Genomic DNA, 142,416 nt, shown 5'->3' with positions numbered 1-142,416 from the left:
TAACAAACCAAAACTTAATACAAAAGAAAATGATCTGCTACATTCTGTGATTGAATTTCAAAGTTCTTTCTCTGGGTATGGAAGGCATTTTGCCTTAAAAGACCATTGGGAGTTTTTTTAAGTCCTTGCATTGCAATGAAGTTCCAAGTCTACTAGGAAAAAACTCTTGCACACTGTGGTCGTTGCTGTGCACAAATTTCTCCTGGTTCTGCTCCTTTCACTCAGCATCAGATCGTATAAGTCTTTTCAGGCCTCTCTGAAGTCTTCCTGTTCATCATTTCTTATAGCGCAGTAGTATTTCATTACATTCATATACCATAATTTATTTAGCCATTCCCCAATTGATGGGCATCCCCTTGATTTCCAGTTTTTGACCACCAGAAAGAGGTTGGCCACCAACACCCTTTAGCAGTTCTGGAGTTTCCTTCATGTATCAACTCGTGTGCCATTCCCCATATTAGCAGTTCTCAAAGTGTGGTCTAGGGACCCTTGGGGGTCCCTAAGACCTGTCAGGGGGGTCACAAGGTCAAAACCATTTTCCTAATGACACAAAGATGTTTAATTTCTAATATAATTATTGATAGATACAATCTACATAAACAAAAGTATTTTAGGGATCCTCAGTACTTTTTAATAGTGTAAAGGAGTCCTGAGACCAAAAAGAATAAGAACTGCTATCCTACAGTAAGGCTTTCCTTAGTGCTTTCTCCTTTCTTCTGAAATGACCACCTGTGTACTTATTTGTTTACATATCATATCCCTCCAATAGAATGTAAGTTCCTTGAGAACAGGGAGTGCTTTACATTTTGTCTTTGTATTCCTTGGATCTAGCACAAGGCTTTGCAGCTTGTGGGTGCTTAATAAATGCTTATTGGATTGATGCCACTATCTTCCTACTCCCCCAGATTTGTAACCTCTGTAACAGTTGATTCTTCCCTCTTTCTTTATCACCTCCCACTTTGTCAGTTTCCATGTCTTGTCAGTGCTATTTTCACAACATGTTACCTGACATATATGGTGTTTTAAGGTTTTCAGTGTTTTATTTCTATTTATTTGATCCTGACAACTTTATTTATTATTATCCCCATTTTACAGATGAAAAAATAGTCTGAGAGGTTAAGTGATTTGCCCATAGGCAGACATTCACTAAGTATTAGAGGTGGGTTTTGAATCTAGGTCTTCCTAACTCTAAACAGTGCCCTTCCCATGATACCACCCTGATTCTGTTTATCTTGATTCACTTCTCTAGTACAGGTCTTTGTCCCCTCTAGCTTATATTTTTAATAGCCTGGTTTTCCTCCACTCTCACACTTTTCTAATCTAAACCTTTCACATAACTGCTCAAATAATTTCCACTCTTCATAAAACCTTCAGTGGCTCCCCATTGCCTCTGGGATAAAATATAAACTCCTTAGCTTGGTCTTTAATGCCCTCTGCTGTCTGGTTCTCACCTTCGTTCCCAGTCTTAGTTTGTGTCACTTCCCTTTCTATGCTGCATTCCAACCACACTGGAATGTGAGCTGTTTCCCAAACTTCTGTCAATCCCATCATTGTGAATTTTCACAGGCCATCTACTCTGCCTACAATGCTGTCTCTCCTCATTTCCACCTGCTCAGATCTTCCTCTTTCTTCAAACTCAGGTTAGGTGCCTCTTTGCTCTGTGAAATTTTACCTATTATGTCCGCCTGCAAGTATTCTCTTCTTTCTCAAAGTTTCCTAGGGTATTTTGTTTAGTCTTTCTCCCTTTGGTCCTATTACTCCTTACCTATCTATGTCTTTTTTTCCAGCAGACTGTGAGGTCCTTGAGAGGTAGAGGACTTTATTGGTTTTCATCTTTGTATTCCAAGATGCCTTATACTTAGTAGGATCATAGATTTAGAATTGGAAGGGTCCTACTCAACCCTCTCATTTTACAGATGAGGGAACTGAAGCTCAAAGAAGTTAAGCAATTTATCTAAAGTTGTACAAGAATTGCTTAATAAATATTTGTTGAATTTGCTCATTGTTAAATTTGATATGCCATCTTAGGTGCATTTAATTCTCCTCCACAATCTCTGTGAAAAGCTAAACAAGTAGTCATGCCATATGTGCTTGGCACATTTATTTAAGAATACGTGGCCTGGCATGGTGGGAACTAGGAAAGTTCTGAATTGCAGTGGGCTATGCAAACTGTATGTCCTGACTAGATTTGGCATTGGCATAGTGAGTCCCTGGGAACTGGTAGGGGCTGGAGCAGGGGAATGGGGAAGGTGTTGGGTGAGGACTGCTAAAGGACAGATGGACCAGCTCAGGTCAGAAATAGAGTGAGTCAGAGCTCCTTTGCCCATCAGTAGTGGGATCAGGCCTGTGAGGAGCCCTTTCACTGCCAACCACTGCCAGGAGAAATAGCGAGATCCAACCTTTAAAAGAAGGGCAGAGGGAGGACACAATACAATAGTTAACTATCATTTTATCAAGAGGTTCATATAACTGAAATGGTTAAGTAGCTATGCCATTACTGTAAACACTTAGCAGAACTCCTAAGGTGTTCAATCAGAATTACAGTGATGTATGCAATCTCCTAGTTTACCTTCTTTGAGTTAATCAGTTAAGTCAAATATATAGTAAATGCTTAACAAATGTTTGTTGAAGTGAAATAAATATCTCTTTAAGTGTCACATTATCTTGCTATTAATAAACATTTTATTATGTAATGAAAAAGTGCTGTGTATGAAAACTAATTCTTCCTTTAAAGTATTTTGTAGTATTGATCCTGTGAAGATATTTTTCAGGGTGGTTTTATTGACTGAATATTCAAATAGAGTCAGATCCATATTTTCCCATCACACTTATACAAAGCAGAAAAGTATTTATATAAAAGACTTTTTTTTTTTAGCTGCTTTGATTTACCTTCTGTTTAATCTCTCAAGTCCCCATGCAGATTTTGGCCTTTGAAAGTTAACAAATGGCTGGACATAGTCTCAAACGCCTGTAATTCTGGCTACAGGGGAGGATGGAACTGATGAATCTTAAGCTCAGGAATTCTGAACTGCAGGGAACTGTATCCTAACTAAGTCTGGTAAATCGGGCTCCCGTATGGTGAGCCACCAGGGGCAAGAGCCTTAGGGTGAGGGAGGATCACACTGACCCACCTGGAAGAGGGAATAGGTAGTGAGATTTAGGATTGGGCCTTTCAATGGCCTCTGAACTTTTAAACCTGGGTGAGGTAAAGAGATCTGGTCTCGAAAACAAAAAAAGTTAATAAATACATCACTGATTCCTAAAATAAGCTGAAAGCATGTAAGGCTTTGTTTTTGTAGAAGAGTAAAAGAAAAAGCTTTTTGGCAGGCTATAATCCATTGCTTACATTTGAAACACTTATTTTTTTCTTTTAAAAAGTATTTTATTTTTTCCAATTTCATGTAAAGACAATTTTCAACATTTTTTATAAAATTTTGAGGTCTAAATTTTCTCCTTCCCTCTTCACCTCCCTCCTCTCAAAGACAGTAAGCATTTTGATATAGTTTATATATACGTAATTGTGTAAAAAAAATTCCATATTAGTCATGTTGTATAAGAAGAAATAGAACAAAAGGAAAAAAACTGAAAAAAATTAAGTGAAAATAGTATCTTCAATCTACATTTAGGCTTCATCAGTTCTTCCTCTGGATGTGGACAACATTTTTGGAACACTTAAAATCACAAATTTTTCTTACCCTCAAATTTCCACTTTGGCTTAACCTTAAATCCATGTAAAGTTGCTGTATAGAAATTGACCTTATTCTCCTAGTTGCTGTTTATATACTTAAATTCAGTGGAAGTAAGGATGGCTAACTAACCTCTGACATTTCTTACCACCTCCTTTCTCTATAGCAATAGGGAATGCCTTTGCTGTTCTCAGCAATCCTGATAAAAGATTACGCTATGATGAATATGGAGATGAACAAGCAACTTTTGCTGCCCCCCAGGCCAGACCCTATACTTATTACCCAGATTTTGAAGCTGACATTACTCCAGAGGAGGTCTTCAATGTGTTCTTTGGAGGACATTTTCCTACAGGTCAGTAGTCTTGATGTACTATAGGCAAGGACACTTGGTCATCTTCAGTGGGTTTGAGAACCTGACTGGAAGATCAGTTATGCTTGTAGGATTGTACTCATGAGAAGTTAGAGATAGGGACTAGACCTGTTATTTTGTTGAGTAAAGTGAACTTCCAGATGAGAAAACCCCTCTCCCAATATAAATCAGCACTTTCTCTGTAACTTATTTGCCTAGAACAATGCAAGATTAAGTGATTTGACCAGTGTTACACACTGTCAGTGTCAGAAGTAGGACTTCTGACCAGATCTTTCTTGGTCAGAGACCATCTCCCTATCCTCTATGCCACAATGCCTCTCTCTGGAGGGTTAGAAGTTATAATCATTGTCCTGGAGCATTGGAGTTTGGACTGTAATACCTAGCTACTAAATGCTGAGGAGGTTAGGTGATTGTTATAAGTAGCTGCCAAAGTTATAAAATGGGGTTGTACACAACCAGTCATTAGTGAGAGAGCCACGACCAATGGTTCTTCATTCATAACCTGAAGGAGTATCCATTAAACTGTACTGTTTTCCTCAGTATAGTTTTTATAGGTTTTAAAAAAATACTCAAACTTGGGCCCAGTTCAGAGGCAAGGGAGCTAAGAAGGTTCACTTTATAGCTACATCACTTGGATTACTCTTCATTTCCAATGTGTAAAATATGGAAGAGTTCTTATTGAGCCTTTCTTAGAAGACTATTGAGAAGAATCATTAGATAATTGCAGTTACATTAAAGCTCACCATGAAGGGAGTCATGGACAAGGCAGGAAGGATGTTTGTTTGTTCTCTATGCTAATTTTTTTTTTAACCAGGAAATATTCACATGTTTTCAAATGTGACAACCGATGACACACACTTCTACCGTCGGCGACACCGAAATGAGAGGGTACAGACCCGGAAAGAAGAAGAAGAGGAAAAGCCTCAGGTGACTGATGAAAGAAGGGTTACTGTCTATAAATAATTATAATGAGTCAGCATTTATGGTCTATAAGAATGTTTTAAAATGTTCCACTAGACATATTTAGGAAGACAGGAAATACGTAGTAAGAGGACCCTGGAGGGTGGAGGCCCCAGTCAAATCTGAACTTTTCCTGTCCTGTGGCTAAGAAAAACCTATCTGCTATTCCACTGATTTCTGATATTCAAAGTTAATATTTGCCAAGGTAAAAGGCCTCTTCCTGTTCTCTTTTATTCCCATCCAGCTTACTCCTACACCTTCCGATTCCCTCTCCTCTTTTGCCTTCCTCTTCCATTGTGCCCTCCAGAATTCTTGTTCTATATTTAACAAAATCCTCTTCATTCCAGACCTCTTTCTTTCACACTCTTGCTCTTCTTGTACTCTTAGAAACCTAGCTCTTTTTGGAAGATGCTTCATCTCTGGCCTCCCACTCTGGTACTAGTTGCTTCTTCTTTCAAGTCATCCAACACAGTGGGCCAGGAGAGTCTTTCCTCTGCACTGCTACTTCCAGATCTCCCCTCTGCCCCATTATTCATCATTATCTCCTCCTTTGAGGCTCACCCTCTCCATCTCCATCACCCATTCCAGTGTCTTTTTGCTGTGATCCACTGCTACAGGACACTCTGCTGATTTTCTCAAAAAATTCAGAGGTTTATAGTTTTTCTTTATAGCCAAGCCCCTTCCCTCTTACTCCAGGACTTCCTATACTTGTTGAAGTCTCCCCAACATCCGTTCCTCCCAGCCTGTTAGTCTCAGCTCCCAGGACCTGTGTCTTTATTCTATCTCAGCAACTGGGATGGTCATGCCTTCATCTCACCCTCAAAACACCCAGGCCACCGTGTCCTCATCACTTGTGGTCTTCTAGACTCTCCCTGGCACCCCCACTTGGGGCACACTGCCCCTTACCACTGTCAGCTTCGTTTTTATTTTCTTTCTGTTGTATTTGTATTTCCACTACTTAGTACAGTACCTGTAACTTAATAAATACTTAATAACTTGACTATCTCCATAATCCCAAACTCTGAAATTTCCATCTGATTACAAATTCCTTTTTTTATTTGTACCTCTGTATCACTAAACTTATTTTTTCTCTTCACCACGAGCTTCAGTCTCTCTATTCCTCCCTCTTCTTCCAATCTATTATCCATGCTCTGTCTTTATAGTCCTCCTATCGTTAGCTTTTTTCTTCCAAATTTATTAATTTGTTTTCCGTTTTCAACTTCCATAAGTTCCAAATTTTCTACCTCTCTCTCCCCAAGATGGCATGCAATCTTATATGGGTTGTACACATACATTCCTATTAAACACATTTTCACATTAGTCATGTTACATAGAAGAATTAAAACTAATGGGAAAAACCATGAGAAAAACAAAACATAATAAAGGAGAAAATAGTCTCCTTCATTCCACATTGCGACTCCCTCGTTCCTTTGCTGAATGTGGATGGCATTTTGTATCATGGGTCCCCTGGAAATGTTTTAGGTCCTTGAATTGCTATGAAGGGCTAAGTCTATCAGAAACCCTCGCCCACTGTGACTATTACTGTGTATGATGTTCTCCTGGCTCTGCTCACTTCACTCAGCATCAGTTCACATAAGTCTTTCCAGGCTCCTATCGTTATCTTGATTCTGTACTTGACCAGTTCATCTGTACATTGTTTTCTACCCTTGAATTCCTTGGCCTTTGGCCACCTGTGCCCTTTCAGAACCCAGCCCTGGGATACCCTCCTCTGTGTCTTCCCTACCCTGATTGTTCCAGGAGGTGTGAGGTCATCTCCTGAGACAGAGAAATAAGAGGCTTTTTGTTGTTGGCAAATGGGGTGTCATCATAAGCTCTTTTCCCACACCTCAGACCTTTTTTCATCATTCCCCTTTCTTTCCTACTATTTTTCAATCTCTGATGAAGAGATAACACTTCTCGGTCCCTTCGCTTGAATCCTTTATCCTGTCCCTATCTATCACCTCCAGGGACTCACCCCTCTGATCATCCCATCTCTCTCTTCTCGAGTTTCTTCCAATTTTCCTTATCTGCTGGCATTTTCCCTGTATCTCCAAACAGGCCAAAGTCTTGCTTATCTTTAAAAAAGCTTCACTTGACCTTGCAGCTCCTCAGGTTCCTGTCCTAGTTATTTCTTCTTTCACAGCCAAGTCCTAAAAAAACTTGTTTGACTTCACTGTTTCTTCCTATTCATTTCCCAGTTACTTCTCAGTTCCTTGTACTCTCATTTCTGACTACATTGCTCAGGCAAAGTTGACCCCTCCAGCGTTATAAACCATTTCATAACTTTTTTTTTCAGTCCTTGGTTGTTGTTGTTTTTTTTTTTCAGTTTTAAGTGTTTACTTATCCCAGCTCTTGTATATTCTCTTTTTCCTGAGCTTCTGTGACACTGCTCTCTTTTGGTTGTCCTTCTGTCTCTTCGACTTTTCCTCAGTCTTCCTTTTTGGATCATCATCTATCTCTTTTCCCCCAACTGTGTGAGTGTCCCCCAAAGTTCTGTCCATGGCCCTCTTTCTTCTCTCTTTACTTTCTCTCCCTTGGTTGACTTTTTTACTCCCAGGAGTTCAGTTATCTTTTTGCAAATAACTTTCAGATCTTTATATCTACCCCTAAGTCATTTTTTGCAGAACTCTAGTCCTTACAATGCCAGCTTCCTGCTGAATATCTCCACCTGATGTCTCAACAGTATTTCAAATTAAGCATGCAGAAAACAAGACTGATTATTTTTTTTCCTTCTAAATCTGCACGTCTTCCAAACTCCCCTGCTTTTTGGAAAATCTGTCCTCTTCTAGTCAGCTAGTTTTATAACTTCCAAGACATCCTTATCTTCCCTTTCTCTCACCTGCCCTGCCTCCCCCTCCAATCAGTTTCTTAATTCTCTTTATTCTACTTCCACATAATTCCTTGAATCTGTTGCTGTCTTTCCATTCACATGCCCCAGTCCCTAGAAAAGACCTTCAATAACTTTAGCCCAGACTATTGTAGTAGCTTTCTAATTGGTTCCCTGCTTCCAATCCCTTCCTTTAGTCCATCTTCTATATAGTTGCCAAAATAATCTCACCTTGTCATTAGCCTCCTCAAAACCCGTGAGTGGATAAAGTACAAACTCCTTAGCCTGACATTTAAAATAAAGATTTATTTTAATTTCCAAAGCTATCCCTCACCTTTCCCCTCCCCAGCAAGCCATACCTTGCAACAATAATTAAAGAAGAAAGGGGGAAAAAAGCAACTCAGTAAAACTCACCATCTCTGTCTTCATCTCTGTCTATAGAATATTCTCTGTATGTGGATATGTAATATGCTCTACCTGGAGTCTCATAACTTTGCAGTGAAGGGAAGGAGGGAAACCTTGGCCTTTTCTCTGGACCCAGACTTGTTCACTTGTACACAGCATTCAGTGTCACTGTCCTGTTCTTTACATTTCCATTCTTGTAGTCATTCTCTGCGTTAGTCTTCATAAGTCTTTCCCTGCTTCTCAGAATTCTTCATATTCATTATTTCTTAAAATACAGCAACATCCCATTATATCTCCACATCACAATTTGTTTAGCCATTTCTCATTTCTATCCTGATATTTAAAACCCTTCACAGCCTGACTCCCACTTACCTTTACAGACATTTCTTGTTATTTCCCTTCATGCTTGCTCATGTTCCCGCCATTTTCAGCCAGCTGTTATCTTCCAGCTGTTACTAGAATTCAGTATTCCTTTTCCTGACTCTGTCTTTGCAAGGCTGTCCCTTGTCCCTTAAGGGCAATTCATCTTCCTTCCCACCTCTTAGAATCCTTGTCTTCAACTCAGGTATTTGTTTCTCTATAAACCTTTCCCAATCCCTCCAGTTTTTCATAGTCTCTCTCTTCTTAAATTACTCTGTATTTGCTTAGCAATGTGCAATTTGTATTCCCTCAGTTAAATATAAGCTTCTTTAGGAAGAAACCATTTTGTTTTTTCTTTATATCCTCAGCCCCTATCATAGTGTCTTGGTTTTGATAAGTGTTTAATAAATGTTTATTGAAATTTAATTGAAATAGCAGTATCACTGACCAATACATATCAAAAATTACCTCAGATTCACTGACTTGTGAGGAATCTCCCATGACCTTCAGATCCACTTGTGGGTTTTCTGGAGAAGGATCTGCAAAGCATTCCCTTAGCTGATTTTAAAGGAAGAAGATCTAGGGTCTTTGTTGAGTGTGTCGTAGTCCTCCTACAAATCCTTCAGTGAGCAGAATGCTACAAGGTCCCTGCCCAGGTTCCAGGTATCTTTTCACCATTTCATTTATATCAAGTGTAACCCACTTTGATATGTGAACTTCATGGTAGAGTTCATTTGTATTAGATTTTTTTGGCTTAGGAATTTAGAAGATTTGGAATTCTAGGCCTCTCAACCTTTTTCCCTGACTCTAAATTCACAAAGAAAATAACTCATTCTTTGTGTAGAATAATAATAAATGTATATTGAATTGAATGATAGGCTCAAGAATCATCATTTAGCTGACTAGACTAACAGGTGACCTCCCCATCCCCTGCCTTCCTTCTATCTCCTCTGACCTCTTTGCTGTAAATACCAGATGCTGGTAAAAAGCAAGCTGTACCTCTTCTTAAAACTAAATTCCAGTTGTTTATAGGGCAAGTATAGGATTCCTTTTTTTAAAATTGTTTATTGCTGCTTTTTATTTCTTATGTCAATTTTATTTCCAAATATATTTCTTCTCCCCTGCCTGACTAATAATCCCTTCTAACAGTATAGGGATAGAGACTAAACCTGTGAGTTCATTAATACAGGGAATTTTAAAGAGGAAACACATTTTCTTATGCAGGGCATCACCTTTTCCAAGAATTGCTTTGAGCACTTGAGAGGTTAAATTATCTGTCCATGAATCACATGACCAGGAAGTAGGTTTTAGAAGCAGGATTTGAATCCATGGCATCCTGTGCTATAATACTTCTCTGTAAAAAAGAATAAAAAGGCGTGGGAAAAAAGCATTTCAGCAAAACCAAGCAACACATGAGATCATAGGTCTCCATTTGGGAGGGACATCCAATCCCCTTATTTTACAGAGGAGAAGAATAAGGCCCAGAGAGGTCATTACTTGCTCAAGGTCAAATATTTCTAGAAACAAGATTTATACTCATTCATCTTACTTCAGAGCTGGTGGCCTTGGACATATTTTTTATTATGAACTTAGCAAATATGATTATTTCCAAATATGAAAAATAAAAAAGAGGTTTGTAAGCCATTAATTTCTGTTACATTCAGCATTTTTTAAAAGCACATTAAATTTAATGGAGTAGTACCAACACTGCCCACCTTATTGTCTTTAACTCCTTCTTTTTCTGTGTATTTTAAAAATATTTCATTAATTTTTTTGTCTTTCTTTTCTTCCTGTCACTATTGGTGACATCTCTGTCACTTTTGATTCACTGTACCAATCTCTTCCTCCCTTGGGATAAAAGCCCTCCTGTGTAACAAGCTGGCGTAGTTAGTCAAACCAATTCAAACACTGACCATATCTGAAAATGTGTGTCACTTCCTGTGCCTTCAGTCCATTACTTGGCTCTTTGGAGTCATTATCAGTTAATTCATTGATCAGAGTTCTTAGGTTTTTCAGAGTCATTTGCCCTTACGTTACTGTAGTCATTAAGGCAGCTTGGTGACTCGGTGTGCACTGGGCCTGAGTCAGATTCCCCATGTGACCCTGGGCAAGTCACTTAGCCTTAGTTTCCTCATCTGGAAAATGGGGATAATATTTACCTCTACCTCTCAGAATTGTTATGAGGATCAAATGGGATAATATTTGTATATTGCTTTGCATATTCTAAAGCATCAAACAAATGCTAGTTATTTGTTGTTGCTGCTGTTGTGGTTATCATATAAATTGTTCTGGTTCTATTCACTTGGCTCAACTGGTTTTTCCACTAACTGTGGACAGCAAATGTAATATTCAATACCAATAGTCCCCTGCAAAGAATGGAAGGAGATAACATTTTCTCAACTCTTCCCTTTGGACCAAAGCAAGTTTCAGATTTCCCAGCTTCTTTCTCCATGGTTTCCAGGTGTCTGAGGGTCTTCCATTTGGTGTCCAAAATCTTCCATGCTTATGACAGTTCCCTTTCCTTTTTGGATTCCTGGGATCATACTATTTAGAGCTGGGCAGGACCTTAGAGATCACCAAGTCCATCTCCATCATTTTACATGTTAGTGCACTAAAGCCAAGAGTGACCTACAATCACATAACAAGTGTAGGACCAAATGTAGAATTCAGATCCCCTAAAATTTGTGTTCATTTTATTTACCATTAATGTTCATGAAATGAGTAAGCATTTATTAAAGAGAAATTAAGTGTCTTTTGTAGAAAGTTAAGAGTGTAAAATAGTGAACGGAGTTTGAGTAGTCTTACTGGGCAAGTCAGTTTCCCCCTCTTTGGGCTTCAATTTCCTAGCCATAAAATAAAGAGTTTGTATCAGATAATCTCCAAAACCTCTTCTAGCTCTAACACTGCAACATAGTAGCAAGCTTAACAAGTTATCTTCTATCAGTATTTATTCAGTACATATTCAGTTTATATAATTATATCTGCTTATGATTGGAGTATGAAATTAAGGTTTAAATAGATATGAAAATAGATTTAACCAAAATACTTCTGCAGATAAATATATTGCAAGTTCTTTTTTAAACATGAGCCTACCAACTTTTCCTAATGAGAGGTAGCCTGGCATAGTAGATAAGAAGTTAACTTTAGACACACATACTTAATATATTGCCCTGGGCTAGTCACTTAATCTCTCTGTGCTCTAGGCAACTGAATACAGGATGCCAACCATAATTGGTAAAGGGAGTTTCCTCATCTAGAAGTTCGCTATACCAAGATACTACAGATCCAAGCTAATCTCTAACCTTATTTTTCCAATTAAGTATTTTTTGTTTTTGTAAAGGTAATGGTTACTCCAAATATCCTTCTCTTTTAGAATATGTATTCTGCATTTCTTCAGTTGCTTCCAGTTCTCGTGATTGTGATTATATCTGTTATTACTCAGCTGATGGCCACAAATCCTCCATACAGTTTATTCTATAAATCGTAAGTCAAATATTTTCAGTTTTTGTTAATGATAAGCGTTGGGGATGTGGGTAAGTAAAAGACGGAAAGACTCTGTCAATAAGTTAATCATTTAATTTCAGTAATTGTTTCAGAAAACAAAACTTGATTTTCAAAGAGGAAGCTTTGCAGTGAAATCCCCTACTGGAGGCATAATGTATAGAAGTAATCTAATTTTTAAGGGGATTATTTTGTTCTACAGTGACCCCCGCTGGGCAAAACAAAGCATGGCAGTGAATGGTCTCTGAAGGAACTCTCAAATTGCTCAGCAACTGAGAAACATAGACTGTGTGAGACATTATCTTGTTCAGTCTTCCCTTTTTAAAGCTGAGGAAAACGAGGCCTTGGGATCTGAAGGCAGGGAGGCAGCAGCATGATACAGGGATTGAATGCTGGAATTGGGGTCTGAGAATGACAGAATGTGAAGGTTGGAAAGGTCCTTCAGCTGGCTAAGTCTAATCCAAACACACAATAGCATAGTTTACCAAATGGTCATCTAGCATCTGCCTGAAGACCTCCAGGGAGGTAAGACCTGCTGCCTCTGGAGGTACTCCATTTCTACTTTGAGACAGCTCTAATGGTTAGGAAGTTTTTCCTGATTACAATAGCTTAAATGTGTATCTTTGTGAGTTCCACTCATTGATTGCTCTTGATTCTGCCTTCTGATGCCAGATAGAAAACAAAATCTTTCCTCCAAATACTTGAAGACACCTATTTTATGCCCCCTGAGCCTTCTCCTGTAGACTAAACATGATCCGTTCCTTCAGGCAGTCCTCATTTGACATGGATTCAGTACTCTTGCCCTCCAAGCTTTCTCAAATGTCCTTCTTAGATTGTGTTGCTCAGAGCTGAACAGATGAGGTCTAAAGAGGGCAGAGCACAATGGGGCTACCTTATTTCTAGATCTATGCAGTCCAAGATGGCATTGGCTCTTTTGACTGTAATACTGTAAAATTCCCAGATTTATTTTCAGCACGGTTATCTAACCGTGTCTTCCCTCATCTTAGTCTTGTAAAGTTGACTTTTTTTATACCCAAATGGAAGACCTTAAATTTATCAGTACTGAATTTTGTCATATTAGATTCAACCCAATGTTTTAGTTTGTCATGATTCTTTTAGAGCAAGTGTTCTTAACTGGTATCCAGAAACTTTTTTTTTGATAACTATTTCAATATAATAGGTTTCATTTGTAACTATGTATTTTGTGCATTTAAAAACATTCTGATAAGAAGTCAGTAGGTTTTATCAGAATGCCAAAAGAGTCCATGACAAAAAAGGCAAACTTCCATTTTAGAGCCTGAATCTGTCTTTCAATGTACTACCTTCTCAGCTATATGTTACCTGTAAATGTAATGAGTATGCCTTTATCTAAGTCAATCATAAAAAGTTTTAAACAGAACACTGCCAGTCACAAATCCTTGAGATATTAGACTACAGGCCTTCTGCCACCTTGACACTGACATTTAATAGCTACTTTTTTTTAGCTTGAGCTTGCAGTCAATTCTGAATGTATCTAATTGTATTATTATTTTCTAGTCCATATTATTTCATCTTCTCTGTAAAAATAGCATGAGATACTTTATCAGAAGCTTTGCTGAAACCCTAGGTAAACTATCCATGTTCTTCCCCTCATTGAATAGTTGAATAGTGTTATCAAAAATGGAATTGAGGTTAGACTGTCATGATCTGTTCTTGATGAAGCTGTTGTGGCTCTTTGTAATCATCACTTCCCTTTCTAGACAGTCTCTTTAACAATCCATTCTAGAACTTCTTAGGAAGTGAAGTCAAGTGCACTGGCCTATAGTTTGCAGACTCTGTACTCTTCCCTTTTTTTTGAAAATTGAGTCAATATTCTCTCGTCTTGGTTCTTGTAGTATCTCTTTCCCTGCCCTCTCAGCTATTACTGGCGGTGTCACAGCAGTCACATTGCCAGGTCTTTCAATGTTCAAGGATATACTTCATCTGGGGCAGGAGACTTGAATTCCTCAAGGACAGCCAGGTGCTTCATTACTGTCTCCTTACTTATCTTGGGCATTGACTCCCTGTTAGTCATTGTGGTTTTGTTGTTTCTGTTGCAGAGGTTACTCCCCTTGGCCAAGGAAAAGAAAACAAATAAGAAAGGAGCAGCTAATTGTCCTCTCTGCCCCAAACAAAGACCTTTCCTTTCTTTGATCCTCTTTTTTTCTTGTGCTTAGCTTCCCTTGCCAACCTCAGCTCATTAATTCTCCTGACAGTTTTTAAGGGATAATTTATGCTTTTTTCTCTGGTCTTATTTCCATCTTCTGTACATTTATCTTTTAACTTGCATTTAGTTGGTGAATTCCCTGTTTGTCCATATTAGTCTCTTTAGGTGAATCCCATGTTTTCTTCCTCACTGGAATTGTTTTCTTTGTGTCTTGAGAATTTCATTCTTGAGTCTCTCCCATCCTCCCAGTGATAGAGTAATTCAAATCCTGCTTTTATCACATATCACATGTGTGACCTGGAGCGAGTCACTTAACCTCTCTAGGCACTCAGTTTTCTCATCTTTAAAATGAGGGAGTTGTACCAGATGGGCTCTGAGGACCCTTCCAGCCCTATATAGTTCATTGCTCAAGCTTTCTCAGTGAAAGAGCACAGCCTAGAACCTGAGTCCCCTGCTTTCTTATCATCCAATGCTTTTTCTTTTATCATACTGCCTTCCTTCTCTTCAGAAGAGTGGTACATCTCCATAGAAATACATGGTTTGTGCCAATTTATTTGGGTGAAGACAAAGAGCAACTGTCACTCCATCCACTGGGAGAGATAGCCCAAGAAAGGAATCTTGGACAGCCGCTAGGGAGATGAGTCTAGAGTCCTGCTGCCATTTTGTGAAACATTTCCTTTTGTTTAGAACTGAGAAGTTAAACTTCAAGCAAAGTCCCGGTGAACAAGTTTAGGACTTGCAAACTTGCCATGTTACTATAACTTTAAATTCAGCTTACTGCCCTAAAAATGTGCTTTGGCAGCCTCCAAGCTCTTCATATTGACTTAGGCTGGTACTTCTGAATTGGGGGCCTTAGATTTCCATATTAGCGTTTCTCTACTTCCTCATGGTTGTTTGGTTCTGGTTTGGGTTCTGAGGAACCCTACTTTCCAAGCATCAAATGTGTAATTTAGATCCTTAGGAAGAGGTATGGCCTTGATAAAACTATTAAGTTTTCTTGCAGTTCTCTCCCAGTATCTCTTCCAGCTTTCAGGTGCTATTTTTTTCAGTCTCTTTGCTACTGATGCTGGATCAGTGCTACCTATCTGATTATTTTAATTAAAATGTTTTATCTAAATGACATTCTACTCTTATCACAATAAACCTTAAGGAGGTTCTAGTTTTAGAACCTCTTAAAGAGGATCTAGTTTTAAAGAAGATACTGACAAATAACTACACACATTTTCTGTCAATTTTGCTTTTAATGTGATCCCAATGTAGTGTAATGTACTATGGTCCCAGTTCCTTTATGAAATTGGAAGAATACAAATACTGTAATGGCACCCGTGTTGTGTTCTAATGTTGGTAATGATGTAGGCAGTAACTGTTGTGTGAAAAATGTTAAATGTCACCGACATAAATTGTTGTGAGAATCTTTTGGTAAGGAGACAGACTTGTGTGTATGTCCCTTAAATGTTCCCAGAGGCATATACACAATAAATATTATTAATGGCTTTGCTAACCTTTCGTCACGTCTCTGTGCTTTTCTCGCAGGTCCATGGGGCACACCATTTCCAGAGAAACAGAGAATCTGCAGGTGCCTTATTTCGTTGATAAACATTTTGAAAAAAACTATAAAGGGCCATCTCTGCGGGATTTGGAGAAGACTGTAGAAAAGGATTATATAGATTATATTCAGTCAAGTTGTTGGAAGGAAAAGCAACAAAGTAAGATGGGGCAGGGTTGGGGAGGGGGAGGGGTCTTTGTTTTGTTATCTTTACAAACATCTCCTCAGCATGGCATGGTGTACTCCAGCTTGAAACACTAGTCTTTCCTCTTAGTCTTTTTGCATCCCTCCTTGCTTCTTTTCCCCTATTTGAATGAGGGAAATGATAAGTCACTTGACATATAGGTTAGATAGATTTGGCCAGAGTAGTAACAGCAAGCATGGAAGTGCATACCTCACAGAGGCCACCTCCTGTACCCTTCTTGTCTCCCTGCCTTAGCCCTTTAAGATTTGCCTTTGTATAAAACTGAGAAGTTGAGCTAGAGAAACTCTGCCTTACCTAGCCCTAAGTTTATCTGATTCTTTGATTCATCCTTAGCACTCATTTCTTAAGAAATTTAGGTTTTATAAATTTGAAAAATGTTTTATTTATGTTTTTTTGTTTTTTATGTTGTAGCCAGTTCCCAATAGCATCCTCCCTTATCACAACCAAAGATAGCCTAGCAAAACAAACTAACATAGTGGTGGATCAGATGTTGAGGGGTTAGGGTAGTGGTGTTCAACCACAGGCAGAAGCCATATCTTCAATTCTAAGAACTGAATTTGTAAGTTTAGAAGGAAGAAAAGGAATTTAGAAGAGGATATAGGTCCCTTAGGCCCAAGAGGCAAAGGATATTGATTCACTTAAACAAAATGGAAATTAACATGTCATAAGTATACTTCATACTGTGTTTGTATCTTACGACATTAGCTTTAACATTTACAAACTACTTTTCTTACAACATTGCTGTGAAGTAGAAAGTGCAAGTATTATTATTATTCCCATTTTTCAGGTGAGGAAACTAAGGCTCAGAAAGGGAAAATGAATCTGCCTATGTTCACAGCAAATTCATTGTCACAAAGCCAGAACCTGGACCTTGAACCCATCTGACCCCAATGCACTTGACACTCTTCCACCCTGCCTTTCAAAGTCATTGTATTCCTTTTGCAAAATTAGAACAAACCCCCTTTCTTCCCTTAACCCTTCCTTTTATTCCTGTTGCCAAAAAAGAAGTCGCTGTGATGCCACCTCGGCTAGGTCTTGGTTCTGAGCCTGGTGAGGTCACATGTGACGATGGTTCTGCCCCTCACCAACTGCAGACAAAATTCAGGAGATAAGTGTATTTGGTTATTAGTTACAGTGAGTTCTAGTTCGTCCACACACCTTTAAAGATCTATTTCTAGTATTGGGGAATAGTCACTGCCTAGGACCCCCGCAGGAAATGCAAAGCTATTTACAAATGATGAGCAACTGTTCTGCTGCTCCAGCAGCAAGTACAGCTGAGGTGGTTAAAATTAGCACCAAAGAGGTTACAAAAATAAAGCAACTTCAGAACAAAGTTTGCTATTGACACAATGTTCTGTGGAAACTTTTTGGCAAAGTTAACTATTGTGTTTTGTAACCTTTGGGTCATTTTCTCTACTATTCCTTAAAATGTTTAACTTAAGAGTGGCTCATCTTTGGACTCCTGAGTAATCACTTACTGTAGCTGTTTAGCCCATTGGTGAATTTTTTTATCTTTATTTTTTTAAATCTGTACCTTAATGAATACTTAAAAAAAAAAAGTAAAACCAACAGAACTGGATGATTGTACAGGAAACATGGCCTTGTTCACTTTTCTTCCTAAACAGAGCTGAAAACCTGGAGACCTGGACTGTATAGCCCTAGACCTCCCCATTTATTTCCTAACTGAGGGTATGAATTTGGTTTTCACTGTGGTCTGGATCTGGGTTCTCTGACAGTCTAACCTCATCAGATGTATCATTCTGACAGCTGAGCCTGCCCAAAGTCCTCCAAATTTGTAAGCCCCTACATCTGAAAACTGAAAACAGCAGAGTATTCTTGGGAGTTGAGGCAATGACTTACTTCTCTTGTCTGTTAACCAGAGCCCAAGTTAGTTTGCCTGTGAAGTCTATCAAATATCCCATGTATTCTTTACCTAGTTGTTTGTGTCAGGGCATGATGAACATAAAGGGAGAATTTGGAAGAAGCTTTTGATCCCTGCTTTATTATCTTAGACCTGCCTCTTTTCTGTTATTTTAAAAGGAGTTGTTGCTTAAAAGATTAAATTTACCATGTTCATCATGTCAACCTTTTGCTCAGTGATGGGCCAAGAATAGTTTGGGGAGCAGCTTCTCTGTAAGTCTTATAATTGAACAGGAGCATTGTGAATTTGGTCTCCATATGAAACTTTGGATCCTAGATTGTTAGGAGCAGTCCATTGATTTGCTCCAGAACTATAAACCAAGGCAAGCCAAGGATAGAAGCTCAAGCCAAATAAAAGCTCAAGGAAATTGAATGGAGATGAAAAAGAAACAAAAGAGCCTGCTTCAGTTCAGATAATTTTGTGTTCCTTCCAATTGTCCAAGACTAGCATCAAACATACCTCCAAACCAAAGGAACTAAAGGTCTCAGTGGGTTCAGCAATGGTGTTCTGAATTTACTTTGCACACATTGCTGAAGATATCAAAAGAATGGAGTTAACATTTGACTGTTGAGAGAACCTTAGCAAAGGTATTTCATTTCATAGAGCCAAAAAATTGCCCTTGAAGGTCTGTCACCTGCAAGAGTTATTGTGCCAAGACAAGCTTAGTCTGATGGCCAATAATGCCAGACAAACAGAATTGGCCTCTGGAGCACATTGTTTTTGAACCTGGGAGACATAATTGCATGTCAAACAACTAGCTGAATTTGACTCATGTGAGATCTTCCGGACCATATGATCTGAGCCAGCTGTCATGGAAGGAAGCTTTCCACACATTGTCTACCTGTCACCTTCAAATCCTACACGTAATCAGTAATCAGTGCTCTTTGTTGTCCTGGGCCTCCCTGGGTGTCAGTAGAGCCATTGTGTGAGCAGAAGTGCTGTACAGCATTCTCTGTTTATGAAAACTTGTTTAAAAGTCAATGCCCAATGCTCCCTATGGCTGTTTAACCTCTATTAATGTATTAATTCTTGTTTCCAACAGTTTGTTAATTAATTAGACTGGTGCCTGTTTTTCATAGAGAAAAACCAGTCTTTCAGTATGAAGACTGAAAGGGAATAGATTTATTTCAAAATGAATAAGATAGGATTTTCACAGGATGATCCTTTAAAAATAGCATAGCTGTTTTATTTCAGAAGCTATCCATTCAGCATGAGCAAACACTGCTCTAGTATTGCATTTGACCCCTTTCTCAGAGATTCTCTTCAGGAATTTTATCCTAAAAACATGTCTTAGAAATAGTAAGAAATTATGAAAATTGAATATAACTCAAACACCAAACCATGGAAAACAGCAAAAATGTAATCTAGTTTTCAACAGAGCAGCCTTCACCAACATCTAAAGAAAGCGCACCAAGCAATCAAAAATCATGGTATGCGAATTAGTTTACTTTTTTATTTATGAGTTGTGTGCTCTATAAGTAGAGAGAACTGAAAAATATCTCTGCCAACCCCTGAGCCTTCTTATATCTTGGATAGTGGCTCTGCATCAGTTAGTATGTGTAAGTTAAGATCCAAAAAAAAAAATAGAGGAAGGAATGAAGCAGCTGTCTTGGTATCAGACAGCAGGACAGGGAGAGTGAGCCGTTGTTCTCTTCCAGATTGTTATCTGAGTAACATTGGAGGACATAGTTTTAAATATATTCTCTTGCTGTGCACATGTGAGTTCCATAAGTCTGTTGCCAAATGTTAGATTGATGATAACTAAACCCATTGCTTTTCTGACTCAGGACCCAAAACCACAAGCAGAACTTAAGGAAAGAAATAGTTCATTAAAATACAAATTGGTCTTAATTCAGTGCAAACTAAAGTGAGTTCCAGGGCCTTGACTCTCTGCTTTTTAACTGGTTCTCTCTTTCACTTTTCAGAGTCAGACTTGACAAACTTGGCCAGACTATACCGAGATGAACGCTTGAAACAAAAAGCTGAGTCACTGAAACTTGAAAACTGCGAAAAACTGTCCAATCTTATTGGCCTCCATAAAGGTGGTTGAAGGAATTATAGGCGGGTCACACAAGGGCATGAGTTTTTCTTAGTTGTTCCTATTTATGTTACTAATTCCATTTTATAAAAGAAAATTAGAAATTCAACTCCATTTTCATGGCTTGCTAAAACTCAAGTGGACAGAGCTGAAAACAGTTGAGCCGTACAGACAGTTTCCAATCTTCCCATCATCCTTGGTGTGGTCTGACTCCAAAGGCCAGTGACAGTTCAACTAAATTGATTTCTTGGGTATAAGTATTTGATTTGACACTAGTCCCACACCATTCCTGACTACCCTCTGAGGACTTTGTTCCAGAAGTAGAACCAAAACACATTCTCTTATCGGTGGATAAGTGTATCATCCAGAAATAAACAGCCACCATTTAGTCCCGTGCCAGACACAAGCTTTATAGCTTTAGTTATTTATAGCTCATACAGCAAATAGTACTTTTCTGTCTGTTGGAGATATTATTTCACCCCCAGATCACCAGATAGAACATGTTTAAAGTGAATTCTTCATTATTCCATGGCTATGAGAAGGACATGCTTAAAGGAAATAAAATGAGATGATAGATGTAAAGCACTTTGTAAACTGTAAACATGTCCTCATGTCCTATTATTATTACTGTTAATAGTAACACAGAAATAATTCTAATCTCTCTTTGTAGCTAGCAGTTTTCACACCCCATTCTTTTGATAGAGTTGCTGACATTAGCAACACAACCTGATTTGAATTTTATTCTACTCTCCTTTGGTTTAGGTTTCAGTGTACTATGACATTGCCAAAAACTTAGCAATAGATCGGAGACCAAAGGTGGTTCCAGGCAGTTATAATTCACAGATTGGCTCCTAATTAAGAGTTGACTTACATTGCTCCTAAAGAACAGGATATCTCTGGACCTCAGGTACTACATCTCTAAAATGAAGGGGTTGGATTAAAGACCTCAAAGGTCTTTTCTGACTCTAAGTCTATAATCCTATGTGCTCCTGCATATTTCAGTACAGACAAGTACATGGTGAAAGTTCCCTCTTAGGAACTTAGGTAACATTCAAGTAGAATTTCTCAACCTTGTTTAGACGTATGAAAGTTAAGATTGAAATGGAAAGATTGCCGGTTAGCAGAGCTGTATTTGAGAGTAGAGCGTTAGAAAGAAAATGGAGTATAAGCTGAGCTGATGCAGACTGGATTGAAAGAGTGGAAGAATCTTTCCTTAAAATCTTTGCTCCTTGTGCCCTGTATGCCATTTGTAATGGTTCTCCCTTCAGTATCATTTCACAGCTTGCCTTTAATCTAATCAACAGGGCGTCTCTCCACAAGACTCTTACAAACTAAAGAAGAGATTGCACACAATCCTCTCTCTTCCAGAAAGCACTTCTCTTGATGATGGAAAAGCACTTCATTGAACATAGTCATATGGTTCCTCATCTTCCTATCAAGATACTCATTAAGGCAACTAGGTTCTTACTTTCTTAGGACTAGGACTGAGATTTCCATTTGATGATCACCTGTTTTTAGAAATGGAAAGAAAGAGATGCCCATGGCTGTCCCTTCCAAAGTGAAAGTTCCTTTTTTCTATGTTCCAGGAATCTAGGAGTGGGGTCTTGAATTCAACAAAGGATAGGCCTGGATCACAGGGCTTTGGTCTCTGAGGAGCTGGAAAGTGCCCACAAGAAGGAAATTTATAATCCTTCCTTTGGCTTTCCTTAGATATGTTTTCAAGACTCCGTGGAAAGGTTTTGAAACCCTGACACTCTGGTTTAGTGCAATATATTTGCCACCAAAAAATTCTTTGTTGGAGAGGATGAATACTTTTCCAGTCACTTTCAGAAATAGTGTGGCTTATAGCTGCCAAGAGTAAGGAAAAGACAGAAAAAAAAAGAGAAAAAAGGAATAAACTGTTTCAGATACTGCTGATACAGATACAGATACTTTTAGATACAGATACTCTAAAGAGTCAAGTAGTTTACTTTGGAGGGTATAACCTCAGGATCCCACTTGGTGTTTTGGGGTGCTCTTTGAAAGTCCTTGACAATTCTTTCAGAAAAATCTATACTATAAAATTTGTATACATTCAAGGAGGACTGAGGAAAATTGAGCTTCCTCTATATCTTGAAATTAGAGTTCTCTTTTCTTCTGATTTTTCCTAGAAATCAAATTAACATGAGAGACCTTGCTCTGAATGTTTATGAATAACATAGACATTTATTTGATGGAGTCAGAGATAAGTTATTTGTGAAGCTGTTGAATAAAAGCAGTGTTAATACCCAATACATACCAGAGGCATATATGTTTTTATAGCACTGATAAGAGTGTTATATTTCTTAGTAAAGCAACACAATTACATTTGATTTTTCCCAAGGGAATAGTTAGTTTTTGTTTTGATCCATAACTGGTTATCTCCATTATAGTGTTACATGAAAATTTTCCTGTTTGTATTTTAGTTAAACCATCTGCATGACAATGTCTGCAATGACTTTTGGAGTAGTCCCTAACGGTATTAATATTGCAGGTGAGGACCATGATGCTTCCTGCTGTAAAGACAGGACAGATAGTTCTGTGTACTGTTTCTATGTAAATTATTGTGGGTTTGAGACATGTGTGGGTGGGTTGAAATGGTACTTGGCTAAGGTGGAGACCACTGTGCTAAGTTGTTTTATGAATGGAACATATATGCTTCTTTCTCTTTATGTACCATGCTGAGTTATGGGGGGAGGAAAGGAAAATCTTTCTTGCCTCCAGAGGAATTCATATCTTGGGAAAAGAAAAGTCACCTCAGGATCAGTCACCTGCTTGCTGAAAAGCTCCAGTCTGCCCATTAGGCCAAACCTGAAAGCTACTGACTTTCCTCATGATCACCTACCTGAGCATTACTACCTGATAGAAGGGACCAGACAAGGAATGTCACTGAATAAGGCTTTTGTTTCCTGAACTGCTAGGAACTGCATTGAATCTTGAGCCACACAGGTATATAGGAAGCACTTAGTAGCTGAGATAAACTCTGTATTTTAATGGTCATGAAACAAAAGAAATACTTCCTTAGTGATTATGGGAATGTACACTAAACACAGAAACACACTCTTCCATTAAACTGTGGCTGAACATCAAAGTTCTTTGTCTATGCATGCTGTAATACCTTACAGGAACTATAGTTTATTTTGAATTTATTTTAGACTCACTGTTCATTTAAGATGCCAGCTTAGCATCCAAGCATTTATTTTCTGAGAGTAACATTACCATTGGTTTAAGATTTTTAGGCCTGCATTGTATTTATTCTAGCAAAGAAATGTTGACTACTCATAACTGTTTGCCCGTTCTTTAAAAATTGATTGTGCCATTTGGATGTGCCTCTGTAAAATGTTCAGAATTAAAGTTATGAATGCTCTCAACATCATTACCTGGTTGAAGTTGAAGTTCACAAGGATCAAGTCAGCTCAAAGTTGACTTTAAAAAAGTATTAACTTTCAAAATTTTCCTTTACAAATTTTTTTTTAAACTGCTGCCTTTTGTTTTCACATCATAATCATTTTCTCTTTTACTGAACCCTCTCTCATAATTCAAGAAAATATATAAGGAAAAGTAACTGACAGAGAGATCCCATGTGCCTATGAATACCACATTCTACATCCTTAGATTCCTATATCGAGAAGATGGTCACTGTGATCTTTTGGATGTCTAAGACTGATCATTATAATTCATCACTTTGACTACCTGTTTTAGTGCTTTTGCCTTTACATTGTTTCCACTGCTTCCTTTCCATATATAAGTCATCCCTCGACATTCTCAAGGGTTAAGAGTGCAGGACCACTGTAAATGTGGGAAACCATGAAGAACTCTAGGCCCCGCCCCAAATCTTTATTTTAAATAATTCTGCTCATATTTTAATTAACACACAAAACAAGTAAAACAGTACACTGAACCAATAAAAAAAAGTTGCAATTTCTCCTGGACAGAGATTAGTATCTTACACGCCATGAAGAGTCTTCACAGCCACGGTGTTGCTGCGGCAACTGCTTCACGATTTCCTTCTATGAAAAGTGCAAGATTCAAAAATCACTGTGGGAGAAAATCACATGACTTGAGTCTGGATGGTAAAGAGACAAAGCAGAGGCGTAGCCCATAGTTTTTTAGTGCACTGAGTCTTTTAAATTCATATGTTTATGAAAATTTGTGTATGTATGCATGCTTATGGTAGTAGATGATAAAATAGATTAATAATATATAGTGTTTATGCATTTATAACTTGCTAATTTTTTTTTAGCTTTCTTTACATATATGCATTGCCTTTGATTTTTTGCAGTACACATAAATCTCCAAAAATTCTCATTTGATTATCGATGACCAAATGAATAATCAAAACCTGGAATGTGAGACCCATGAATGTCAAGGGATGACATACATACATATATATGTATATATACACATGTGGTATATATTGCCGTAGGATAAAAGTTCTGAAAAACCTAGGTACTTCCATCTTGATTGGTTGCATTTGGCTTAAGCTCAGTTCTTAGGAGTGGAGTACATTTTGATAAAGAAAAATAAAAAAGCTTTCATATAAATAATCAATGGCTCTACACTTCATCTTTTTTTTTCTCTCTGTGCTCCCTTTTGTCTATGGCATTTATAGGTACCCCTTGGTGGCACTCAGAAGCAGAGTTTGCTGGCTTTCATTCCAGTTATCCCTTACTGGCTGATGTCATTTTTTTCTGCTTATAACAATATCAGTATTGGCAGAATTGCCTATTCCTTATTGAGTTTTTCTATCAACCAGCAGCTGCTGTAGTTCATCAATCATTTGCAACCTATCTGCAGATCAAAACTATATTTAACACCAGTAAATCAATGTCATCTCCGCTCCCTTATTCAGAGAATTTGGACTCATTCCCAATGGGCCAATATTGAGGAAAGTCTTGTTCTAAAAATATAGCACATAGTGTGATTGGGCTCTGTACAGAGCTACAGCGGTGTAAAGGATATTCATAGTACCCATTATTTAAAGAAGATAGGAGAAGGAGACTATATAACATATTAATATTTTTGGTAGAAGGCAGGTGGAATGGAAATATCAGTAAATCAGGTCCCTTGGACATTTACGAATTGATTTCCTTTCATCTCAAGAACATGCATAGAAATCCAATCAGTAACTAGAAAGGATACAGCTATTACTATGACTGGCATATGTGCAAAGTGCTTTACATTAATTGGCTTGGGAATATAATGCTTGACACGTAGTAGACACTTAATAAAACTTTGTTGACTTGTTGACATATGATCATAACAGCTCTTGAAGCAGACATTACAGATATTTTTATCCCCATTTTATAAATGAGGAGATAGGGCACCTCACCAGGTTAAGTGATTTGTCTGAGGTCATACCATTAGTAAGCAGCAGAGCCAAGATTTAAACTCAGATCTGACTACAAATCTAGTACTCTCTTTTTAGACCTCAGATGCCTGTAGAGGTTTAACAGTACTATACAGATACACAGCCAACCTTGGGGGTTATTATTATGACATCATATTCTTGCTTTGTGATGTTATGTTCCCTAGATCTGTGATTGGCTGGTAAAGATATGTGTTGTGATGCATGAAGTTGGGTATCTATGAGACACCCTCTTCCCTCTCATCAGACTAGGAATATATTGTATGACCACACTGGCGTGCAGGGGATACAGGAATAGGTTTCTTCCTTGCTCATCACTCCCCCCCCCGTCACACAGGCTGCCGGGGTACAGTGCTGTCCAAGTTTTTGGCCCAGGTAAGTAAATAGAAAGCAGAAAGTGAGTTGAGTTGAAATGATTGCCCAGAGGATACAATATGGTGCTATGATGGATTTGGGATTTTCACTGGTATGAGATGTTTCCTTCATTAAGTGCATATTACAACCTTCTATTTTTTTTATCCTATGTAATTCCTTTAGATACTCTGTAAAGGATCTACCTAACTCACTGAGGATTTTTTCAAGGTTGTTTTAATATTTCAGATAATGGAGCCTTTAAAAATAAATGACAACTAATTTTTAAAAATATATATTTCAGATAATGGGTTTGTACCTGGAATCCTTTTCTATATATGACAGATCCAACCTCTTATTTTGGTCATACACATCCTTCGTAATGCCTTTTATAGTAACTGTGTGCAAGTTATCATTGGTAAAATGCTGCAACCATTAAACCAAGCATTCCTGTAATTTAGGTCTTCTGAGATCATGGTGTTACATGATCCTCATCCACATGATAGCACTCACTGACAGAGTACTATTGTTTAAAAAGATGGGTTTTCTTTTTTAGATTTTTTTAAAGATGGTTTATTTCATGGCAGCAAAATAGCTTGAGGTCATTGTAAAATGCTGGTGGACCACTTAAATGTGGTCCAAGTTCATCTTCATTTCTGTGTACACCCTAAGATCCATTTACACAGCACCTGTCATGCATGCACATGTGCACACATGGACTAACTTATTGGGCTGTCCATACACAGCTTGTCAGATCTGACCAATGTGCATATTTTAGCCATGTTGTTTTTTTCAGCATCAATGGCTTTGCTAACTTATTAATATATTAAGAGCTTTCAAATAAAAGCTTTGACTTTCAGATAACTGTTTCTTAGTAAGAAGGCCCTGTAGTGTTCCTTATGTATAGCTAGCTGTCTTCTGTGACACTGGCAAACACCGTAAGTGAGCATAGACTGTTTTTACCTTAGGTGATGATGCATATGTTCTCAATGTATCACTGGGTTTGCATTTACATCTGAGGTTGCATTTGCCATAGAATCCTGTGTAATTTTAATGTGTGGAAGACATATTTCGAGGAGAGCTTTTAAGGTAGCTTTTTTAAAAACTGAATCAACAAAAGGCAGAGTGAGATCTTAAGAGTCTCTATACCTTTAAGCTGTGAAAGTTGGGTTTTGTGGTAGAAAATCATCTTTTAAAAAGCCTACCAGTTCCATTTTTGTGTTTTCATGAAAGATGTTTGATTTTGATTGTTTGGCTAAGACCATTCTTGTAAATAATTTATGCCAATAGGTGAGGAGTTAGGTAGTTGTCTTGGCAGTTTCTTCTCTGCCACTTTTTTATTATAACTAACGTTTACATTGTACTTCTAAAGTTTGAATTATACTTTAATCCATTATTTCATTTGAGCCTCATAATCATCCTATAAAAGGTAAATGCTGCAGACATTATTCACATTTTAGGGATGGGGAGAAGTTAAATGACTAACCCAAGGTGACACAGTATCTAAGGCAGGATTTAAGCACAGGCGAATTTCTTGATTCCAAGCTTAAATTACTTTGATTGGCCTGTGCTACTCTCCCATATTGTCTAAGAGCTTTTCTATTTTTTTTTAATCTTGTGACACATTTTGAATTTTTGATCCTTGAGTACCTTTAAAAGTATGTAGCCTTCAGCTCAGATTTCTTCAGTAAATCTCTGGTCAGGTCCAACAGCAGCTATTCTCAACTTCATCTTAAATACCATTGCCAGTATTTAATAGGAATGTACATGTACAGCCTATATAAGATAGCATGCTGTCTCAGGGAGGGAGGGGAAAAAAATCTAAGCTATATGGAAGTGACTGTCAAACACTGAAAACAAATAAAATAATTTTATTAAAAAATATCATTGCCATTTCAGAGGTGTGCTAGGACATAAAGAAGCCCAGATCTTCCCCTACCCCCCCCCCCCCAAAATCAATAGAATTTAGAAATGCACCAGTCAAAAAAAAATAAGAATGCTCTGTAGACTCCACCTGTTCGAGGTATCCACAGAAGACTACTGGAATCTTTTGGTAGCTGATACATATGCCAGGGTAGTAGAGCCAAGAAAGCAAAGCATTAGGATAGCCCTGAGGGGCTCCAGGAAGATCCAGTTTCAGGAGAAAGTGCCTGGTCAAGGATCATCCCAGGCAAACCTGTGGCTGCACAAGGGCACTCAGCCCAAGCTCAGAGGAAGGAGGAAAGACCTAGGTAACGGAGAAGTTCTGGAATGAGCCCAATCTGGAGCTAAGCTGGGAGGAAATATTTCAGGCAAAGCCTAAGGCAGGGAGGTGATGCTTGAGTCCTGTGGCAAGAGACTTCCACCCCTGGAAGAACCCAATAAACCTTGCAGCCCTGGAGTTCTTGAAGAAGGACTTTTTTTTTTTTGGCCACCAGACTCATGGGCAGGTTCTGCCCATGTTTCAGAGCTTGATCCACTTTCCAACTAGATCACTGAGGCTGATGAAACAAGCAAAGAAAAATCTGTATACCAAAAGGAAAAAATATCCTGGGTATGAAAAATGTCCAGGGAGCAAAATCCTAGGAATATATATGTGTGTGTGTGTGTGTGTATGTATATATGTGTGTGTGTGTATATGTATATATATACATATATATGTATATATATACATATACATATATATGTATATGTGTGTGTGTGTGTGTGTGTGTGTGTGTGTGTGTGTGTATATATAGGGACGCCACAACAAACTCAACAGGGTCAGGTGACAAAGATGATAAGAGTACTTGGAAAAACTGAAACAAGAGGTCCAAAATAAAATTTCTATGAAGGAAAAAAATAGCAAAGAGGACTGTGGAAAATCTCAACCAAGAATTGAATGCCCTGAAAATTAGAGCGGCCCCTTCTTCATACATGCATTTGGTGTTAGAGGCTGAAGGGGATGCTTTGTTTGCCTTCCGGCTTCACCTACATGTGCTCCTGGAATCATGTGGGTTCAAGAGTGGGGAACCTGCAGCCTCGAGGCCACATGTGGCCCTCTAGGTCCTTGAGTGTGGCCATTTGACTGATTCCAAACTTCACAGAACAAACCCCTTAATAAAAGGGTTTGTTCTGTAAAACTTAGACTCAATCAAAAGGCCATACCCAAGGACCTAGAACAGCTTCCCCACCCTTGGCTTAGTTCTTTGCAGACTCCTCTTTTCCTTCTGCTGCTGTTTGCTGTTTGGATATTGCTTACAAATACAATTTGCACTCTAGTCCCTGTCTCTGCCTACCACATCTCTCTAATTCTTCTGACTTCGGTGCACTTAGATATACTGTTCCTTACATAGCTGGTACTTTCTATTATTGGACCAATCTTCAGGACCTTTCCAACTTGGTAGAATCTGCCAGAACTTTGATTCTACTGACATTCTACTGAGGTACCCAGAGTCACCACCAGATCACAATGAGCCACCAGAAAGAATAAGACCTGATTGGAGTCACTATGGCACAAAATTGGGGGGGGGGGGGGCAGGCTATACAAAAAACACACACTAGGTCATGGTCATGGCCCTGGAAGGTATACTGTATATTTGTATACTTCTTGATCAGGATTGAGAAGTGAACTACACAAGAAGGGCAGGAATTTGTATAAATCCATCAGCAGACATTTTTTTAACCCCTTCAGTTTGCTCAGTCTTGTACCTAGCCACTGCAGGAAGGAGACACAAGTTAAAATAGAAAACACTACCCCTGCCTTCAAGGAGATCAGGATCTTGTTTGGGAGGCAAAGATATTCACAAAGTACAGAGACCAATTCAAGACAGGAGATACTAAGTGTCAATAGGGAAATAGGGATACCGATGTGCCGAGTCAGGCAACAAAATATCTATCTGACCCAGGATCCTTTTGTCAATAGAGACCCCAACTTGTATTTCTCGTCAAGATCTGGTATACTCTCTTGTGTACACCTTTTGAACAGTGTAGTTTTGGCTACCTTTAGATGGCTGGTTCATTTCTAACTCTATTTTGAATTAAGTGCTAACAGGCAAATTGTCTGTTTGACCCAGGATCCTTTTGCTAACAGAAGACCCACTTTTCTTGCCCATACCATTTCATGGAATAATGAGGTTCTCAAAACAAACATGTAGTGCCTTGTGTACAAAGCACTGTAGTAAAACTGAAGTTACAAAGACAGAAGGTAAGCGCTGCTCCAAATGTTCTTACAGTGTAATCTGGGCGTAAGGAAACGTGTATAAATAATCCTGTTATACATGAGAAAATAACATCAGGACAGGTAAAGGGCAAGGAGCCATTTGAGAAGGGACAGATAATCACTTTCACGCTAGGAAAGCAAGTCTGTACATGAAACAATCAGACCAATTCAAGGCTGGAAATATTTAAGCGCTAATAGGCTTATAGGTAACCACAATGGATCAGATCTCAGTCTATTTATTTCCCATGGAGACAACCTGTTGGTCCCCTTTGTCAGGAAGACTTCACGGTGGAGCCAGCAGCACCTGAGATGAACTTGAAGACAAGGAACTAGTCCCAGTGAGTCTCAGGCACAGGCCAAGTTACGGCACTGGGGAAAAGACAAGCCAGCAGGACACACCAAGTGGGCCAGCTGCCTGCAATGCTGGGCTTAGAGAGGAGGAGGAGAAGGAGGTAAGGCCGGACAGGCAGTGTGGAGCAGGACCGTGCAAAGGGGCTTGAATGCTGAGAGTCAGCTCAGGCTACATTGGCAGACAAATTGATTATCTGCAGTTTGAAGAAAGCCTCAGCATGCTAAACTTAGTTTTTCACATCCTCCTGTTTCAGAGCACGATGAACAGGGCCATGTCGGCTAAAAGGAGACAGGATGAGGTGTCACCTTTTCAGATTTTAATAATCTTCCTTCTCATTTTTAACTTTGCAGGCTGAAAAATTCTGGTGTTTTCAGTCTGTTCTTTTATGTCGGTCCCCTATAACCCACTCCTCTTCTGATGGAAATGGGGGGATTTTTCCGTACCTCCTCTGGCTCTGTTAGGGTTTTATCTTCACCAATCAAAAACAACCCCCCATTAGAGCAGGTTGGGGTGCACTCAGTCGGGAGAAGGGGGGCAGCCATAAGTGCTGCTGAGCTGGAGCAGGGCTACAGCCTGTGCCCCCCACATTCAGCCCTCCGTGCCACGGGAGGGAAGGGCAGGGGGGAGCCGGACGGGGTGAGGGCGAGGAAGAGGACCGTCGGCGCCCCGGGCTCTGCGGTCCTGCGTGACAGGAGTTTGTTTCTGTCTCTGAAAATGCTAAGCGCTTTTAGGAGCTTCTGTGGCGGCCACAACATACACACATTGGGCCGGAGTGCCAAAGATTGGTTCAGAAACCTCTGCCCCCTTCCCGAAACCCCCCGCTTCGCCCACCCCGTTCGGGGAGGATGCCTCAGCCTCTCCGACCACGCGAAGGGGGCGTCGCAGCCTGCGGCCCTCACGACGCACGGGAACCTCCTAGGACTGACCATACAGGGTTTGGGGGCGCAACCAAAGAAAAGGAGGTTTGGAAACTGCTGAGAGGACGTGCTTTAAGAAAGCCGGGTCCGAGGAGGCCACTCAGGATGGCGGGGCGCGGCCCACAGGCTCCCGTCCTGCACAGCGCGCGCCGCTACCCGCGCGGGTCACTTTCCCGGCTCTGAATAAAGTCCTCTCGCGAGACTTCTTTCAGAGCAGATGGCCGTCCGAGACCTGGGGCGGGACAAAGGACCCGCCCCGGATGCGATAGAAGGGACAGCTCTTTCATTGGCCCAGGGACGACGAGGAAGCCGGAGGCAGCCATTTCTAACGAACTGCAGCTAGGGGCGGAAGATGGCGGAGGTTTTCGAGAATTATCTGGAGGACCAGAATACAGGGTCTTTCGCCTTCCTACAACTTCGGGACGTAATTGGGTCTCAGGAGCAAGTGATCCACTGGCTGAAAAGCACGGTGCGGCCCCCTGCTAGTTAGGGGGCGGGGCCGACCCCAGCGGCACAATGGAAGGGGCGAGGTCTAATGGGAAGGCGGGGGCGGGGCCCAAGGGGGCGGGGCAGGAGGCGGGGCCGAGCTCCCGCTTCTCCTGTGACGGCCTGGGTGCTGCCAATAGCCGAACCTCTCGTTGTCAAGGCGACCGCCTGAGAATCTTTGGCTGGAATGGACCCGCCTCTCTGGCACTGCGGCAAGGGGCCCACCCAGCGCCCCAAGGTGCCCCTCACAGCTGCCCCCCCCAAGCTCTCTAGGCACCTGTCTCCAGTCCAGGCTCGTCGTGCTCCGGCCCCGTGACCCCTACTTTTACTACAGTCTGGATCTCATCACCTCGGGCACCCTGCACCCCTCCCCACGCCCCCATCTTACCCCGCGATGCCCACCGGGGCCTCGTTCCCCAACGTGCTGTGCACCTCCGGGTACCTGGAGCTGTCCGTCACCCGCTCAGTCAGTCCTGTCCATGACGATACATTTTATCGTAGTTATCTGGATAGGAATAGGGCCTTGGCGAGGAGCTTCATTTCAGCTCCCCTGTCAGAGGAAACCCTCAATTTAAGTGGGTCAGCACCTTCTTGGTGCTTTGGGTCGTCAGTTAACAGCATTTGTCAAGCACCTGCTCTGTGTGTCCGGCACTAGTGGTGCCTTTAAGGGCCGGGGATACAAAGAAAGGCAAACCAACACACAGAAACTCAAGGAGCTCGAATTTTAATGGGGGGAGACAATAGTAACTACGTATGTGCAAGATACACACACACACACACACACACACACACACACACACACACACACACACACACACACACACACACACTAGCTCCAAGGTAATCTCAGCTAAGTACCTTAATAGCAGGGAAGCCCAGAAAGCCAAGGAAACAGGAGAAACAGGACTTCATATTTAATTCTAAGGCAACAGGGAGCCATTGGAATTTATTGAGGAGGGGGAGGGGGAATGACATAGACCTATGTTGTTTTTTAATCACTTTGTGAACTAAGTGAAGGAAGGATTGGAGTAGGGAGAGGAGGCAGGGGAAACAATTAAAAGGCTAATAGTCTAAGAGACATTGACAATGAACAATGAAAGATGGAAGCTATATGAGTGGAGAGAAGGGGACTTCTGTGAGAGGTATTGTGAATAGTTTAAGCTACAAGATTTGGCAGTGAACGAGACACCTATGACAAATGCAAGTGAGGATCTTATGATGACACTGTGGGCCTATGTAACTGGGAGAATGGTGGAGCCCTCAGTAGTAATAAGGAAGCTGCAGAGAGGGGAGGTGTGGGAAATACCGATAATGAGTTCAATTTTGGACATGCTGAGTTTGATATATCTGAAACATCCATTTTGAAATGTCCAAAAAGAAGTTTGTTGATGTGACTCAAGACAGACACTAGGGATGATGGAAAGATATATAGAGACTCGAGAATCATGCCTACAGATGCCCCTCAGTCTCTAGAGCACTTAAAAATTGCTTTGCTCAGGGTTGCACAGTCACTATGTGTCAGAAGTGTGACTTGAACCCAGGAGTCTTTCTGGCTTCAAAGTCAGTTTATCTACTCTGCCATCCTGACATCCGTCCCACTTATTGCCCTGAAAGTCATCTTTAGAGTGAGCCTGGGTATTTGAAAAGCTGTCATGTAGGAGGGGGATTAGTTTGGTTCACCTGGGGCACAGCTGTCAGAACTAGGAGCAAAGGGAAGGGGAGTGAGGATGGGGTGAGATTACAGTGACAGGAAGGAATCTTTATTCTTAATAGAAGAAAAACTTCTTAGTAAGAGTTGTTCAAAGTAGAATGCGCTGTTTTGGGATGTGTAGGGAGTTCACTACCAGAAGCTTCTTCAAGTCAAAGCTTGAAGATACCTACGGAGATAGAACATGTGCTATTTTTAGTCTGGGGTTAGTTAGACTATATGAGTTTTATGGTCCCTTCCAAGTCTGCATGCTATGATGCTGTGATACATTTGGATTCTTTGGGTCAACTGTGATTTGGATTTTGAAGTTTGGAGCCCCATAGCATCACCAGAAAGATGATCTGGATGGAACAGGATCTATTATGTGTATTTCCATGAGGAAATTTCCTCCACCAATGCAAATTAGCATCTGCTCAGCATTGGCAAGTTGCCTTTGGGAGTTGCATGTATGAATGTGAGAATACTGGTATTGAAAAGCTAGACTTGTTTCAGGGAACTGCTGGAGATCACTGAAAGTGCTGCATAATTTTCCTAATGCATTCTACTTTGTACCGCTCCTGTTCAACTCTATTTCACTGTCTTAGCAGTGCTTATTCAAGATGAACCAACTTGGTAGGCAGCTCCCATTATAATTTGGCCAAGACCCATTTTCTTTTTTAAAAGGAAGTGACATTTTATTTTTCAGTTAACAAGCATTACTTTTACCTCCCTCTAATACACACCCTCAAGGGAAAAAAGAAAAGAAAAACAAAACTCTTGTAACAAGTATTCATAGTCAAGAAGAATAAATTCCCACATTGGCCATGTCCAAACCCATCTCTCTCATTCTGCACTCTGAGTCTATCACTTTTTAAGAAATGGGGACACTTTATCATCAGTCCTCTGGAACTTTGCTTGGTCATTGCATTGAACAGAGTTCTTAAGTCTTTCCAAGTTGTTTGCTCATGTTGTAATTGTATAAATTTTTCTTCTGGTTCTGTTCATTTCACTCCACATCTGTTCATACAAATCTTCCCAGGTTTCTCTGAAACTGTCCCTTTTGTCATTTCCGCCAATACATTCCAACTGCAGAATCTCCTTGAATTTTCCTGTACAAATTACTAAAGCCAATCTTATTTTATTGAATGGCATTGGATTTCATTTAGGGTGGCACTTCAGAGCATAGGGCCACTTGCAGACAGGACTATCTGGAGAATCTCCCCATCTAAAGGCAATCCCCTTTGGTTGTGCTCTCCTCAATGACATAAGCATGGTGTTCCCTGTTTTGTGCCTCACTTGATATAATCAAAGTCATCAAATGAAAAGTAATTTCTGTGGTTCCATCTAACTACTAAGCAATCTTCCATAATCTTAATATGTCATGAGAGACACCTTGTTGGAAAAGAGCCCTTAATGCTGCGTTTTGCTCTGTCGAGTCAAATGCTTGTTGTAGTTAGCATACGGTGGATATAGTGGTATCTCTTTTTCTTTAAATCTGCAGCTCTTAGGACTGTGGAGAAGCGGTCTGCTATGGGAAAATATCTGAGAAAAACCTGCCTATTGCTTTATCACATTTTCTTCCAGACTATCCTGGATGCATATGGAAACATTCTCATAAAGCTTTTATAAAGATTAGAATATATACTTTGTTGTTGGTGGTGTTCAGTTGTTTTCTGTCAAGTCCTACTCTTTGTGACCCTATTTGATGTTTTCTCAGCAAAGATACTATAGTGATTTTCCATTTCCTTCCCAGCTCATTTGACAGATGAGGAAACTGGGATAAACTGTCCAGAGTCCCACAGCTAACAATTCCTCCTGACTGTAGACCCTATACTCTTATCTATTGTGCCATATAACTGCCTAGAATATAGACATATGAATTAGTAATTGCTGATGTCTTCTCCATTTTTAATTTTTTTGGTACTAAGTCTGTGATTTTCTCCTTCTTTTAAAGATACTTTGAAAATTGCTCCCTGAGTGCCTTTAAAACTGTCTCATCTCCATCAAGGATTTCTTCTTGGATTTGGTGGGGTCCAGCCGATTTTAAAGATTTCACTTCATTTTCTTAAATTCCTTATACATCACATCGGGTACTATGATGTTAAGAGGCCAGCTATGGTGATTCCATACTAATAACCAGTCATTTCCTGTGTGTCAATAAAAATTGAATTTCATTTTTCTGTGATATTGTTTGGCACTCACTTGTCTAGGACTTTGACACTGTTTTCCCCTGGCTCTCTTCTGGAAGAAAGTATTCATGATATAGATAGACATGGGCTTCGGAGTAGTCGATAATCCCTTGGTCTCTTTTCATTTCTTAAGTCTCAAATCTCATTGAAGTTGCTGAGTATTTGCTGACTTCTTTTGAAGGATCTCCTCAAGTTTTTCATGTAATTCATTTCTTCATCCTTTGCAGCAGATGTGTTGGAATATAAACTATAAATGATCTTCCTGGTGATCTTCTTGCTTATTTCCACCAGGAGCATCACAAGTGGAGATGCAAAATGATGCTTCCTTACTGCCTCTAACTCATTCCCAAATCTCTCATCCCCAGATTGCCCCTTCCAAAGATCTTCCATTTATTCCCATGCTCTCCTATTCTTTTTAATCACCTATTGAGAAAGGGAGTCTAGTAGCATAATGGAAAGAACCCAAAAATTAGTTGTCAGAGGACCTGAGTTCAAGATCTAGCCTCCTTGGGCAAGTCACTTTTCCCCTCTTGGTCTCAGTTATTGAATCTGTAAAGTGGAATAATAGTTGTATCATGCCTACTGCATGGGAGAGAATTTAGAGATGAAAGTGACCCTGGAAATCATCCAGTCTAACTTTAGAGGTGAGGAAATTGAGTGCTCAGCAAAAGTGAAATGACTGGCCCAAAGTTCTCACAGGTAATAAATAGCAGAGCTGACATTCATTCTCAGGTCCTTAGATCTTTGTATCCAGCGTTCTTTCCCCTCCATCATGTTTGTTATGCAAACAGATGGAAAAATATGTTTCATTCAGTCAACAAGCAATTTCAAGTGCTTAGTGGGCTCTAGGCTACAAAGGGGAGAAAATGAAACATCCTCTACCTTCATCTATCAGAGCAGAAAATATTACACTATCTATGCGTATATATATATATATATATATATATATATATATATATACAACCATTTAAGACATATTTACTTACATACATAAATACATACCAAATAAATATACTTATACAAACTAAGAACCAGATTTTCAACCTTTCTAATGTTTTGCCATTGCAATACCAAGTCTTTCAACCAGTCCAAGCTATGACCTAAAAAGGATGGGGGATAAATTGTAAAGTACTCTCTTCTCTGTGTGTGTGTGAGTATGTATGTATGTATATGTGTGTGTGTGTAAATTTATATATATATATATATATGTATGTATGTGTATGTGAGATTACTGTTAATATTCCCCAACCATTCATTTCTGCTCCCACCGCACATCCCCTTATTCCCTTTCTCCTTCGGTCCTTGGGCTTTAATCATCCCCCACCCTGTGGGTGCATTGCAGATGGCCATCCAGGAAGAGAAATTTGTGAGTAAAGAAGAGTACGAGGCCGTGGTGAAGAAGTTGGAGGTAAGAGCAGCCCTTCTTTCTGCTTCTTCCCAGCCCTGGGGGACTGGGGGGGGGGGGCGGGGAGGGAACAGTAGGATGGGAAGAAAAGAGGACTGGGCTCTTTGAGATCTTTTGCCCATAGCCCCATGGAGGTGGGGCAATGAGAGCCCTCCCCCAGACAGGAAAGGCTCTGATCTCTGCAGGGTTCCAGGCCCCATCTGGGGGGGGGGGGCAGGGGAGGGGGAGGATTGTGGAATGCTAACGGACAGATCTGTGATTACAGGAGGAAAAGGCAGCCCATGCCCAGACCAAGGGCCTGTTGGCTAAAGAGACAGAGAAACTGCAATTTGCTCTTGGAGAGGTGGAGGTGCTATCCAAGCAATTGGAGAGAGAGAAGCAGGCTTTTGAAAAGGCGTATGTGGGTTTGGTGGGAAAGACGGGGATAGAGTGGAAGGGAGTGGAGTGCCAAGAGACCAGCTGCCCCCCTCCCAACTCAGACATTTTGTCTTTCTCAATTTAGGCTATCCAGTGTCAAGAACAAAGTTCTGACAGAGTCCACCAAGAAGGACAAGCTTATCACCAAGTGCAATGGTAAGGGGGAAGGCCCAACCATTTTCCCTAAAGAGGAGGACAAACCCAATCCTGGTTGGGCCATGGGGACTGAAGAAGGGGACTGAAAAAAAACGAGAGACCAGAACAGATAAGACAAGCAGCTGGAGAAATGTATACAGGAACTGGTATTGAGACTGAAAATTAAGATGTTAGAAAAAGCTAATGGGATCATACGCAGTAACAGTAGTACTATACAGTGAACAACTGTGAATGACTTAGCCATTCTCAGCAATACAGTGATCCAAGATAATCCCAAAGGACTCATGATGAAAAATGCTCTCCACCTCCGGAGAGAGACTGATGGAGTCTGAATGCAGAGGAAGCAGACTGTTTTTCATTTGCTTTCTCTTTTTTAGTTAGTTTTCTTCCACAAAATGATTAATGATTGAACATGCTTAACCTCTATCAGATTGTTTACTGTCTCCAGGAGGGGAGGGAGAGGGATAGAATTTGAACTCAAAATTTAAAAAACAAAATAATGAATGTTTAAAATTGTTTTTACATGTAATTGGGGGAAAATAAAATAGTATTTAAAATGCTAATCTGATCTGAGGCAACATTAAGAGAAAGAATAGTAGCCAGAATATTGATAACTATCAGGAAGTACTAACTCATGGAGCCTACTTTGCTAACTCTACCAAGTCTTGATAAGAATAATCTACACATGCATAGAGAGAGCATCCTTAATGAAGGTGTGAGAAAGAATTGACATCCTACAGCAGCTCATATCTTTAGCTTTACACAGTGAACTAAAAGGTCCAGGGCATGAATACAAGACCCCACTGTACTTATTCTTTGGGGGTATAAACAAGTATTTGATTCATTAGAGCAACATGCCAAAACTTTCCACTAATAAAGGAGGTCTCCTATGCCCAAGTCAAAATCATGCAAGATTCCTTAAAAGATGTTGTAGCAAGAGTGATAACTTTGTTCGTTGACCCCCTAAAGTATTAATATCAGGTGAAGCAAAAAACTGAGACTTGTTGGCCACCACCACGAAAAATATCTTGCATAAGAGTCCAAATCAAATTGGGGCTCTCTGTACAGGGTGAGACCCAGACAGAACAGTGAGAGGGAGTCCTTCGAGATAGCCCCTCTTTGTATATGAGATTCTGCCATGAAGAAGGCCACTGACCTGGACCCATCCAGAAGAGAGAGAGAAAAAAGCATCATTCAGGGATTTGAGAACCATGAAACAATGGCTGACATTTATCTGGTGCTTTAGTGAAGCACTTTTTCATTATCTCATGTCTAGGAACAACTTTGTGAAGTAGGAAGAAGTATTAGTTCCATTTTACAAATGAGAAAATTGGAGCTCAGAGACTATAAGGGTCACACAGCTATTAAAATTGTTCAGTCATTCAGTTGTGTCTGACTTGTTGTGAGCCCATGGACTATAGCACGCCAATACTGTATGTGGGATTTTCTTGACAAGGATACTGGAGTGGTTTGCCACTTCCTTCTCCAGATGGATTAAGGCAAACAGAAGTTAAGTGACATATCCAGAGTCAGCAGGTATCTGAGGTAAGATATGAACTTTGATCTTTGTGACTCCAGGCCCTATCCAGGATGCTATCCATTGAGCCACCTAGCTGCCTCCAGGCTCGGAGCCTATGACTTCCTAACAGTATCTCCTCTAGCATGCTATCTTCCTATGACTAGAACACAGGAAGATTAATTGAAAGAATTTCATCTGCATGTAAGAAAAAACTTTCCAACAATTAGAGCTATCCAAATCAGAATGGGATGACATAAGCATTTGTGGGTTTCTCTTCACTACCAGAGATCTTCAAGTGAATACTGGACATCTATTTGTTGGGGATGTGCTTTGCTCAGTGCTTCCTAACCTTCCTTGGGTCCTTTGCTTTCCTGTGCCCTCTATTCAGTATGAAAGGAAATAAATTCTAGAGTTGACCATGCATATGCACATAAGAAATCAAATAGAGATTAATTTTTCTTCTCAGTGGGTAAACCAAAAATTTCCTAACTTCATTGATTGGCATGAACTTCATTTTGGAGTTTCTGGAATATTTCACTTGAATAATATAGTTATTTAATGCAGATTCCCCATTCTCCCATCTTTGACAGGTTTTCTGTAGGCTGGGAACCCCTGCTATAGATATGGTCCAGAGATCAAATATGGATTGGAATGAGTGACCTCTGAAATCTCTTCCAAATGTATAATATTCAAACTGAGATAGAAAGACCTGCATTCTAATCCTGTCTCCATAACTTTCCAGCTGTGTGACCTGCCTTAGTTTCCTTACTATAATGTAAGGACAATAATAGCCCCACCTCACAGGGTTGCTGTGAGACCCAAATGAGGTCATGTTTATAAGAACTTTTCACACTTTAAAGTGTAATATCAATGTTATTTAATAATACTTATTATTTCCCTGAAGAAAAAAAAACCCATCCCTCCTCCAAACTTGTCTATTTCTGTCAAAGACAAGATCATCCTCCTAATCATCCAGGTTTATCACCTCAGAGTCAGTCCTTTTCTCTTCCTTTACCCTCACAGCCCCCTAGGTTCAATCAGTTGTTGAATCCTATCAATTCCCCAGAACATCTACATCTTCTATTCATTCCCTTCCCTTTATTGACTTAGTCACCTAGATCCTAGTATAGACCTTTACCAATTTTCACCAAGACTACTGAAATAATCTCCAGATTGGTCCCCTTTGCTTTCCAATCTTTCTCTTTGCTACTCTGTCTTTCACACAATAGCTATCAAAATAATTTTCCTAAAGCCTTTGCTCATAAACTTTTTAATGTAAATAACATTTTGTCTCTTCCTATTACATGTAAAGATAGTTTTCAACATTCATTTTTTGTAAGATTTTGAGTTCCAAATTTTTCTCCCTTCCCTTCTCCCCAAGACGTCAAGCAATCTGATATAGGTTATACATGTGCAATCAAGTTAAACATATTTCCACATGAGTCATATTGGGAAAGAAGAAAGAGAACAAAAAACCCCCCAAAAAACAAAGAAACTGAAAATAGTCTGTTCTGATCTGCATTCAGACTCCATTGTTCTTTCTCTGGATGTGGATTGCATTTTCCATCGTGAATCTTTTGAAATTGTCTTGAATCATTCATTGCTGCTTTGCTTATAAACTTTCAGTGACTTGCCTCTAGGATAAAATATAAACTACTTAAATGACATTTTAAGGTCCTTTGTAATCTAGCTGTACCCTATTTCATATGATTATTCCCTTCCTAACTGTTCTCCAAACTCAATCCTCCACGCCTCAATCCTCAGCTTAAACAGAGACATGACAGAGATGCTGCCTCCACCATGAAGCTTACTTTCCCTCATTCCCCTAATTGTCAGTCCTCCCTCTCCCTCATCAAATGGCCTTCTTACAGACTCATCCCCAGAAGAATGTAAACACTTTGAGGACAGGGACTTTCATATTGGTTTTTATATCCTCTGCACCTCCATCGAGCCCTCCAGAAAGCAGGTGCCTAACTAGTGTTTGTTGGATTGGATTGAATTAAACTGAAGACTGAAGAAGGAGCAGCTTTCAGGAGGAAGCAGAGTTCACTTTGGTACCTATTGAGTGTGAAGTGCTGGTGGAGCACCTAGGTCAGTGTGGCCAGTGTGGCCAGTGTGGCCCGCAGGCAGCTGGAGATGTGCATTCAGGAAGGAGCCTAGGGATGGAAGAGAGAGTGACCAGGGTGGTCATTTGACATGTCACTGGAGTGCTTAGCACAGTGCCTGCTGGCACACAGGAGCTTCAGAAATGCTTATTGATTGACTGGAACAGATGTGGTCAGCGTGGAGACTTCCCAAAGCAGTGCCTCACAGCTCCCATCAGTGGAAAGAGGTGTGCCAAAGCAGGTCTTTACCTGGATCTGGGAAATGCATTTCTGTTCATCATCATCTTATGCAATTCTTGTTAACAAAGTGAAGTCAGAGTTGGCTGAATCACCAGACTCCATAGAGACATCATTAGTGGGTTGTTGTCAGAAATCTCTTAAAGTGGATAAAGAATCTTATCTGTCTTGGAGACTGTGGTATTTAACTTTTTTTTTTAATCAGTGACTGGGATGAAGGTGTAGATGGCACATTGATTAGATTTGCAGATAACACAAAACTAGGGCAAGGGACAGTCATATTGGAGGACAGAGTCATGATTTAGAAAAGAGCTCGTCAGATCATGGATAACAACGGTCTTCATATAAGATTTTGAAATCTAATAGAGATAAATTGAGTTTAAATACTTGAGTTCACGATAATTGGCTTTACAAGAATAGGATGGAAGAGGCATAGCTAGGTAAGAGTTCCAGTGAAAATGTTGCCGTGGGGAGGGCTAGAAGACTTCAGGCTCATGAGGTATGTTATGAATCAACAGTTTGCTACTGTAACCAAAAGACGTAATGTGATATTAGGCCTCATTCATACATGTATAGGGTTCCGAATGAGGAGGGTGATAGTCTCACTGTACTCTGCCCGGATTAGTTCAAGCTAGAGTACCATCCAACAAGTTGGAGTGATTCCAGAGGCTGAGATAGTCAGGATAATGTTGGCAGTGGAGATAGTGCAATATGAAGACTGGAGATGTTAAACCTGGAGGAAAGAAGACTTATATGGGAGGGAAAGAATCATCATCCTCAAATATTTTGGTTGCTGTCGTATAAAGACAGCATGAGATAAAAACCTATGGTTGGCCTGAAAGCAAATCTGGACAAAGTGGATATAGAGAGACAGTGAAACTCCATATAGAGGAAATCTTTCTTTTTGGGGGGAGGGAAAACTTTCTAACAATTAGAACTTTCCAGAAGTGGAATAAGCTACCTAGGGAAGAAGTGGGTTCCCCTTCCCTGGAAATCCAGACATGTTATAGAAGATGTTATGTTTTTCAGGTATGGACAAAAGGACCTCTGATATTCCCTCCAGCTCTGGGATTTTGTGATTTTGTTTAACCTATATTCCTGGGCAGGCCTCCCAACTTACAAACATTTTGGCTTCAAGATACCAAAAAAATTTTTTTAAGAAACTTCAAAAAGGCAGAATTTTATGATTCTAGTCAGGGTGATAGTACAATGTGAAGTCAGGAGGCCTGAGTTCAAATCTTAGCCCCACTACTTAGTATTTTTGTGATCTTGGGCAAATCTTTTCCCTTCAAGGAACTTCTGTTTCCTCCTCTACAAAATTCAGTTTCTGAACATCTAAGTGAACTGGTTTATTTAAGGCTCCTCCCAGTTTTAAATTCTATAATCTGCTGCTCCTCTTTCCAGGTGCCCAATGTTCCATAAAGGTCCAGGTTGCCGCCTGCCATGGTGCCAGGCCTACTACATCCTCCCCTGGTAAGGCCCCAGGTCTCCTGACCTTAGGCCTTCACTGTACCTATAGGTCTGGAGTTTTCCCTAGAATCTCCTGGACAGGAGCCTGAGATTATCATGCCTTGTTAAACCAATGCCTTCTTTTTTAAGCAGTGAAATAGAGCTTTTTTATTGTAAAAGGGTCTTCTCTCACTCAGGTGGGCTTGCTCTTTTTGCATCTGACTTACCTCTCTAGGAAAACTCATTAACCAGGGGATGTAGGAGTGTCTGCAGTTTGAAAGAAGACTCTGGTGAGGGAAGTACTTAATTCCAAAAGAATTACTCTTAATTCTGAAATTTCAAGCATTCACTCCTCTGTTCTTGGGACAAGGGACCTCCCCTTCTCCCCAGTCTAGATGTTTGACAACCTCTCTCCTTCACTTCAGAAATTGAGTCTCACATTATAAAGCAAGAAGATATTCTTAATGGGAAAGAAAATGAAATTAAGGAACTACAGAATGTCATCAGTCACCAGAAACAGATCTTCAGGTAAGGAGTCTGGATTCCTCCTTCAGATAAGGGATTTGGATATCCAGGGAGGAATCTGGGTGCTGAAGGGAGAGGGAGGCACTGAGTCTCCAACCTCCTTGGTGGTTTCCTGCCCCAGCAGCTGTCTCAGGCCTATCCCATGTGTCTTTCTTGTAGGCATCAGATATCGGACATCCGGATCCAAAAGCAGCAAGAGAATTACATGGCCCAAGTGCTGGACAGGAAGCAAAAGAAGGCAGGCGGGCTGCTCTCTACCAGGGGCTTTAAGGGACTTGGAGACAAATAAATCTGCTTCCACTTATGTCTTTTCTCTGTCCTTATCCTTACCTGGGCCTATTGTGACACTCAACTTTCCCCTTTCACTGGATCTGTCCTCTTAAGTTGGGCTCAATCAGACCCTGCCAGGATGGTCAAGGAACCTCACTTTAGCCTCTTTTCCTGGCCCTGGTTTCCCTTGGGAATATCTTAAGTGGATGGCCAGCCTTTTGCCTGACCAGTCCGGGCGAGCATGCGTGGGATAGGGGGTGGAGCTGATAGGACATGACCTGATTCTGGCATCAGCCCCTGCACCTGCCACACTGGACTCAACATTCAGCTCAGACAGAAAACTGGTCAGGGAGGGGATACTCAGATTAAACACTCTCCCACCCCACTTTCTACATGGATCCCCAGGGTCGGTGGGATGTAGAAGGCTGAACTACAGTTCATACAGCCTATGTAGAAGTGTTAAGCTCCCTGACTGGGGGGTGGCAGGGGGAATTCCCTTGTCCAATGGTTGCCCCCACCATTGTTTGGCCCCTCCCTACATAAGCACTCCTAGTTACTCTGGTAACTCCCCCCCCCAACAGGGTTAAGTTAACTTGCTTAATTTAGCTTCCAGAGCTGGGGAAGCTTCTAGGCTGGAAAATTGATGGGGGATGGGGGAGCATGAATTGGGAACTTCCAATGCAAGGTCTCACAACCCACAGCAATAGAAAACTCTGTCCTGAAATATATCTTTATCTGGATTTCAAAATTAATTTTTTCCATTATTCATCATCATCATCATCTCTTACATATGTTTAATATTTTTTCAAAGTATCTGCACAAACATCACATGATCCTTATTCCTTTAAAAGGTTAAGCATTATGCTTATTTTAAGAATGGGAGGGCAGAATTGACTTGCCTAAAGTAATGCCATTAATTGTAGAATTATTCCTGACCTAAGTGGTCAAGGCCTGGGGGTGCATCAAAAAAAAAAAATACAAAAAAAGCGAGCATGTAATTTCCACCAGCTGTCTTTGATAGACATCTATTCGTGCATCTGTCCTCTTTCAGGTGCTTAAGGTGCAATGGAAATGGTAAGTGTGTGTTAGGAGAAAAGTTTGAAATCCCCAAGGCCCCTACTGTACAATCAGGCCAACCCAGGGAGTAACGATGTATTTTATTTTACTCTGATAAATGCAGATTCTGACTTGTAATGGATTCCAGACTGATTCTGAATACCACAGCCTTGACCCTCACGCTTGCCCAGTGTTTGTCAATGTCTAAAGTCTCCCCAACTGCTAGTGGAGCTAGTCAGAGGAATCAGGGCCAGCAAAGAGACTGCTGATGGGACTTTTAAAACTTTTAGGACAGAAAAGAAAGTAGCATTAGGAGGAATAAAGGGTAAGGCTCCTTGATTTATTGTGCAGGTTGAGTAGAGGGGGAAGACAACGAGAAGTTCATGACAATTTTACTCCCAAGAATGTTCTGGGTTTAAACTTGGGTTATTTCTTAAAGAGTCCTCCTACATAAAAGGAGGAGGTCGAATTAAGTGATCCCCAAGGTCCCTTCCAAATAACACGTTCTAAAGTTTGCGATCTTCAGATAACAAAAGACCACATCTCTTTCAGAGGTTGTGTGAAAGAAATATAGGACTAGAAAAAGGCAATTCATGTTCCCAAATACCAAACCAACCTGAAATACCCTCTAGCTCCCCTCTACCCAACACCTCCAGCTCGGAGATCGGAGATCGATGCAAAGAAGATATACTTTTTCTTGGCTTTTCTCTTGACCCCATCCCCACCCCCATTCCAAACTAGCCCAGGAATCCAGCCCAGCTTTGGAGACTCGGGCCCTGGATGGTTGTGGATGCCCTGAGCCACCTATACTTCCTTAAAAGTCTTTCACAGTTACATGAAAAGGAGAGGTCTCACTCGCCCTACTCACTCGGTTTTGATTAAGGAAGCCTTCCACTGCTCAGTCTAATAGGATGGAGTGTGCTGTTGGTAACTAGCAAGGGAAGGTTGGGGTAGGGGGCGGAGGTGCCAGAGACTCAAGAGTCCAAGTCTGAAACTCGCAATTTAGAATTGCAAGTGCCCCGGTGCACACCTTCAGGGACCCTTTGGCTTTCTGACCTCGGTTCCTTGGCGGGGGGCCGGGGGGGAGAATCCCCTGTTTTAGCCTCCTGCTGAGGACCCTGCTCGCTCCCCAGGCTGCATTATTATCCCGGGTTTGGTCTCGGCCCCTCCAGGCCGACCAAAGCAGGCAGCAATGGGCCAGGAGGGGAGGGGAGGGTGGAGGAAGGCACTACTGGCCGTAGCCAGCCGGGGCAGCGGCTGGCTCGGGTTCAAATGCGGCCTCTTTAAGGCGCTGTGACCCGGCCGGGACCCCAGGGCGGGGAGTGCGGGCAGGGGACAGAGCGGTCGGAGGCGGCGGCGGCGGAGGAGGCGGCGAACTTCTGCGAGTCCCGATCCCGGGCCCCCGCCGCAACCCGCCCGCACCATGCTCTCCATCCTCGTCCCGGCCGCGGGCTGCTTTCCCTCTGCCCTTCCGCTGCGCCAGGACTCCTCTGGCTCGTCGGGCTCTTACCACACCGCGCCAGACTCGCCGGAGCCCCAGGGGCCGCGCCCCGTCCTGGACGGGGCGGACGATGACGGGGGCAGTGGAGTTCCTGGGCGGGGGCAACCGGCAAAGTTGGCGGGCCAGAACGCCAGGGTCCCTGGCCGGGGGGCGGGCCCAACCAGGAGCGGGGGCTCGCAGATTCGCCTGTCCATCAGAGCCCAGAATAGCCGCCAGGAGCCTGGATCCGGTTTCTCCAAGAGGCCGGGACAGCGCCCAAGCCCTTTCCAGCTCCGCACCCTGCCGTCGGGGGAGATGGAAGTGATCTTCACAACCGGGCCCCTGGGTGGGACTCCCGTTCAGTCCCCCAGCGACTCGGACGAGGCGGACAGCGAGGTGCAGCAGCTCACTGCGCTCAGCCCGCATAATTTAGCCCGCCCTCAAGGCCCTTACCTCGACGTGCACAGCCCCAGCGCGCAGGCTTCCTCCAGCCCATCACCAGCTGTCTCTGACAGCAGCAACCAAGCAGACCGCTGGGCCACTTACCTGGACCTGCGTCCTGAGGCTGAATCTTCGGCCTCGAGGCTGCCAGAAGTCCCCGCCACGTCCGGAAGAACCCAGTTCGAGTGCGTGGAGGTGGCACTTGAAGACCAGGCATCCCCGACCAAGCAGAGAACTGTCCCCAAGAGGCAGATCGAGCTGAGGCTGAAGCCGAACCCTCCGGAGTTGGATTCAGCTGGGGCGAATGAGATCCCCAGGCGCAAGCTATTCCTGCGAACCGGTTCGCTGGACGAGTCTCTGACACGCCTGCAGGCCGCCTCCAACCTCGTGCAGACAGCACTGGCCAGGAAGCTGCAGACCGAGCAGACACTGTGCCCAGAGCAGTCAAGCCCAGGGGGCGGAGCTCAGCCCATCCAGACCTCGCCAGGGCCGCAGCTCGGTTCCGACCGCGATATCCAGAAGCCGGCGGATGGGCCCCTGGCTTGGCCTGAGGCCCCAACTAGACGAATTGTCCGAAGCCCTCGAAGAGACTCACAGGAATTCAAGCCCAGAGGGACCTCTCAGGCCGAGCTTCCGCCAAGAGAGCCGGCAAAGGAGGCACCCCTGCCAGCTGTCAAGCCTGCGGGATTTCGGGGTCCAGACGGGGTAGTTTCTATCAGAGTCCCGAGGCCCTGGCCCAGTCTTCGAGAGAGAGCTATTCGTCGGGACAAACCAGCTCCTGGGACGGAACCGCTAGGACCCGTGAGCTCCAGCATCTTCTTGCTGTCGGAGGAGAAGTCCCAGGAAGCTTCTGAGTCTCGGTCCCACAAAGAATGGAGCCAGCCACCGAAATCTCTATCTCCGAGAAGGATGCCAGAGGATCGGGTGACCCAAGAGACTCCCACTCTGGCTCCCCAGGAGACTTGGGATCCCCCTGTTAAAGCGTCGCTGATTCCATCTATGCAGGAGACTCCCCACGAAGCGCTCCAGGAGGCTACATCTACGCAGTCCACGCAGGATCTAACTGTACAGGAACCTCAGATTTCACCTACGCGGGAGACTACAGTCCCAGATACTTGGGAGCCCAGAGACGCCCCCGCTCCCTCTGGCAGATCCCGAGTGACAATTCCGCGACCTCGGGACGTACGCAAGCTGGTGAAGAACACATACTCGCTGAGCTTCCCAGCTGCGGCCAGTTCGAGCCAGGGACCGCCTGAGCCCCCTTGCGAGGAGAGCGAGGCTCCGCCCGGAGCTCCAGAGCCCCCTGCTCCTGTTCATTACACTTCTACTTTCCAGAAGAACTTCCTGCCCGTAGTGACCCATCCCTACGAAGTCCCGGAGCCGCCGACTACAGGGGGACTGGGAGTAAGTGCTTCTGCTCCCCTTAGCTCCAGCGGGGTTCCGCAGAGCCACCAACCTTCTCAGCCTCAGCCCCAGACAAAGAGCTATGAAGAAGGAGATCCGACCCCACGAAGGAAAGCAGAGAACAATACAGCCAAGCCTTTTGCTCGTAGCGAGATCCGCCTCCCGGGAGCCTTGTCTTTGTCCAGGAAGCCGGGGGTCAGGGCCCAGTCTGAGTCCAGCACACAGATCAGCCGTGTTTCCCCAGGGTACAGTCCTCAGGTCCAGCGCCTCCTTCCTGAAGGAGAGTTCCAGGCCAATTCCCCAGGGGTTACCCTGGGGGGTCCTCCCCCCATTCCCAAGGAACCAAGAGAGAGGCCAGAGGTGGAGTCGAACTGTCCACCTCAATGGCCAGGGGTTGGGCAGACAACTAGCTCCTTGACAGTGCCCCCGCATCCAAACCTCAAGGGTTCCCTCAACCTGGGGTCCCCACACTCTGACCAGGCCAGTTCCCTGGCCCTACAGACCCAGAGCCCAGAGCCCAGAGCCAAACCCCAACCAGGCCTCACTGGGACCCATCCCTCAGGGAACCAGATTACAGCCAAACCTGCTTCCCTGTCCCAACCCAGAGCAGCTTCAGCACCTCCTATGACCCAGGTCCTTGACAGGCCTTGCCGAGGTAGGGGACTTCGGAATTCTGGAACCACTCCATCAGGAAAGGTTTTGGTAGATCCAGAGAGTGGTCGCTACTATTATGTGGAAGTGCCCAGATCTCCTAGGTTAAAGTTGCTCTTTGATCCAGAGAGTGGGCAGTACCTAGAAGTTCTCGTTCCCCCCTCCCCAGCAGGGGCACCCCTCCGGTTCTGCCCTTCTTTGACACTAGGGCACAGCCTCTACCCTACTCCCTGTGGATCCTACCCTGGGCTCTCACTACCTCCCTCCCCTGGACCCTTGCCTCTTGGTCCCCCTGACCTGCTGGCCCCAGGAACCAAACTTCCCTGGGCTCCCGAGGGTGGCACTGTGGATGGGCTGTATTACCTACCCACAAGTGGTTCCCCTAGCCCATTACCTGGTCTTCCTCTACTTCTCTATTCTGGGTCTCCCAATTCTGGGCCTTCCATCACTACCAAAGGCTCACCATTTTGAGTGTGAAGAACCCCTCCCCAGGCCCTGCCCACATCCCATTTCCTCCATAGACCCCACCAAAAGGGGCTATTTTTCCAGCAGAGCCTCTGAACCCAACCTAGCCCTAAATCACCCCTCAGTTCCTTTAGCCTGGCACCCTTCTGGCACACACCCACTCTAGATCCCAATCCTGCCCCGCTTGCTCCTTTGCCTTTTTTTATTCCAATTTCCCACAACCACATCCATATCCACCATCACTACTTCTCCCCACCACAACCCCATGCCCCAGCTTACTCAGACTGTAAATCCCATTGGGATATTAATGTGGCTCCAACCCTATTCCCCAGGGTACTGCTGAGGCTGGAAGGGGGAGCTCAGAGAGGAATTGTCATCCTTTCTTCCCAATCTATTCAGTTCTTCCCTGTGCCCTGGGGTTTTGGAGGCACTGATGTCAGTTACGTGATTGTATGTCTGACATATGCCCTGTCACCAGTGACAGCCCAAGAAAGTGAATGGGAGAAAGTATGAGACAGCAAGAGGTGTGAATGACATTTGTGAGAATGGGTTTGGGACTGACCCCTGAACTCGAGATACAGGTCCCTCCTTGGAGTCAGAGAGAAATGGAGGCAGAGTGGGGAGGCATTTAGGGCAAGATTTGTGCCTATTTTGAAGAGGTCTAGGAAAGAGATATGAGACATTAAGTTCATAAGAAAATGGATGTCCGTCTTCCAGAAGACTATATGCAGTGCTGGTTAGTGCTAGAGAGGTCTGAATCTTGTTTCAGGTCAAGGGTAAATGTTAAAGAGGAGAGGCTGTGCATGGGTCTAATATATCCCCTCCATGTTAGGGGGCTGTTAGTAGAGATTCAGCGAATCAATCAAGCAACAAGTATTTATTAAGCATCTACGTCACTGGTACCAAGAATGAAATAATCTCTACAAATGAAGAGAGAGGGACTGTGGATGGGGGAGGGATGAGGGGAGTCCATAGTGACCAGCTTGAATCTGGGAGGTTCCAGCCAAGACAACAGCAGCCCACTCATTCAAATTACCCTCTTCTACTCATGAAAAAACAACACGATACCCTAGCTTAGATTCTTTTCTCCTTTAGAAATGACCAAACTCTCGTGAGTCAAACATTTTTCAGTTAGGAGAGAATCTCAGCCCAGCACTCCCCTTTTCATATGAGGAAACTGAGTTCCTCATATGGGCAAGTCACTTACCCAAAGTCATTAAACAAGTTAGGTCTTGCAGACCCAGGGTTGGAATTCCAGGATCTTAACCTTTCCAGCAGTGAGAGTTATTGAACAGGAGTGAATGAGCATCACTTCTGAAAGGTCTCCCAAGGCTGGATCAGTTAATTGTTGCAAGGGGATGGGATAAATGAGATGATCTATTCTCCAGGTCCTTTCCAGAGGGTCTCCAGTGTTGTGCTAAGGACCTGTAGAGACCAGTTATTTCTCCAGAGCACCAGGAGTGGTGATTGGGGAATGGGCTAAGGGGCCAGGTTGTTGGGCTTTTTAAAAAGTATCTCCCTTTCTCCACTCCAGATCTGTATCCTCCCATGAGAAATGCAACCCATTTGGAGCCCAAGGAATGTTGAAGAGGGAGGTAGAAGTGGGGTCTGGAGCATAGATATGAACAAAGCTTCAGGAGTAGCCATGAGATGGGGCAGGCTGTGGACAGGGAGTAAGGGAGTGTAATGTAGTGTGTGTGTGTGTGTGTGTGTGTGTGTGTGTGTGTGTGTGTGTGTGTGTGTGTGTTTTGGGGGTGTTGATGCAGCACCTGTGGGTTGTTGATGAAACTGCTTGTATGCCTACTGCTTTTCCTGGTAAGAGGGGTGTTAAAGGGAGGGGAATCCCCCTAAAACATCTGGCTACTGCCTTCTTTTGTTGCAAAATTAAGCGTGGAAGGAAGCCTGATATTCCTCTTCCTCCCCCCCGCCCCAAGACTCCCAGGCCCTTGCCCAGGGAGAGAAGCCCCTTGGAGAGAATTGTTAGGAGAGGACAACTCAAATTAGCCATTGGGGTTCCTAGATCAGATCAATCTTTACATTTGTTTTATGTGTGTAAAATAAAGTGTCCACCAAAGGAACTGTGGTCAGTAAACCAAAATATTATGTCTGGTCATCTGGTTTTTTGACTCTAATCCCTTCAGCTCCTATGCCTCTGAGGTCATCATTCTGGCTACTAAAGAAAATCTACCATCTCACACAGAAGGCAGATTCTGAAGGAGGAGGGAAAGAGGAGGAGACATCTCTCCTTACTCCTACCCAGTAAGTGATGCTGGTACCTCTAAGTTCAAATAGCAGTTCAAACATTAAATTGCCTTGTGAACTTGGCTGAGGGTACAGACTACCTTTTCAGATCTCAGTTTTCTTCATCCACCAAATGGGGGTAAATTAACCTGGCTTCATATTGCGGGGATGGGCTTACAGGACCCTCCAGGAAAAAGAGTGAAGAATTTTGGGGAGAAGGAAAAATTGACTTTCAAGACCATCACAATCAGGGGGAGGAGTGGGAGGGATTGAGTCAATTGATAGGGTGTTGGGGCTATGGATACAAAGAGGTGGCAGGCCCCCATTGGTTTAAACTGAGTCTTATTGCCACCTGGCTTCCTTGCTGAATGTACCCACAACCCAGTCCATTCAGAGAGCCTGTCCCACTACTGAGAGGCAATGAGGTTTCTGCTGTTGCTGCTGCTGCTGACTGACTGGGGACCCCCAGGGAGCCTGGGAGAGGGAATCCCCCAAAAAACCATCACAGCCACATCCCCTCATTTTGATGAAGAAGAAAAATACTCAACCCACATGCCCCAACATCTGCGCTGTGATGCCTGCCAGATCATTTCTTACCAGGTAAGAATGCCTCCCACTCCTACCTCCAGACCCTCACCCATTTAGCTGTTCCCCTGAGCCCCACATCAAGGACCAAAGTTTGGGGGAGCAGGGCCATGTGGGGTACACTGCTCAGACTGTGTCCTGGAGAATAGAGCTCCAGAAAGACACAAGATCTTCTTCCACAGGCCAAGATGGTGTCAGACTCACATGTCCTGGTACCCTATTGGCTTGAGTTGATTCATTATCCCTCCATAGCCTCACGGCTGTGTGCCTCAGTTTATTTTTCTGCCAGGTGAGTAGTAAAAGGGCTTTGGAGCTCAAGTAAACCATTAAGGATGAGGGTGCCAGAGATAGCTCAGGTGGGTTTCCTCATTTGAGACTTTTGGCTTTTTTTGTTGCTTATTTTGTTTTTGGATGGTGGCAATTCTTAGATTTTTTTTTTAAGTTGTACACAACTAAGGAGAGGGGAGAAGGGTCACGTGCTTATCTATGTCCTACATGTCACTTAGAGCTTGTTCCTTCCTTTGGGGGCCCTTCAAGCACCTGGCATTTTCCTTCTCAGTATCTGGGTCTTTTCCTGTTCTGGTCCCTCCAGGGTTGAAAGTGCCCCATGCAAATTGGCCAGCATTTCAGAGTGCAAGGCAGATGGCCTTGGGGAAGTGAGGAAAGATCCCCTGGAGCCTGGGTCACCCCCAGGATTTGGTGACTGGGTTAAGGCCTAGCTTCTCACCCTCCCTTCCATCCTCCAGGTCAGAATCTTGGCCCTTGGGGAAAACCCCTGCAGCCAAAGCTGGGGTTTCTGAATCTTCATTGAGGAACTCACTCTCTCTCTCTCTCTCTCTCTCTCTCTCTCTCTCTCTCTCTCTCTCTGTCTCTCTGTCTCTCTGTCTCTATCTCTCTCTGCCTCTCTCTGTGTCTCTCTGTGTCTCTCTCAGCTCCTTGGAAGAGGGGAGTTAAGTCACCCCTTCTCTAATTTCCTCTTCCCTACTACCCCTCTGGGGAGGGGCCCAGACTCCCTCTCTTTCCTTCCCTATTTACTCCTAAGACCACTCCAGTGCCTAAAATCAGAGGGATGTGTGAGTAGGAGAGGCAAGGAAGCCGTCCTTCACAGATGCTTTCTGCAGACCCCACCCAGATTGGCCCCACCCCACCCCAGAGCTATACTTAGCCCAAAACTGTTCCAATGGGCCAACCATGAAGGGGACCAGCGGCTTCCTCTCATAAACATGGCTTACCCCCACTGCTTACTGAGCTCAGATTCCTTCCTCCTCCATTTCCCAGCTTTCCAACGTTGGTTCCAAAGTTAGTGTCTCCCCTGTTTTTAGATGTGGAAGCATCTAATTGAAACGGAGACCAAGCAGCCAAGCCACAGGGCCAAGGGGGCTCTGAGTGAGTCTGAGTACACCGATGTCCTGGAGAAAAGCTGTTCTCAGAGTTGGAAGGAGTGAGTTGCCCCTGACCCATCCAAAACCACACCTTCCCTATCCCTCTCAGAGTCCTCGGACCTCTCTAGGAAGAAGGGGAAGAAGAAAGAAATGACAAGGGGACTGAGTTTCTTGGGTTGAGATGCTGGGATGGTGGGGTAAGGAGGAAGGGCAGGGGGAGAGTTTCTAAAATGGACTGTCCCATCTCCCCCTTAATGATGCCCACCAACACACACACACACACACACACACACACACACACACAAACACACACACAGATTTCTGCTGGCCCGGTAGCCTATAAACTGACTTCCTTTATCCAGGGATATTACTTGTGTTGCTCATCCAACCCCCTAAACAGGTGTGGCCGTTCTTAAGCACTGACACACCGAAAACAGGAAAAGAGCCACTCTGGGGGAGTCACCAAACTATATGGAGGATATGGACCAAGGATGGACCCCCTTCCCCTAGCACTCCTCAGCCTGCCCCCTCCTAACACTCATTGTCTGTCTCCTCATGATAATCTCTGCCACCAGTTACGGGGTCCGAGAAGTGAACAAGGTGAAACGCTTTTTTGGCCCGGGGATAGAGAAATCAGAGGGCATCAGTGTGATGATAAGCGGAGGCCCGTGGCCAGGCAGGTAAGGACCCCAAGAAATGTTTTTCAAGCATTTGGTATGCTAGGTTCTAAGGAGATGGAAGGCTTAGCTAAGTCAGGATGCCTGACCTCGATAAGGTTACCGTTTCATTCGAACAAAAAGTCAGCAATTCAGGTAGCGAGATTCCACAATATTCCAGAGTTAGTTTGCTGAGCAGGTACAAAACAAAGTTCTGTCGGACATCTGAGAAGCACAGTAACGACCAACTAGGAAAAGCTTAGGGAAAACTTCCTGGAATTTGGATTGTGCTTGAAAGGATAAGATGGAGTGCATTCAGCAGAATGAGAGCATAGGTTATGTAGGGTGGTAGAGAATACTCCAGGCTGACTGTGTAGAGGGGAGGGAGATAAGAAGAAAGTAGGGTGGTACTTGATTGTGGAGGGCCTTGAATGCCAGGCAAAAGAATTTGAAGTCTGGTGGTAATGGGGAGCCATGAGTGACATGACCAATTTTAGATGAAAAGGGACTTGGATCTCTGATTTCATCAACGTAGGGAACTCTCAGATGAGGAAACTGTACCAATATAGGTTAGCATCTTCTCTGTAACTCGTAATCTTGGAAGATTGCCTAGAATAGAGTGCTAAGTAACTTACCCAGGGTCTCACAGCCTTCTCTGAGGGAGGATCCAGCAGGTGGGGAGGAGCAACTAGGAGGGAATGACTCAAGCACATGAAGGGGGGGGGGGCATTTTCTATGGAAGCATATTTCTCCCTCATAGAAGCAAAGATTCCTCAAATTGTCAGAACTAGAAGGAACCTTACAGAAACTTACAGATGGGCAAGTTAAAGTGTGGGAGGTACAGTGCAGGGGTCATGTCCTGTCATTGGAAAAACCAGAGTTAGAACCCAGATATCCTTCTTCTCAGTCCAGTGCCCCCCTCCCCATGCTACATGGTCGCTCCTGTCTGCTCCTTCTCAGAATGAGGGCAAAAGGCCAAGATAGTTATTTGGGACATGGCGGATGGGTAGTGCAAGGAGCCATTTCACCCCTCCTTTCCTTTTCCTACCTCACAGACTCTTCAAGATGTGCCACAACTACCTGGGAGAGTTTGGCGAAGACCAGCTGTATAGGGAATACAGACAAGGAGGCCGAGAGGCCCTGGAGAGGCTGTTATGCAGAGATACCTGTCCAGAAGCAGAGATACCTGGCCAGGGGGCGTTTCTCCAGAAGGAACTTTAGCCTTCCCTCATTCAGGAGGAACATCTTTGTGGACCGTGGATGTGCCAGATAGCCCACTGGCCCAGACAGCCCCTTCCATTTGCAAAATCCACAAAAACCTCTTTTCTGGGAGCCATGTCCATTCTGAGCTCAGCCATCTGGGGGAGAGGTCAGTCAGCAATCTCTCCTAGGACCCCCCGTTGGAGGATCAGGGAAGCTGGAGTTGTATCTTAGACTTCTTTCCCCATTCATATATCTTCCCCTTGTCCTCCCTCCCACCCCTTGCCCCTTCTTCATCTCCTAACTCTTTCTCTTCCTCCTTCTCTTCTCCCCCTTTAGATTCTCCTGACCCTAGTCCCTGTTGGGGGGGGACCAAGCAGGGGAGGATGGTTTGGGGTCTTGGTGCTTCCTGTCCTATTATCATCTGGCCTACGAGACTTTAATAAAATAAAATATCCTCTCTCTATTTTCTTCCACTATCCTCCAAGAATAGTAAAAGCACTCAGAAGGACTTAAGCTTTTGTCTATATTTCCCTATTGATGGTGACATCTAGCATATCCCCTGACCCCCTCCTTGCTTCTCAGAAGTGGGCAGGAGATGAGGATAAATTTTCCAGAATCTCTAACTAGCCAGCTTTCAAAACCTATGCAAACCTGACCTTTCCCTAGAGAATACACTGGGATAGGTTGGAAGGAGTCTGCCTCAGATGCCCAGGCACTGGTCTTGGGATGTGCCAGGGGAGAGTGTGTGCCAAATGCCATGCTCTCAGCATCTCAGTGTTTCCTTTTAACTGTAAATGCTCGTTGGGGCATCTCAGGTAGATTACTGAGGTTCCCTTCCCCAGGGAAAATAAATTAAGGCTTTCAAGTCTCCATGGCTCTGATTCTCAGGCACTTTTCCTAAGCCAGAGAGGAGTCGATTTTGTAAAACAGATTGTAGTCAAGTACTGGATTTTGCCAAAGAGCCATTGTCAGTGGGACCAGAAGTGAAAGTGTGATCAGTTAAAGGAAAGCTTCCCTGGAGAAAGTGGGCCTTGAGAAGCAGGAGGGATCTGACAGGCAATGTGGTGAGGGGAGGGCACTCCAGCAGGGGAGGACAACATTGGTGCTGTCCTGGGAAAGCCAAGAACGCTGTGTCTGGGGCTGAAGGAGGAGCAGGGATCTGGGATAGATTGATTCTGAATCAACCCCATCCATCATTGGGACCTGTCAGACCACATAACCTGCCTCCGAACTTCTCCCTAACCTCTCCCTACCCTAAGCCTCTATTGCCTAGGGGGACATGATACCCCCTTGATGATCGGGCAGTCTCAGGCTGGTTGTCACCTACACCATCCTACCTCTGAACAGCCCAAGGGGAATTCCTAGACTGAGACAGGCAGGTAGGAGTAAGACCAAAACTATGTTCCCACTATTAGCCAGCCAACCTGTGCCCAGGGGTTACCGCCACTGCTATTCCCCTTGAGGACTGTGCTTAGGATAAGCATGTCATGTAACAACTGACAGTTCTATCCACATCTTTTTTCAGGGGAATTGCTCCTAACCCAGGAGGCTAGGAAAGTGGAGGGCAGGATTGTAAAGATCATCTAAAAGTCAGGGGGATGCTGTGCATGAGGTAAGCACATCACTAGGGCTGTGCAGACACTCACCAGATCACATGATTTAGTGCAGGAAGAAACATTAGAGATCATTTTACAGTTGAGGAAACTGAGTCCCTTCCCCAAGGTCACAGGGGTAGGAAGTAGAGTTGGTATTTGAGTGCACATCCCCCCTAACTTTGTGAATGGCTAGGAGCAGTGTAGATGGAATCTTTCAAGGTGCCCCCTCTGAGGTGAGCCTCCTCCTAGGGGCAGATGCCAGAACTACTACTTAAGCTGACTACCACCCTGGCTCCTATCCTTCCAGTCACAGAGATGAGTCACTTGGGGGCTTTCCTAGTGCCTGCTTAAATTCCTCCTGGCTGGCACTCATGCTCACAATTGTGGAGTGTGCACACACACAACACACACGTACACCACATACACACACACATCCCTGTTTCTGGGTCTTCCCTGGGTCCTTCCTTTCCTGGCTGACATCCCAAAAAAGAATACTACTCCCCCTCCTTCTCCCACTTCCTACCATCCCAATGGAGTCAGCAATCAAAACAGAAAAACCTGAGAAGCAATCTGGGGGGTCAAGAAGCTGTTAAAAATTATAATGCAGGAATTTGTGTGCCTTTGCCTGTGATCATATGGGGTGTGTGTGTGTGTGTGTGTGTGTGTGTGTGTGTGTGTGTGTGTGAGATCTGGTCTATGAGGAGGCAGGGTTTTCCTATTTCTATAACCACCTGCAGAGAAGTAGAGGAGAGTGGAGACTGGGGCAGGGTTGGGGACGTGGGTGGAGGAGGAAGTACAGTGTGGCATATACAAACATACATCCATCTATCCATCCATACACCCTTGGAGAACTGGTCAGACCACTTTGGGGCAGCTGAAGCAATCTGGTGAAGGGAGCCTGCTTGGACAGGGGAATCAGCCAACAGATGGATAACTCAATGAAGCTGCTGCTTGACTGGGGAGCTGCCTTCCCGCTGACCCCTGTAGGGAGGCCCTGGCCCTGTTGTCGGCAAAACAGACGTAGGTCATCCCTTTGGGCTTTGGGGTCTCAGAAGAGTAGGGGAGGGGAGAGGAGATTGCAGGGTCATGTCGTCCTAAACTGGTGAATCAGCATAGAGGAAACATTTCCATCTCTATTCTCTTCCTGTCCTCCTGCCTCAATGGACCAGATTGTCAAGAAGAGAATTCTTGAATTGAAAGAGATATAGAGCCAGGTGACTCCACTGTTTAATCTCTTGTGGCAGGGATTCCCTAAACCTTTCCCCGAAAGGACCTCATTAATCTCCATCCACCTCTTCGCCCAGCCTACATTCTAGGCTGGTTCCAGTCCCTGCAAACTGATCTCGATGTCTTCAGCCTTTCTGTCTCCCTCTGCTTTGGCCCCTAGGCTGAATGGGAGACACGAAAACATCTGAGACCCTCTCCTTCCCTTCCCCACCCCACCCCCAGGACAAGGCATAGTTAGAGCTGAAGAAGGACTAGTCCTTCTTCACTCAGTGGGTTCTGGGTTCCCCTTGTTGAGGAAAAGCAGGAAAGTGAAGAAGGGGAAACTGAGTCCCCCAAACCTCTATGGACAAGAAGAATCGTCTTCACTATTGGTTGTTTATCTCATCTGACCTTCCGAAGAGCCCCATGAAGTAGGCAGGGTCGGGTTTAGAATCTCCCCTTGCTAAAGCATGAAACCAAATCTCAAATCCAATGGGTGGCTTAAGGCCATATTGCTAGTCAGGGCTAGAGATCTTGGAATCTTCCTCCAGATCTAAATCCTCTGGTGTGATAAAGAGCTGCTTATGCTCATTATAAAAGCTAGAGAAAACCGGGTTCAAATTCAGTCTCCAACACTTACTAGCTGTGTGACTCTGGGCAAGTCACTTAACCATACTTTAGCACAGTTTCTTCATTTGCAAAATAGGGATAATAAAGCACTCACCTCCCAGGTTTATTGTAAGGATCAAATGAGATCATACCTGTGAGAAACCTTTTTCAAAATCTTGAAGTGATGTATAAATTCTAGCTATTACTAACCTAGAGGCCATAGAATGTTAGCCCTGGAAAAGACCTTAAATACTATATATTCAACTCCCTCATTTTACAAGGGAGGAAACTGAGGCTTAGAGGAAGGAAAGTTACTGACCCAAGGTCACACGGAGCCAAAGTATGAGTCCAAAGTTCTCCTGAGAGGTGCTCTTAACACTAATTCTACTAGAACCCAGGCTTATTGAGCTGTGATTAAGTTGTCTGTCCATCATATCACTGTCTCTCCGAAGGGTGGACAACAAAGGAGAAACAATTTTTGGGGGGGCCTAGGAATTCCACCCCTTCCAAGTAGCCTCTCCCTAGGTTCCCCTTTTTGTGTGGTACAGTATGTCAGGACTGCATGTGGTTCACAGACTATTCTAAGTTCCTTCAGCAACAGGGAACAGGTTTATTTACCTTTGTGTCTCCCTCAGTGTCTTTTCCTCAGAAAAGATTCCATAAGTGTTTGGTGGATGAAAGAATGAGCCCAGAAGTTCCCACCCTGCCCCCTCTCCCTGCCTAACGGGATATGGAACTTTGACCCTGGGCAGGTGGGACCAAGGGACATGACCTTTGCCAGGGTACACCCAGCAGGGGAGTTAATACATTACCTCCCCTAAGGCTCCACTTTCACAATCTCTGGACTTGGGGCTCTAGTTACAGATTTACTTCTGAACGATGTCTGTGATGTTTGGACTAAAGTCCTCATAGCTTATACAGGTGTTCTTGTCCTCTCCTTTTTCTGTCCCCAGGCACCTCCCAGGCCTGCATCCAAAGGATGGGGACCCAGGAGGACCAAACGACTCTAGCCCAGGTACCAGGGGACCAGAGAGAGATAGGATGGTGGGACAGCGTGAGGTGGCTGGTGTAGGAAAAGGGAAGGGATTATCATCTCCTCACCCACTTTGTCCTCTCTAGGTAGTAAGGGCAGAATCTTGACTGGATTTGGGAGGCTGGGAAAGACATCAGCTTTGAGGGGAATAGGGGTGTGTATGTGGGGGAGGTGTGTACCAGGCTCTGGGCCCTGCCCTGAGAAGCGTTGGAATTGGTGGAGTGAGTAGAATCCTCACATTTCTCACTTGTAAAGAAGCCCCAGTGTTGCTGGGGAGTGGCAGGGCCACTTGGAAAGGTAGACACTGAGAGGGAAATGGGGAAAGGAGGGGCTAAGGGGAGGACTACAAGTAAATGCTAACTATCTCCTTCCCTGTCACCTTAAATCTGGTCATACATGTAGATTTCTTAAAACTAATGGAAGAGTCTCTGAGTGTGTGGTGGGGGGGGAGGGGGGGACAGACAACTCTGGGAGAGGCTAGTCCTGAATCCAAAGGTAGGGCTCCACCCTCACGGAAGGCCCTCGCCCCCCTCTCAGTGAGCTCAGCTGAGCTCTCCTCTCCTGCCCTGACTGGGCTGACACAGGGTGATGACAGGGACCTGGACACAGGCCTTCTCCCTGTGGGCATCCTGGGCAACCTTAGGCATTTGAAGATTTAGATGGCTTGTCCTTGTCATTGCTTCCCTGAGTCTGGAGTAAGAAATGGGATGCCTGGAGTCTGTGTCCATGGCCTGCTCTTTCTGCTAAAGAGAATAAACCCTTAGGGTCCCCAGTGAAACAATCAATAAGCATTTATGTTCTACTGTGCCTACTAAGTTCTATTCCAGGGTGAAATAAGACATGTTCCTGAGGAGCTTAAAGTCTAACCAGGGGAGGCAATGTGTACGCACACACACACACACACACACACACACACACAGAGACAGAGACAGAGAGAGGCAGAGACAGGGAGACAGAAAGAAAAAGAGGCAGACACAGAAAGACTCAGAAAGACAGAGACAGAGAGAAAAAGAGACAGAGAGATAGAGACAGAAAGAAAAGCAGAGAGACAGAAAAACAGAGACACATACAGAGAAAGACAGGGAGACAGAAATAGAGAGAGAGAAAGAGGAAGACAAAGACAAAGAAAGAGAAAGAAATAGAGACAGATTGAGAGAAAGAGAAAGAGAAAAAGAGAGATGGAAACAGAGACAGAGAAGAAAGACTCACAGAGAGCCAGAGACAAAGAAAGAGATATAGACAGAGAGAGAGAGAAAGAGGAGGACAGAGAGAAAAAGAGACAGAGAGAGAAACAGAAAGGGAGAGAGAAAGAGACAGGGAGACAAAGAAAGACAGAAAGACACAGAGAGAGAAAAAGAGAGAGACAGAGGAAGAGAGATAGAAAGACCCAGAGAGAGACAGAGATGGAGAGAGAAAAAGAGAGACAGAAAAATAGAGACAGAGAGAGAAATACAAAGGGAGAGAGAAAGAGACAGGGAGACAGAGAGAGACAGACAATGAGACAGAGAAACAAAGAGAGACAAAGAGAGGCAGAAAGAGAGAGAGAGAGAGAGAGAGAGAGAGAGAGAGAGAGATGACACAAGATGATTTGGGGAGAGCACTGGCAGCTGGGAACATTAGAAAAGACTTGATGTAAAAGGTGACATGAGCTGAGCCTTAAAGGAAACCAGGGTGGGAGCTGGAGGGGAGGAGAAAGGGCATTCTGGACATGGGGGACAGCCAGGGCAAAGACATTGGAGGTGGGAGATGGATAAGTTACAGTAAAAAGACCAGTTTGCCAGGATGACGGTGTCAGTGCAGGGATTTCTGATACAGGTGGAAAGGCAGGATGGAGGCAGGCTGTGAATGTCACTGAACTCTAGACTGAAGACTCTGGTGTTGTTGTTGTTGTAGAGGTGTTAGGAGACAGTGAAGGTTATTGTGTAATGTGGTCAGACCTGTGCTTTAGAAAAATCACCTTGGCAAGTGCGTGGAGGATGGGACTGGGTCCGGTAAGACCAGTTAGGAGACTATGTGAATTGTATAGGAAAGATGTGATGAAAGACTGGCCTGGGCTGATGGGCCGCCGTGCAGAAGGGAGCAGATGGGAGAGATGTCACAGAGGCAGAAATGAGAAATGAGAAAACTCGGAGGCTGATTGACTGTGGGGCAAATGAGGCTGAGCCTGAGACTGAGGGGGAAGCTGGGTGACTGGAAGGACGGTGGCATCTTCAATGGAAAAAGGGACATTTAAAGAGGGGAGGGGAAAGATGAATTCAGCGTTGGACCTACTGAATTTGAAGTGTCTATGGGCCATCCAGCAGTTGGTGAAGAGGTACTAGAACTGAGGGGAAAGACACCCAGTCATCCTTATTTCTACTCCCCATTTCTTGGACTTCTAGGGCAAATGTGGACATGAGGAGAGAATCCAAAGACCTTACTCCTTTCTTGTGATCATTATTATAGTATTTCATAACTTTCTGAAGTGTTTCTGTGTCCCTTTTAATGAGTACAAGGCCCTTTTGAGATATAGGGCACCGATTGTTCTTTCATTTTACAGAGAGAGAAGCTGAGTCCCAGTTAGGTGAAGTCTCTTGTCCAAGATCACATGAGTTAGCTGGAGAAGGGACAAGAACTCAAGAATGAGAGGCAGTGTGGCACTGTGTGGAGAGTCAGGAAGACCTGCATCTGAATCCTGCCTTAGGTGGCTGTGGGAAAATCATTTGGACCTCAGTTTCCTCACTGGCAAAATGAAGGGGTTGGATTTGATGACCTTAGAGGACCCTTTCAGCTCTAAATCTCTGACCCTATGACCCTTGTTTCCTGTTCTTCAGCTCCTTTCACAACTCCTTTATGCTTCTCTAACTAGCTCCTTAGGCCTTGGTGACCTTGCCTTTCTTCTCCCCTCCTCTGCCTCTCTCCAACAACAAATGGGTGTCCACTTTAGCAGCAGAAATGTTCTCTTTAGTGAAATGGAAATATGCTCGCCTTCACCCCATGTCCACCCCCTAAGAGCCTATCAGGGCTATCCCCACACCCACAGAGAGGATCTGGAGAAGGGAGCAAGATAAGAGACCTGGGAACTTGCTTCCAAATTTGGATTCCTATTAGGGGCCTGGGAGAGGGACTATGGCCCTATTCCACATAGTCCCTTGGGATGTGGGGGGTTCTGGGTATAGTGAGGAGCCAGACAATCTGATGGATCAGTAAGGAACTGATAAGAGTCTGATCACAGGTCACTAAGCGCCAAGATTACTGACAACATTACAGGAATGAGGAGCTGGGAATGTCCCAAAGCAAGAGGGATCAGGGTGTGGTGGCAAAGGGCAAGGTGGGAAACCAGCAGAGCACAGGTTCGTGGTTGGCAGAGATCACTGGGCCTTGGCAGGGAGGAGGGATAGACTTTGCCTGGCTCATCCTTCCTCCCCAATCCAACTCAACCCCACCTAGGCCTCGTGGAAATCTCATTGCTCACTGCCCCCCTTCCCAACAGGAGACTGAGGGCTCCACCCACTCCAGGGCCCCCCCAGAGGACCCCAACTTAGACATGCTCTACAAGATCGAGGATGTACCCCCCTGGTACCTCTGCATTCTCCTGGGATTCCAGGTAATCCCTTCAGCCTTTCATTCCCACTTCTACAGCTCCACATTGGGGAGAAAAGAGATCCCTTCATGGCCTCCAGCTCACATCTCTCTGGCACATCTCTGGGAGTCGTCCCAATTCCAATTCTCTCCCCAAGGATATGAAATAATTTGAAGGACAATTATTAAGCACCTACTGTGTATAAGGTACTACCTTCCATCTAAAGATTAAGGGATCATAACTTTCAAGCTAGAGGGGGCCTCAGGAAGTAGAAATTAAAGATGGGGTTATTTGTTCCCAAGGTTAGGTTATGGAGGCAGAGGGAGTATTCATACCCTGCAGGAATGATAACTACTCCACAAAATTAATACTTTGTAAGCAAGTATATGGATACCCCATGGGGAGTACAAATGTACAGCGAGCAGGTCCTCACAGACTTGGTCAATATCTAGTAACAGCATGGTAGATAAAGAGGTTGAATAGTTTCTAGTGGTATGGGCATTTTGTCTCAGTAGCAATTATGCTCTCTGCCACCCCATGTAAAGACTACCTCTAACAAATCCTCCACTGTACTCAGTTTCCTCATCTGTACTATGGGCAGAATGGTATGTGGACCCTCCCCAATTGGCAGAAACAATGGAATAAGGAGATGAGTCATAGGAGTTAGACTTAGAAGGACACTTAGAGATCGTCTAGTTCAATCCTCTCATTTTACAGATGAGGAAACTGAGACCCATTGAGGTTAAGTGACTTGCCCAAGGTCACACAGAGAGTAAGTAGCAGAGTTGGGATTCAAACCTGAGATGCTCTGATTCCACATACAGTGCTTTTGCCCCTACACCTGGGCTTCCCTGAGGCTTGATCTGAGGAGATTGGGTCGTGCCATGGAGGGGCTGGCCTCATGGTCTTTCTCCTCTCTCCCCAGCACTACCTGACCTGTTTCAGTGGCACCATTGCTGTACCCTTTCTCCTTGCTGATGCTCTCTGTGTGGGCAAAGATCAGTACATGATCAGCCAGCTCATTGGCACCATCTTCACCTGTGTGGGCATCACCACCCTCATCCAGACCACTCTGGGCATCCGGTGAGAGTCTTCCCCAGCCTACAGCCTGCAGCCGCCAGTCCTCACACAGTCCAGAGTCAGAATGCTCTTAGTCCAAGTAGGACAACGGAGTCTAATCATGGGGAGGAGAGGGTATAGGGGTGAGGATCAATTGATTAATCAGCAAGTATTTATTAAGTGTCTACTGTATGCCAGACAGTGTGGTAAGCACTTGGAATACAAGTACAAAAAAAAAAAAAAAAGAAATCATCTCAATTCACAAGCAGTCTGCTTTCCAACTGAGAATTCTAACAAGGGTCACCTTGTTCTGAGAGATTCCAGAAAGAAGATGCTACGGCCTTCCTTCGAACACCCATCAAGCTACCCACCTAGGTGGCAGATTCTTCCCATAATATGTATCTGTCTGTCTGTCCCTAGTCCCTCCTCATGCTGAGGGTCTAAAGACCAAGAAGATCCCACATTGACATTTACTCAATCTCTGTCTTCTACTCTATTTGTCTCTCTACTTTCTAACTCTTTATATCCTTGTCTTTTACCTGAGTGTTTCCCTTCCTCTCTGTCTCTCTCTGTATCTCTGTCTCTGTGTCTGTCTCTCCTTGTCTCCTTCTGCGTATCTGTGTCTCTGTCTCTCCTTGTCTCTCTCTCTCACTGTTTCTCTCTGCCTGTGTCTGTTTCTCTCTCTACCTTCGTCTCTGGCCTCTTTCTGTCTGTTCTCCCACACAGGCTACCCCTGTTTCAAGCGAGTGCCTTTGCCTTCTTGGTTCCAGCCGAAGCTATCCTGTCCCTGGAAAAATGGCGATGCCCCTCAGAAGGTGGGGACCGTCAGGAGGGAGAAGGGCTAAGGAGGGAGAGGGAAAGGAGAGGGACAAGGGCAGCTGCCTTGAAGCAGCTGTTATATCAGAGAGGACTCAGTCAAGCCTTGGCCAGAATTTCCTCTCCCTCTGTTTCCCTTCCTCTGTTTCTGTTTCTCAGAGGAGATCTATGGTAACTCGAGTTTATCCCTGAACACATCACATATTTGGCACCCACGGATGAGAGAGGTGAGAGTTGTCGGGTGAGGGGTGAAGGGGTGTGTGTCCCATTGAAGGCTCCAAGGGGGATCAAATGGAACAATGAAAATGAAGCCCAGATTCAGGGAAATTCTTATGAATTAGGGAAAGTTGGAAAAGCAGAGACCTCGGGGAACAGCTTATATCTCAACAAAGTCTGGCCAAGGGAGGAAGGAGGGGCATGGGAAACCTTCCAACTCCAGCCCTCGAGCTGGTCCAACAGCTCTCTGCCGCACCTAACCCTACCCACAGATCCAGGGGGCGATCATGGTGTCCAGCACAGTAGAGGTGATCATTGGGCTTTTGGGGCTGCCAGGAGCCCTGCTCAGCTACATCGGGCCCCTCACAGTCACCCCCACTGTCTCCCTCATCGGCCTCTCCGTCTTCCAAGCTGCTGGAGATCGGGCTGGAGCTCACTGGGGCATCTCAGCCTTGTGAGTGTCCTGGCCCCCAGTACCTTCTTTTCTCTCTAATGACCCCCTCCCAATATATATTTCTCCTCCCTGTTTTGCTTGTACCCCAGTCCCTTCTTCCCATTTCTCTCCACCCCCAAACTCTACTACTCACTCCTTCTCCTCCAAGTAGACTGTTTTAGCTGGGGAGAGCCTTAGATGTCATGTAGTCCTACCCTGTCACTTTATAGGTAGAGAAATAGAAGCAGTTTGACTAAGGGCATATGGCTAGTTATCAGAAGAGCCAGAACCAGAGCCTTCCTTGATTTCTGCTCTGAGGTTCTTTTTCCTAGACCATCATGCACTTCCCTACTCACGACCCTACCTCAGAACTGCCCCTCCCTCCTTGCCCAGCCTGTCTCTGTCATGGGCCATTGGATTTGGAGTGAGAGGTCCTGTGTTCAAATCCCAGATCTGCTGCTATCTTAGATAACTCACCTCTTCTCTATGTCTCCATTTCCTTATTTGGAAAATGAGGGAGTTGGAGTGTTTGATCTCTACAGTCCTTGAACAGCTTATAATCCTGTGATCTATGCTGCCTTTCTACCTCCAGTTCCATTCTCCTGATCATCCTCTTCTCCCAATATCTCCGAAATGTCACCTTCTGCCTGCCTGGCTACAAATGGGGCAAAGGCTTCACTCTCTTCCGGATCCAGATCTTCAAAATGTTTCCTGTGAGGAGGCCAGAGTGGGGCAAGGGTTGGAATGGGACCCCGGACCTGGGGCTGGCAGACAAAAGGCCAAGGAGAATCCTTTCCTGGAGTTGGGAGTTTCCTAGGGTTGAGGGAATCCTTTCCAGGAAATCCGGTGGCTCAGTGGGAATTCTTCCCAGGATTGAAGTGCCTCAGGGAGGCAGAAGGAGAGACTCTCAAGTCTTTCAAGCTTAGGGGCACAGGGGCTCCCCTGGCGCCTTCCTTTGATGTCTGATCACTTTTCTTGCCCCCTTCTCCTCTCCTCCAAAAGATCGTCCTGGCCATTATGACCGTTTGGCTATTCTGCTACATCCTGACACTAACTGACGTGCTGCCTTCTGACCCCAATGCCTATGGCTTCAAGGCTCGGACAGATGCTCGTGGGGAGATCATGTCCATTTCACCCTGGGTCCGCATTCCCTACCCTTGTGAGTAAACCCTGCAACTAAAAACCATGAGACCTGGCTCCATCCCCAGAGTAGGGGGCCTGGAAAAACATCAGGATGGAATCTTCTCTCTGTTCCCATATCTGGGGAGCTAAGAGCACAGGTGAAAAGGTGCCAAGTCCTGGGGAGAAGGGAGCAGATTGGGGCAGAGGGGAGGGCGAAGGAAGTATTTGGAAAATACACATTTTTCAGCTAAATCCATTCTTTCTAATGCTGGGATCACCTTGGCATTACCAAGATGTATGTCCCTTGGTACAGTGGTGGTTGCTGAGTTTTGTGCCCTGTGTCCATCCCTCACAACTGATCCCCCTCAGGTCAGTGGGGCCTCCCTAGTGTGACTGCAGCTGCTGTTTTGGGCATGTTCAGTGCCACATTGGCAGGCATCATCGAGTCTATTGGAGACTACTATGCTTGTGCCCGACTGGCTGGGGCCCCTCCACCCCCTGTTCATGCCATCAACAGGTATGGTATCATCATGTGTGTGTAAGTAGGTGACCAATCTACCCTCTGTCAAGCTCTAACCTCCCTCTCCTATCTCAAAGAGTTATGGTTTGATTTGTTTGGTATGGGGCTGAAGGCAGGATGATAGCAGAAAGGACCTGGCCTGAGAGGCAGTAGACCTGAATTCTGGTCCCAGTTTGGCCCCTTACTCACCAGAAACCTTCAGCAATTAACTTCAGCTTTCAGAGTCTGTTTCCTCATCTGTCAAGGGTAAAATACCTGACCTGCCCTGCCCTTCCTCACAACTATGGATCGGCATAAAAAGCACTTTAAAAAGTACAAATACTTGTAGGATCCCTGCTTGGTTCAATGTGGGATCCACTGGTATAGATCAGAAGGGCCCTCCCTGAATGGTCTTAACAGACAGTCTTTAGTCACTCGTTAAAAAATTTCACATCCATGCTTGCCAGCTTGGTGCCAACCCTCTCTGGACTTAGCTAGGCTGACCCTCAAACAACAAGAGGACAAGCTAACACCAGACCTGCCCTGGGAGCCCTTCCAACTCAGTAGGACTGTGCCGTGTCTTGTGCCTCATCAGCATAGCCCAAGGTTACTTCCCTGCCATGAGGAAACAGTGGAAGAGGACTATAGTGGAAGTAAAGGATAAATAAAATACTGTACACATGTAAAAAATTATAATATTGTCCACCACTCATTGGCACCTTTTCTAGGGGGATCTTTACCGAGGGCATCTGCTGTATCATTGCTGGGCTGCTCGGGACTGGTAATGGCTCCACTTCCTCTAGCCCTAACATCGGTGTCCTGGGCATCACCAAGGTACTAAGAGCCAAGACTGGGTCTTCTGTCTTCTTTCATTTCCCATTTTCCTTCTCTCCTCTCTCCCTAGTTTCCTTCTCCTGACCCTGAAACCATCCCCTTCCAGGCATCACTCGGTCCTGGCTGTGTCAGTTTGTGGCTGATTCCATCCAATCCTCTCATCTGTAGGTGGGGAGTCGAAGGGTGGTCCAGTATGGGGCAGGTATCATGCTGATTCTGGGAATGATTGGCAAGTTCACGGCTCTCTTTGCTTCCCTCCCTGACCCTATCCTGGGTGGCATGTTCTGCACTCTCTTTGGTGAGTCCTAGAGAGGAGAACATTTTGTACCTGCTTTCTCCTTCTTCACCAGTGCCCACCCTCCATCTTCTAGGGCTTACTCTTCTTTAAGGTTAGAAAGTAGTACCTCCTGGGGCTACTAGGTGGCGTAGTGGATAGAGCACTGGCCTTGGAATTATGGGGACCTGAGTTCAAATTTGACCTCAGACACTTACTAGTTGTGTGACCCTGAGCAAGTCACTTAACCCCTATCACCTCCTCCTCGCCTCCCCCAAAAAGTAGAACCTCCTAATTCAGAGCATATGTATAGCATAAATGGTTAGCATATGGGAAAGGGAGGGGTAAGGTCAGAGTCAGGGATAGGGAAAGGTAGGACCCTATCTGTTGTCCTTTGAGTAGCAAGAGAGAGTCTAATAGAGACCAGGGCGTGATAAATATAATGCTTCGAGTTCATGGGAATGGGGAGGGGTGGAGAGAGGGAAGGCCAAATAATTCATTATTGGTTTGGTTGGAGAATGGTTACAATCAACCAGAAACTTCTTAAAGAATGTGTCTTTTGGGAGTTGTGACTTGCACTCCTGTCCCTGGAAGGAAATGTGTGGGCTCTGAAAATCCAGGGGGTCTGGTCCTTTCTTCCCAACCTCCATTTGTGTCTCTCCACCACCATTTGTGTCTCTGACTGAATGGTTGCTTTTTCTCAGGGATGATCACGGCAGTGGGCCTGTCCAATCTTCAGTTTATTGATATGAATTCTTCCCGAAATCTCTTTGTCCTGGGATTCTCCATGTTCTTTGGTCTGATGCTGCCTAACTACCTGGATTCTAATCCCACTGCCATCAACACAGGTGCCTTACTCCCCTCCCAGGCTCCTCCTCCATCTGTCCTTGTCTATTATCCATCTATTTCTTGGTCCATCCATCAGCTGCACCTCAGGATCAGGAATGAGGTCAAGCCAGGAAGCAGGGCCCAACAAAGCATTGACCTCTCAGGCTGCTATGAACATCTTGGACCAGAGAGTGTCTCTCCATTTCCCTTATTCTTTTACCCTTCCAGAGTACAAAGGTGGGGGAAGTGGGGTGCTGGCTGCTGGAGCAGAAAAAGGGTGGATTTTGGATTAGAGGAGCTGGATTCAACTCTTAACTTCCATGTGCTTCCTTATGTGACTTTAGGCAAAAGGTATAGATAATCACCAGTGTCCTTCCCAGCTCTAAATACCATGATTGTTTGAAACCCTACTACTGGTCAAGTCTACTTCTGCCTTTTTAACCCTCACATTATAATGGGTAGGGTGGGAAACTAGATGTTGAAGTGGATAGATTGCAGGGCCTGAAATCAGGAAGACTCATTTTCCTGAGTTCAAATCTAGCCCCAGACACACTATGTGACCCTGGACAAGTCACCTTATCCCATTTACTGCAGTTTCCTCATCTGTCAAATGAACTGGAGAAGGAAATGGCAAACTGCCCCAGTGTCTTTGCCAAGAAAACCCCAAATGGAGTCATGAAGTGTCAGACATGACTGAAATAACTAAACAAGAACAAAAAGATAGGATGAAATTGATCATTGTTGAGAGGCTGGGACTTTTTAAGCAGGAGAAAGGGGAGTTCTGGCCTGGCTTGCTGGGTAAGGGGTAGTCACAGCCTTGGAGAGTGGGCCAGCTAGAATGACCTTAAGGATCTCAGTATATCAAAGTGTACAGAATTTCACTTCTGTGTTCCCTCCTGTAGGTGTTCCTGAAGTGGACCAGATCTTGACTGTGCTGCTAACAACTGAGATGTTTGTGGGTGGCTGTCTGGCCTTTATCTTGGATAATACTGTCCCAGGTATGACTTTCCCATGACCTCCAAGGGACTATGATGGAGGGGGATAAGGGAAGGGGAGGACAGAAGTCCTGGAACCTCAGAATTGGGCTCTCTTATTTTTAGAGAATATTTCCAAGATTACTCGTGCAACACCTTCCTATATCTTCATCTGTAAGAGAAGAGACTAAATTAGATGATTATTGAAAGCCTCTTCCATCATCAACAGTATATGATTCTAGACACAGTTATTAAAAACATACTGCATGCTCCATTCCTCTGAGGGTAGTTGCAGGAGAAAGCATGGTGATCCCAGCTTTGGGAGAGCTTAAAGCATTGTTGAGGAAATAAAATTTACACATGGAACGAAAGGAGACCAATAGACAAGATGGAATAAAATACAGAGATGCTTTCAAAGGTTACAAATGGATAATAGTAATTTACATACAGCACTTGCAAAGTGCTCTGACCACAGTCCTTTGTTGTAGATGCTCCCCACTTTACAGATAAGAAAACTGAGGTTAGAAACAGGCTAAATGACTTGCCCAGGTCCACATAGCTAGTCTGTGTCTGAGGTAGGATTTAAAACCAGGTCTTCCTGACTCCATCTAGTTTCCTTTGTAGGAGGGGATAGATATAGAAAGGACTTTGGAGAGAATCATCCTCTCCCATCCCCCAACACATTTTATAGTTGAAGAAACTGAGGCCCAGAAGGACAAAACGTGTCCAGGGTCACACAGGAGCTAACAGAAGGGGATTCTAAGTTGAGTCCTGTAAATTTAAATGCACCAATCTTTCTACTGCATCACTGACTCTCAGGGGAGACTGGAGTGGTTAAGAAGGGCTTCCTGGAGGAGAAAGCACTCAAGCTGGGCCTTAAATGGTAGAACCTCACCTAAGCTGTTGAGAGCTAGAAAGGCCTGCCAGGATCAGACAGGGGCTGGTGGAGGGAAAGGAGGAATATGAACCTGGAGGCCATCCTCTAGACAGCTTACAAAAAAAGATTCCAGTTAGTGTCCTGGCCTTGCAGATAATCCCAGGCCCAGAGTGTTAATGGGTCCTCTGGAAGATTTGCTCCTGTTTAGGGAATACAGGCTGGATACTACAAGTTCAGAGAGAGATAGGTAAAATGATTTTGTTGGATTTCTCTGTAATGCCGCTTGGGTCCTTGCTCAGGCTGCCACTGCTGCTGGGCTTGCCACTGAGTGACTGTGTGATTGTCATCAATGAATGGCGGGATTCACAGCAGGCTCCTTTCAATAGTGCCAGATATGGAAGGATCTGGTGGAATGAACCTAGCCTGTACAATTATCGGTTGTTCTGGTGGGCTTGTTGCCATGGTACCCAATCAGCCAGAGAGAAAGAGGAGACTAAATGGGAGGGGGCGGGGGAGAAAGGGAGGGTGGAGAGAAGGGGAGGGAGGCACACATACAGACACAGAGAGACAGAAACAGAGAGGGGGAGAGGCAGAAAGAGAGAGAGAGGGAGAGAGACAGACGAGGAGGAGAAATAGAGAGAGGGAGACAAAGGAGGAGGAGGGGGAAGAAGAGAGAGAGAGAGAAAGAGAGAGAGAGAGAGAGAGAGAGAGAGAGAGAGAGAGAGAGAGAGAGCACTACAGCCTACGGCTGGCAGGGAGCAGTATCTGAGTCTGGCTGCAGCAGGATTTATGAGACACCAAAGAAAATAAGAAAAAGGGAGCTGGGTGAGGTACCTAATCTGGACCATAATCTTTAGTCAGCTATTCCAATTGAACAGCCAATAATTGTCATGTCAAACAGGTGCCCCTGCTCTTTCACATCAGTTAACATTTACCTTGCACTAAAATTCTCTCACCCTTAATCCTATAATTCCTTTTTGAATTCATATTTGCCTGTCTATAGGCCAGTTGTTTCATATTGGTGCAATCAATTCAACAAATCTTGATACAGCATGTAGTATGTTTTGGCCTTGTGCTAGGCACTGTGTGGGGTAGAAAGGAGGAGAAAAGATAATCCCTTTTTTCAAGGATTCTACAGCTGGTGGGAAAGTCAAGGTATACTTGCAACAGTAGAAAACAGAGAATGGTGGGTCCTGTAGAGTATAGTGAAAGAACACTTGATCACCTGAATTTGAGTCCTACTTCTGACACTTATGAACTATGTGACCTTGGGCAAGTCTCATTTCACCTCTCTTTGCCTCAGTCTCCCTTTTTGTAAAATGGAGATAATAATACCTAAATTTTCTGTTTCACAAGGAAAGCAATCAAGCAGCAAGTAATATTTATTAAATGTCTACTATGGGCCAGGCACTGTACTGGGTGCTACAGAACACAAAAGAGAAAAGCTTACATTCTAAGATGGGAGACACAAGAACATATATGAGTTGATAGAAAACAATTACAAAGGGAGTACTGTTTAAGGTGCTATATAAACTTATTATTATTAGATAGTATGTGTTGAAGGAACTGAGTGAAGGGCAGACATCAGTGAGGATGAGCTGAAGTAGTCAGAGAAGACTTCACAGAGAAAGTAGGCTTTGAAGGACATGTGAAATTTGGAGGTAGAGAGGAACAGGGAGGGTATGGCAGAGTAAGAGATTGAATGCAAGAATGTGGATGACAAAATAGTAGTGGGAGATAAGGTTGTTTGGGTAAAGAGGGCACAGATTACAGAGGAATCTGAATCTTTACAAATTCACCAAAATAGAGGCAGCTCCCCCTTACCTAGTCTGCCATTCCTCTTCTCTTGGTATCCATTCCATTTGTCTTTCAAGATTCACCTCCTTGGGATAGCTAGAAGGCACAGTGGATAGAGCACCAGCCTTGGAGTCAGGGAAGGACCTGAGTTCAAATCCAGCCTCAGACACTGTGCTAAGCAAGTCACTTAATCTAGATTGTTTCTTTCCCCCATCCCCCCCCAAAAGACTTCACTTCCTTCATGAAGCTTCTTTTACCTTCCTCTGACCCTCAATGAAACTTACTGTCTATTACTTGGCAAATTCTACTGTGTATTTTATTTCTCTTTTGGATATATAATTCTTTCCATTTGGACTTCAAGCTTCTTAAAAGGTAGAGATTCTGTATAATTTCTCTTTCTAGCTTTGTACATTGTCATGAAGTAGGTGCTAAATGAGCATTTGTGGATGAGGATGATAAAAAGAACATTTCAGAATCATTAACATTGATGTTTTGCATGACTGTACATGTATAATCGATATCAAAGTGCTTGCCTTCTTAAGAAGGGGGAAGGGGAGGGAGGGAATTTGAAACTCAAATATTATTTTTAAAAATTAATGGTAAAATTGTTTTTACATGTAATTGAGAAAAAAACATTCTTAACAAAAGAATCATCAACATTTCTCCTATTTCTTGCTACTCAGATGAATCAGCTTAAAAAATTAGAAAGTTGCTGCATTTTAGATCTGCCTTCTTGCTGAGAAAATTGATTCTAGCAATATTTTCATTAAATATAATTTTAAAAATATTTGTAACATTTTATTTTTAAAATTATTTTAAAATATTTCCCCCCAATTTCATGTTAAAATGATTTTTTAACTTTTTTTTAAGTTTTGAGTTCCAAATTCCATCCCTCCCTTTTCTCCCCCGTTCTTGAGATGGTAATCAATTCAATATAGGCTATACATGTGCAATCATGTAAAACGTTTTCATATTAGTTATTTTGTACAAGAAAACTCAGACATAAAAATGAAAGATAGGAAGTGAAAAATAGTATGCTTCAGTCTGTATTCAGATAATATCAGTTCTTTCTCTGGAGGTAGATAGCATGCTTCATTGTTAGTTGTTTGGGATTGTCTTGGATCATTGTATCGCTGAGAATAACTAAGTGATTCATAGTTCTTCATTGTACAATATTGCTATTATTGTGTACAATGTTCTCCTGGTTCTGCTCATTTCACTTTGAATCAGTTCATTTAAGTCTTCCCCGGTTTTTCTGAAATCATCCTGCTTGTCATTCCTTTTAGCACAATAGCATTCCATCACAATCATATATCACAGCTTGTTCAGTCATTTCCCAATTGATGGGCATCCCCTTGATTTCCAATTCTTAGCCCCCACAAGAAGAGATGCTATAAATATTTTTGTACAAATAAGTTCTCCCTCCACCTTTTAAAAATCTCTTTGGGATACAAGCCTAGCAGTGGTATTGCTGGATCAAAGAGTACGCACAGTTTTGTAGCCTTTTAGGCATAGCTTCAAATTGCTCTCCAGAATGGTTGCATCAGTTCACAACTCCACCAACAGTGCTCAAGTGTCCCAGTTTTCCCACATTCCCTCCAACGTATATCATTTTTCTTTTTTGTCATATTAGCCAATCTGATAGGTTGGCTAATATGGTGGTATCTTAGAGTTGTTTTAATTTGGATTTCTCTAATCAATATTGATTTGGAGCATTTTTATATGACTATAGATAGCTTCGATTTCTTTGTTCAAAAACAGCTTATTCATATCCTTTGACCATTTATCCATTGGGGAATGATATATTCTTATAAATTTAACTCAGTTTCCCATATATTTGAGAAATGAGGACTTTATCAGAGATACTTGTTGCAAATTCTTCCCCCTCCCCCATTTTCTGCTTTCCTTTTCACTTTGGTTGCATTGGTTTTGTTTGTGCAAAAACTCTTTAATTATATAAAACCAAAATTGACTATTTTACATTTTGCAGTGCTCACTATATATTGTTTGGTCCTAAATTGTTCCTGTATCCATAGGTCTGTCAGATAAACTATTCCATGCTCTCCTAATTTTTGCTTATGTAAGTCGTGTACCCATTTTGACCTTGTCTAGATATAGAGTAAGATGCTGGTCTATATCTAGTTTCTGCCATGCCATTTTCCTGTTTTCTCAGCAGTCTTTGCTAAATAATGAGTTTTTCTTCCAAAAGCTTGGATCTTTGGGATTATTGTATATCACATTACTATGGTCATTTACTGTAATACATTGTGTACCACTGTTCCACTACTCCATTTCTTAGCCAATGCCAGACTGTTTTGAGAATTATCACTTTATGTTACAGTTTGAGATCTAGTATGGCTAAAGCACCTTCCTTCATATTTTTTTTTCAATGATTCCCTTGATATCCTTGACCTTTTGTTCTTCCAGATGAATTTTGTTTATTTTTTCTAGCTCTATAAAATAATTTTTGGTAATTTGATTGGTATCGCACCAAATAAATAGATCAATTTAGGTAGAATTGTCATATTTATAATATTGACTTGACCTACCCATGAGCAATTAATATTTTTCCAGTTGTTTAGATCTGACTTTATTTGTAAACATTACAAAAATGTTTTGTAATTGTGGTCATATAGTTTGTCTTGACAGGTAAACTTTCACGTATTTTATGTTGTCTAGTTATTTTAAATGGAATTTCTCTATCTCTTCCTACTCAACTTTGTCGGTAATATATAGAAATCCTGATGATTTATGTGGGTTGTTAATTATTTCCACTAGTTGATTCTTTAGGATTCTCTAAGTATACTATCATATCACTTGCAAAGACTGAAAGATTCGTTTCTTCATTGCCTAATTCTTGCTCTAATTCTTTCCATTTCTTTTTCTTCTCACGCTGCTAAAGCTAACATTTCTAGTACAATGTTGAACAATGGAGGTGACAATGGGCATCCTTGATTCACCCCTGGCAGGGCTGCTCTTACCTAAAATGTAGGCACTAGATATGTTCTGGCTAATGTAATACACAGCTTGGTACTCAAGCAAAAGATGAGACATTGTCCTTTTACAGGGAGCCCGGAGGAAAGGGGACTGATACAGTGGAAAGCTGGAGCTCATGCCAACAGTGAGACATCTGCAAGTTTGAAGAGCTATGACTTTCCTATTGGCATGAACACAATCCAAAAGATGGCCTTCTTGAAGTACATCCCTATCTGTCCAGTTTTCAAGGGTTTTTCTCCAAAGGCACAGGAACAGCTTCCTGCTCCAGAAGACAATCCAGAAAACACAGACATCCTATCTCTGAGCACCAAGGTCTGAAAAAGTGACTTCTGGGAAAGGTAGGGATGTACGTATATTCTCTCTGGCTCCACTAGAGTGATCTTAAGATCCAAACATCCCTATTTGATGGAATACCAAAAATCTCATCCAAGTGACTTACTTAGCTATAACAGCCTGAGGAGGGAAGTATGGGCTGGGAGCATACTTTTCATTGAAAGGAAATGTATGAATATTTTTACTTGTATACTTTCAGGTCATATACAACATGAGATAGGGAGAAAAATAGTCTAACATTGGGTACCATCTTTTCATAGAGCTAAACATACAGTTAAAAGTCTCCATTGCCTTGAGATCATGTGGTCATAGTAATCAGCAAGAGGAGTTCATCATTCAAAATGCAATGATTTCAGCTACTGTTAACAAATGGGTGAAAAAAACCACAAATGGATGAAAAAACTATTGAAGTGTTTGCTATGAGCCAAACACGGTGCTTATGACACAAACACAAAATCAAAGACAGCTCCCTCCTTAAAAGTTTGCCTTCTAATAGGGACAGACAAAACATAGGGGAGTGGTGGCCCAGGGCCTGACATTTTGGTCTCAAAGTTACTGAGACGGTGAGACTATATGGGAGTAAACCCTCTTCCAGACAGATCTCTTCCAGAACAATGGCAGAATTCATTATAGCATGATTTCAGAACTGTAAGAGAGGAAAGGGTAGGAAGGTGGAGACCACTGAGGTTGAGAAGATGGATCTGGAATAGGAAGTGAAGCATGGCTGAGAAGGTAGTCAAGACAATAGGACCCTAGGGAGTAAGTTCTGGAAACAAAAGGGTTAAAACCTCCAGGGCATTTACATTTTAAAAAATTTTATATCACTTTATATGAGTTTTATTTTTACATTAGTCATTTCAACAGGATTCTAGCATGAACCTAGACCAACAGAGAGGAAGTTTTTATGATCCCTTTTCCAGTATCATTACTCAGAGCTCAACTGGCTTTTAGTGACTGTTCATTTGCACATTCGTGGTTATTGTGTATAGTGTTGTCCTGGTTTGGATGTACTTTGTAGCATTTCATACAATTCTTCCCATATTTCCATGAATTCTCCCTATATGTCATTTCTTACTGCCAAATACATTGTGCCTTTACATCCTTATGCCATCATTTTTTCAATCATTCTGCTACTGAGGGGAACCTACTTTGTTTCCACTGCTTTTTATCACGAAGACTGTTGCTATGAATATTTTGGTATATATTGGACCTTTGTTTCTGCATTTTTACTTTATAAGACCAATATGTCCAGTAATGGGATTTCTGGGTTAGAGTATGGACAATGCAGTTATTTTTCTTGCATGACTACAAGCTGCTATTCAAGTGGGACTTGACAACTCCATCAGCAATGCATTAGGGTTCAACACTGGCTGTTGCTATTTTTTGTCATGCTTTCCAAATTGCATAATGTAAGATAAAACTTTAATATTCTTTTTAATTAGCACATTTCTTAGTACATATATATTTTTAACATTTTATTTTAAAAATTCTATTCTTTTAATATTTTGAGTTCCAAATTCTCTCCCTCCCTTCCTGCCTCTACCCCACCCACTGAGAAGGCAAGCAATATATCAAGTACCAATGAGAAATCATGCAAAACATCTTTCTATATTAACCATATTTTTAATTTTTTTTAAATTTTTTTTATTTTTTAATGTTTAACAATCACTGCCATACAATTGAGATTTTATCCCCCCCACCTACCCTCCATTACCCCCCTCCCTCCCCACGACTGCATACAATTCTGTATAGATTCTACATATACTTTCCTATTGAGTATATTTTCACTATAGTCATGCTATGTAGTCAGACTAGAATAAATGAAAGAAATCATATAACAAATCAGAACATGATACACAAACACATACACATACACAGACATGATCTGTTACATTATGTGAGTGACTTCCATATTTCTCTCTCTGAGTGTGGCAGGCATTTTGCCTTGAGAACCACCATTGGGATTTTTTTTTTTTTATAAGAAGTTCTTGCGTTATTACAAAATTCCAAGTCTACCAGAAAAAACTCTCGCACACTGTGGTCGTTGCTGTGCACAAAGTTCTCCTGGTTCTGCTCCTTTCACTCAGCATCAGGTCATATAAGTCCTTCCAGGCCTCTCTGAAGTCTTCTTGTTCATCATTTCTTATGGCACAATAGTACTCCATTACATTCATATACCATAATTTATTCAGCCATTCCCCAATTGATGGACATCCCCTTGACTTCCAGTTTTTGGCAACTACATAGAGTGCTGCTATAAATATTTTTGTACATGTGGGACCCTTTCCCATTTTTATGATCTCTTGGGGATATAGTCCTAGTAGCGATATTGCTGGGTCAAAGGGTATGCACATTTTTGTAGCCCTTTGGGCATAGTTCCAAATTGCTCTCCAGAATGGTTGGATGCGCTCGCAGCTCCACCAACAATGAATTAGTGTTCCAACTCTCCCACATCCTCTCCAGCATTTATCATTTTCTTGTTCTGTCATGTTTGCCAATCTTATAGGTGTGATGTGGTACCTCAGAGTTGTTTTGATTTGCATCTCTCTAATCAATAGTGATTTAGAGCATTTTTTCATATGATTATAGATAGCTTTAATTTCTTCCTCTGAAAATTGCCTGTTCATATCCTTTGACCATTTATCAATTGGGGAATGACAACCATATTTTTTAAAAAGCAAGAAAAATAAAAGGAGAAAAATTATACTTCAATTTGTACTCAGAATTCATCCATTCTCTCTCAAGATGGATAGCATTTTTTCATTATGAGTCCTTTGGAATTGTCTTGGATCACTGTATTGATCAGAGGAGTCAAGTCTTTCACAGTTGATCACTATTACAAGATTGCTGTTGCTGTGCACAGTAATCTCTCAGTTCTTCTTGCTTTACTTTGCATCAGTTCATATTGTGGTCATGTTTTTCTGAAACTATCCCCCTTGTTATTTCTTAAAGCACAATAGTATTTTCCATCACAATTATATGCCACACCTGTTCAGCCATCCCCCATTTGATGAACATCTCTTTGATTTCCAATTCTTTGCCATCACAAAAGGATCTGCTATAAGTATTTTTTTGTATAAATAGGTCCTTTCTCCTTTTCTTTGATCTCTTTGGAATACAGACCTAGTAGTGTTATTGCTGAGTCAAAGGGTAGGTACAGTTTTATAGCCTTTTGCTCACAGCTCCATCGTTCTCCAGAATGGTTAGACCGGTTCACTACTCCATCAGCAGTTCATTAGTATGCCTATTGTTCCTTCATTCCCTCCAGTATTTGTCATTTCTGAGAGGTGTGAGATGGTACCTCAGAATTTTTAATTTGCCTTTTTCTAATCAATAGGGATTTAGGTTTAGAGTTTTTCATATGATTATAAATAGCTTTGATTTCTTCTTCTAAAACTTCCTGTTTTTATTTGTCTTGACATTTATCAGTTGGGGAATGGTTCTTGTTTTTAGAAATTTGACTAAGTTCTCTATATTTGAGAAATGAGGACTTTATCAGAGAAACTTGCTGTAAAAATTTTGATATTACTTCATTGTCTATGCTATCTTTTAGCATAATGTAGTTTCCCTAATCACCTCCTTGAATTAGGTCTGTTTCGGCTTTTGCTTGTCTGAGATCATGACTGCTACTTGTCTTTTTCACTTCACTTGAAGCCTAACAGATTCTGCTCCAGCCTTTATTTTAATTCTGTGTCTTTTTGTTTCAAGTGTGTCTCTTATAAATAATATTGTTGGATTCTGGTTTCTAATCCACTCTGCTATTTGCTTCTGTTTTATAAGTGAGCTCACTTCATTCATATTCAGTTATGATTACTGTGTATTTCCCTCCATCCCATTTTCCTGTCTTCCTCTATCCTGTCCCTCCTCAAAATTCTCTTTTGCTTCTAACCACTGTCTCCCTTAATCTGCCCTTCCTTTTATCATCCCTGACCTTCTCCTGCTTCTCTTATTCCCTTCCCCTCCTATTTCCCTATTGGGTAAGTTACATTTCAATACACAAGTGAATGTATGTATTTTTCCCCCTTGGAACCAATTCTAATGAGAGTGATATTACAGCATTGCCTGCCACCACCCCTACCCTTGCAATTTTCCCCACCATTGTAAAAGCTCTTATTTACATACCTCCTTTATGTAAGAAAAGTTTTCTCATTCTACTTCAACCTTCCCAATTCTCCCAGTGCATCCTTCTTTCTCATCCTTTCATATTTTTTTTGGAGATCATTTCAATATAATTGACCACACCCATGCCCTTTAATTAAACTTCTTTTAACTGCCATGACAAAGTCCTCATGAGTTTACATATGTCATCTTCCCATATAGGAAAGTAAACAGTTTAAATTTTTTAAATTTCCTTATAATTATTTTTTCATGTTTACATTTTTATGTTTCTCTGGAGTCTTGTTTTAATGTTACATTTTCTATTCAGTTCTGGTCTTTTCATGAGGAATGCTTTAAAATCCTCTATTTTCCTCCCTGCAGGATTATACTCAATTTTGTGGGTAGCTTATACTTGGTTGTAATCCTAGCTCATTTGCTTTGTGGAATATATTCCAAGCCCTACTTCTCTTTAGCATGGAAGCCATTAAATCTTGTGTGACCTGTGGCTCCACAATATTTAAATTGTTCCTTTCTGGCTGTTTGAAGTATTTTCTTTTTGACCTGGGAGCTCTGAAATTTGGCTATCATATTCCTTCCTAAGTTTTTATTTTGGGATCTCTTTCAGGAGGTGATCAGCAAGTTTTTTCAATTTATATTTTATCCTCTGGATCTAAGATACTGGGGCAGTTTTCCTTCACAATTTCTTGAAATATGATGTCTAGGCTCCTTCTTTGATCATTGCTTTCAGGTAGTTCAATCTTAAATTATTTCTCCTTGCTCTATTTTCCAGGTCAGTTGTTCTTCCAATAATATTTTATTTTCTTCTACTTTTTTTTTAGCCTTTTGATTTTGTTTACTGCTTCTTAAAGTCTTATGAGGTCATCCAAATCCAATTTTTAAGGAATTATTTTCTTCAGAGTTTTTGCACCTCTTCTTTTTCCACTTAGCCAAATCTGCTTTGTAGGGGGTTCCTTTCTTCAATGAAGTTTTTGTGCCTCTTTTACCATTAGGACAATTCTGGGTTTTAGATGCTATTTTCTTTGGTGTCTTTCAGTGCCTCTTTTACCAAACTGTTAATTTTTGTTTTCATAATTTTCTTGCATCACTTTCATTTTTTTCCCCAATTTTTCCTCTACCACTTTAATTCTTCCAGGAATTTTTGTTGGGTTGGGTCCAATTAACATTTTTCTTTTGAGGTTTTGGTAGCTATTTTCACATTGTTGTCATCTTTTGAGTTCATGTCTTGATCTTCTTTGCCACCATAGTATCTTCTAATGGCCAAATGCTTTTTTGTTGTTTAATCATTTTCCCAGTCTATTTCTTGACTTTAAATTTCATGTTAAAGTTGGGCTCTGCTCACCTAGGGATGGGGAGGCATTGTCCCAAGCTTCAGGCTTTGTCATGCTGCTGTTTTCAGAGCTAATTCTGGGAGTGTGCAAGTTTTTAGTGCTTCTAAGGCGGTATGATCCTGGGAGTTATATAGTCACTGCTCTCTGGTCTTTATCCAGGAAGGGTCCTTGGTCCTTGGTCCTCTGAAACTGTAAGTGCTATTTCTCTTTCTTTGGTTCTGTGTCTGGGGCCTCTGCTACCCTGTAACCACCAATGCTCCTCTCTGACCTGTAACTGTGACCCAGAAATGTGTATGGGAAATTGTTGCCAATCAGAACCAGCTGTACCCATGCTAGCACTGGGTCCTCTGTTTTCTTTCTTGCCAGTCATCTCACTCCCCTTACTGTTTCTGGGCTGAGAGTGCCTAAAGCTGTTGCTACTATTGCTGCAGCAGCTGTGGGCAGGCCTCCACCCCAATGATAGATTTCTCCAGTTTTCTCAGGCTGAAAAAATGTTTTAATTTGACCTCCTGTTAGTTCTGTCACTCCAAAATCTGATTTATTATTTTAAAGCTGTCTGAAGGGGAATATTGGGAGAGTTCAGTTGGGTGGCTACCCCTAATCCACCATCTTGGCTCTGCCTCCTGGGTGTATAACTAGCATATCTCTTAGAACATGTATTCATGTGGTCAACTGTAGATTAGGTTGCAATTCCTTTGAAAATTGTTCACATTTTGACCACTTACCAACTGGGGATATATATATCCTTGTGTCGTACATTTGTACTAATTCTCTAGCGTTAAAGATTTTTGCCAGCCGACTTTTACTGGTGATATTTGATGCAAATATTTTTCTACTCTTCCTTTTTACTTTTATTGATTTTATTCATGTAAAAACTTGGTGTGGTCAAAATCATCTCTTCTCTAATTATCTTCTTTATCCTTTAATTCTTCTCCTAGTCTTGGTTATGAAGTAACTGACCTAAATTTTTCATGCTGTGACCATTTATATTCAGGGGTATCCATTTTACTTTTATTGCAATATATGGAGTCCTCTCAGTAATTTGTGTTCTTGGGACTGGATATCATTTCTACAACTCCAACTTGTAAACTAACAATAGCATTATGGCAGCTTACATTTATGAAGTACTTTTATGGTTTGCAATGTGCTTCATATTGTTATTTTCAGTCATCCATTGTATCAGCCCTCTGAGGTAGATATGATTATCCTCATATTATGAATGAGAGAAGCATCTTCATTTGAGATATAATGACTTGACATTTGTGGTCACACTGCTAGTGTAAGTCAGAGGTAGAATTCACATCTTGTCTGACTTCCAAGTCCAGCAATCTTTCTGTAACACCACACCTTGTCTTTCCAGGTTGGACTCTGGTTTCAGCTTAGAATTTAAGTATTTTTAATCTTTTGTTTTACACCCCTGATGAAATATTAAGGCATTATATAATCAAGGATTCTGGCATAAATGTCTCCTTTTATTCCAGTACAGTCTCTTAAATAGCATTCTATCTATTGCACTGATATGTGGTCACTATGGCTCATGATCGATAGCAAATCTGCATACATCTAAGCTTCCTTGAGAAAAAAATCTCTTTTTAAGTAACAGATCCACAGCAGATGGCTGGGGCCAGTTAAGAGTGCTAACTTGTTAAAATATAACAGAGACACAGTTGCACTGCTGTGCCCTCCAAAGAGGCAAGTATTTGAAGAGTGACATTAGAGCTCATCTCTTACACCTTGGATCAAGGGTTTAGGGAGTTTATGGCAAATTTGGGGCAGAGGAGGATCCTGCTTAGGATGCTATACTTGACTGAACCCTTTACAGGGTTTTTCCTGTTGCTGGAGAAATACCAAATGAACTCCTAGACCATTTTAGTTCTTGTTAATGTTGGCAAATCTGATTTGTCCTAGGCAAGAGTGGACAAGTGTGATTAGCAATCTAGGCTCAAGAGAATCTAAAAATGGATCTGAACACAGAGGATGTTACTTTTTTATAAAAAGTATGGAACAGAGAGACATGGTTGCGTGGAAGGAGTTGAGTAGGACACTGATAGTCTAGTCCAGGGGTGGAGAACCTATGGCCTTCTAGGTCCTCGGGTGTGGCCTTTTGGCTGAGTCCAAGTTTTACAGAATAAATCCTTTTATTAAGGGGATTTGTTCTGTGAAGTTTAGATTCAGTCAAAGGGCCGCACTTAAAGTCTAGAAGGCAACATGCAGCCTGGAGGTCACAGGTTCCCCACCTCTGGTAGTCCAACCAAAGCTCTTACTGAGTACCCTTTGAGGAAAAACTCAGGTGAAAATATAGTAAGCCCAATTATATCAGCAACCAACGCATGTTAAGTAAGAAAATGGAATGAGGTTAACTCCAGGGCAGTCACTGACATGTGAGCAAAGGATGTAGTTAGAAAGGCCTTAAAATTAGGAAGGAATAGGGAGAGATCTTCATTTTATTATGAGGCCAGATATACACGGTACTGCTCCAGTTATAGCATAAGGACAGTGAAATGTACAAAGTTTAGGGATGGGGCTTGTAGTCTGCTTTACAAATATTTATTTCAAAAGAGAGGCACGTCCAGTGTGATAATCTGTATGCATGTGCCCAACAATTTGAAATCCAATAAAGCCTATTTGTTCCTTTACCTTGTGACAGACCTGTTGGCAAGTTACTGAGCCCACAGATAAAAAGTAGTTTTCTCCATAGGGGAGAATTCTTGCATCCAATAAACACAACCATCAGCTCAGTTCTACTATTATTTATTTTTTTAAATATTTTTGAAAAAATATAATTTTTTTACAATATTTTCAACTTAAACACTATTCACACTGAACACGTATGGCAGCTTAACCTACCCAAATATGAAGTTTAAGAAGCCAAAACTGTTCTAGCTTTGTTAAAAGAAAAGTTGTTGTGCTGTAGACTATTGTGTAGTGATGATTAACAAAGCAAGGGAAAAGCACCACTCAAATCAGAATGCTAAGACTTCCTTGGTTCAATTTGACTAAGTGTTATATGCTAGAATTTACATAGACACAGCTATGAAGTACTGGGGAACTTGGAAGATGACGTAATTTTCAAATTACACTCCTCCTTGGATGTATAATTAGGAGTGGATTTTAACATTTCTAACATGATAACATAATGTAAAAATCAGGGGCTAGTTTTCATCTGTTTGTTACTCTGTAACTTTAGGAGCCACTCGAGACCATGGCTTGTGTGGAGCTCTTTCATTACCAAGTCTATTTTTGAAGTACAAGTTTCTCTCCACGGGGACAAATACAATAAGTAACAATACTGAAGTCTGAACGAAGTAATTTGTGTAACAATTAGAACTTTACTTTCAAAATTGACTTTTTTTTTAAGTTAAGGCATTAACAGGTGTTGGTTAACACCAAGTGACCAGTTTAGTCTCAACTAAAACAAATCATTTAGTCAAATTTCTAAATCTCTTTCAGAGGTTGTCTGATTTGTCACAACTTGACTGGTGCTTCTTTCCTCACTGTCCTTCACATCAAGCCAAGGTCCAATTATTTTCAGTAAACGTTTGACAGCTTTTTACTTAATAACAGTCTCAGCACTTTTATTAAGCATGCAAGACTAACAAAACTTTGGCAATGCATAAGTGTAACACAGTGACAAGAAGGGAGAGCTTTTACAATTAAGTCTTCTAATACTGCCTTCACAGTGTGGAAATTGTGCTACATCCACCAAAAGAGGGCCCCGTCTACTCAAATATTTAGTACTTCACCCCAGGAACAAACTCCTTTGCATTTGGATTCAGATTACTCTTGACCTGGAAAGGAAGAAAGCAAGTTTACTAAAAGACAGCTCCTGAAAGCTCATTAGTATTTATTATTTCCCCACATGAAAACATAGTTTTTTAAGTTCAAGACAGAGAAACAACTCAGGGTTTAATTCTGAACATCAGTCATTAACCCCACATCTCTAGAGTAACAAAGGAAGTGATAACCAAATGAGATTAAAGCAATGTAAGCTATTCTAAACAGGTTGGAATTCAGGGAGTCATAGTTTAACCAGAAATACACACTCTATATTAACTGATGGCATGGCTTTGCTCAAAGGGTTTTCTGATGATCTAACTAACCATGATACCTGCTTTTCTTTGAAGCAACAAAAAGCTTAAGACCATAAAGTTACAGGTATTATAACAGGGTCTTTATATATTATTAACAAAAGTTTCTAGGGGTAGCTAGGTGGAGCAGTAAATTGAGCACCAATCCTGGAGTCAGGAGGACCTGAGTTCAAATCCAGCTTCAGACACTTGACACTAGCTGTGTGACCTTAGGCAAGTCACTTAACCCCAATTGCCTTGCCTTCTCCTCTCCAAAAATAAATAAATAAATAAAAGGTATTTTAAAGAAAGTTTCTGACATGATGCCTTTACTGGAAACACTTAGTTGCCCAGTCATGTAAGTAATTATGATTATGAAGCCTTCGAATTATCTAAACCCTGGTTTCTCTTTGCTCTTCCCTTTCACTGACTGCTTTTTAGGAAGCTGAAAGAAATAAAATTCAAAATTAGTCATTCTATTACTTGTTAATATTAGGAATGAGAAAAATATCAAAACTATTAAGTAGAAAGATTAATCGTGTCTTCTCCTTTAGGTATGTAAAAAGCTAATGCTTTCTAAATCCTGTAGGCAAAGTTTAGTGGAAAGAAGCCCAAGCTAGGAGCCAAGAGATCTAGGTTCTAGTCCTTCCCCAGTTCTAGATGACGAGTTGTGTAAACTTGGGGGCAAATGACTTCCTTTTCATATGCCTTAAGTTTCTTCATCTCTAAAATGTGGTAGTTGGGCTAGATGATCTTGAAGGTCTTTTATAGCTCTAAAATTCTATTATTTTTTAGGCTTTCCTCAGTCCTGCAAGTGCACAAACCAAAGGACAAAGCATAAGGGAGCAAAGGGATGCCTTTGAATTGACAAATTCTTCTACCACTTCTTGATATGGCAACCAATGAAGAGAAAGGCATCAGGATGCATTCCAGGGCCTGGGACACCTGGGTCTGCTAGATGGAATCTGGCTTTTAGGTTACCAGCTAGAAGCTGTACATCATTATGTACACAAAGATAACCCGTGGCAAGAGCTTAATAGCATTTTCATATTTGGTACATAATAAGCTTTCCCTTGGTCAGGATGTATTTCCCCCCACACACCCTGAGTAAAAATACAAAAACTCCATGTCATAATAGTCCAAAATGCATATATATCTTTTGGCAACTATAGAGAAATAAGATCACTCATATATTTAAGTAATACCCATAGGCTATCAAGTTGAACGATCCAAACACTGTACAGTAGAGTCATGATGAATGCCATCCAAAATTATATTCCTTATACCTAGGCACTTCCTTGCACAAAGAAGACGCTTGATAAATATTTACTTATTGACTGAATTAATAACGTAGTACTAAACCAGAAGACATATCAACAAACTACTCAGAATAAAAGTACTTGTTCCAGCAATAGCTCTGTGTTTATTATAACAAAGGACACACTTACACTGTAAATTTCAGTGTTCTCTAGTAGCCCTTCGGAATAGTACTCAAGCTCAGTGACCAAGCAACAGCTGCAAATGATGTTTCAGAGACTGGGAGTGAATTCCACAGTGGCTAGGGGTTGTAAATAGGATAGAAAAGCTGGCATTCAGTCCTCACTAGGTTCCTAGTTTGATTTTAGCTTCATTAGTTATCTTAATCTGAATTTAATCAAATACAGATTTGACGGGCCCCATACTAAATGCAGCATTTAGTTTGTCAGAATTATTGCAAAAATGAATACTGCATATTAATAGCCATCAGCAATGAAAAATGAAGGAAATTTTAAAAACATACATTATGTAATATATTTTTTCTAAGAGATTATAAAAGCCAAATCCAAGACCAAAAATGATGAGTTGGAGTATCTGAATCAAAACTTTAGTTTATAAATAGATCATTAATATTAAAATGACTGAATGGCTGTACAAATATTTAGAACTAGAATCTAATCTCTCAAATTTACATAAACCTGTTCTCAACCAACTAATAATCATCATGGCTCTCCTTTTAGAGGTTAATATGAATGAAGCAATTCATTAAAGCCATTTTAATATTCTAGAAATGTCAGGGAGATTAAGTGACTGAAATCAGGAATAAATAAATGTTCAATATGAGATTAGAGTCAGAGACCCCAAACTATACTCCATTTTGGGGCTGAAATAGTTTATACCAGTATAATACATCACAGAATGCTAAGGTTTGGAGAAGGCATCACAATAATTCTGGTCAACAGAACTACTTCTGAGAGAAAAACGAATTAGTTTAATCAGAGGATTTTAGAAGTGGTGAAACTTTAGAGATCATCTAGTCCAACCCCCTCATGTTACAGGATGAATAAAGAGGCTCAGAAAGATTAAATACTTTGTGTAAGGTCATACAACTATTAAGTGTAATAGGCAGGGTTGGAACCTGGGTCTTCTGAATCACTGAGATCTACTGCTCGGTACCTTTTCTCAGAGTATACTAGGCTTTAGCAAATTAGCAAAGATAAACTAAGTTTTAAAAAAGATGAAAATAATATTTTTTACCACAAGATCCTCCAGAGAAGAACTGTCACTGATGACAAGGTCATTAAACTGGTCCTGGATTTGGTCCATAGTTTGTGGGAGGTCTCGAGCTGGAATGAACCACTCATGTTCTTCTTCCTCTTCCAGCATTTCCTGGAAACAGCGTTCAATAAATTCTTCTTCCCACAATTCCTCTTCAATCTAGCAGTATAAAATGAATATTTCAATAAAAAATGTTAACACATTTTAAAAACTAATAACAATACTCCCCCCCTTGCTTCTGTTCTAATGAGATTACTTTTTAAATTGTTGAAGCATCAGCTAAGGTTACTTTAGGAATCAATGCCATAAAGATACTAATTATTAACAGAATATTTTTATTTCCTCCACTGTTTGTGTTTGACAGAGAAGTAACAAGACAAAGCAGAGGGCATTACTTTTGAACATGCTTATCTGATGGGAGGAGGCCATATTGGCTACTAGTTGACAATATCATTACTAAGGAGTATTCACTTGAAGAAGATCAAGCCCTAAGAGAAACACTACACCAAGCTTACAATGTTTATGATAATGGTGAAGAAACTGGCAATTTCAAAAGGAATAAGCTGACATACCATTGTCCTGAACTAAACTTGAAGTTCAACTGCCAAGTGTTAAAAAGAGCAGTGACACAGGATGAATTGATAAAACATGTGTCTGAGTAACCCAAGAAACTCACCATTATCAGAGAAACAAGTAGCTATGGTAATTAAAACTTGAACTTGAAGAAAATAAGGCTTTTGTGAAGTTGGCTAAGCTCCTGCCTACATGATTAACATATAATCCTGGTATAATTAAAGTGTGTCTTAGCAAAGAGTAGTCTGAATTTCAGAAAGTACATATTCACAAGAGCTGTGTTGTAGAGCAGATAGAGGGTTGTTCTGTAAGACAGGAAGACCTGTGTTAAAGTTCTTCTTCTGGTAAGAGCCTGCCTTGGGATGCTGAGCAAGTCACTAAGTTTCTTAATGCTTCAGGTAACTCCAACACTTTAAGTTGCGGGAAGGAGATGACCTATATTGGTACAAAGAGTTCCTTCACCTTGGCATTCCCTATACCAATGAGACCAAAGCCATATTTGTCTTAGCTGTAAAATGTGAGGTAAGGAACATACTCCCCAGGCAAATACAAGTCTATTTACTCCAAGCTAGAGAAAACCCAGGACTGAGGAAAAAATCTTTACACAAAGTATGACTACTAACCTGTCTGTTGAATTCCTCTTCATTTTCCATCCACATGTACTCAGCAAATGGATTATCATCTTCATGAGAATGACCATTAATAATCACATCTTCATTGATGATGCTTGGGCTAGTACTGCTGCGACTTGGATCTTTCATGGTTGTATGTTAGTTGTTTTTGTAACCTTACAAGAAGAAGCTTAAAATTAGTTGAGATTCCCAAGGAAACATCCTATCATATGAATTACTGAGGTCATGTAAGCCAACAAAGTACTTCAAAATGCTGTTAAGTTACAAGAGATATCTAGGAATTGTCAAAATTTGCCTAAATTAATTCAGATAAACAAAGAGCAATAATGTCAAAATCTGTTTTAGGTTTTTTTTTTTTTTTTTAAGGGAATCTCAACATAGACTACACTGGAATGGGAATAGAGACCTGGGTTCTAGTCCATGCCTGGCACTAATACCAACTTCTGTGACTCTCACTATGCTTCAGTTGCAATATGTGTAAAATAAGGGAACTGGATTGCATGATCTCTCAGGTCCCTCAGGGCTATACAAAATTTTTTATTCTTTTTACCTATTCATTCCTTTGCTTCACAGAACTAGGGTCATCCTGGAAAAGCTAGTGGTCAAATTAATTTCTACAAAGTCAATTGTATTTTTAGGTTGATTCCCATTTTATAAACCAAAGGTTTGGTTTTTTTTTTATGGGGAAAAACCACAAAAACTCAGAACTCCAAATAAAACTAAGTTTGTATTCAGTCCCATTAAATTCAGGTTGTTCTAGAAGTAGTGTATTTGTAGTGCTATCTACTTTCTGGAGAATGCTATGAAGCCCCATTCCAGAATCTCTCCTCTATTGTCTACTCCCCTTCTCCTAACACCCCTTTCCCAGGACCTGGGAACTCAGACAGTTAACATTCAAGAATCTGGCACATAACCACTTTCCTTCAGATATTTACAATGTCTATTGAAGCTGGGATATATCATAATCTGTTGATAGATACTATCATCTAACTTAGACACAGAATCATAAGATTTACAGACAGAAGGGTCTTGAGAGGCCGTCCATTCCATCCCCTTCATTTTATAGAAAAGACAACTGAACATCAGAGAGGTTAAGTGTCACAAAAGTAATGTTAGAGGCTGGGTATAATATAGGCAAAAAAAAATCTCTTAAGTTTAAATTTTTATGTTTTACAGTCCTAATTTTATAAGACCATGTTTAAGGGGAAATTTATTAATAATCTGAACAGTAATTTGAATGAATCAAGACAAAAGGGAAAAATGAGAGTATGCAGTTTAAAATACCTATTTTGCCCTGACTTTCTTGAAGCTACACTATACTGAAACTTCAGATTTCCTACCAGAAATGTGGCTCCCTTGGATAAAATTCATAGAAGCTGATCTGCCATGTGTGACACCTGAACTTTTAAATTTAGAGCTTTGTCTGTATTTCCAAGTATTAATATTCCCAAGTAAGCCTGTAAGTTATTCTTAATAAACAAATGTTTACCTTACAACTTCAATCTTTTGTTTTATGTAGTTTTATTTTGGGAGCAAGGCACAGCAGGGGATTTAAATGATGACTTTTTTTCCAATCAATATCCCCTTGGCTTTTTGTGGGTTACTGCTCACAAAGTAGCTACCCAAATAGCCACCCACTGCCTTAGGGTCCCTTAACTCTAGTTAGTTTCAGCTGAAGTGAGAGAGGGTGTTGAATAGTAATAGAACACCTGCAGAGAATTGTGGATACACTACGATACAGTAAGTTCATTTGCTTCTTTCACTATGACAAAACCCGAACCACGTAGTAGAAATCTATTCAATTTTTCCTCCCAAGTTCAGAATTCTTTAGTCCACAACAGTTGACAACTACAGAAAAATAAATTGCAGTATCAGCTGGGGTGGGAAGCATGGCACTCTGAAAACAGATAAGACAAGGATTCAGAAAATTAATTTTTATGGTGGAAATATTTCGCTGTTGTTACATTTATAATTTAAGTCCAAAGAAGCAAAGATAATTTTGCTGACTGAATTAAACTGTTTAATAAAATCCTCTTAACTAGAAAAGAAATTCAAGGAGAATTGCCTATTTTAATTTTTGTCAAATACTCAACATGCTCATGAAATGTAACTAAGTTACATTTTTGACCTGACTCAAAAATATTACTAATAACCAGGATCTAGTCTGCCTTACAAATGGACAGAACTAAATCTAAATGGAGTATTCAATATCCTCTGTAATTAAGCTATATTCAATCATTTTTAACAGTATCTGACTTTTTATCCTCCTACTTAAATTTTTATAGAAAATGAATCCCACCTTTCCAAAAACTTCAATATTAAAGTACAAAGATATCTTATCTCTTTGCAGAATGAAACACAAAATTCATAAGCTTACAGCATTAAAAGACAAGATTATCCAAAATTGGATCTGTACCAGTCAAAATTTAACTTGCCAGAAACTATATACATGGGCACGAGATATATATATCTCCATATGTACTGAAATACTTAATTTGGTTTCAAATATGCTTCAGCTAACTCACTTGAGTATCATACAGAATCAGACCTAGCAAATCCCCTGAAATAAAGCCTTTTTCAAAAGTGTTATGGACAAAAGTTTGTGCCAACACAATGAGAAACCTGCCTAGGCAAGTTCTGGAGGCTAGAAAACATCAGGGGACTCCTCTCCTTTCTTGATGGCTAGTACTAAAGGATGGCTGGGCAAGGAAAGGATTAGGAAATAGGTCTTAAACCCCAAACAATGCAGGTACACAGGAACTAGGTCAGCTTTTTGACCATTATCACCTCATCAAACCACCTCTGGCTTTGAAGGCCATAAAAGACAAATAGCTGACCAGGATCACTTTTAGTCAAGTAGGTCTGTTCGAGTAATTAATAACAGCAACAAGCAAAATTAACAAGCAAGAAGTAGTAATAATGATGATGATGACAACAATGACTATTAACTTCTACTACATCATCTTCCCACAAGAGAAAAGAAACAATTGCTGACTAGATTTTGGTCCCTAGTCACAAGTGGGAGTCACAGGGGAGAGTGCCCCCACTCCTAGAATATGCTATACTCATTAAAGGGGCCTGACATATGGTGATAGAATGTTTTATTCCTTCCTCCTACAATCAAATCCTTTACCCTCCTGGTTCCACACATATCCTTCAAGGTTATTTCCTTTGAACCTCATCAGTCTTCAGCTTCATATTCTCAGCTTTGTCAGAAATTGACCATTACTATTGTTAGCTGACATCTCAATGTACTTTACAAACATTTGATCTTGACATTTGTACTGTTGTGGAAGGGAGGTGGAATACACAAATGAAATAACTGGCGCTCAATAATTTTCCTTTATCTTCTACTCCAAAAGTAAGCATGACTAATCTAGACCTCTAAAACTAAATAGTTAAATGAGTGATTTTAGTACCATTGCAGGGCTGGTGAAGAGTTACAGGAGACCAATTCCCTAAATTAAGCTCAGATTTGAATGGCCAGTACAAACTTAACAAAAGCTTTTAGAACTGGAGGGAAAAATATGTGCTAGAAGTAACAAATTCTAACCAAAAATAAAACAAAACTCCAAACCTCAGACTTTGACCAAGTCAGTAAGTTCATGAATTGAGTTGGAAGAGGACTCAGAGGCCATTTACTTCAATACTCTCATTTTATAATTGAGGAAATTGGGAAATTGACACTTGCCCATGGTCACATAGCTTAAGTAGGTGTTTGAGACAAGATGTGAATGCAGGTTGTTCTTCCTGATTCCCAAGTGCAGTGGCCTATACATTACACATTTTCTTCAATTTCAATTAGGGAGAAATTTTATTTGGTCTTTATATTTCTAACTTGATCATTTTAGTTTACTTCAGATATGAGTATGGCTGAATAACTGCAACTATACAGAATTAAGGAGATACAAAGCAGGGCATAAAGCTATTATCAAATACTCTATAGTGTGTCTGCATTACCATTTTACCCAGAGGCTGCTTACTATATACAGAAAATTTCCTCCAGAACTTAATTCTGATAACCAGGCTAGCATATATTCCTAACTAAATGTTCTTTTGGAAAAAAGAAATAAAGATTAAAGGAAAAAACAAAGACATTAAACCATAATGGAATGTAGGGTCATTTGCAGATATCATGCTTAGTAGTAAAAATCCTATTTTCAAACACTGTTCTATTGTTTTCTTTTCATCAGTACATATAACTAACTTACTATGACTCACTTTAAAATTTGCAGGAAGATCCTTAGGAGAAATCTCAAAATTCTAAATGGTATGATTTTTAAAAACCTCAATCATTAGAGAATAAAATGATGAAACTAATTTTTCTTTCTTGATTTCGGAGGAAATTCTAATTTTGACAGGATGACACTGACTTAAAAAAAGTAATCAACCCTTTTGCTTGTTCCTGAAAGAAATGAGTTTCCCAAACGATCACTGCAAGGAAATATGAGTATTATTTACTCAAAAGCTTATCAGACAAAATCATGTTAGATTTTATCAGATAATTAGCTCCAGTGGAATTATCTGGGATAAAATTTATTGGCATTAATGTGAAAAACATGCAGAGTGCACATATTTCTGTCTGAAAATGTAGTAATAGTAGTAGTACGCTAACATTTTAGAAATGATAAGATCTTAGCTCTGTGTTTGTTTCAATAATGTGTTGGCTCCATTATGGACTTTACTGCTGGAACATATTATTTTAATGAACACAAAGTCATGGTCTACAAAGATAAATCCATTCATTCTGTAGCAATAGATTTGTATCCCTAACCTCAGCCAGCAGTTCAACAAGTGTGGGGGGGATGGGACATTAAGTATGTGGATGGCTTAGGACTACAAATATGACTGAACGGACACATCATACTAATAAAGACTAAGTTAACATAAATAAATCACAGATACCAGCAACCCAATTTTATTGAATGCAACGTTAACTTAAAATTTAAAAAGAGACAAAAGAATCTGCAAGTGTAAATCAAAGTATTTATGCATAAGTTAGGAATTCTAAACACCAGAACCAAGGGCACTCAAGTTTCTAATTCTGAGATGTATATATTTATTTATATGAAAGGTTTACTGAAGAACCTAAGTTCCTTGAGGACAAGAACGAGATCCATTTCCCTGAATTCTCCAGTGCCTAGGAAATATTCGAGTGGACACTTTCTATCAGTCAGATCTGGTTGGTGTCTGGTTCTAGAGAATTAGAATAGGTTGTGTCTAACTCAGTCTACTTAGAGGAAGAAAAACTCTGCCGTAACTTACACCATTCACCTAGTCCAACTTAGGTTTTATTAGCTTCTCAATGTTCAGCTTTGCACAGGCATTCTGTGCACGCTTCCAACTACCCTCTACTCCCAAACAGAAATACGATTTTCTTGATCTACATTATTCACCTCAGCCTTCATTTTTTATGCATGTGCACAGGGCAAGATTATCATGAGACCAACTAGTACTATAATGGAGCTTAACCAAAATCACTGTCATATTAACTTGAAACACATCCTGCTCTATCCAAATCCCAAGTCTTTTCCTAACTATAAGGCATAGTCAAATTTAAGTCACAAGTTTTCAAGAGTGACAGAAGGAAGAATTCAAACGCTTCCCACGAAAATGTTCGTTGTTCGTAAATATAATCCTTAATTTCACAAAGTTGGCAAGAATAGGTAGAACAGCAATTACATCAAAAACCTCACAAAATTTTTGTATGGAGGGCTTAATAAAAATTAACTTGACACAATTACTGACAAAGCCAACCTTCTTCCCCAAGTACTGTGTCTGCATCTCTCACAGAAAGGGCTCACAGGTATTGGTGAGCAGTCTTAGTGATTTGCAAAGCCAACGGAATGCTTTCAGGTTCTGCGGAAAATGCCCAAGCCGGTTGCCACCGTCCACCACGTCCCGCAAGCCTGGTCCCAGGTGAGGGATAGAAACCGCAGCTGCTCGGGGAACCCCAGGTACGGCGGGTGAGTAGCACCTGTATACGTGCCCCAAGCATGTGCTACAACCGCCTAAAGCAGGAGTGGTGGGCGGGGCAAGGATGGGCTCAGAGAGAACAAGCAAAGCTTCCAAAGGGGCTACAAGCAGCTCCCCTAGCCTCCCCGCCTGGAATACCCTGAGGGGTTCCCACTAGGACGCCCACCCCTCTCCAGTTTAGCGATGACTACGCAGGCGCGGCAAGGGTGGAGAGGAAGGGAGAAAAGGTTGCGCCCGGTGACGCGCAGGCGCAGACAAGAACAAACAATGAGCTTTGTTGCCCGGGCGGCGGTGGGGGGCGGAGGGAGTAGGGGAGAGAGGTGTGTGCGGGGAGGGGGGAGCGGACGGAGGAAAGGAAAGGTTGGTATCCCAGCGGCCCCCGCGCGCCACCAAAGACCCGGATGGAAAGCCGCGAGAACCCAAATAATAAATCATGACAATAAAAAAAGTCACCGCCATTTCATAGGGGAGAAGACAGAGCCCTCCGCCCCTCGCACCCGCGAAGGCCAGGAGGGACCCGGGCTCCCTCAGCCCGCAAGGCCTCTCAGGCTCCCTCAGCCTCAGCCGTCATGGCCTCTCCGCTGCTGCACCGCCCCCTCCTCCCGCCGTTCCGCCCGGAGGGGGCCCCCTCACCCAGTGCACGGCAGCGGGGACGGCAGCCAGCGAGTCCTGTCGGCCTCAGCGGATCTCCACAGGCAGCGCCGCTCCCCCCGCTCTACGTGCGCTTCACCCGCCGCCTCCCTTCCCCAGTCCCAAACAAACACCCAGCCCGGAAGTGACCTCACTTCCGCTGCCGGCCCCGCCCCCATTCTCCTCCTCCCTCCCTCGGCCTCCACTGGAGCTACAGCGCGCCCTTAGCCTTCTCCTCTTACTTAGCTCCTCCCTCCCCACGCCAGTCTCCGCCCGCAAGGCGGCTACAGATCGTCCCGCCCCCGACTTCTCCAACGCCCAATCTCTAGGTCCGGTGGTATCAGGGGAGTCGGGACTTCTGGGTTCCGCCGATGGCAAGGTAGTAAGTATCCGTGTGTCAGAAAAGCCCCCACACCCATTCTACAAAGACGATAACTGAGGACCCCGAAGAAGGGGGCTGGGCGGAGGTTATCCCCTGGGCCCAGGAGACGAAGCTCAAAACCTCTCAGAAAAGGGCTTCGGGGGAGGATTGACAAGTGATCGCCTCAGAGACGACTGACAGGTGCACACGACGGTCAGCGCTCACGTTGTGGTAGGATTTCGACACAGCTGTGGGGCTTGGACACAAAGGGAGCCCGGGACGGGCCTTTAAAAGGCTTCTGGGAAGCCTGATCCGAGGCCTAAGGGGGAGATGGGAGGCACCGGGTAAAACCTGGCAGAGCTGCCTCAAACTCAGCCCCCAAAGCAAATTCCGGTGAGGATCACACCTCTACTGTGTAATCATTTGCCTAGGCGGCACCAGATGGAATCAGATAGGGCTCTTTTTATCCTGTCCATTCCGAGTGGTAATAAAAAGCGAGTTCTTTTTCTGCAGCTGCGGGACTTTAATAGCTCTTTTTAAACCCAACACTTTGGGTAAAGTATGACCCCATAATGTAGAGAAAAGGTCTGGCCTCTTCAATCCGGAGAACACTGGCAAAGAACTCATCATATTTTCTTGGAGTAATGGGGTGGGGTCGTCCTACCCGTCTTTATAATGAATCATCAGAGAATAGCTACGAAGATTGGATGACACCCCAAGTCTTGGAAGGAGCAAAGGATTAGGTATGAAAAAGTGAAGGCAGACAGCTGAGGCCGACAAACCTAGAGGACGGGGAGGGCTGGGCAGAACAGTAGCTTAGCTTTAGCTCAAGTTAAGACTTGTCTGGAAATGAAATGAAATTCCTTCTGGGTATCTGATATAACTTGATGTTAGTCATTTGGCTATAGTAATTCTCAAAGCCCAGAGAACTACATTCAAGACTTAAAAGGAACTGAGATTTATTTTGTCTCCTTTCATCTGAGTAGCTTAAAGGCTTTGCCTTACACAGCTGAATTGGGACTACCCCCTTTGGTTCCTTATTATGACTCACTTAAGTGCTTGTGTCTGCCATCTGCAAAAGGAGAATACTTAAGATATTGACAAAAGTTTAATTTTTGTCCTTGTATCCCACAGCCCTCAGGTCAACACTTGACAAACACACGATAAATATTTGCTCCATGACATTTTCTTGTTAAATCCTGCACTTAGGGAGGACTGTCACTTCAGAACATGAAACATTTAAGGTATACCTCCTTTGGCAATGCTTAGAAACAATCGAAGTATTCACTAGTATCTACACTTAAGTGCCAAGCAGGGAAAGAACCTGTGTAATTTTAAGGGATTAGGGCTAAGGCACATAAACCATGTAGAACTGGAGGACAGGGGTGTGTGGAAGCTGGATGACAGTATTTGGAAATTTATCTTTTCTGTGATTTCATTTGCATGCTACTGCACAAGACTATTTCTTTAACAACATATTTTGGAAATGCTATATAACTAAGAACTAGTGAAATTACAATTTTAAACACCACACAAGATAACAAGTCAGCCAAAACAGAGGTCAGTTTCACACTTCACATGGGACAGAAAACAGTTCAGTTCCCAGTGTGTTGCTGCAGCTGTTTTAGGGCTGATGGAGAAGAGGGATTTAAGGAGGAAAGGACAAAAAAAAAATTGGGGGGGAGGGGGGCCAGAAGAGCCAACCCGAGGAATTCTGCTCCTAGTCAGTTAAATAACATAAAACTATGCCCACTTCTGGTTTATGCCATCCCACTCCCACCCAACTGCATCCTCCCTTGGGACCAAGGCAATTATATTGAACTTATACAAATAGTTGGTTTCTCTCCCCACCAAACCACCCGAATCTGTATAAGCAAGTCTATATAGATGCTTAAATGGCAGCAATTGTTCTCTGCAGCCCCAGTCAATCCAGAAAATATCCTAGGCTTATACCATTCAGCTCTAGCTAAGAAAGGGGGATAATCTAGACACAGACAAGCCCCAAATAAGAATAGCCAGAAGTGCCACAAGGGCCCATAATTTAAGTGGATGGGCAATGGCATTTCACAGAAATTTTTAGAGTTAGAGGATTTATGGAAAAATAATGAACTTGAATTGTTTTCTTTGTGTAGTAACAGAGATAGAGAATGAATTACCAGTGTACTGAAAGCCACAAGGAAAGGTATGGAAGGATAAATCCTTTAAAATTACATGAATAATACTTGATTGTTTTAGTTATTGGGGTCTTCACTCAAATATTCTCTTGAATAAATGCAAAGGTCATCTACATCCACTAGACTAAGCTCTTTGTGACTAAGAACTTTAAATTCTGCAGAACAGGAAAAAAAAGTGCCCTGCTTATAAGGCATCCAATAGCACCCAAGTAACTATTTAGTTTTTAAAAATCTTTAGATTTTCATTTATTTGACCTTTAATAAGCATCTTTTCTTTCCAAACATCTCAAAGGGTTGCCCTTTCAAAGTACTGTCATGCATAGTATTTCATCTATGTATTTCTGATACTGATATGGGAATTATGGTCACCATTTTTAAATGGGACCTTAAGTCAGTGAGTATCTGTACAACTATTGCAGCAACAGTCTGGGCAACATATACTTTCTCAGTTTGATCATTTGAGTGTTTCCAGGATTGCTGACTTCTATTCAAACCCACAGACTGAGAATCCTGATGAAGAAAGTTTAAACTAGAAATGGAAAGGAAAATAGTATATTAGTGATACCAGAGCCAAAATATAATCAGTCAGCTCCCAGACTGTCATTTATCTGCAAGTGTCAAACTAAGTGGACTAATAATTCCCAATATGCTTTATATTCACATGAGAAACCTCAAATGATTACATAGTTCTCAAACACTAGAGTCTAATTAGAAAAAACTAGTAATTCATAAAATTTAGTAATTTATGTAGAAAATGGAGAAAGCACTGCTGGACATCTTGTCCACACAAAGCAAAACAGAGCTCTGGTTCTAGAACGGTCTGGTAACACAGTTCATCTCCAAAATGAGAAATCTAAAGCAGTAACAAATAACCCTTAGCCTAGGTTTAAATTTCTTTTCACCAATTTGAATAAAGCCAAACACATAAAAATTAAACACTAAACTTAGCCTACAGCTCAAAAATGGCCATCACTTAAATTATTTGTTAGTGCATGTTTGCCATTTTGCTTTCAAACCAAAAAAAAAAGATTCAGAGATTCAATCTATTCTACCTGCTCCTTTTTATTTAGTATGCATGAGGGACCCCTTCTATTTGGGTGTCACTTTACCATATTTAGGGATCCTTCTTGCCTTAAGTAATCTCCCATCCGATGTAGCTATCCAACTGTCCCACAAGGGAAAATGTTTACTTGCTCCTCCAAAAGAATTTAAATGGCAGACCTTTATCTATTTGTCTTCTTCCTACAAGGATAACTTAAAGTTTAATAAAGGACAGAACCAGATAATGTATCTTAGTTTTTCTAATTATCTCTCTACTAAAAAAGGTACACAGTTTAAGAAATCAATAGCTTCAGTAAAATTCAGGAAAACAGCAAATTTTCTCAAGTCAGAATCAGCTGTTATGGCATACTGCTACCCCCCTATGGTATTACCTTTCTTTTATGCTAGTCATTACCCAGTACAAATTCAAAATTACTACTAAAAGAATCAAAACTTTTTAAGATTCAAGGTTCCTTTTAGCCCTAAGTATCATGATCCTACGGTCTATGATAAACTCTGAAAATCTTTCATTTTGCAGAAAACTAAACTGAGGTCTAAAGGTCAAGTGACACAATCAAGGGTCAAAAAGAAAGGTGGGATTTGTAACTAAAGGTTCTTCCAATAGTCCCACACTGCCATCTGTATTATGGACATTAATCCTTTATTGGCAAAATTTCTCCCAATTGTTAATTATGAAAAGTATTTTCATCCAATGGCCTCTCTACATCCTTAATCACATCTTAATGAACATTTATTTAGTGCTCATTATTTCTAGCTATTAATAACATAATGTACACTTGAAGCATGACATCCAAACACTAGCGTTTCATTATGTTCTCACCACTGCAATTTTAAACTCAAAAAGTAATTTTAACATTAGAAAAAACAAATCCAGCTATGAAACTGGGACTATAAATTCAGCAGCACCAAAGAAATGAACATTTTAGTAGCGGACACACCCAGTTTTAAGAGTACTAATTCAACTAAAAACATGCAGAAGAGAAAGTCTATAAATGAGCCACAACTGACGTACATTGGTTAATATTCCAAACATATATAACCAATTATTGTTGCCTAGGTTTGTTTATTGGTAATCACTTCAGTAACTTGAATCCACAGATATAAGCAGTATATAATCAGAAAATTACAAGTAAACACAGATTATACATGCAAATTTCTGTTCACAAAGGTCACAAGTGCAGGTACATTAATAGAAGCGTGCTTCTGGGATTATGACCAAACTTTTAAAATGCAAATATGTAAAATTACATTTAAAGAATATGAAGAGATGATCTACACACTTCAAAAATCAAATTTTGCTTATACCAGAAATGTATGACAGCTACAGGATTCAAGTAACAAGCAATAAGAGCTCAAGAAATTAATACTGGTCAAAGAGAACGGGATTTTTTGTTTTGTTTTACATTTCACTGAAAATACACCGACTACATGAATAAAGAAAAAATCTAATAGGAACTTAGAAAAAAATTACAAAATTTAAAGCCATTTACTTAATAGTTTTCTAACATCTAAGTAACAGCAATGACATTAAAAGAAGCTGCACCTGCATTTTTAATTTGCCAACTTCACACTTAAGGACGTTTCCAGAAACGAAATACAACTAAATAGCTTCACACTCCAAATGAAAAATCTGCTAGGCTCAGATCAGAAGGTGGAATGTTTCAGATAAAATTAACAAAAATACAATATAATTTTTTTGTTCTTTATTGAATGGAATCAAAATTTGTTGACAATTCTTTGAAGCTGGAAACTAATAAAATTTCATTTCTTTGAAGGTTACTTTTCTTCACACATCCACTTTTTTCATAACGGTGCAAAAGTTATCTTAAGTGGCTTGAGTCAATCTCTACAAAGCACTTCTGTCTGTTGCCATTCTCATAAAACAAAAAGTTATTCTGCATTAACTTAACTGTATATGCATTTTTATTGTAACATTTAACACATGAACAGACTATTTTTCACTAAAACAAAAGAGTACAATATTTCCTTCTACTGACTATCTGTACTGGGTTTAAAAAAGGTTAACATTAAAAACAAAGAACCACTTTTCCTTGGAAACCCTTAAGCGTCTTGCACATCTTAAGCTTCTTTCTTTTGCCTGCGATCTTCTGCCAATTTATTCAGAAATTTCTGGGGGAAAAAATAAAACCAATTCAGGGACATATAATTCTATCTAAATTAGCAAGATTAAAAAGCAATTGTAAATTGCAACTCATTTTTGGACCTTAACATAGAATTTAGTATCTCTGTAACAGGCTTTTGCAGACTAATGTAAGCATTGTAAATAACGAGCAAATGGATCAGGAAAAGACAGGCTTTTATTAAAGTATTGCAATGATCACAAAAAGTATGAATTTAATACATTTCAACTGATCAGTATCCTCAATTTATAAAACTGAATAAAGCACAAAAAACTAGGAAAGCATACTAGCAACTCTTCGAAGTACAAAATTATCTCAAAATTTCTAGGCCAATAATTTATCTACTAGACCAGGGGTGCAGCCAAGGCCACATGTGGCCTTCTAGGTCCTTCAAGTGTGGCCTCTTGACTGAATCCAAACTTAACAAAACAAATCCCTGTAATAAAAGGGTTTGTTCTGTAGAATTTGGACTCAGTCAAAAGGCCACACCCAAGGACCTAGAAGGCCACAAGTTCCCCAAAGCTGCACTAGACTAAGTGATAACTAAGTATTTCATTATTTCACAGGGTATTTGTTCACAACTACTACATAAGCTGAAACCTGTAGTAACAATATGCTGTAACAAAACTATTGCAGCTACACAGGTGGAAAAAAAATTGATAATATGAAATATATGTCAGTGTTCCCTTCACTGTAAAAATTCAACATATAGTATTGTTTCAAATATATGCCAAACCTTATCTTGAAGTCTGGCTTATAACAATAAATTGTAAGTCTGGATGGATGAAATTTCCTTTTATTAGCTCAATACTGAAAATCAATTTTCTTTCTCATTATAATTTAAAGGCAGTTAATGAGATCCTATTAAATTGCAAAATGAATGAAATATGGAGCCATTTCTAAAATTCCATCTTTATTTTCGGCCAGAAAATTTCAATTGTAACTTTACCAAACACTGAGGAAAACTTCCCAAATAGCATCATTGAACAGATATTAACATAATAACTCTTGCATAAAGCTGTGTGAAAATTTGTCCATTTTAATGAAAATTGCATTTCCAGTCAAATTAACAAGCATTTAAAGTTTATGTACCAGTTTTTCCTCACTACCAGCTCCAATTTAACAAGAACCTTGTCCGTATTTTCCCCATTTTTTTCCTTTTAAAAGTCTGCTTCTTTCACAACATTACTAATATGGAAATTATGTTTTACATGATTGCACATATATAACCTCCATCAAACTGCTTACCATTTGGGGGGAAAAGGAGGGAGAAAAATTTACAACTCAAAAAGAAAAAAGTTTAGAACTGTCTTACATGTAATTGGAAAAAATAAAATGCTATTTAAAAATCACTTAAAAAACCCAAAAGCTTTTGTTGCCTACTTTGATTTCAGATAACTGCTTCTTCGATTTTGCTCGAAGGGAACATTCTTACACTTTGGTTTGCATTCACTTGCTTTCTTAGTATAACAATTTCATTTTTTCATACCTTTGAACAGATCTGACAACACATAATGTTGGAAGAAATTCAACATTGCTAGCTACTATTTCAAATCAACATATAACATTAAACGCTGAGTGAATCTTTCAAAGTTAGTTCCTGACACAGTAAAAAGCTTTTATAATTTCATTTTGGAGCTGAATTGTCTACTAAAACTTCCTTTAGTTTATAAAATAAAAATCAAAATGCTCTCATTGTAATTGTTTTAGAACTATAGTCTTATTAGATTTAGTAGTTTCCATATGCTAAATATCATTCTACCTCAGATAAAGCTTGCTTTTAACTATAATTAGCATTTCCATTTGCTAGTTCCTCACCCCAACTTTCCTTAACTTCTAAGAATTTGTTTTACCTTTAATTTCTGATAATGAGGCAAGCTGCTGCAGTGAGTATTTTTTGCAACTTCCTCATTTGTGTAGAAGAGTGAACAGAGTTTACAGTAAAATCCTGTCTTGGGTATCACATAGTCCACGCCTTAGAAAAAAACACAAATAATCTCATCAACAGATAATTTAGATATTAAGTTTGAAACAAAACACTTTTATTATTTAGCATTATCCATATAATTTTCAAAATTACAGAGAATATTATTTCTTGTGAACAGTATCTTTCAGTAAGCTATAATACAGCATAAAGAAAATTTGTTCAAAAATATAGATAGCATGAAGTCCAACAGAGTTTACTTAATGTCTTAACTAAAAGGAGACTGGATTAATGCTGCCAACATAGCAGTATAAGTTTTGAGACTTGAGCAAAGAAGACAAGTTTACAACGATAACTATGCATGCAAGTGTGTATGACAGATCAAAACAAGGAAAAATAGACAGCAACAACAGAAATAAAATTTTTCTAAAACATTCCCTATATCTATTTTTTAAAATAACTTTTACTGAACTAATGTATAATTAAGAAAAATTCAGTTCTCACCAACAGGAACATTGGGTTGATATGGTCCAATTCTATACTCATCTGGGATATCCTCCCTTTTAATTTCACTTTCACCATCTGTATTTTCACTTGTCTCTTGGTTCGGATCCATTCCCTCAAGGTTCTCGGCAGATTCGGCACCTCCGGGCTCTGTACTGTCTTCATTTTTAATTCCATTTTCCAACGATCCATCATTCTCCTGATCAAGTTCCTCCATCTTGTCCACCTTAATTTCAACCAAACTATCGTCATTTTTGTCACCAGATTTAATTGCCATTCCCGATTTACGAAGTTTCTGAAGTTCCGAATCTTCCTCATCACCAACCTCATCTAGAGTGACAAAACCTTCCATACTCCCTGGAAAGCGACGCTGTTAAGAGAGACAAAGTTTACTCTGCAACAGTTAGTTATCCTGCAGCATCCCTTCCATTTGCATTTACTTAAAAAGGAAGGGAAAAGCGTCTTTTTCTTTCCTTCCTTGTCCTCTGGAAAAAAGTTGGACAACTTTCTTTTTCTACTCAAAACACTAAGCTAAAAGCTTTATTTAAATAGTATGTTACAAGCAAGTAGATAAGCTGTAACACACAGATGCTACTTTCATAGGGCAATGACTTTCTATGGATATAGGGTAAAATTTTGTTTGACTCAGTTCCTTAAACTTCCCAATGCCTTGTATTTTTGATTAAACCTACAATTACTTTGGCACACCATAGGTGGAAAAAAATTGATCTGGACTACAAGTGACTTGAATTACCAAAAATACTTGGAAGTGTTCCATGTAGATGACTTCCTAACTAGCCTTTCTAAGCTAAAACAATTGCTCGGAATATACAAACTGAAAACAGCACCCTTTTAGTAATGGAAGTTATACATTACCACTGATTTGAAGAATGCCACTCTTGTTAACGCAAAGAACAGTTATGTTATTTTTTCAAAATGTGTACTTAATGTAATTTCTGGAATTTAAAAACGGTGAGCACAGCAACTTGTCTAAATTTTCACCTTGAGATTTTAAAATTAATTTTCCTATTAAAACTGAAATACAGAATTAAAAATGAGAAAATTTTCTGTTTTTACCTTTTTGAGTTTTTTCTTTGCTGCTGCTGAAGAACCGAGACTCATTTCCATTTTTTTCAAAGCTTTTTCTGAAGGTTCTTTCTTAATATCAGCAGCCACATCACCTAAATTAGCAAGGTCAGTTTCATCTCCCACTGAGCTGCCACTTTCTAGCAGTGCAGCTGCTTCTTCTTCATCTACAAGTAGCTCATCTTCAGATTCAAGAAGCAAACCAGGTTCTTGCTCTGCCTGTTCATCTTTTATGTCTTTATCAGCATCTTCACTTTGTTTCTCTTCCTGTTCTTTTCCTTCAGCTCCACTATCACTCTTCTGGCTGCCATCAGTCTTGGACTTCTTATCACTTGGAGAGTCTTTGCCATCTGGAGAGTAAGATCTCTTTCTGCAATAAAATAAAATACTCCTCAATTACTTTCTAGTCAAATGTTTCAAATAACATCCAAAATACAATCTACAATTAAATGAACTTACCGAGATTTATCTTTCTTTAACAGATCAATTCCTCGGTTGGGAATCTATTTGAAAAAAGTTAATACAATTAAGATCTTACAGAGTTAACACTAATAATTCATATATGATCAGGAATTAAGTAATCTCTTCAATAAGTGAATTAAAAGTGCTTGACTAATCCCTATAGACTTAAAGTTCAGACTATTTTATTTAAATCTACTGTCCCTAGCACTATTGATGCCAACAAGATGCCTTGTTGATATTACCTCAGAATGTAAAGTCTCTTATTTTTGCTAAAAACCTGGGTCTTCTTGGGAAAGGTGACAACCCCCCCCCCCCCCCCCCGAATAGAAATAAATCTACTCTCAAATATTTCGGTGGTCAATTTTCATTTCAAGTCTAAGGAGAAAGAGGAAATGGAATATAAAAAACAGGGAGACAACAAAGCCAAAAATAAAAATGGCAAAGACCACATTGTTTTAGGATTCTAAACTGGGGAAGAAAAACTTCGTAAAAAAACATACCCGCAAAACCAATTTTTTGTATTTCTCAGATAAGTCAACCTTCACGTATCGGCCCTGGAACCACAGTGCCTTTTTTGCACAGTGTTCAACCATAGCCATGGCATCCTCTCGGGTCTCCATTTCTATGAAAGCCTAAGGAAATTTTGAAAAGGAATTAAGGCCTACTAATCACACCAAAAAAACCTTTCAGCATCAGTTTTGTAATTAGACGATTCTTAATTAAAGAATTAAATTGAACAATTTCATCTTTAAATGTTTCACAATTTTTTATTTTAAATGACAGCCTAGGAGTCAAGAATACCTAGTTCCCAGTCTCAACTCTGTCATTACTTAGGTTAAGTCCCTTAAACTCTGTGCATGCAATAGGTTTTCCTTCTATAAAATGGGAATGAATATTGTCCTCACAGATTAAGATAAAATAAGATATGTGGAAAATGTGTGTAAATGTGTGTATAAAACAAAGTATTTTAAATATGCATGGCACTTTCAAAATTAACATTTCTATAGTGTTTTGAGAGGCTTCCAGAGAATTTCTTTCAGTACAATATTAAGGCATGCAAATACTATTTATTCCCCAATAAAGAAACTACAATTCAGGAGATTTGTCTAGAGAAAATTACATAGTATCAGAGCAGGGATTCAAAACCAGATTTCTCTTCACAACCCCCAACCATTTCAGTGTTCCCCTAATTATACACTCTCTCTTGATTAAACTTCAGTAATTATAAAATCATTCATCATTAAGGATATATACCTGGCTCTTCATCCTCATCAATATGTAATTCTTTATCTTTCCATACGGCTCAGCAAGTTTGATGACGGCACTGTCAGAATAGCCAGAATGGGGCAAGTTGCTGAGATGGATCACCCGTCCAAGCTCAGGCTTCTGTTCAAATTTCTGATCAGGTTTCCCACCCTCAGGTTTCTTTAATTAAAAAAAAAAAAAAGTCAACTATGTTGGCTATGAAGTTAACTTTTCATAAATTAAGTCTATTCATCAACCAGCATTTAGTAAACAATTTTTAAGCCAAGCAGTAGGCGAGTTTACTGAGTTCACACAAAAAGAGACAGTCCTACAGGGAAGACAAAATATATATGTAACATCACTTAAATATATAAACAAATATATGAATATTTAAATTATTTAAATATATTTAAATGTATAAACAAATAGTGTGTAGGGCATGCATGTTGAGTGAGTATAGAAAAATCAGGAAATGCCTCAGGAATGACCTTTGAGATGTTCTTTAAAAAGCTAAGGATTCTAAGTGTACGTAAGGAAGGAGGTACATTCCAGGTATGGCAGCAGGAGACAGTTTATGAAGAAAAGATATTCAACAAAGAACAACAAAATATGTCAGTGTAGCTAGAATGCAGTATGCAAATAAAAGGAGACAAACATAAAGTATCTACTGTGTGAAAGGCACTGTACTTAAGCATTTTACAATTATTATCCCCATTTTACAGTCAAGCAAAAATCAGTAAGTAACTTGTTCAGTTCAGGATAACACAGCTAATAGACAGTGTTCTTATTTACTGTGCTACCTAGTTGCCTCATGGGGATTAACATAAAATACTTCAAAAGAAAGGCTTCTAAGGGCATTAAATGCCAAACATGGGTGTTTGAATAAGGAGGTACTGAAGGTTACTGAGGAGAAGAGTGACATATGTATATGGCCAAGACACATGCTTCTGCTTTAAGAATACCTCTCTGAAAGCTATACAAAGAATGGATTGGATAATATAGAAATTCTACGCAGTGAGAGCAACTAGGATGCTATGGCAATAAGAATTCCAGGAATGAGAAGTGATGAGGGCTTGCACTAGGGCAGTGGCTACATTTAGTTAGGAAAGGATGGTGGAGATTGTCTAACTAATTTGAACTGAGCAGACTTCGCAAATGACTCAACATGGAAGAGGGAATGAGGATAACTACAAAGTTACAGACCTGAGTGACTAGAGAGATAAGGAAATTCAGAAGGATTTTTGGGGGGGAAATGGTATGCTGCTAAGCCTAAAGAAAAGGAACTACATTTTGGACAGAGTAAGTCTGCAATGCCTTTGGGACACACAGTTCAAAACATCCAATAAACAGGAACTGAAGGTGTCACTGAAAAATAGACTATATGAGATAGCTGTATAACAATGATAACTGTTATACAATGATAAGTCAATCAGTGGGGGCTGATGAGGTCATTAGGAGATTCTAAAACATTCACAATTAGGGACTGTAAATGGATGATACCCCAAGAAAGGAGAGACCAAAGGAGTAAGTCAAAGAAGTAGAACCAGAACAGAGCAGTCATGAAAAGGAGAGGGTGATTAGTGGTCAGTGTCAAATACTACATTAGTCAAAAACCATTAGGTTTACAAAAAGACCAGAAGATGTTGGAACAACGATTGGAAACTTTAGAGAACATTTTTAATTACTGATGAGGTCAAGAGCTAGCTGTAAAGGATTGAGAAATGAGAAAAAGGGTAACAAAAGTGAAGGTAACAAAGCTAAAAAGCATTAGCTGGGAAAGGGAAAGAAAATAACTTGAGAGGATGATGTCAAGAGGGTTTTAGAAGACTGAATAAAATATGAGCATATTTGTAGGTATCAGAGTATCAGCTGTCAGGGAGATATTGTAAACTGTATATAAAAGACAGAGTGATGGAGGCATTCTAATAGAGGAGCTGGTGAGCTGTGGTAGGGTTAGGGGAGAAAGTGGGAGGGAAATGGGATCAAGTATACAAGTAAATATGGTATTGGTGAAAAGAGCCACCTTTTCAAAAGCTGTTTAGAGTTGTGGAGATGTAGAGAGAAGAAATGACGTTATAGGCAAATGATACCTTTGTTTTCCTAAGTAAAGCATTCATGAGACATTTAACCACATTTTGCTCAACTTAATCTTTATAAGGCAATTCCAACTAGATAGCTTTGAAGAGGAAAAACATACCTTTATTCTTTTATACTTCTGGGACAAATGAACTCTTACTGGTTTGCCAAATACTAGAGCTGGTGTGGTTGTGTAATAGTCCACTGCAGCCTGAGCATCTTCTGTGGTAGACATTTCAATGAATGCCTGAAATTGAAGGTACAAGTTAATTTTTAAATATCCCAGATGTACTACTTTGTAAAGCCTCCCAGAAATATCTTATAATATTGTTCAGAGGTTACTGTTTAGTACGTTGTATGCCTGAACAGTATAGCAACATTTTTGTAGAGACTTACAATAATTCTACAAAGTTAAATTCCAATTATAGAATCAATATACAACATATTTATAAAGTACCTCACTTGCGGCAATGCTCCCATGAAGGTAATGCAAATATTACTCTCATTTTAGTAGGAAACTGAGGCTCAGAGATTAAATTATTTGCCCAAAACCATATAACTGGCAAGTATTGCAGGCAGGACTCAGACACAGGTTATATACCTCCAAATGCAAGGGTTCTATGTAATGATGCTATGCTTTCTCTCAGACAAGATCCCAATGAAAGAGGAAAACAACTCTATCACTACTGAAACGGGAAACCAGGATTCATACTTTATCCTTTTGGCATTCAAGATTAAAGTTGCTATTCGGAACCTTGGGGAAGCACAACAATTCTTGTTTAAGTGTAATCATTTGTAAAAAATGCTAATATAATATTATAATAAACCATTTTTTCCACATCAATTTAAGTAACTTTGAAATAGAATTAAGATCTAATATTTGAATTAAATCAGATTATTTATGTGGTAGCATCAGTAGTATCTAAAAAGTGGTTTCCTAACAACCAGCCTGCAAAAAATATAAGCCACATAAATATTTTGTTCCCATTTTATGGTTGGGAAATCTAAGGTATGAAGTGAATGGGACTTGTCCACGCTCACAAAGCTGTGATGTGCCCAAGGAACCAAGAACAAACCACTTTGTTCTGATTCTAAATCTAGAGTTCTTTTTGGTTTCACTAATAAGCATCTATTTACCACTATTCATGGGACACAGTACTTAATTTAATGGTGGTTACAAATTTAATAAGGGGGTAAAGGCACTTTTTAATACAAAATTGCTAAAAGGTTAAAAAAAGTTAAAACTGTTTGCATTTCCTGCCTTCATTCCAAAGAGTTTAAAAATAATTTAAGCCTCACCTCGTTGATTTTATTTAAGATCAGATGATTTGAAATTACTCCAAATGGTTCAACCAGCTGCAAAAGTTGGTATCTCAAGTTTTTCCCCCGCTGAAAATCCATAATGTGAACAACTCTGCTAGTTTCCTATCAATAAAAAATAAAGTGTGCAGGCCTCAAATCAAAAGTACATAGCACAATACCAGAATAAAGTAATTCAAATAGTAACTAACCAATATGCAATGTTTTAGTGAACTTAAAATTCACATACTATAACACAACTCTAGAACATTTCTAGTTTTTTCTTAGGATTTTTAACTAATTATAATGTCCCAGAGATAACGCATTTTTGGTACATACAATTAATACCTAGAAAAGGTAAAGTAAACCATGATGAAGATCAGTCCAGGTCAGCGCCTTCTTTGCCATTTAAGTCTTAAGAGAACTGCCTGGGGCACTGAAAATTTAAATGACTTGCCCAGGCTTACATAGTACTGTATGTCAGAGGCAGTACCTAAGTCGTTCCTGGATTTAAAATTATGTTTCTATCCAATACTACAAAATACTTCTCAAGTACAATAAATTTATACACAAATATAATGGTAAGCACGAATGGCATTCCCTTCTAGTTCTCTAGATATGTGATCCTATGTATATTAAAACAAGTCAATTTTAATTGGCCACTGCGTAATAGAATCCACGATTCTTTGTATATTCAATTTTTAAAATTATAATCCTCATAAAAATTTAGTCCAGAAAAATACCTGGACTATGACAAGCACTATCACCATTTTTGCTTCTAGGGCAAAATTTATTAATACCTTTAAAGTGAAAATGTTCAGATTATGTAAACTGACAATATTTTTGGGATAGATGAAGTAATTGCTTTAGCTACATTAACTGTTAAAATTGTCAGTATGTTTCTATAAAAATTTCCTATTAATTCAGAGACAGATTCTAGTGTTATCTTCTACCACGTTTTATAGATGTACCAAAGGTACCTTTTTTAAACGGAAGCATGGTCATGGTAACTGATGTCAATTTATATGCTCTACCCAATCAGAGCCATTTTATTGACCATGTTAAAATTCAACAATCCTTTCATTCCAATGTCTTCTCAGTAACCTTTCATATGCTTTAACTTTACAACTGTTAAATATCTTGACATACCTTTTAACTTTAAAAATGGCATACTTTTCATACTTCTGACTTAACGCACTCAATATTTTACCCAAATTCAATAGGTAATCTCTAGGAATATTAATAATTGTATCATGTTGTAATCCAGTGACACCATCATTAGTACTGAAGGGTATGTAGGGCAGGTTGTCTCTACAATGCATCCACCTTACCTCTCACAACCATTAAGACTCTTCATACCTTCAAATTTCTGCTTCTGTCCCATCTCCCTTCACTTTTTTCTCTTTCCCTTCTCTTGGGAAAACATTTTTCTCTCTATACTGTCTCTTTTCTCTCCATTTGTCTTATGTCTTGGTTTTGACAGCCAACGCTACCCCATGGGAACATACTAATTTAGTCAAAGAACCAAACTATCATATTATCTTTAATTTTGCTACGTTAGCAAATCTCAGGTTGAGCTGAAGACAACAGAAATCTAAAAGCTAAATAGTAGATATTATGTTACTATAAATTCAAATATTCTAGACCATAGTTACTAGCTTTTATTTTCATTTTCCAACTATTACAAACTAGGGCCAAAAATGGGGATTGCTAATGGATATGAACAATGCCTCACTGAAGGGGCAAATTTCATAAAAACGCAAAATCTCTATGGACTCTGAAATAGTGCCAGTGTTTCTTGATTTACATTTGATACCATACAGATCTTCAAATACAGGATGTTCCCTTAAATGCATTTACTTTGAAAGATTACAGACAGAGGAGGAGTGGGGGATAAAGAACTATAGCCTGTCTGTTTCTAGAAAGTTATGTATACAGTATATTTCCCTGAAAAATGATGATTTCAAAGAAGATTATCTTTATTAGCAACATTATGCTTTTAAATTTTGTTTTTCTGCCTCTTTCAGTTTCTAAGTATTTTTCTATACAATTAACCAAGATTTAAATGCACAAGAAAGATTCAATACTTAAGAGAGTAAATTGTACGACCATTTAAAATAATCCCAGGTCCATGATTTCATATTGCGACACATCTGAGATTCAATACTGACCATTCTGCCTTTTTGCATGTGTCTTGGTCCTTGCATATTTCCATTTCCGGCACCTGTAAGAGAGGGAAAGTAATTTTAATGTTACAACTATACATTCACATTAAAACATAACTGATGTATGCACCCTGACTGAAAGGGAAAGATGATCCAGAAATTTTTAAAATTAGTAGTCAATGTTTATTTGATCACTTCATCAGCCATATAAATGGCATTTTAATTAACTTTTCATCTAGTTCATACTCTATTACTTCACTTACTGTTTCTTTCAGCTAATAATTTGAAAACATACCCATATTTCCTCTTGGTCCAACAGGTGGTCCCCCAAGATGGAATGAGGGAGGAGGGGGTCCCAAAATTCCTGGTGCAGGGTTTGTAGATTGCTGCAACATGAATGGATCACCCCTAGAAATGTGAATACATCAAATATTAAACAATCCAAAATAATCCTGGAGTGATTTCATAGTTATCAGGAATGCTTTACATATCTAAATGACCAACCAAATAGAGGAAAACCTTATTCTAAAACATATTTAGTAATCAACAAAAAATGGACTTGTATTTTAGTAATGAAATTTTTCTCAAATATTTTTACTAGATTTTCTAGTGTTTTGTGAAATATAAAAAAACTCTACAGACCTAAGCTATTTATAATAATAAACAATGCTGAAAACTTTAAAGTATTAATTTGCACTTACATTCCATGTCCAGAATCATTGTCAGGATTCCATTCTGGATAGCTTAAAAAAGAACAAAAAATTACCTTCAAAGTAAAAACACTGGTTCTGCTTTTACTTTAGATTAGTAGAAATTATATACTGTGGTTAAAGGATATCTATAAAATTTATCCCATTGGGTTGACAGACCTAAGAATCTCAAACTTACCAAAATGAGTAAAGGAACAAACTTGGCCTATGCTACCTGAGAATTCTAATTTAGGGAAAACAAGGTAATAAACATTTCTCCTATAGTATGACCTATCCTTGTTACCACTGGAAAAATGAAAAGTAATAAGACCTTGGAATAATCCTTCCCATGCTCTTCATTGTTAGGATTTTGCTGATAATCATTAGGCATGAAATCTATTCTATGTAGTAAAAGGGATACTTAGAAAGAACTTTTTCATACAATTTCCCTTAGGTATAAAATGGCTTATTAGTAATTTTTCTATACTAGAAATTCAATGTATTATTTAGTACAACTCAACCAACTCAATTGTTAGTCTTATCTCATCTGTAGTTATCTATTTCAGTAAGCAACAACACAAAATCTGTATAGCTATAATAGAATGCACTTTAGGTAAATGACAAAAATCTGATCAATTAACTGCTGTTCTTGTGTCATAAATAAGGATGCTTAAGAGATATTTCAAACTCCTACATTTCAAGAAGAAGTTGGCAGCGTCGACTGTGTGTTGCTCCATTGATGTGTTGATTCCACTCCTGCAGCAAAGTAAATTTGTAAAATTAACAAAAATAAAATTGAAATATTTTCAAGAGAACCAAAATTTGGAGCACTAAATATCTAACATTAATGGTCACATAATAAAATCCGTCTTTTGGGCATATGACCTACCACCACATGAACTTGACAACTTTCTCTTCCTAGAGCTTGATCCTGCCCTCAAATATCTTATGCATATTCATGGAGGAAAAATTGTAGCTTGGTCAACAAAACAGGTGGCCTCTGGAAAAACGGCTCTTTCTAGGAGTTAATTGCAGATGATGACAGAAGAAGATTCTGTTTTTTATCATTTAGAGTCTAGTTTAAGGCTGAAAAAAAAAACTCCCTTGATTTTACAAGACATTTTGAAAATCCTATATACAAGGGAACATAATGGAGGGAATTGTTAGAAAACTTGTCAAAGACTGTCTTTTTATGGCAAGCTAAGGAGGATATGTCTACCACTTTTTACATTCTACCTAATTCTTTTGTTAATTCACCATAAAACATAAGACTACTATTTTACCCCTTTTCCTAACACCCTAGGTTTGACCCTAGCAAATTCTTATTTTACAGCAAAAGACTGTCATTTGGAAATAAAATCTAGTTAAAGCTATCTACACCTTTATAGTTACAAAATGTTTTTCTCAAAAAACCAAAAAAAAAAAAAAAAAAAAAAAAAACCAAAAAAACCCCCTGAATTTTATAACTCAAATCCCAACTTTTCACAGCCATTTTCAAAACCTAAAAAATATTTTCATAAAGACAAAAATGGGAAAAGCAATATGATACAAAAGGGAAAATGATGAATTTTGAAATCAGGAGCTGTGAAAATGTGAGCAATTTACTCATCTATAATTGAAGAGTTGGACCAAATGACCTCTAAGGTCCTTTCCAACTCTAAAACTGTGATCTATGGCAAATTCTTCATTTATCTAAAAACTCAAGTTTTTAAAGGGCCTATATAATTCAAGGCATAGTGAATTTTATTAATTCTTCTAGGGACTGTAATAACTATAAATAATCCATTTGTGTACCTCAAAGTTGTATCTTATTTAAAAACAAGGTCAACAGTAGTATGCAAAGGAACTCTGGACACCACCCAGGTTATTATGAACTGGTCTGACATCAGCCCACTATTGATGAAAAATATTGCCACTGGCAGCACAGGCAAATAGCATATTTTTACATTATCTTATTTACTTATAAAATATGACTATCCATAAATTAAAGCAGCGGGTAAGTAGGATTGAAGGAGAGAGTAGGGGTAGGATTCACCAAACAGGCATTTTATTTACACAAACCTACAGTAGAGGAACGAACATACAGAATGCCAAGATTTTTTACTCAACATAGGGACAAACTTCCAGTAGAATTAGCAACTTCTATGCAGGTGAAAATATGACTGTGCCTGAGCTAGACAAATTTTAAACCGAAAAACACATCTTTCTTAACCATGACCTACAAAATCTACCCCTAAATTTCAGCAGAATGCTGCAAACTATCCCTCTCTGTTAATATATTAGATTATATCCAAATCTGAGGGCTGGGAAGAATCTCTTAAGTGAATTTCGGATTTAAATTAATTTTTTTTTCTGATTTTTCATCAAAAATCAAAATTAATGCTGATGAAAGGTAAAAGTACCCTGGTGTGTCAGATTAATGCAGTTTATACAACGAACTTGTTTTAAGGTTTAGATGTGATCTAGGCTAAAAAAGACTTTATTTAAGTTTGAATGCTCAGACTATGTCATAGACAAATGGGAAGCCTTTTTAAAGAACTGAGAAAATAAAAAGAGAAAGAATATGAATGGTGGTAAGACTGAAGTGATAAAAGGTACCCAGAAAACATCCAAGAGGAATATGAAAATGGTATTGCCTAAGCTAACATTAAAAAGGATCCTAGTACACTGGCAAGAAAAGAAATACAACATTTAAAAGTGAAGTTCTGAAAAAACTTCCTCTTGAAGAAAATAAGAACAAAATCACTTTAAAACATTACCAAGGAAATCTTATAGTGACAAAAAGTTATCTTTTCTATCCAAAATTGGTTTTCTATTTCTTTCAAACTTTGATCCTGCTGATTATTTAAAGCCACCACCAAACTATGACAAATTTCCAGAATATGCAGTGCATATTAAAGGGCAGGATTAAACTTAAAGCATGATCCCCCTACTGCTTCATCTATGATATGAAAACTAATGTTGATACAAAGCATGTTACAACATGCCTCAACACAAGTCATGTTAATACAAACAAGAAGCATTAAGGGAATAAATGCTTTTAATAAAATCTAAAAATTGGGAAAAATTTTAAGTCAACAATCTAAATAGCTTTTGAACTTTCTTTTTTCAAATTCACACATTTTTGATAGATTATGAAAGCGGGCTTGTGATTTTTTGCAATGACGGATAAAGCTACATCCCTTTGTGTACTACTTATTTAAAAAAAGAATTTTTCCTCCTGTAATTTGTAATCCTTAATTTAGGTTCACTTAAGAAGATAAGTACTTAAAGAACTAAAAGGTGCTAATTATTTGGGTAAAATGTAACAAATAAAACATACATTTCTTTAATCGAAGTTTCCTCACACATTCCTTTACTGCATTGTCCTGTTCTATGAACCAGCAGCAAATTTCCATTTACTGCTCTATGTGCAACACAAGGGTAAAAGGAAGCTTCCAAATACATGCAACTTTATGTATTTGTAGTGCTCTATCAATTGCCCTCAATAATACTAGCAAAAAATGATGAAGTAGGCCCTAAGAATACAGTGTAATTGGCAATTATCCTTAGGGTTTAGAGCTCTTTTATTGATTTTCACCCTTTAGCATTCACCCTTAGGAATAAACCTAAGAAACTTTTCCTTCATTATATCAACTCACAAAACTCAAGGTCTAGTTTGGATCACTGACCCTAAATTTAAAAGTTTCATTAAGAATATACAAGGAATATTTAACAGTAGAGGAAGGGGAGGTGAGGGGGTGGCACCTAGTGTAGAATAGAAAAATGCTGATTTAAGCATTTAGAATTAGCATTCTGGAGGGAAAACCACAACATCTCAACAAAAATTTTAATAATGATACGAAGTAATTTGGTATTTTGAGATACACTACATTAGTGAAGACTTTTGGGGTATTTTACCTAGTTAGTAGTCTAAAGAACCTTCATACCCTAAAAATAAACACATTCAACTCATTAATTTAAAGGTTTAAATTTCCAAAGTGCTCTGTAAATTCAAGTATTTCAGATCAAAATTGCAATCTTTTAGTGCTGTAAAATACCACCCCTTATCTGGGTAAACCAAAATTCAGAGATTCAAACAGAAAGGGAGAATATGGGTGATAAGTAGCTTTCAAGTTTGTTTCTTAATAGAAGTAACTTAATTTAGCTGGGCAATTTTGATTATTTAAAAATTAATACTCCTTTTAAGTGTTTTAATGGAATAGATATGGATAGGAAATGACACTTTTAGATGTTATTCTAAATTCAATTCTTAACAGCAGCATGCTCCCTGAAAGTGGAATGATCTTATATCAGACCAGGAAAAATTGATGGTCAGAAATTACACATGAAGGTAGGAATGCCCTTAAAATCCAATTGCATTATATTTTGGAAATAGCGAGAATGGATAAAATTGAAAAAGTTGAAAGAGAAAGGACAATGTGTTCAAAAAAGGCATTTTGAATAAGTTGCCATTTTGCCAGATGTGAATGATAATTAAGCAAACAGAGGAGAATTAGATTTTTTTTTTTGTTTAATGAACATCATAGAAATCTACACCTAAACCAGGTAAAGAATATGCTTACTAGGAACATAGAGCAGGATACTGCAGTAGCTGATTGAAATTTCCAAGTTTCTAAAGGGATAGATGCAACATGGGATAATAAAAAGTGAATTTTGAAGTGCTTAAGAAAAGTGTGGAAAAGGAGAAAAAAAATGATGACAAATTTCAGCCATAGTATGAGAGTTTGTGTTAAAGGAAATTAAAAAGTTAAGAATGAACTAATCTAAAATATGAAACATACTGAAGCAAACTCCAGGGCTCTACATTAACGCTTTCCCTTAGCCACGGATAAGGAAAAAAAGAGAACTGTGCAAGAACACATCTTTACTATGTAAATTCAGCAATCAAGACAGATGTGGAGAGCTGAAATCAAGCTTCCTGAATAGCACAGGACACAGACTGCAAAAAAAAATATTCAAAACAACTCAACAAAGCAGATAAAAAAAACCTGCTTAAATGTATGGTTAAGAGGAACATATAGATGTAAAATGCCAACAAGATATTCCAGTGGATGACAGCTCAGTGGCCAGAAGTAATCTAGGCAAACAGAATATATTAATGTAAAGCCCTGGTTTAAAATGCTCAATAACAATTATCTTCCAAATAAAGCAAGTGCTCTCAAAAGTATATAAAACTTTTAGATCAACTCAATGTAATCAGACTATCGAAAAGAGTAAGATATAGGTAAAAACAGATAGGTACTACAATGTAAAGGAAATTAGAAGTATCTGTTGCATTAACTCACCTTATTAGAATGAACTGGCATATCACATATAGAGCACAGATGGGGATAACCCTTCGGTAAGAATCCATGGAAGTCTTCAATATTGCTACTTGGAGGAGCGCCTCTCTTTTTCTCAAAGAGAGATCTCTCTTGTAAAGGACCAGGACCACGACCCATTCTCTCATACTCACTGTCAAATTTATGATAGTTATGTGAGGGCTCACCATAAAAAGATTCATCCCTACACCTTTCTCCATCTCTTAATCTGTCATCTTCATAATCCATTCTGTCATAATAACCAGATTCTTGAGAACGACTTCCATGGTCATAATCAAGCACTGGGTTGAGACTAGGACCACGATCATCAAAACTATCTCTTCTAAAGTGCCTTTTTTCTTCCCAATCATCCCTAGGTACTCTGTATGGTGGCTCCCGTGTAGCAGATCTGCCATCTCTACCATAACTCAATGAAGGGCCTTCTTCAGTTCTCCTCCTTTTAAGTTGTAGAAGGATCTGGGGCAAATTCTCAGGAGTAATCTTGTCCTCTGGATAACGACTCAGTTCATCTAAGTCTCTAGCAGACAGACCAAAACTGGCCAAAATGTTACTGGCCTGGTCCGCATCTCCACGGTGTTGAGAAGACAAAGGGAGTGGACCTCTACTTCCAATGTTAAATATAGATTGCAAATTATGGGAAGAAGTACTAGCAGAAGACAGTGCACTATGAGATCCTTGTTGATTCAATGAAGAACTCATTCCAAGATTCATTAAACTAGCAAGGCGTGCAGTACCCTGGTTCATCCTTCCAAGAGATGCTGGCATACTTAAAGACTGGGTAGCAGCAGCAAGAAGGCCTATTCCTGCAGATAGGTCACGCCCATGACCTTGTGAGTCCCTACTGAGAGATGACTGCTGGAATGACTTGGACATTGTAGAACTATCTCTTGTCTACCTTATGGATCAAAAAAAAATTTTTTTAAAGACGGCCAAAAAGAAAGCTCAGACTAGAAAGCTAGTTAACTTTGCTTCAAAAATGGTAACGCCAAGAAAAAAGGATCAATAAGGACTGTAGATTCTTCTTCAAGCTGAGAACCAGCAGACAACTCTGTAGAAAAATAAGCAATTTTAGTAATAAATCCCTTTAAGCAGATGCAGTTTTTTTTTAAAAAACATGCATCATGTTGATTAAAAAAAGAAAAACATTTAAGATCTCAAACTTACAAGGCTTTCATTACATATCTTAAAACAGATTCAAGATGTACCCAGAACCTATTTTTTTATGGAAAAAAAAGGTCATCTGTCAAACTAAGCTTTTAACTATTAAAAGTGAATTTCATACTGAATTTAAATGAAGTGCTGGATCTCTGCATGTATCTAAATTTTGGTAAAATAATCTAAGATGGGTCTCTTCTTTTAGAAGAATAGGCACCCTATATGATGCTTAAGTTCCAGGAGAAAGACTACCAAAAAATAAAGTCAGAAAGTCAAAGATGAATCTGTTGTATACTGCTCTGAAAACGAAACCTCTTAACACTACAGGAAAGGACCAGACCAAGTAACCAAAAGTAACTGAAGCTTGGGTAACAAGTATCTATAAGAGCTAAGACCAAATACAACAGGAGAGCTCAATGCAGCAAAATTAATTTACCGAGGTGAAGACAGATGTGAACAAGAAAAATAAGTTATTTCCTATTTTTAAGATTTCTCCCCACATTAAAGTCATACTGCTCTTTGTGCCTTCTTGCTGCCAAATTCTACCTTAAGCTGTGCTTATTCTTATAAAGTAAGGAGAAAAGGGAGATTCCCAAGAAAAACCCAGTGTAGGAAGTACATAGGAGATCCAGGAAAGGGCACTTTCCCCAAGTTAGCATTAAACGAAGCTCATATGATGCTTAGGGATTACAGCACCTCTAGGAGCTTCAAAATAGAGGAAATGAAAAGGAGATCTTGAATACTCAGAAACCCCATAATTTTTTTTCCAAAAGACTATTTTTCCTGGACAAACTAAATTATGAATACTATCTCTTCCCAAGAGTTCTTCTTCAAACATGGATGATGATGTTGTCATTTCTTTCCCTAAACTGATGCCATCTTCCATCTCAGAAGTGATTTCAGTAACATAAGAATTTGTAAAGCACTTTGGTGTGATTCACTTAAAACAATTTCACAGTTCAAAGATATACATCACAAATAACTTTAACTAAATACCGATGGCTTTATACATCACAATAATTATATATATAAATACACACACATAAAGCCTGAAGTTCAATGTCAGTCAAGAAATTTCCTCACATGAGGTACTGCTCAAAGTAGATAACACGAACACTTTATCAATCACATACCTATATATGTATATATCTCAAGTTTCATAAATTAAAAACTTCATTACAGTTAAAAATCAAGCAATAGTGTTAACTAGTTACTAATCTATTATTATAGGACAACCTATGTTGTTAGATCAAAGCTAGATATATACTGTATGAATACAGTTGCAGAGGAAGAAAAAATGGTATAGAAAGAAGAGATTTTAAGACTAGATAAAAAAAAAGATGTAGCAAAGGTAAAGAAGAGACACAGAAAGGCTATCAGAGGTGGCTTGAGTTACAGAGAATGTTCTCACATCAAAAGAGATGAATTTGAGAAAAAGACATTGAAGAAATCAATGCTAGATGAGATCCACTAGATATATGAATTAAGTTTTAAAACAAGAGACAATTGTTTAAAAGGAGGGTGTCAGTAGACGTTGAGATGAAGGTGGTAAGATAATTTCCTTAGTCTATTTAAAGTATGCAGATAGTTGTGTGTATTTTTTTTAATGTCAAAATAGTAGCTGAACTAATTTGTATGTGTAATTACAGGTAGAACCTTTTTTTTACATCATTCAATACATGTGTAACAGAGCACAATTAAAAGGGGGTTTCATTATCAAAATTTCAAAATATTAAGAGCAACATTAGTTATAGCCATGTGCTTTAATTCTAGCATTAAATGTATTGGTATTTCACTTTAACAACTTTGTTAAAAAGCTAAATTTCCCCTCAAGGAAATCATGTGGCTTGACCACTACAGGAGCCTGCCACATTTTCTAAGAAATAAAATAAAAACCAACAGCTACCTAATATTCATTTTAGAAATTATATTTCTGCACATAACTGCATAGGAACTATGGATCTGCAAAAAGAAAGTCATGTTGGAGAAGGCAAAAGATGACAAACAGAAAATGGATGCTGAAATAACTGAGAAAAAGAACAAGACATGGAAACGATATTGAAGTTCCATGAGAACTTACATTCCCACAAAGGTTTAGCCTTACATATTTATAATCTATTCAAAAAGATACAATTCAAAGTGCAATACCAGTATATAAACGCTGCCATAAGACTTAAACTTCTATCAAAACCAAAAGATGAACCAAACTGTTATTTTAAATAACTATAGTAATCCAGCCACATAAATACATATTGTTGAAAAGTACATTAATGAAAGCATTTTCTTTTTAATAATTTTTTTCTTGACTGGACATTAAGATAATTTAAAAATTAAATTAGGGTGAAAAGAAAGTGAAATCTAATCAGCTAGCGCTTTGTTAAAATAGTCCTATTTTCAAATTTACCAAATACTACAAAACATCAAAATTTTTGATTCTATTAAATGCCATCACCATATACATATATATGTATATACATATATATCACTAAAAATAAATTTTATAATTTTCAAGGCAATTATTAATTGTGCTTTTCAAATATCTGCCAAAATTTGAGTATCTAATGTCCTGCCAACAAAGCAAACCAGTCACATATTTGGAGTAACAATACTAGACGAAAAAGACATTTAATGAGATACAAATTCTCATTTTTTTCTCTACTTGAAAAATAGCTGATATACATTATTTTTAATTGATAAAAAAATTATCATATACACAAAAATTTAAAAATCTGGTTATCAAATACATTTACGTACTTTAAGATAACATCCTTTTAAAAAGGAGATACTTCTGAAATTTCATACACTTTTTTCACATTGTAAAAGTTTGCATTAACAGCAATCTAACATCAGAGAATATTACAAGTTTTCTCTAGTAGTTGAATCTGCCAAGAAAATGCAAAGGGGTAACACCTCGATTGTTCACATATAGCATAAGGATATACTCATAATGCAAATTAAGGATTACTGAAAATGAATTTAAACCAATTTTGTTTCCTTAAAAGGCATAATAATTTTTAAAAAGAGCCCTTTAGCTTTTACATTCAAAATAAATAATTATTTTAAGGGCTAATGTTAGTTTTATTACTGTTTATATTCTACTATACCAGATTGTAGAAATTACTGGTATATTCTAAACATAAAGTGGTTATTTAAAAAGAAAAGCTTGCTAGGACATTTTTGGAGGGCTTCCTTAAATCTAACCCTAACCATATTGTGCATGCTAAGAAAATAGATTAAACCATAAAGTTACTAAACAAGTGATTTTATTTCCTAATATTGAAATGTGGTTTCTAACAGTATTTCTAAAATTTGAATTACAAATTATTTACAAATATTTCAGATTTTCTCAATGTTCTTAAAACAACCCGAGTTGCTAATTTTTACACAAATCAAAACATTTTGAAAATATATTCTAACCAATGATTAGAATATAATTTCATGAATGCCAATCTGATTAGCAGAGTAATAATGGGCTTACAGCGTTACAAGTTACAGATGCCCAAATCAATTAGCTGTAGTCTATAACTCCAAGAATGAGAAATAAACAATTTAACACATCCTTTGAAAAGGCTGCTGCTTGGTATATGAAATATTCAACTTCATTTCCTGCTCAGGTTACCAATTCAAATCTACAATCTGGCTCCTTTTCAGTTCATTTAAAGGGTTAGATTATTCTGATTCATTTAAACTGATTATCTTTCTATATTTGCACTAGAGTAAGTTTTTAAATTTTATTTATGTAAAATTTATTTAGGGACCAAAACCTTAAATGGCCATCAAATATCCAAATCAGAAACTGTCACAATGTGTAAATTTTAATTTTAGTACGGCTTTTTAAAAGCAACTTTTACTAGTTTTTCTTTTGCTAGATAGTTTATAATTCTGGAGAGGTCCCAAAATTTTCCTTTTTGGTGAAACAACTTGGTTCAAAGCACATTTAGAACCTTGCACTGAGGTTTTCTCAAATATCATAACCAGAAGTGTCAACATTTCAAAATGGCACATACCTCTGAGAGAATTTCAATGTGGCATTCATTTTTTTAAAATATGAAGACCAAATTAATTCAAATTGGAAACTCCTTGAGGATAAAGTCCTAGAGCTTTGTTTAGAACATTTTACAGTTATGTATAGTAGCAATATATATGTATACATTATGATACTTTACAATGACAAAATTTGTAGTTTAAAACATCAGGCAAATTGAAAAGCTACCTAAAATTTAAAAATATGCAAGACTATTGCTCTGCAAATCCATCTGACAGACCTGGATTCAACTTCTAGCCCACTTCTTGATCCTTAGGCCAGTGATATATAAAGACTGTTGCAGAGTGCATTCAGCTGCTGAGAAGATAAAAAGCTTTATGTTAATCAGTTGAAGGTATTTTTGTTCAAAATGTGGAATAACTTTTTATTTTATAAAAAATTTCCAGACCTCAGAAAACAATTTAAAAAGGCCAATGACTTTCAACACCAGGCACTGAATGAATTTCAGATGAAAAGAAAAAATGGCAAAGAATCCATAGCACAAAAACCCTTTTTTTTCCATCTGACCCATAACAAAATACTCTTTCCTACCATGACACTCCAATTTCTTGATTCTATTTTCTATTTTTCTGACCAATTTCCATCAAACTCCTTTTCCACTGCCTCAACCTTTATCTTCCAGTGCCACAGCACACAGAGCACTCTCTCCAAAAGTCTTTTGTTCTACCTTTCCAACCTCTTCTCCAGGCATCTGGGGTCATTTCTATGCAAATAACTTCCAAATTCACAACTCAAAACTCCAGACCTCATCAGAACTAAATAGCCACAGGTCTCCAAGACTTCAAATGGCCTTCCTCTATACCCCATTAATTAAAAAAAAATTCTCCCCTCTCCCCTCAAAACTCTAAGCTTCTTTTTTCCTGCTATGGCATTAGCCTTTTCTATTCTCTCAAACTGAAAAATTTGAGATTCCCTTTGCTTTTCCTTCTTCATCCATGTTGAGTATGTACATGTGACACATCATGATGGAGAGAGAAGGGAAAGCACTACTGAAGTCAAATCCTGCCTTTGACAATTACCACCTATGTCACCTCCATGGCTAGGGAGCACAGTAAATAGAGTGCTAGGCCTTAAGTTAGGAGAACTCCATGAACTCAAATCTGGCCTCAGACATATCAGCTGTGTGATCTGGGCAAGTCACTTAACCCTGTTTGCCTCAGTTCCTTATCTGTAAAATCAGTAAGAGAAGGAAATGGCAAAACACTCCACTCAGTAGCTTTGCCCAGAAAATCTCAAATGGGGTCACCAAGAGTCAAACACAAATGAACAATAAAAATGTCACTTAAAGAAGTTATAATTTCTGCACCTCAGTTTCCTCATTTGTAAGGAAATAGGTGTCAGACTAGGTGGACTATAAAATCTCTTCCGGCCCTAGATCAGACTAAGTCCCTATTAAATTCTTCAAAAATATCTGAGATGGTGAGGAGAAGGGGGCAAGAGACAGGAACAGGATGCTGCAAGGTTCAGAAAACCTGGGAAGACTCATACAAACCAATGAAAAGTGAACACAAAGCTATTTGTGCAAAAACAACAATACTATAAAGCTTTGAAAAACATAAGAATTGATCAACATGATGACCATTTACAATTCCAAACAAAGGATTCACGATGAAACATGCTATCCACCTCCAGACAGAGCTAATGTACTCAGGGCAGAATGAAGCAATTTCTTTTCTTTCAACTTGGCTAATAGAGGATTTGTTTTACAAAACTACATATTTGTAAAGGCTTTTGTTTTTTCTTGCCTTCTCAAAAGGTAGGGGAAGAAGGAAAAGAATTCAGAAAAGCAAATTAAATTTCAAAATAAAATTAATATTATATTAAAGTTATATAAAAACAAAAACATCTATTTTGATTAATTTCATTCCTTGCAAGTCAAATAATTCCAGGCTGTCCTCCGAAAACATAGCTATCTTGATGTGTCCAATTCATGGTGACCCCATTTGGGGTTTTCTTGGCAAAGAAGTTCCTTCTCCAGCTAATTTTACAGATAAGGAAGCTGAAATAAATAGGGTCAAGTGATTTGTCCAAGGTTACACATCTATAGTAAGGATCTGAGGCCAGATTTGAACTCAGGAAAATGAGTTTTCCTAACTCCAGGACTAGCATTAGCTATTGAGCCACCTAGTGGCTCCTTAATTACACTTACCTGAATTTAAAATTCAATTTAGACCTCTCTTAAGTATATAAAAATGTTTCCCTATTGGTCATCTTACTATATAAAATTTTTCTTTGCCTGGTCTTTGAGGTTTTACCAATTCTTCTAAATCAGTTCCATCTACTCTATAAACCAACATAACATCTCCCCACACTCCCCAACCTTTTCCTCAACTCTGTTCATTTTCTTCTAACTCTATCTTTAATAACCCCAACATGAACCATGCAAACTCTAAGCATACACAATCAGTGATCTCATTTCCCTTTATGTATTTTATGTTGCCTTGGTGACAAAATTATTCTTGTTCAGACTCAAATTCTAAGGGACTGTATCTTCTCATCCTTTATGTATTTTTCAAAGCACTTACAATAACCAGCATTCCAAAAAATTAGCATTTAGAAAGGCTGCTGTCTAGTGAGCTAACCCTTTAAATAAAAAGTTGAATTCTACAGATATGTGTATATATACACGTACATATGCATGCACACATGTAAATGTATGCATAATCCTGTCATGGGTAATTAAAATATTTAATGAAGTGCCCATTCCATGTGCAAGAAACTGTGCTAGTAAAGTGTTTTTACAAAGATATTTTAAAGTGAAGGACACTCTGCCTAAGGGAACATACATTTTGCTGAAAAATAAAATATCCACAAAATAAAGCAAAGTACAAAGAAAATTGAGAAGAGAGAGAGTACTAACTGGAGGGGAGATGGAAAGGGAAAGCACTCCAAAGGCATGGAAAACAGTTACTAGTCTGTGTGAATGAATGGAAGCCTGGGATGGAATAATTAATTCAGTTTGGCTAGAATACAGATCATGACAAGGAATACGAAGAAATAAATCTGGAAAGGCAGGTGGTAGTTAGACTATGAAGAGACTCAAATATCAGACAAATGATTTTGCATTTTATCTATAGGCACAGGGATGCACTGAAGGTTTTTCAAAGAAAATGGAAAGCAGTATAGGGAAAAAATGAGTTTAGGTCTTTATACTATATATGAAATTCCAAAAGGATTATCTAAATATATTTTTAAATTATTACAAAAAATGAAATGGAAAGGAAGAAAATTATTTTCTCAATGCAAGACATTATAGAAGACTGATTTGCTATTGAAATGACTTCTCACAACAAAAAGTAATGCACTCAGAATAAAGAACTGAACAGAATGAGGGAAAAAAAGCATTTGCTTTTGATTTCTAAAAGGTTAAAAATACAAAAGCTATAAGGAAACAAATTTGTGAGAAAGATACATGATCTAATAAGAAAATAAAAAGAAGATACATGATGCCTAAAATCACATTTAAAAATTTCAAAATAAGATTCAGAGGGCAATATGGAAGCAAAAAGAATACTCTTATTAAATAAATACACATTTAAAAAACAAACCACAAATAATGGAGTCTATCTCATGTACAATTCTCTTGTAATTCTTATGCATTTGAATATTTTTAATGATCACTGCCAACTTCAAATTATCATCTCCTCAAACTACATCCACTCAAAAAGGAGGAAAAAATATTTTCTATGGAAGCAAAGTATACTGTAAAATTAATATAATCCTCAAACTGGTAAGCACATTGTGACAAAACATGCAACCTGGGAAATTGGAGCTCAACGTTAGGAAATGGTCCTTAATATTAAACAGATCATTTCCTTCTCAACAATAATTTCCTTTCCCTGTACTTTCTTTCTCGTTAGTAAAAAACAAAGTAGCATCAGAAGACTAGTAACCCTCTTTGCATAGTCAAATGTCTACCCATTTCCTCACACCCTTTTCCTTCTCTTTGCCTTAAATCACAACCACAGGTATTGTTTAACCCTGACTTGGTAGTTTTAGAGTTTATTTTTAAAGTAATTAATATTTTTTAGAAAAACTGCAATTAAATAAGTATTCAAACAAGCAACTACCATGTACCCATGACTTCACTAAGCTGTGTACTGTCTAATTTAAGAAAATCTTATTTAATAAAAAGTCAAGATACCCTCAAGGAGCTTACATTTGATGAAGAAAACATGTACACATTAAAGTAAATAAAAATACAAAGTAAATACAAGGAAAGGGAGGGCAGAATGAGAAAAAGCCACTTATGTAGTATGATGTGGAGGGAGGGGAGTTTGCAGGGAGTGCATTCCAGGGATAAGAATCAAAGAGATGGAATATGTCAATATAAGGACAGTATTATGAGTAATGTACTCTAAATTTATATTACAATTAAAATAAATTGCCCCTTGTCTTTAAATTATCCAAATGATTCAATATCTACTCCCACAAAAAACCCAGGCACGAGCACCTCACTTCCTCATTGAGGAATATCCTAACATCTAATACTGTTTTTTGATAGAGATTAAGAAAAGTAGAAGATGCATAAGTACAAAAATAGTTATAGCAGTTGTTCCAGTAGTGACAAAGAGCTGGAAACTAAGGGAGTACCCTTCTGTTGAAGAATGGCTAAACAAATAATGATACACGAATGTTATATATAGAATACTATTAAAACACAACATAAAAATATGTAGATGATCTTATACTACCTAGTTCACTAAAGCTATTGTGAGGTTCAGATTAATAGTGTCAGGCAAGTAAATAATCTGCACTGTACCTCTCAATATGCTAGATTATGTTCAATCTAAATGAATGAATGCCCAAATTTTGTTTGCAGACAAATAAAATAAGAGATGAATGAAAAATGGTACTTAGCAGTCAGAATAAAATTAGAATAAAATGTTCAAATCATTTTAATTAAAATCCCCTCTTCCTCAATAAGCCATAAAGGTTAGCTTAAGGAAGCTTTCAGTCAAGAATTTCAAAGAACTTGTTTGTCCTTTTGGGGACATCTGAAGTGGTCTCCCTAATTAAATGTAAATATTAAAGTCTTTAGTGTATTCGAGACAAACCTTTACCACAGTATTAAGTACTCTGGTTGGAAGCTCTAAAAAGATTTCCCCACTCCCCCTCAACTTCTTGCTTGTTCAAGTACAGATTTTATCTACTGCTATGGTCTTATAATAAAGAATATTTTTAATGTGGAATCTCAAGATGATAACACTTGAGGAAAAATCAATTTACAATAATTAAAAGATGAATATCGAATAATAAATCTCAAAAGCTTTTTAACCATATTCTTAGAATTTAATGGCCCAAGTTCATTACATATAATTATATGTAATTATAATCATTTTGAAACATACTGACATACTTTGTATTTAGAAATATAAAAAACAATTTAGGGACACTTGAAGAAAGGAATTTCTACAATTCAGTATTTAATTTGAGATTCTACCTTCAAAAGGTGCAACACCTTTTCAAATTTTCTAAGGTATCTGCCTATAAACCAAACATACCACAAGTAGCATTGAAGAATACTTTGTATATGTCTCCCGTTTTAAAGAATGCACTGAGAATTTCTGAATTATTCACCTTGAATTCTTTCATTTTTTAAATACTGTTATGAGGTAACTATGGAAAAAGCACTGGATCACAGGAGACCTTGGTGGTCTTCTACTGATTAGTGGAGGGTTTTTTTAAATATTCAAATTATGAAATCAAACGTAAATTTAAGACTAACAATAAGTGCATCCTAAAGACACAAAGTTGATGAGTAAATAAGAAGGAAAAGTCAATGTTTTGTCATGCAAATTTAGAAGAATCTTAACATAATTTTTCATTGACCACTAGCTATCTAAAGGTAGAATTGTAATCCTTTTGTGAATCTCATTTTTATAGCCATGGGCATCTATGTATAAATAAAAGCATTACAAAAATTCAAACCCATGATTTTGCAACATCACAGTAGTAATTATAAGAGGTGTGCATTAGTACAATGTGAAGAGCACTTGTACCTGGACCCAGGAAACGTTGGTTCAAGGCTCAGCTCTTAATCTTACTCAGCTCTATGTGAATTATATACCTTGACTAACTTTCTGAATCTCAATTTCACTGTAAGATGGGAATAAAAGTAATGATACCATGCCTTTCCTTTCTACATTTATATTTCCATTTTTTTTCAACAGTGTAGTCTACTCCCCCTTGAACTTAAGATACCTAGGACAAAATACTAATAGCCATTAACAAGAGGTACTACAACACACCACATAAGAAGCATTCAATAGTAATAACTGTCAAAATTAGACTATGCTCACCATGGCACCTGCCACCTGAAATGTGGAATTTATTTATCATAAAACTAATCATCCACTTAATATTTTAAGTATCAAAATAAAACCCTTAATATATAACATAATACAGTTACCTCCTGACCTGTGAGATATTTCATACCACCTAATCAACAAAAGTCACTAATCTCATTATTAATTTTTAAATATTCTAAGTAGAGCTGAAAATTAACTGGTCCAATAGAAACAATCTGCCTCAGACCCAAACAACAAAACCGTCTCCTAGGTCTTAGAACAGTGCCTCAAATACAGTAGGCATTTAATAAATGTTTATTTATTGTCTTCACACCACCTAAATTGAGTCGCCTCTAGAAAACGTTCCACATCATCAACAGCATGCATACACACACTATCAGCAGGTCCTAGGCCCAGCCTTTGTCTAGAAAACCAGAAAGCCTTATCATCCTTTTAAAGACTAATCCAGATTAAAAGCATTTAAGGTTAAGAGAGATTTTTTTTTTACCCTTTACTCATCAAAGCCGCTTCGAGTTAAATTAAGGGCTTCCTCCACGACGCGACAATAAAAAAATTCAACCCGCATTTCACTTCGCGGCCATTTCAATCGCAAGAGATTAGGGTCACAAAAACCTTTCAGTGAGATGCAGAGAACGGAGGCGGCCAGAAGTCTAAGGGGGCGCTGTGAACCGCAGGAAAGGGGAGTGAGAGCCACCTGGAGGGGAGGGGGAGCGAGAGCAAGGAGAGAGGGAGAGTGGGAGACGCGAGGGGAGGGGGAAGGAGAGCCGCGAGGGGAGGGGGAGGGGGAGCCGCGAGGGGAGGGGGAGTCGGGGCCGCGCGGGGAGGGGGAGGGGGAGTGGGAGTGGGAGCGGGGAGAGGGAGAGGGAGGGGGAGGGGGAGACGGAGCGGGCGCCGGGAGGAGGGAGGGAGGAGTGGGGAAGAAGCCTGCCTTAAATCACTCAGATACTAGAAAACCTTTTCTTTTTTGGCTGCCATTTTCTTTTGCAAAAGGAGAGGGAAACACACCCTTTGCCGTCAGGGAGGGTTAATTGGGCCAGGAAAGGAGAGCCAAGAACGAAGCGGCAGCGATCGAAGCCGCCAACACGGTCCTCACGCTCGCTTACTCGAGCGCGCGCACACATACATATATACACACACATGTACATACACACACATACACACACATCATGCGCAGTTCTCGTCTCTCATCTCCTACCCGCCAAAACACGGCCCAGGGGCCCCGCGAGTCCACCTGCCCCTCCCCTCCGCGGCGCCCCGCGTGTAAGTAACGGGTTTAGCTTCCCGTACCCGCCCACAACCAAGAAAGGAAGGAATGAGACGATTCGGCTGGCCGCCATTCCCCCTGCCGATGCACCTCAGAGACGAAGGCTGTAAAAACATCCTCGCCCTAACCCGGCCCGCCCTCACCTCAGCCGTCCGAAGAGACTAGCCCCGCTGCCACTGCGCTCCCAACATGGCGGCGGGCAAGCGAGCGGCTCACATACGCAGCGCGGAGGAAGGGAGGGAAGGCGCGAGGCTGCCTGCGCACCCCCCACCTCCGTCCCCGCCCCCGCCCGCCGCTAGCCTCGATTCTCCCTCAATCCAGGTCCCCGGCGCGGGACGCGCGGGGCACCCACTCACCCGATCCTCACCCGTTTCACTGCTACCTCAGGGAAGGGGAGGAGGAGGAGGAAGAACGACGACACCTCTCTTCGAGCGGGACTCGAAAGCTCCCACAATCCCCCGCAGCAACGGCGGTGTGGCGACGGGCGGACAGCAAGAGTAGCAAAAGAGCGATTCCACTCTCGCGAGAACTTGCCCCCAAGCGCGCACCCGCTCTGGCCCCACCTCCGCCAGTTCCTTCCCAATCTCTTCAAGCCTATACTCTAAAGCCTGAGCTCGCACACCGCGGCCACTTTCAGCAAAGCCGCGCCTCCGCCTAGCCAAGGAACACGCATGCGCAATTTCCCCTTCCGCTCAGCTCTCCGCCGCCCTGCCCCCACTGCCCCTCCCCCACCAAAGTGGCGGTGGAGGTGGGGGGAGGGGAATAGAGGCCTAATTGCGGCCTAGAGGCCTAGCAACCTCGGAAAATCTCGTCATCCACCCTGCGTTTACATGCTGAGAAGTCTCTCTGTTAAAGTTAGAGGCCTCGAGGCCGTTCCCTTTGTTTGCCCCGCAGGCGGAAGGATAAGGCGAGCTGACCGCCCTCGCTTTATATTTACCTCAGGAATTTGGGGAAGAAGACGCCATAAAGGCTGGAAGGGCTCAGCCCGGGCCACCCCTGCCGCCTGATTTTTGCTCAGGGGCGAATGCCGACCCAGGATCCCCACAACCCCGCCTTCCTTCATATCCTGCCCCCGGGGGCGTGCTGCCGGGCCGAAGGCTCCCCGAGGAGGCTTTAGGCCCCAGGCCTTTCTTGCTTATCACGTGGGCACATTTTCTCTGGGCTCTGCCCAGGATTCTGCTCAGGTGGCCTAGGCCCTACTGGCTTTCGCTTGTAGCTGGATTGCATTTTATCTAAAGCTTTCTAGAAACGCGTGTTCCCTCTTCCCTCCTGCCCCCTTCCAGAAGGAAGCCATTTTTGTCTTTGTGCCCCCAGACAGTTCCTTTCTCAATTGCCTGTGCCACCTGGAGTCCTGTACGTGGAAGATGGGACTACCACAGCCTCCCTCCTGTGCCATGCTTTCTCTTGACTTGCAGGCCATGGATGGCCTAACAAACATTTATCCTCCAGAGCTGAGCTTAATTAAAGGCCGTACATTTGGCCCCAGCCCAAGCATCTTGTCGTCATAGGATTATGGAGTGTTACAAGTGGGAGGAAACTTAGAGGTCGTCTATTCAAATGCCGCTAGTTTTCCAAGTGAAAGAAAGGGCCCACTGACATACATTTAGAACGAGAAGGGTCTTCAGATGCTGGCTTACACCCCAGTCATCCCACTGAGGAGGAAACTGAGGCACAGAAACGTGAAAGCAGGGTCCCCAGGAGGCCCTCAGCAGCTCCCCCAAACCGCGGAGCTCCGAGGGGGACCTGCCGGAGTTACAAGGGCCCAAAGCCCCTTTTCCCAACGGAGGAGAGGGCTTTAGGTTCAATGACCCCCTCCTGTGAAGTGGCCAGCTTAGTGTAGATTCTGCTTCCCACAGTGCCTGGTGCTGGGTTCCAGGAGCTGCAAGTGCCCGCAGGTGTCCTCTCCTCCTTTGTCTTCTAGTGAAGATGAAGTGGCTGCTGTCCTCCGCCAGTTACACTTCATCTTTTTGTAGGCAAAGGAGGACGCGGGCATCAGATGCCCATCCCCAGTTCTGCCTACCTGGGCTGTTTCTTGGATGCTCTGGTCAAAGGATGTGAAGAGGCAGTACTCAGAGGAAGACAGCAGAGCTCTCACCTCACATAAAAATGCTCTGAATCTCAATTAATCAGAGAAATGCAAATTAAAACAACTCACCAGATGGGTCAACATGACTGAAAAGCCATATAATACATGGTGCAGAGGATGTGGGAAAATAGGGACACTAATGCCAACTAGTCCAACCACCCTGGAAACCACTCGGGAGCTATGCCAAAAGGGCCATAAAAGGGCTTCCCCTTTGATCCAGCAATGCCACTACACGGTCTGTATTCCAGAGATCAAACAAGGAGAAAAAGACCCAGATGCACAAAAATATTTATTGCAGCTCCTGTGGTGGTGGCAAAGAACTGGAAATTTAATAGGATACCCATCCCATCCATGGGAGAACGTATGAACAAGTTGTGGCATACGATTTTGATGTGACAGAGAGCAAAACCAAGAAACTAAGTCATTGGGAAAGAAGTGTATTAAGTCATTCGAGGGAGATGACAGAGGGCAGTCAAAAAAGGGGAGAGCCATGTCCCTGTTCCCCCCAGCATTTTTAACCTTTATTATATATTATGTAGCATTAAACAAAAGAATAAGGAAAAAGTAGTTGACTGACCAGCATAAAGGCAGTTTCCAGATAAAATAGGTGGGTCTTTGGATGTCTATAGTAGGAGAAAACTCCTTATGCTAATCTTTGAATCAGACTGGGTTTCTGGTCAGAATAACCTAAGTCTTGAGTTAAGCATTAAGCGGATCTGGTCTCTAAGCAACAGGCTGGGTTCTCAGCTGTGAAGAGCTAGGTTTGAACAATGTAATAAAGCTTTCCCACAATTGGGATGGAGCACTGTAGAGCTGCGAAAAATGACAAAGCAGGTAATTTCAGAAAAATCTGGGGAGACAGAAATTGATGCAAAGTTAAGTGAGCAGAACCAGGAGAACATGGAACACAGCAACAGCAATAATAATAATAAAGTAATTAATAAATAATAAAAGTAATAATAAATCCACTGTGAAAGTAGTTAAGATCAGTGCAATGATTCACATCAATACCTGAGGACTCGCGATGAAAAATACTGTCTCCCTGCAGAGAGAAAACTGATGAACTCTGAATGCAGAATGAAGCTTTGTTCCACTTTTAAATTTTCCTTGTTTTTTTTTCTCAGAACGTGGCAAATAATGGAAATATGTTTTACAACACTTCACATGTATGATGTGTATCATATTACTTACCTTCTCAATGGGTAGGGAAGGGCTGGAGGCAGGAAGAGAATTTGGAACTGAAATTTTTTTTGATGAATATTTTTTTTAAAAAGGTTACTTTTTGGTCAGAAAAAGTAAAGAACTTTTCAAATCAACATTTATTGACAGCCTATGAGTACCCAATACTGTGCTCTAATGGAAAAGGACACAGTCTCAGGTTTATACAAAGAAAAAAATTAGAATACAAGTTGGCACAAAGTAAAATGAGCTAAATTGAATATAATCCAAATCCAAAATTTGCTAATATATAGCAAATATCAGGAAGGAGATAGAACAATGTTGGCTTTATCTAGGGCCTCAAGGAGAGCTACTGAAAATTCATTTCAGTGGGGCAGGTGCAAAGATAGGGGGAAGAACATAAAGATTTGGAGTGGAAAGGGACCTTAGACATCATTTTGTCCAATCTCATCTTACAGATAAAGAAAGTGACCCAGAAACATGAAGTGACTTATTCAAGTCATACATGTAATAAAGGTGATATTTAAACCCAGATCCTCTGATTCCACTTCTAGTTAATTCTCCTTTTTGAGATGATGTCATCTCTGAACCAGGAGAGATCTATGTCTGAATTCTCCTTCTAACACTTTTTAGTTCTATGACTATGGGCAAGTCATTAACTTCTCTAAGTCTGTTTCCTCAGCTATAAAATGAGGATAACAACACCCAAATTATCTCACAGGGTTGTTGGGGAGGTTAAATGAAATGATATGGAAAGTCCTATAAAATGTCAGTTACTGTGTTTATTCTACACTGGGAGGCTCATTACCAATGAGGTTTGGTAATGAACTTTTTAATCATGGTAAATAAAAAAAGTCAACATGGTCCTCAGTTCCCTGAAGCCCCTTTCTGCTTCTGCAGAGATAGTGGGAAAGTGGCAGAAAAAGAGCTAGGGTATCCTGAAAATCATACAGTTTTTAAATCAGCTATAAACATGAACTTAGCTGTCATTATTTTAAGTGGGAAATCCTTTTCCAATAAGAAGTAGATATATAATTTACTGAATTAAATAATAAAGAAAACAAGTAATTATGTTAAAGAAAAGGATAACAATATGACAACATAATAAAATTTTGGGATAATGGATAAAGCAACCCTGGAAATTTTATACCTCTAAACACCTCAATCAATCAACAAGTATTTATTGTCTACTGAATGACAAGCACTGGGCTAGAAATTGGGAATATAAAGATAAAAATGAAATAATTCCTACCTTCAATGAGTTTACATTCTGTCAGGGGGAGACAACATGTACACGTATAAATATATACAAAATAGATTCAAATACACAAAAGGATCAGTGATTTAATCAATTCTGAAGTTCCTTCTAGTAATGCAGATAACAACCACTCCATCCTACTCATCCTGCTCAATTCTTTTTCCTGTGCAGTTCTTTTCATCTTTCCATAGATTCACCATAAGTAGTCTACCTAATATGTTGATGTTTTCTGTGGCAGAAGAAATATCTTTTTCTTTTCATTTAAGATTTTTTTAAAAATTTTCAGTATCAAATTCTTTCCCTTGCTTCACCCTCCTTCACCAATTGAGAAGGCAAGAAATGTGACACTTATATATATATGAAGTAATGCAAAACATATTTGCACAGCATATTCTGAGAAAAAAGGCAAGAAAACATATGACTTAATCTGGGCTCTGAGTTCATTAGTTCTCTATCTCAAGGAGGACAGCGTTTTCATCATGAATTCTTTGGAACTGTTGTGGATTCTTAAATTGATCAGAGTAGCTAAGTCTTTCACAATTGGTTATCATTACAACATTGCTGTTTCTATGTACATTATTCTCCTGGTTCTGCTCACTTCACTTTGTATCAGTTCGTATAGATCTTCACAGGTTTTTTGAAACCTTTCCATGTATCATTTCTTATAACACAAGTATTACATCATATTCATATATAATATACAATTCATATTCAATATAATATACATCATATTTATATACAGTTAGTGCATTGTATTTAATTATTCAGCCATTCTCCATTTGATGGATATCCCCTCAGTTTCCAATTTTTTGACAACACACAAAGAGCTGCAATAAGTATTTTTTTACATATGGGTCTTTTTTTTTTCTTTAATTTTTTTGGGGTACAGATCTAGTAGGACTATTGCTAGGTCACAGAGTATACATAGTTTTGTAGCCCTTTGGGCATAGTTTCAAATTGTTCTCCAGAATTGTTGGACTAGTTCACAGCTCCATCCTCAGTGTATTAGTATCTCTTTCTTCCCATATCCCTTCCAACATTTGTCATTTTCCTTTTCGTGTTAACCAATCTGATGGATGTTCCGTGGCACTTCAGAGTTGTTTTAATTCGCATTTTTCTAATTACTAGTGATTGAGAACATTTTAATATAGCTATTGATAGATTTCATTTCTTCATCTGAAAACTGCTTGTTCATATATCCTTTGGCTCAGTTTCCTATATATTTGAGAAATGAGACTTTTATCAGAGATATTTGCTCTAAAAAAATTTCCCCAGTTTCCTGCTTTTGATAGAAGAAATATCTTAACCTCTCTCTCCCACCTCCTGCATGTTAGGCTAGCTTTTCCTTAAAAGGGCATCCAATTGGGGAATGACTGAACAAGTTATGGTATATGAATATAATGGAATACTATTGTGCTATAAGAAATAATTAGCAGAAAAAACCTGGAAAGACTTACATGAACTGATACTGAGTGAAGTGAGCAGAACCAAGAGAACACTGTTCACAGTAATTGACTGATTACTTAACTCTTCTCAGCAATACAATGATCCAAGACAATTTCAAAAGACTAGTGGTAGAAAATTCTATTCACATCTATAAAGAACCATGGAGTCTGAATGCAGATCAAAGCATACTATTTTTCCTTTTTTGTTGTTTTTTTTCTGGTTTTTCATGGTTTTTCACTTTTGTTCTGTTTCTTCTTTTACAACACAACTAATGTGGAAATATGATTAACATGATTACACATGTATAACCAAATCAGATTGGTTGCCATCTTGGGAAAGGAGGAGGAAAGGAAGGGAGAAAAATTTGGAATTCAAAATGTTATAATGTTATAAAAATGTTATAAATGTTACAAAATGTTATAAAAAATGAATGTAATGTACATGTAATTGAAAAAAAAATACTACTTACTTTAAAGTAAACTCAAGATTTGGTTGGCTCAGGGTAATAAAGGTTCATATTATTAAAGTCACTTCATCAACTAAGAATAAAATGGATCATGATGAGGATGCCTCATGATGAAGTAAAAGAGTTTCACTAACTCAAACTATCTTTAGTGCATATCCTCTTTGAATATCATTCTGCTATGGCTAAGTAAATCTCTTTTTGTTAACTGTTGAATGACCTATGAGTATCTCATTTTGTTCCAAGATTGAACCTAAACTACAAGGGGAATGACCTGAGTCAACCCAGAATACTTTCCTCACTTTCTTCTGACATGACTTGAGGGAACTAGTGGTAGTACTTTGGGTGTCTAACTGTGATGCTTTGCTCCTACCCTTTGACCAGTCAATTTTTTCTTCCTATCATAAACTTTCTTGATGAAGTCTTTCATACCTCTTCTTTGGAGTTCTTCACTGGTTATATGTTGCAGCCTGCTCTTCTGCCATGCCCTTCTCCATTTCCCACTATGTAACATTGATTTTTAATTCTTCAGAGAATGTTGTATTCCACGTCTCACAGCTATATTGAAATTATAGTAGAATGTTGATATTAAAAAGATGAGGCCTTGTTTTTTATGGGAAGCTTCAGGCCTGTAAAGGAACTCTAAAATTTCCCTAACCTATTCAGTTATTGGCCCAACTAATTTTCCAACTATACTCTCTGTCCCAGATACATATATTGATGAAAAAGCTCTAGAAGTTGTCCATCCAAATGAATGCAAAGATCTGAGCCACAGATAATCTTCATCCTGTTGATCTTTCTCCTGTTCCTGGTCAAACCAAACTGCTGTCAGTCGTTATACAGCTCTTCTTCCAGGAGGCTATGCAATATTCTGGGACTTTATGTAATTAGCATAATGTCATCTGCAAACAGGAACATCTAGGGGATCTCACCATCTACAGGAAATACTGCTTGGACCTAGACTCCGAGCTGAATCTTCTCCATCACAGTGGTGAACACCTTTGGGGAGGATATATTTCCCTGTTTTATGCCTCTCCTGATATTTATTATCAGGAAGTCCTTGAACAGGGTTAGTTCTGTTGTTATATTTTCTAAGAAATTTTGAGTGATGAGATAGTTTGTTGTAAAAGAGCCTGTAAGATGGCATGTTTTTTTTATGGAATCAAATGCCTTTTAATTTTATTTTTGGTAACTAACAAACAATAAGCACAGCATGATCTTATATTCTCTATTTCAGTTAGCTACAAAATTGTATAGATGTGGTATATGGTTGTATGTTGTTTGTGAAAGCCAGATTTTTCCCTATTAACACCTGCATTGAAGATGTCCTCAATTTTTGTATAGATGTTATGATATAAATGGAGCTGGAGAGGCCCACTTGTAACAGAGCCTACTTGTAACAGAGATGACATGGAATGTCTCACTCCACTTCCCCAAGTTGGACAACAATTTTTGCCTTTGAGAAAAGTAGGAAGATGGTTGCTATAGAGCAATGATTCCTTTACTTTCCTATTTTCAAGAAGAATATTGGACTAAAAGTATATCTTCCCATTATTCATCAGATATTTGTATTCTAAAGGCAAAATTACATTTTTCATAGATTCATGATAAATGCTATTTTCCCTAATCTTTCTGGGTGCAAAGACCTAACCCAGAAAGAGTAAGAGAGTTAGTTTACTCTAGGCCAATTTAGCAGCCCTCTTCTGAAACCCTTATTACATAAAGGCATAATTACAGATTGCTAACAAAATATTTATCAAAGCAAAAATGTAAACAAATTGAGGGAAGTCATATGAATTAGTTTAAGGAATAGAATACACAAGAGTAAAGGAATTCTATGACTTAGGGTTGAGATGAAATTCCAACTTAATCAAAGAGAGAATGATGTTCTCTCCTTCCCAAAAGACCACACTTAGCAGTCTTGGAGGTTCAGGCACTGGGAATCACGATATGTGTTTTGATACAAGGTCCTTTCCACATGCCAATGGCTCTGCTCCACTTGGTCATTCAAAAATCTATATCTTCTCTTCTCCCTTAGTCTCTCTCCTCACTTTCTCTCTGAAGTCTAACAGCTCATCTAAAGTCAAGTTTCCCTCCATAGAGGCAACAGACAAAGCTCAGGGGTCTCTCAAACAACAACACTCTGGGTAGGCAGCATGGAACTAAAAAAAATTTAAAAGATCCACAAATCAATAATCCCCCCAAAAGCAAAAAAATAGAAATAAAGAAAATCAAAGAAGAAATAAAATTTAAAAATTAAAACTAGACTTCATTTAAAGAGCAATAAAATAGAGAAACCATTAGCCAATTTGATGACAGGGAAATAGAGGATAACAAAATGGCCAAAACAAAAATTGAAAAGATAAAATTTGAAATAAAATGGAGAGGAAATAAAATTATTAGTTTTCAACAAAACTAAAAACTTAAAAAGAATGAATACTTACAATACTATAAAATACCTAGATTCATAGAGCAGAGGAGAAATTGAGCAAGCTATAAACGAACTCCCAAAGGGAAGAAAAAATTAGGTTCAAATGAATTTGTTTAACATTTAAAGAACAATTAACCTCTATGATACATAAACCACAAGCATAAGTTGAGAAATAAGACAACTTATAAAACTCCTTTTATGAAGCAAATATGGGTCTGAAATCCAAACCAGGGAAACATAAAGTGGAAATAGAAAACCATATCACTTGACAAATATGAATCAATCAGATGACTTAAGTTTCTATTCTGGCTGTAATGCTTACTATCCGTGTGACCGTGGGCTAGTCACTAGCTTCTTGGATTCCAGTTTCCTCTTCGTTAAAATGAGGGGATTGACTAGATGACCTCTGAGGTACCATCTAGCTGTAAGTCTATGATCCTACTAAATCTTATGAATGATAAATATAACATAATATAACAACAAAATAATTAAATTATCATGACTATTATGTCCCTTCTCTGAGTGATGCTGTGAAATCTCAACCTCTCAGTGCTCCAGGTTCCTATTTAAGACTATAAGTTTTAGAAAAGATGTAAACTTGCTTTGGTAAAGGAAGTTACCTCACTTAGGAGATCCCTTTATTAAGGGATCATAGGTACAATCATTATTCCTATCCCTATTCTCATGATTGTATCAATAATGCATTAAAAAAAAACTGACAAAATACAGCATTCATTTATCTTAAAATACTAAAAAACACTGGAATAAGGATCTTTTCTTAAGATGATAAATACCATCTAAAACCAAGAACTACCCTTATCTATATGGAAAGCATTACACTTCCTCAGGAAGAGTGAAGTGAGGATGTCCACTGACTCCACTATTATTTGACAGTGATAGCCACATTAGCTATAGTAATGACAAGAAAAAGAAATTGAAGGAATAAACATAGGCAAAGAGGAGACAAATAATTTGTATGTGCATATAATATAATTAAGCATTTACTTAGAGAACCTCAGAGATTCAACAAAAAATTAATCAAGATAGTAAATTCAGTAAGAGAACAAGACACCAAATAAGCTCACAAAAATCATGAGTTTTCCTTTATTTTGTTAACAGACGATATATAGAAATTCCGTTCAAAGTCATTATAAAGTTAATATTTGAGAACTAAAATTAACATTCAGGACTTATATATAAGGACAATTGCAATATACTCGTAACATTAATAAGTGAAGGCAAATAATGGGAGAGGTATTTATTGCTCAAGGCTGGGTAACAGTAACATAATAAAAATGATACTACCTACATTAATTTACATATTTAGTGTTATATGAAAATGCCAAGGTCTTATTTTGTAGTACTACATAGAACAAAAACAAAATTCATTTGAAAAGTAGGCATAATGATAACTGTTATATATTACTTACTATATATCAGGAACTGTGCTAAACATAGTTGTCCCCTTTTCTCCTCCTTTTCCCTTGTTCCCTCTCTATTTCTGATATCACAAAAGGGTTAGGGAGGATAGGGAATTGGAGGATATTTGGAGATGACTGAATGAAGACCTCCACTATTATGGATAGTTTCCTGACATTATTTATTAAGTCAATAAACTATGTGATCACAAAAATCAATCAATCATTAAACATTTACAAAGCATCTACCATTATTTTATAGTGCAATATAGATCAAAAACAAATTTCATTTGGAAAGTAGGAATAATATAACTAACACAAGTGATATATCACTTACTGTGTACCAGGAATTTGCTAAGCCCTACAGCCCTGGGAGCTCATTATTCAGAGGAAAGCTGAGGCAAACAGAGGGTAAGTGATTTGCCCAGGGTAATAAGTGTATGAGGCAGGATTTGAACATAGGTTTTCTTGGCTCCATCCCTGGCAGTCTATCCACTTAATGGACATTACCTCACTCTAAGTGAGTACCTGAATAGGTCAAGGTCTCCCAATGCACTCTGGGTCTTCTCCAGTCATCCTGATGAATATCTGGTCACTGGATCCAGATGACCCAGGAGGGGAAGTGAGGCTGGTGATCTTGCACAGCCCTCCCTCACTCAAAACGATGTCAAGTGCAACTCATGTCATCATTTCTCTGATGTCATGGTCTTCTTCGAAAATGAAGG

General features: G+C 40.1%; 7 protein-coding genes and 2 long non-coding RNA genes across 38 annotated transcripts in view; 6 read left to right on the top strand and 3 right to left on the bottom strand.

The window, feature by feature from the left end:
- The window catches only part of DNAJC18 (DnaJ heat shock protein family (Hsp40) member C18), a 32,793-nt gene extending 8,220 nt beyond the window's left edge, over positions 1 to 24,573 (top strand). For both annotated transcript variants that reach the window (XM_072630456.1, XM_072630457.1), the window contains exons 4-8: positions 3,853 to 4,038; positions 4,871 to 4,983; positions 11,982 to 12,091; positions 15,828 to 16,000; positions 19,892 to 24,573. In XM_072630456.1, the coding sequence (XP_072486557.1) occupies positions 3,853 to 4,038; positions 4,871 to 4,983; positions 11,982 to 12,091; positions 15,828 to 16,000; positions 19,892 to 20,016 (707 nt within the window). In that variant the 3' untranslated portion in view covers positions 20,017 to 24,573. The remainder of the gene's footprint in view (positions 1 to 3,852; positions 4,039 to 4,870; positions 4,984 to 11,981; positions 12,092 to 15,827; positions 16,001 to 19,891) is intronic.
- Positions 9,003 to 33,507, bottom strand: LOC140518361 (uncharacterized). The gene is made up of 3 exons (XR_011971907.1): positions 32,065 to 33,507; positions 15,797 to 15,940; positions 9,003 to 9,962 (listed from the first exon to the last, which is right to left on the bottom strand). It is a non-coding gene; the product is annotated as an uncharacterized lncRNA (long non-coding RNA).
- Positions 25,630 to 43,669, top strand: SPATA24 (spermatogenesis associated 24). Of its 5 annotated transcripts, none has more exons than XM_072630472.1 (6): positions 25,630 to 25,765; positions 36,895 to 36,960; positions 37,223 to 37,353; positions 37,460 to 37,530; positions 43,266 to 43,368; positions 43,525 to 43,669. In XM_072630472.1, exons 2-6 carry the CDS (start codon positions 36,895 to 36,897, stop codon positions 43,652 to 43,654), a joined length of 501 nt encoding a protein of 166 aa, XP_072486573.1. In that variant the 5' UTR covers positions 25,630 to 25,765; the 3' UTR covers positions 43,655 to 43,669. The 5 variants fall into 5 exon arrangements, with proteins under 5 accessions (XP_072486573.1, XP_072486574.1, XP_072486570.1 ...); XM_072630473.1 differs by lacking the exon at positions 25,630 to 25,765 and adding an exon at positions 30,198 to 30,373; XM_072630469.1 differs by lacking the exon at positions 25,630 to 25,765 and adding an exon at positions 31,424 to 31,659.
- Positions 43,670 to 45,987: 2,318 nt separating this feature from the next.
- On the top strand, positions 45,988 to 49,981 carry PROB1 (proline rich basic protein 1). The gene has a single exon (XM_072630455.1). The coding sequence runs from the start codon at positions 46,115 to 46,117 to the stop codon at positions 49,136 to 49,138; it is 3,024 nt and encodes a 1,007-aa protein (XP_072486556.1). The 5' UTR covers positions 45,988 to 46,114; the 3' UTR covers positions 49,139 to 49,981.
- Positions 49,982 to 51,318: 1,337 nt separating this feature from the next.
- On the top strand, positions 51,319 to 55,707 carry MZB1 (marginal zone B and B1 cell specific protein). 2 transcript variants are annotated; one of them, XM_072630475.1, is made up of 5 exons: positions 51,319 to 51,391; positions 51,759 to 51,973; positions 53,281 to 53,399; positions 53,916 to 54,020; positions 55,052 to 55,707. In XM_072630475.1, exons 2-5 carry the CDS (start codon positions 51,794 to 51,796, stop codon positions 55,215 to 55,217), a joined length of 570 nt encoding a protein of 189 aa, XP_072486576.1. In that variant the 5' UTR covers positions 51,319 to 51,391; positions 51,759 to 51,793; the 3' UTR covers positions 55,218 to 55,707. The 2 variants fall into 2 exon arrangements, with proteins under 2 accessions (XP_072486576.1, XP_072486575.1); XM_072630474.1 differs by lacking the exon at positions 51,319 to 51,391 and having other exon boundaries at positions 51,666 to 51,973.
- Positions 55,708 to 57,687: 1,980 nt separating this feature from the next.
- On the top strand, positions 57,688 to 91,019 carry SLC23A1 (solute carrier family 23 member 1). 7 transcript variants are annotated; one of them, XM_072630447.1, is made up of 16 exons: positions 57,688 to 57,814; positions 59,563 to 59,624; positions 63,115 to 63,228; positions 64,130 to 64,287; positions 64,990 to 65,078; positions 65,239 to 65,306; positions 65,568 to 65,749; positions 66,321 to 66,441; positions 66,731 to 66,887; positions 67,220 to 67,367; positions 68,078 to 68,183; positions 68,290 to 68,347; positions 69,162 to 69,305; positions 70,188 to 70,283; positions 76,001 to 76,268; positions 86,573 to 87,189. In XM_072630447.1, exons 1-15 carry the CDS (start codon positions 57,721 to 57,723, stop codon positions 76,246 to 76,248), a joined length of 1,845 nt encoding a protein of 614 aa, XP_072486548.1. In that variant the 5' UTR covers positions 57,688 to 57,720; the 3' UTR covers positions 76,249 to 76,268; positions 86,573 to 87,189. The 7 variants fall into 7 exon arrangements, with proteins under 7 accessions (XP_072486548.1, XP_072486547.1, XP_072486546.1 ...); XM_072630446.1 differs by lacking the exons at positions 68,290 to 68,347; positions 86,573 to 87,189 and adding exons at positions 68,352 to 68,481; positions 89,884 to 91,019 and having other exon boundaries at positions 57,691 to 57,814; XM_072630445.1 differs by lacking the exons at positions 68,290 to 68,347; positions 86,573 to 87,189 and adding exons at positions 68,352 to 68,481; positions 88,677 to 91,019 and having other exon boundaries at positions 57,692 to 57,814.
- On the bottom strand, positions 84,446 to 89,646 carry PAIP2 (poly(A) binding protein interacting protein 2). Of its 2 annotated transcripts, XM_072630452.1 has the most exons (4): positions 89,509 to 89,646; positions 88,292 to 88,471; positions 87,226 to 87,335; positions 84,446 to 85,498 (listed from the first exon to the last, which is right to left on the bottom strand). In XM_072630452.1, the coding sequence occupies exons 1-3, from the start codon at positions 89,644 to 89,646 to the stop codon at positions 87,246 to 87,248; spliced, it is 408 nt and encodes a 135-aa protein (XP_072486553.1). In that variant the 3' UTR covers positions 84,446 to 85,498; positions 87,226 to 87,245. The 2 variants fall into 2 exon arrangements, with proteins under 2 accessions (XP_072486553.1, XP_072486554.1); XM_072630453.1 differs by lacking the exon at positions 87,226 to 87,335.
- Positions 91,020 to 97,059: 6,040 nt separating the features above from the next.
- LOC140518353 (uncharacterized) lies at positions 97,060 to 109,991 on the top strand. The gene is made up of 3 exons (XR_011971906.1): positions 97,060 to 97,227; positions 98,617 to 98,666; positions 109,806 to 109,991. It is a non-coding gene; the product is annotated as an uncharacterized lncRNA (long non-coding RNA).
- MATR3 (matrin 3) lies at positions 101,409 to 132,501 on the bottom strand. 17 transcript variants are annotated; one of them, XM_072630439.1, is made up of 16 exons: positions 131,767 to 131,913; positions 124,056 to 124,132; positions 118,600 to 119,683; positions 114,006 to 114,067; positions 113,324 to 113,365; positions 112,918 to 113,030; positions 112,629 to 112,681; positions 110,458 to 110,583; positions 109,280 to 109,405; positions 107,092 to 107,262; positions 106,338 to 106,469; positions 105,835 to 105,878; positions 105,367 to 105,745; positions 104,290 to 104,515; positions 103,715 to 103,836; positions 101,409 to 101,850 (listed from the first exon to the last, which is right to left on the bottom strand). In XM_072630439.1, exons 3-16 carry the CDS (start codon positions 119,506 to 119,508, stop codon positions 101,800 to 101,802), a joined length of 2,556 nt encoding a protein of 851 aa, XP_072486540.1. In that variant the 5' UTR covers positions 119,509 to 119,683; positions 124,056 to 124,132; positions 131,767 to 131,913; the 3' UTR covers positions 101,409 to 101,799. The 17 variants fall into 17 exon arrangements, with proteins under 17 accessions (XP_072486540.1, XP_072486539.1, XP_072486533.1 ...); XM_072630438.1 differs by having other exon boundaries at positions 131,778 to 131,913; XM_072630432.1 differs by having other exon boundaries at positions 104,290 to 104,659; positions 124,004 to 124,132; positions 131,767 to 131,912.
- Positions 132,502 to 142,416: the final 9,915 nt, after the last annotated feature.

This window comes from Notamacropus eugenii, chromosome 1 (assembly GCF_028372415.1).
Source record: "Notamacropus eugenii isolate mMacEug1 chromosome 1, mMacEug1.pri_v2, whole genome shotgun sequence".
Classification (NCBI taxonomy): Eukaryota; Metazoa; Chordata; class Mammalia; order Diprotodontia; family Macropodidae; genus Notamacropus; species Notamacropus eugenii.
This window is presented reverse-complemented; position numbering and strand designations above follow the sequence as displayed.

Coding starts and splice junctions, on each gene's coding strand:
- SPATA24 (XM_072630469.1), top strand. CDS start 31,543: ATGGCGGAGGTTTTCGAGAATTATCTGGAGGACCAGAATACAGGGTCT. Junction 36,961..37,222: donor CCGTGGTGAAGAAGTTGGAG/GTAAGAGCAGCC, acceptor CTGTGATTACAG/GAGGAAAAGGCAGCCCATGC. Junction 43,369..43,524: donor CACCAGAAACAGATCTTCAG/GTAAGGAGTCTG, acceptor TCTTTCTTGTAG/GCATCAGATATCGGACATCC.
- PROB1 (XM_072630455.1), top strand. CDS start 46,115: ATGCTCTCCATCCTCGTCCCGGCCGCGGGCTGCTTTCCCTCTGCCCTT.
- MZB1 (XM_072630475.1), top strand. CDS start 51,794: ATGAGGTTTCTGCTGTTGCTGCTGCTGCTGACTGACTGGGGACCCCCA. Junction 53,400..53,915: donor TGTTCTCAGAGTTGGAAGGA/GTGAGTTGCCCC, acceptor CTCTGCCACCAG/TTACGGGGTCCGAGAAGTGA. Junction 54,021..55,051: donor GGAGGCCCGTGGCCAGGCAG/GTAAGGACCCCA, acceptor CCTACCTCACAG/ACTCTTCAAGATGTGCCACA.
- SLC23A1 (XM_072630446.1), top strand. CDS start 57,721: ATGGATAACTCAATGAAGCTGCTGCTTGACTGGGGAGCTGCCTTCCCG. Junction 57,815..59,562: donor CTGTTGTCGGCAAAACAGAC/GTAGGTCATCCC, acceptor TTCTGTCCCCAG/GCACCTCCCAGGCCTGCATC. Junction 65,307..65,567: donor GGCACCCACGGATGAGAGAG/GTGAGAGTTGTC, acceptor CCCTACCCACAG/ATCCAGGGGGCGATCATGGT.
- PAIP2 (XM_072630452.1), bottom strand. CDS start 89,646: ATGAAAGATCCAAGTCGCAGCAGTACTAGCCCAAGCATCATCAATGAA. Junction 88,472..89,508: donor AAGAGGAATTCAACAGACAG/GTTAGTAGTCAT, acceptor TTATACTGCTAG/ATTGAAGAGGAATTGTGGGA. Junction 87,336..88,291: donor CTTCTCTGGAGGATCTTGTG/GTAAAAAATATT, acceptor TACAACCCCTAG/CCACTGTGGAATTCACTCCC.
- MATR3 (XM_072630435.1), bottom strand. CDS start 119,508: ATGTCCAAGTCATTCCAGCAGTCATCTCTCAGTAGGGACTCACAAGGT. Junction 113,366..114,005: donor TGCCAACTTCTTCTTGAAAT/GTAGGAGTTTGA, acceptor TTCTTTTTTAAG/CTATCCAGAATGGAATCCTG. Junction 113,031..113,323: donor AATGATTCTGGACATGGAAT/GTAAGTGCAAAT, acceptor TCACATTTCTAG/GGGTGATCCATTCATGTTGC.